Source organism: Cupressus sempervirens, chromosome 1 (assembly GCF_028749045.1).
Source record: "Cupressus sempervirens isolate cs-2001-9-10 chromosome 1, ASM2874904v1, whole genome shotgun sequence".
Lineage (NCBI taxonomy): Eukaryota > Viridiplantae > Streptophyta > Pinopsida > Cupressales > Cupressaceae > Cupressus > Cupressus sempervirens.
This window is the reverse complement of record NC_143118.1, coordinates 403149617-403293795: the sequence shown is the minus strand read 5'-3', so window position 1 is coordinate 403293795 and position 144179 is coordinate 403149617. Positions and strand designations below refer to the sequence as shown.

General features: G+C 34.3%; 2 pseudogenes; both read right to left on the bottom strand.

The window, feature by feature from the left end:
• Positions 1-7409: 7409 nt before the first annotated feature.
• On the bottom strand, positions 7410-26372 carry LOC149577999 (septin and tuftelin-interacting protein 1 homolog 1 pseudogene; annotated as a pseudogene).
• An 8634-nt stretch (positions 26373-35006) lies between these two features.
• Positions 35007-118415, bottom strand: LOC149577998 (uncharacterized; annotated as a pseudogene).
• Positions 118416-144179: the final 25764 nt, after the last annotated feature.

The window sequence follows — 144179 nt, the reverse complement described above, 5'->3', positions numbered from 1 at the left end:
AGGCAAAGACATTTCAAAGATGTTGGACCTTCAGAGGTTCAACGACTCTGCACTCCACAACTCCATATTTTGCACCCTACTTTCTATCGTGGTTGAAGCATTGAAACCTTCGATTTGCGGATATTTCATACTTCGACAAGTTTGCACCTTCGAAAAATCAACCTATGGAGGAAATTTTCCTTGTTCCCTTCTTCCCACGTCCACATCTCCACAACTCCAAAGCTCTAAAAGTTCAGTAGTTCAAGTCCTTTTGTGTCTAGTCATTGGTTCCATAAGTTGCATGTTAGTCCTTTAAGGTCATTTTGACATTTCTAGCTTGTTTTTCAGTTTTCTTAGCTTAAATGCATGAGTTTAATAGAGTTGTTGACTATTACCCCTTACATGCATATATCAAGATGACATTCTCATCAAAGGAAAAAGTGGCTTCTCCTCAACCATTCCAATATGAGATTCAAGGAAACACACCATAGTATAGGTTCGTGGAAACTTTGAGATCCAAGATACTAAGGTGGGGAACATTGGTTGGAGTCACTTTCTAGACCAATGCAACAAAGCAATGGAAAAATCAGACATGCTTACAACCATGGTGCTTGTGGGTTTGGTCAATCTTGCATCACATCAAATGTATATTTTGTCTTTGACCTTCGCACATCATTATGTATTTGATGAGAGGGTTGTGAAGAATGTGGTTGGAGGTGTCACCTTGGGCATTTGACTGGATAGATGTGTTACACATCCCAGAATGTGACACCTTTTATAAGATCACTTTGGACACTGCCAATAGATGATATAAGAAAAATAAGGATGCAACAAACTAGTTGGTTCAAGAGTAATATTTGATCACACCCACTCATGGAAAGCCACAAAAGATAGACATGAATTGAGGGTATATGATTTTTGATATTGGATATTGCATTGTTCTGTAGAGTTATGGGGTCACCCTCTTCCAGGAAGTTGGAAAGATGGATGGTTCACTTCATTGAAAAGATCAAGAGCAAGAGGAATAAAATTGATTGGGGAACCGTCATTAGCGATGCCTTGGACGAGTAGTTGGTGAGAGTGAAGGAGGATCCAAAGTTCTATATGACCTCCTATTTGGTGTACTTGCTTTCTACTAGAGTAGAGTGCCCCAATTGTTGAAGTGAGAATCGTTGAAAGAAGGAAGGGAATGGTCACATAAGGTGTACTCTTAATTGGTGAGGAACAAATTGAAGGAAGATAATGGTCACATAAGGTGTACTCTCAATTGGTGAGAAAAAATTGAAGGAAGATAGCTTGGAGTTCAGCATTTTCAATGATGCTTTTTTTTTTAGTGTCATCCACCATATAAAGGCTATTTATGCCAAGAGATTACTTGTAGGCAACCACTAAAGTCACACAGTTGTGGGTATACTACATTTAGTTAAGAACTTTTTCCTATATTAGAGTCTTTGACGCCAAAATATACCCAAAGAAATCACCAAGGCGTCCATTTGATAAGTCAATACTCTTGGATATTGGGAGACAAATAGAAAGCACCAATGAGAATGTCAAGAAAAATCACATCCATTAGTGGGCTCTTCCCATCTCTATGTCGGCATGGATGATTATAGATTTGAAGGCAATAAGGACATTTTATGTAGATTGGGAAGAATATCCATTAGAAGAGTTTGTGTTTCTATAACCCATGTTTGATCCTGTGGGATTCTTCAAGAAGGTGATCGGAAGAGGGTTTCTACGTGAACCTCAGTTGGAGGATCATTGGATAAATTGAGTAAATGGTTATGAAATGAGGAGAACAAATTATTGTACGATGAACTTGTATCTGACAGATTGTCTTTGATGTAGAGATTTTGTAGAAGGTTTGGAATAAGAATTCAAAAGATATCTTTGACCCCATGTACACTAAGGGTGAGGTATTTAAATAGGTGGTTGCCAATGCTAAGGTTCCAAAGCAGAGAATGATGATCTAGAGCATAGAGCAAGGCATGTCTAGAAACTTATATGAAAATAGATTTCCAAACCATTCCCAATGGATCCAACACCACAAAGACCATAGTTGGTAGCTTTGGTGAAGTCCGAAAAAGGAAAGGGAAAGAAGGTAACAATTCCCACATGGGGAACAATTGCACCAATAAATACATGAATAATTTATCAATAGAAAAGGCCATTTTCTTATGAAGTCAAACATGATAAGGTACAAGTAAAAGAAAGATAAGGAAATCTCTTGTTATCCAACAACAAGAGGAAGGTGGAGAGGAAGACAAAACTATGGAGAAGCTAGTAACCAAGAAGAAAAGGACTCCTGCTTCCACCTTTCCCTCACCAACAACTAAACCTATTCAAGTTTATTAGAGAAATAAGGGTAGCATGACACCCATTCCTTCTCCATTTATGGGTTTGATAGGTGAGGATGACACAACGATCTAAAAGATGACATCCCTTTAATAAGGAAAAATAGGGCAAACAACTTCCATTGTAACAAAAGGGAGGAAACAATAGAAAGAAATTATCCTATGTCAACCTTAGAGTGACCCTATAACAATTGATTGGTTTATAGATCAAGAAAATGATCTAAGAGATGATTGAGGCTCAAACACATTTGACGTTAAATATTTAAGCTTCTCCACTCCTTATGTTGGAAAAGGCATGAAAATGGAAGTTCCTTCCATTGAGACATATGTTGTAGAGCTATAAAGGCCAATGGAAGAGTCTTAGAAGGAGAAACCATACAAAGAAACATAAGTCCTTGTGGCTCCTCTAGAAATCACAACTGTTGAGGTCAAGAAACAATAAAAAGGGAGATCATTGAGGAAACAAAAAATGGGTGTGAGAAAAAGTAAGACTAAATACTTGAAGAGGGTGAGATAAGGAAATATGAGGTGATGGGGGAGCCTATGGGAAATGAAAAAGTGGTTTCTCCTAAGCCATTACAATATAAGCTCTAAGAAAATGCACTGTAGTTTTGGTTCATGGGTTGAAACTTTGAGATCCAAGATACTGAACTGGGGAACATTGACTGGAATCACTTTCTTGGTCAATGTAACAAAGCAATGGAAAGAATGGACTTGCTTACAACCATGGTGCTTGTGGGTTTGGTCAATCTTGTATTATATCCAATGTATTTTTTTCTTTGACCCTTGCACATCATTATGTATCTAATGAGAGGGTTGTGAAGAATGTGGTTAGATGTGTCATCTTGGGCATTTGACTAGATAGATGTGTTACACATCCTAGAATGTGACACCTTTTATAAGATCACTTTGGATAGTGCCAACAGATGGTATAAGAAAAACAAGGATACAAAAAATGAGTTAGTTCAAGAGTAATATTTGATCATACCCACTCATGCAAAGCCTCAAAAGATAGACATGAACCGAGGGAATATGGTTTTTGATATTGGATATTGTATTATTCTATTGAGTAGAGTTATGGGATCACCCTCTTCCAGGAAGTTGGAAATATGGATGGTTCACTTCATTGAAAAGATCAAGAGCAAGTGGAATAAGATTGATTGGGGACCTGACATTAGTGATGCCTTGGACGAGTAGTTGGTGAGTGTGAAGAAGGATCCAAAGTTCTATATGACCCCTATGTGGTGTACTTGCTTTCTACTAGAGTAGAGTACCCCAACTATTGAAAAGAGGATCGTTGAAAGAAGGAAGGGAATGGTCGCATAAGCTGTACTCTCAATCGATGAGGAACAAATTGAAGGAAAATAGCCTAGAGTTCAGCATTGTCAATGATGCTTTTGTTTTCACTGTCATCCACCATATAGAGGGTGTCTATGCCAAGAGATTACATGTAGGCAGCCACTAAAGTTGTACAATTGTGGGTATACTTGTAGGATTTGATAATGAACAAATCCATAGATCCCTAGATATCCTGCATGCAAATAACCTATTACAAGGAAGTAAGAAAGGAAGAGAGAGAAGGGTTTGCTTAATAAACAAGAATATTATATTTTCTTGTGCAAAAAATAGAATGAATGAAGTTATAACCGATCAATCCTTATGAAGGAGATCAAAACCCTAAAAGGGAAGCCTAAGAGGTAAATGATATTTAATAATTACTAGCATGACCCACCCGCCCCCTACAATTCTATGGGCCAATTAATTATTAAATGGAAATGCAATGTGCATAAAGTGAAATCTCAAGAAGGGAGAAAAAGTAATTTAATAAATGAAATGAAATTAACATTTTTCACCAACACCCCCCCTTAAGATGAGCAACAATGCAACTAAAAACAATGCAAGGAAACTATAATGCTGAAAGAAAACTTGGGTCCCAACAACAAGGCCTAATGAGGTACCCAATGACAATCAAATCTCTATGAAATGCAGAAATAGAAAAAACCCAAGGGAAAAAACCCTACTCCCAAAAGAGATAAAAAAGGATGCACAAATGAAACGTCTCAAGAAAATCTCTCAAGACCATAAGTACAATGAAAAGCCCCCATGATTGTATATGAGCAATGTGTTAGTATGCTAATAGAAACCAAATTTAAATAAAGCTTCTACAAACTAAACAAAATTCATAAACTTCAAGATAGACTAAGATGAGCTCTTAATTGAGAATATGAGCCATTAATGGGCTCTCTCAATAAGAAGCTCTCTTGTTGAGTAGCTTTGTCTAAATAGATAGGATGTATGCTCAAGCTTTATGCTTCAAAAAGGGCTTCAATGGATGATTGTGGATTTTTGGTGTGGATAGATGGCTTTAGTATGGATTTGGCTCTCAAAATAGCATTATAACTTTACTTCATGGATTGTGTTATTTTGCAAAGGGGAAGGATCCAATTTATAGGCAAGAGGCTTGAGGGATTGAGGGCTAAGATGCAAGGATGGGAAAAAGCTTATGGAGGGCTCAGATTGCATGAGAGGAGAGCACATGGATTGTGCTTCCTTATAGCCAATCAAGGAGTGACACATGTCACATGGTGAGAGGATGGAGGAAAGGGGAAGGATGAGTCAACAAAGGAGGCTCAAGGGATAAAATCTTCATAAAGACCCTCATAATGACTTGTAAGAGCAATAAAAGGGCTTGTAAGAGTCATTTATGACCTAGTGGACTTCATAAAGTTTTATGGTTGAGATATTTTGAGGGTGATGAGAGCAATTTCGACTTGGACTTGATTAGGAAAGTTTTAAGCTTGTTTAGGCTTGTGCAAATGATTAGAGGATGGATTAGGATGGTTTAGGATTAGCTTAAGGATAGGCAAGTGGATGGCATTTAATGAGGGTGGGTGAAGGAGGAGATATTTGTTAACTTTGGCTTGGGTTAGGAAGTTTTAACTCATGTTTAGGGAATGTGACAAGGTTAGGAGGGGATTATGATTAGTTTTAAAGACATCTTCTAGAAGAGTCTAGACTTTGGATGAGGATAAAGACTTTCTAGAATAGTCTAGAATTTCCTAGGATGAGGATGAAGACTTTCTAGAAGAGTCTAGAACTTCTTAGGATGAGGATAAATTAGATTTTTAGGAAATTAATTAAGTTTTATTTATTTCAAGGGTTTGTGTTGAGGAGATATTTATTAAAACTTTTTTAATAAACATGATGATTAATATTTAATCTTAATTAAATATTTTGAGTTGGGATTAGGGGTAGGAAATGATGGGATTAGCCTTTAATCGAAATTAAAGAAGGATTAGAAGATTTTGGAAGAGGTTATTGGTCATAAGGAAATTGGCCAAGTTTTGGGCAAAAAATAAATTTTTTATTTATTTTAGGATTTTTGGTCAATTTATTAATTAAATAATTAATAAATAAGGAAATAATGTTTAAATAAGATTTAAACATTTTTGGGAGGGATTCCTTAATTAAATATTTTTAATTAAGATAAAGGGATTTAATGGCATAAAAATTAATTAATTAATTAATAAATGATGATGTCATCAGGAATTTTTCAGAAAATAAAAATACTTTATTTTCTAAAGGATTTTTAGGTGTCTACAATGATAACAACTTGAGACTCCATAGGCCTCAAAAATGGTAGAACTTCTATGTCAATGAGCATATCAATGTGGCTCCAATCTAGAGGAAACAAAGGTAGTAGACAAGGATGATAAAACCCATGTATGTAAGGTGCAGTTGGAAATCCTAGCTGATGCTCAAAGGAGAAAGCATGAGAATCCTAAAATGAAATCTCCAATGGAGATGTGATAACAACTATGTTGAATCTGCCATTTGAGATGAGATGTGTGTCCTCTAATACATCCTCAACAACTATAGTAGTTGGCTCGATGACTGCAGCTACAATAGTAGGCAATGCTGAAGAGTAATCCTGTGCAAGAGATGGAATCTGAATAGGAGGTGGAGGTGTAGAAGTCACAACACTAGTCTCAGGAACAACACATAAGTTCAAGCAACTTGACTTCACCTCAGTAGAATCTCGTGAAAAATGAGAGCGAATCTCTGATAGTGGTGATGGTGGACCAAAATGTGAGAAGGGATATAGGTGGGAAGCATGATCAACAATCCCTGTAACAATAATATTGCGTGCCCTACTATCTCTGATGTGGATTGAATCTTGTGCAAACTCAACTGCCTTGCTGTCCCACTGTGTGCAATCTAATAAATAGGGAGAAGGTTAGAGGACAAAGATGGAACACAAAGTACATCATGAAATGTACCATCATCAATGTCAATAGAACCTTTCCCGCAGAGTCATAATAGTATTTTTCCCCATCAAAATGTGTGGAGTAGGAGAAGCCTCAAAAGAAGAGAATAAATCTTGAGAAGATGCCATATGGTGTGAAGCACCTAAATCCAATAACCATCTAGAAGAATGAGGAATAGTAGTTGTACATAGTGCATGACCCTTTCCTATATCTTTACCATCTAACTGAAATGATGATGATGAAGAAGATCTGTGAGAAGTAGAATGAATATCAATGTTTCTTTTTTGAAGGAGAGCTATCAAATTTGAAACCTGTTTGGCATAGCCATCTAACTTCTTCTCATAGCAATGTGACTCATCATGATTAGGCTTATTACAATAAGCACACTTTGGTCTTTCTTGCTTTGGTTTACCCCCCTTAGGAGGATGTGGTCCTGATGAACTATGAGTGCTAGAATCAATCTGAGACTCTGTAGAATGAGATTTATGTGTCTAATTCTTCATCCCTGATGATGGTCGAGCTACCAATGCATAAGTTTGTGAGCCTATGACAGAATCCAACTGAGAGAGAATAGCTTCCTCTTGAGTCAAATGATTACAAAAAACCTCAAAGGATGGCATGGTAAATCTATTACCCAAAGCATCTTTGGTAGGATAGAAGATAGAAGAAAAAATTTGAAAGTTTCCACAAAGCTTAGAAAGAATAAGATAAATGTACTAAGTGTCAATCTTGGTCTTCCCAAAACCCTGCAATAAAGGTCTCTATTGATTGAACTTCATCAAAAAGTCCTCAATGGAAGGAAAATAATTTAGTACAAGAGACGTAAGCTTTTCCTCAATCTAAAGTGCTCTGAACTCATTACTGTACCAAACAAGCCTTCAAGCTTGGTCCATATAGCTACAGGGGTATTACACCCATCAAGCTGAAACTGCAGACTATTAGATATCTATAAAGCAATCAATCCTATTGCCTCATCCATCTTGTTCCCATGTTGCATGAACTCAAAAGGCCTCTATAAAACTAGCTGCACTTCATCTAAACAAGACCAAAACCCTTTTGACTGGAGAAGTCGTGTCATCAAGGTCTTCCATGTGTGATAGTTATGAGGGGTCAGAAGTTCTAGACAAGAAGAGGTCTCGACCATTGTTTTAGAAGGTGTTGAATTATTTTTGAAAAATTTTCAAGTTTATTGATGTAAATAACATAAGAAATGATACAACACACCCCCCACAATACAAAAAATTGAACCCCAACTGTTAGAAGGAATGCGTAAACAAGAAGAGAGAAAAAAATACTTAAGTTGAGTATAACATTTACCTTTGAGAAATACTAATGAAAATAATAAAGAATATGGATAGGGCTCGAGAAGAGCTTTTCGATGCTTCTTTTAGATCGAAAAATGGAGCAAAAATGAGCTAGTTACGACCCTTGGAAGATAGAAAACATCATCTGACTTCGATAAAAAAAAAAGTATCAGAATGGAAAAAATTCAAAAATTACCTACACCATCATCTCTATCTTTGAATCATCTTTTCAACTCTTCTTTTAGATAAAAAAAATACCCCCGTATGCAAAAGATATGGCCAAAAAACCACCAATAGGTTTTTAGAACAAAACAAATCAAACACATGACAATTTGAAGGCCATCAAATTTTGGCCCAAATTACTAATGTCAACACCTGTGCCTTGCTGACATCAACATCTATGCAAGTCTATCAGTATGTGTGTACTTGCTGACATAGGCATACTTTATGCTCTTTAAGTTTTTGTTTTAAAAAAAAGATTTTTAAACTTTTTAAAAACTTTATTAAAGTTTAATATAAAAAACTTTTTTCCTTTTTCAAAAACAAAAACCTACGAATTTTTTTTTTTTTTTTTTTGAAAACACCACCTTAGGAAGTGTGCATAGGGCTGTACAACCCTGTTGGGAAATTTTTTTTTTGCCACAGAATGCAATGTTGTCCAAACATGATGTGCTTTATATGAAATTGGGGATTTTGATGTCTTTTGAATCCATCTGTATCTTCTGTTTGGGGTCAAAGTGCCATCAATTTTAGAGACCCCCTATTTTCATAGAAAAAAACAAAAAATCACAAGATTTATCTAAAAAGCTGTGTACCTTCTATACTCCAAATAAGAACAGACAACCACATGCAAAGCTTTGATACCATGTAGGATTTGATAATGAATAAATCCACAGATCAAAAATAGAATGAATGAAATTACAATTGATCAATCCTTAAGAAGGAGATCAAAACCCTAAAAGGGAAGCCTAAGAGGTAAATGCCATTTAATAATTACTAATTAATTTTTAAATGGAAATGCAATGTGCATAAAGTGAAATCTTAAGAAGGTAGAAAAGGTAATTTAATAAATGTAATTAAATTAACCTTTTTCTCTAACAGTACTACATTTAGTTAATAACTTTTTCCTACATTAGAGTCTTTGACGCTAAAATATACCCAAAGAAATCACCAAGGTGTCCATTTGATAAGTCAATACTATTGGATATTGGGAGGTAGATAGAAAGCATCAATGAGAATGTCAAGACAAAACACATCCATTATTAAGCTCTCCCCATCTCTATGTTGGCATGGATGATTGTAGATGTGAAGGCAATAATGACATTTTATGTAGATTGGGAAGAATATACATTAGAGGAGTTCATGATTCTCTAACCACTACAACATTTGGGGTCAAATTTTGACAGCAAGGTACTTTGTGGGTGATTTTCATTTTTTTTTGTAATTGTCCCCGATACCATCACAATAATGACATGGGCATCACAATTGCGACGCCCGTGTGAGTACAAAATAAAAATAAAAATGACATAAATCATTCCCCATTTGTTTTGATCAATTATGAAAAGCTGCGTGCGAAAAAGGGTGGAGAGCTTCAAAGTAGGGTGTAGAGCTCTGAATGTTGGTGGAAATTTCATTTCCATGCCCTTGTGATCTTTGCATTTTGTTGCCGTGCCCTTGTGATATCTGCATTTCATTTTCTTTCCCTTGGTGGAGATCAATAGATATCTAGGATTTTGTTGCCATGCCCTTGTGATCACTACATTTCATTCCTATACCCTTGGTTGTGATCTCTGCATTTCATTGTTGTGCCCTTGTGATCTATGTACCCTTGCTCTGCGATTTTCTTCAAGGGCAGAAGAGGTACCTATGTAAATGTTCTTTTCTTTTCCTTCTATATATACACACACATATGTGTGTGTCTATGTATGTATGTATGTATATATAGAGAAGCTTTTGTTTATGTTTATGTATATGTATACATACATACACACACACACATATGTGTGTGTGTCTATACATATATGTATATATAAATAGAGATCATTTTTAAGGTGCATATTACATCTTAGCACAACAAAAAAATTGATCCAGCTATATACATATTCCAAAATCCAAATAATAAAACAATAAAACTCACTCAACCTATGCTAAGTGACTTACCTCAAAATCCTACACACAAATAATGTAGACCAGGAAAAATTGGCAGAGTTTGCAAGAAATTTTACAAAAACATATCATAGAAGATATTTTTAGAAAGAAACAAGCCATAACCTAGTTACATTGGTCTAGTTTCACATTAGCTAGATTAATTACAAATTCCTATAGAACTGTCATCAGATTAGGTACAATAAAATGAACAATTAGTTGTTCCCAACTAGCATGATCAAATACCATTTTCCAAGGTGATAAAATTGCATATGCAGATGCATGACTTACATACCAAGCATGAAGCACATTCCCCAACTGATAAAGAATGGTTGGATATAAAGGCTCCATACACTGGCCCAACAATGGAAGCCAAGGATGTAACCATGCATGTATTGGCATAGTCTCCCTACGAGGATCCCAAGTATCTACTATTGGTGTTAATTTGGGCATCACTATATGATCCAAAATGTTATGAAGTATTGAATCTGGTAGTAACTTCTCCCATGTCTCCAAAAAATGTTGCATAGGTTCAGGGTCCCTTGGTTCTGAGGAATTTGTAACAGCTATTCTCACTACTAGAAGAATAACTTCAGTGATGAGTTGAGTGTAAGGAGTTGAAGAAGAAAGTTCTGCTTTTGTGTAAATGCCATAATTATGAGGCTCATTCCCTTGTAGAATCCTCTACCACAACGACATTACCTCTAAACCATGCAAATGATGTTGATGTGGTTCCCACACTTGAAACACTCTTATAAGCAATGGAAAAGAAAATGTAGATGCAATATATGACAAATTGCACAACTTGTAGTCCTCCCAATATTTGGATTGTAAATTCTCAAAGACACTTGCAAGTGATTCCAATGTCATAGTACCTACCGCAACACTTTCTTGGATTCTATCCAATGCTCCCATAATATCCTCAATGTTTTCTAGCTATTGTTTCTACTGTGCAGTCTCTTTCTAAAGCCGCTCCTTCTCCTTCTGGTATATTGCAACAGACTCTCTCATGGGCCTTAAATTTTGATCAAACTTTAGAATATCTGCCTCTATCATATCTAAAATCAACTTCACATTGCGTTGTAACTCTGGCATAGGTGTTTGATCCTTGATAGCTTTCATTTTAGCATTCAAGTTTTGAATATTGGTCAAAACCCTCACTTGTGTACCTCTCATGTCAATCACTTTTTGTACTATTTCAACACCATGTTCTTGCTTTTGAGCTAATAGTTCTTGAGGTGCATTTTCTTGTCAAACATTAGTTTTTTTGAACAATTGTAAACTCTTAGAAAGTGCATTGTTGTTTTCTATTAGCATTGATAGGCTTCCCTTGAACAAAATCAAAATGAAGAGGCATAAATGAAATAAAAATTATGACATTTCCTTCATTGCACCCATATCTTCTCTTTATGTCCCTAAGATAAACAATAATGTCTATTGGTTCTCATCAACAACTAAGATAATTAGTTCTCTACCACTATCAAAACTTTTCAATGGAAGAAAGATAGTCCAAATAAGAAATCAATATGAAATGAGAGTTATGTTGATGCAATAGATGGAGATAGAAATGTATGTATGTATGTATATGTGTGTGTGTGTGTGTGTGTGTGTACACACACACATGTATATGTCTATGTATGTATGTATGTAAATATACATAGAGATCTTTTTAAAGGTATTTATTACATCTTAGCACAAAAAAATAATTGATCGAACTGCATACATATTCCAAAATCCAAATAATAAAACAATAAAACTCACTCAACTCATGCTAAGTGACTTATCTCAAGATCCTACACAAAACTTATGCAGACTAGGAAAATTGGGCAGAGTTTGTAAGAAATTTTACAAAAACATATCATAGCAGATATTTTTAGAAAGAAACAAGCCATAACTCAGTTAAATTGGTCTAGTTTCTGATTAGCTAGGTTGATTACAAATTTCTGTAGAACTGTCATCAGATTAGGTGCATTAAAATGAACAATCACCTGTTCCCAACTAGTAGGATCAAATAGAGTTTTCCAAGGTGATAAAATTGCATATGTAGATGTATGTATGTATGTATGTATGTATGTATGTGTATATGTATGTATGGATGTATATATGTATGTGTATATGTATGAATGTACATATATATGTATGTATGTATGTATATTTGTATGCATGTATTTATATACATATATAGACATATGTATATGTATATATATACACACGTATGTGTGCATCTATGTATGTATGTGTATATACACAAAGATCTTGTGGATTATGGATTATAAACAAAAAAAGAAAACATGACATTAACCATTCTCCATTTGTTTTGATCTATTGTGGGGAGCTACATGCGAAAGAGGGTGGAGAGCTCCAAACAAGGGTGGAGAGCTCTGAACATTGGATTGCTAGGTCCACCTGGTTAGAGGATTTGACTAATGCACCTATTAGGATGAATTAGTGGATTGATCTTTTTTGTGTAACTTGATTTGCTAAATAAGATCCTTTGATGTAAATTGATTACCTGACTGTGATAGATGAGTCTTTGTCTTTCCTGCATACTTCTTGTAGCTGTTGGAAATATAAGAGGAGTAACTGAGAGGGGAGGGGTGAATCAGTTACTACTCAAATAAATCCCAGATGCCTTAGATGTCAGTACCAAAATTCAAACTAAAATTGAATACTGCTGAAGCTTGGTAAACACATATAGAATTTTGTAATTTGATAATAACTGAATGAGCTCGGTAAGTGCTTAACATATAAAATTTTAGATGTTAAGTATGATTACCATTACTTTAACTTAGTTGAAAAAACATAAAATAAAATAGCATGAACACATTTGACACCAGGATTTAACGTGGAAACCCAATTTGGAAAAAACTACCAATAGCAAGTTACTATTTTCACTCTTCTGAAGTGATCCCTATTAGGAGCCAACCCTATTAAAGGTTACAAAACACGCTATTAGGTGTGAACCTGTTATAGGATTTAATCACCTTGTTAGGAGTGGCCTTGTTAGAGGTCTTTAGACAATTCAATAGAATTTCCACCTTGTTAGAGGATTTGAAAATAACTGTTAAGCCAACTCTATTAAGAGATTTAGATCACTGCTACAATGGTTAGAGAGTAACAATGGGATGACTTGGTTTGAATGATACTGAATTGCTGATTATGAATCTTTGTTCTGTCTTGTACTTGATCCTTCCTAATTGAATATAGCTTTTCTGCTCCACAAGGATATTCAACTTATCCTTCAAATTTGTTTCCTCTTCTCATCATTAAATCTTCAATAACATCTTCATACTTTCACATCCACACTTTGAAATCACAACTTGACCTTATACTTATATCTTCCATTTTGTCAAGTTGGCTCAAATACAACTTAAACTAATTAATATTCACCACCTCAGTCAACTGGAATCAATAGATAAATCAATTAAACTTAATATGCTAAAAATAAGAAAATTCTTTGTTAGCTAACCTAGCTCAGTAGAAACTAACTTAGAAACAATTCATTTGTTAACCAACAGAAGCTCAATTAACATTGCAAACTTACAAAAATCCTTTGGCAACTGAGTGAGCTCGGTTAGCATTGGTTCCATCCAACTTTCCTTCATCAACTGAGTGAGCTCAGTTAACACTCATTTTTTGCATACTTTCCTTTGATGCCCGAGTAAACTTGGTAGACACTGCTTTCTAAACTAGGCAATCACATGAATGCTTGGTAGACACAGAAAACTGTCTTTATTGCCTGAGTGAGCTTGACATATATTGACTGATAATGATATGACATTTGTGTAATATCAAAGATAATACATAATAAATCAATTGTATCCAACAATCTCCATCTTTAGCATTGATGGCAATACAATGTGTCATAGCACAATGAAATTTTGGATCTAGACTTGAGAACTCCCTTTGTCAATATGAGCTCTTTCATTTCATTGGATTCTTTCCCTGTCTGCAACAACTTTTTCCAAGTTCATTCAGAACTTCTCCCTCTTACAACAAACTTGAAAACTTCTCCTTTAGTTCCTTACTTTATTCTGGTTCCAAAAATTTCTCAAGGATATGACAATAAACTTCTCCCTCCTTGACAACACATGCCAAAGACAACAATTCTGTTAATACCAATGTACTTTAAGTATTGATTCATTTGTAATTTGCCTTTGCTAATTCTGCACCAACTAATTGATCTTCAACTTAGCTCTTGTTGATGCATCACTTAACTTTATTTAGTGAACTTAAGATAGGGGAATGACCCCTAGCTTACCTCTTAGATACAAAAATGCATCCTTAGGTAATGACTTGGTGAATACATCCAGAATTTGTTCCTTTGTATTAACATATTCCAATCTGACTTCTTTCTCTTGTACTAACTCTCTATACCAATAGGTCCACATAAGTCTGTATGAACAATTTCCAAGACTTCTTCTAACTAATAGTTTTTTCTTTTGAAACTAGTCTTTCCCATCTTACCAATTTGGCAATTCTTGCAAAGACTCATATCAAGCTTCTTGAAACTAGGAATACCTCTTACTCTTTTATGTTTGCTTATCTTAACCAGATTATGAAAGTTTACATGACATAGCCTTTTGTGCCATAACTAGCTTTCTTCTACTTGAGCAATAAAACATGAAAAATCACTAAGATCAAGATAAAATATATTACCTTTTGTTTGCTTGCTAGATCCAACCAAATTTCCCTTTCCATCTAGTAGTTTGGCCTGCCCATTCATGAATTCTACCTTGAATCTAATGTTATTAAATTGTGCCACACCTAGTAGATTATGCTTTAGTCCTTCAACCCAATAAGCATTGTCACATACAAGTTCTTTAGTTAATGAAATACATCCTTTTCCTTTTATTTTTCAAGGTTTATTGTTTCCAAATCTCACACTACCTCCATCATAATATTCTATGTGCTCAAACTTTGTTTTGTCTCCAATCATATGATGTGAACAACCACTATCAATAATCTGTATATCAGTTTTGATAACATAAGACATAAGAGCCATCTTATCTCCTTCATCAGATTCATCTTTCACAATAATATATACCATTTCATCTTCACTATTATCAGAATCTTTAGCTATAAAATAAGATTTCTTACCTTTTTCTTTGTAGCTTTTGTAGTTTTTGGAATCCTTCTTACCTTTGTGCTTATTGCTTTTCTTTTCACCTTTTATTTCCTTATTTGGACACCTAGCAACAATGTGACCAACTTCTTCACAAGAAAAGTAGATAAGAGGAACTTTACCTTTATACTTTCCTCTTCCTTGCAAGTAGGGCTTCAACAACTTTAAGATCACTATCTAAAATTTCTTTTGATGTTCCTTCTTCTTTACTTCTTGATTGACTAGACTTTGATTTCTTACCCTTTTCTTTGAGTGAAAGTTTAGCTTTAAAAACAGATTCAGTAACCTTTGAACTAGGAACATAGTTATCAAAGTTATCTCACTCAAAAGTTGTCAATCTTCCAACTAGAGCATCCAAAGATATTTTATTATTTGGATCACATCTCATTTCTTGAATAAAAGATACTCTAATTGCATAAATAGGAAGAAGAGTTCTAAGTACCTTGCTTACAACTATTTTCTCTTCAATGTCTCCTCCAAATGCTTTGATTGAACTTACACTTGCTTTGATCCTTTCCACATATTTTATAATGTTCTCATCTTCTCTCATTTTCATCTGATCAAAATGACCTCTAAGACTTTAAGCATTAGATCTTTTAAATTGTCATCTCCTCCATATATACATTTTAGTTTGATCCACATCTCATGAGCTGTCTTGTAGTCTTTGACTTCATCAAATTCAACATAACTAAGAGTAGATGCAATATCAACCATCATGATATTATGATTCGTCTTTTCAACAATATCTTCAATAGATAATGTTCCAGCGGGAGCCTTGTATTCAATATCAAGATATTTGCATCCTGAGTCATTGATGGTAGCCAAGTGTAACCTCATAAGTCCTTGCCATGCTGCAAAATTGTCTCTATTTAGCTTGGGGATTTCTCTTTTGTAAGACATTCAAATGTTTAGCTTAGGTCCTTGAAACCTTCTTTGCAAGCACCAAAAGCTTTGATACCAATTGCTTGAAATATAAGAGGAGTAACTAAGAGGGGAGGGGTGAATTAGTTACTACTCAAATAAATCTTAGATCCCTTAGATGTCAGTACAAAAATTCAAACTAAAAATTGAATACTGCTAAAGCTCGATAAACACATATAGAACGCTGTAGCTTGGTAATAACTAAATGAGCTCGATAAGTGCTTAACATATAAACTTTTAGATGTTAACTATGATTACCATTACTTTAACTTAGTTGTAAACATATAAAAAAAAGCATGAACACATTTGACACCACGATTTAACATGGAATGTAATGCCCCACCCGAAGATCCTTGGAACAAGGATGAAATACAAGCCAGATTTTTTTTTACAAGTATGAATGCACATGATAACATCATACAGGGATCATAGAGATTGCAATAGAAGACTTCACCAACAATCCAAGCAACCAACCAATCTCCAAAAGCCACTACTGAGCAAAATGACTGAAGATGAAGAATGCATAATTGAATTCGAATCGAACACATTCTAATTTCAAAATGCAACACCAAAGAACTAAATAATGCCTAAGAAGGTACCCCAAACAAATCCCAAAAAGTTCAGATCAAACTAAAAAGTGTCTGCTTCCTACCTGCATAGGTCTTTGCAAAAATCTAGGTGATACTTTAATACAACACTAGAAAGTATCACACGACATTCCTAAAGAAGGAAGGTGACACTTTTAGGGACTAGGCGATACTTCTCTGGAAGGTGTGCGATACTTTAAGGGTATCATATGACAATTATTAAAGGAGGTGCGATACTAGAAAGTGTTTCATGATATTTCTCCAAGAGGCATGCGATAGAATCAGGGGATGCACGATACAATTTCAATGGGCATGCAATACAATATTGTATTGCACCATGTTGATAAATGGTCACCCAGGAAACTCAAGAAACACTTAAAGACAAACAACAGACTAAAATTGAGTTTAGAACCTCCACATTAGGGAGTACCAGATCCACATAGATCGAGGGGCGAACACTCGAGTGCATAAACAACAAGATTCCATGATCAAGAAGGAGAAACATCTATCCATCTAAAACTACAATAGTAAAGAATGTATTGAAAGCAACATTGCAATGAACATAAGCAACATCACAATGTACAAAAATAACATCACAATAACTGAAAAACCAAACTAAGTACATGGTTCCTCCCAACTATCAATAGCATCATAAGACCGTCGTGGTTCCTAGCCATCCCCCGCGCATAACATCCCAAGCCATCGATCAAATCATCAGTACTATTGTAATAGGGATGTCACTACTAAAACATGCTACAATATAAGCATAAGGAAATCTAACATGCTAGTAGTAAAGCATAAGATAATCCTACAAGGTAGATAACATCACCTGTCACATGTTAATAAGCATAATAAGGAAATCTAACATGCTAACCAATAAGTAATAGATAATCCAATACAAAAATTCACATCATCTAGTCATATGCTAAACATCATAATATGAGAATGCATCAAATAAACTCAGATCAACTAAACATGATATTTGAGAATTCTAATGAAAGCATAAATCAAAAGGAAGCATACTCCAAAATTTGAAGTATCAAGTGAAAACATCAGCAAGGGTCACACTAGAACAAAAGATCATCTTTGTACACCGGTCCCTAGCAGTGGTGTAGGTAGCTATGCCTCCCAACCATGTGGTACCCATAGGTCCAGACCCATCGTGCTGATGGAGATAATGACCCAACCAAAAACACACAAAAACAACATCCATGGCTAACACTCATGCCAAATAGTATGATAGCTATAACCAAGAACCTAAGACAATGCAAGGAGTACAGGTCCTGGTCAGACACTCAATAGGCTACTAAGTAGAGGCTGACATCATGGAGAGTTGCTTGGCATCCAAAAGCCCAAGCTTGAATCACATGTGGAAACACTCTCAAGGTACTCCCTTGGAGGCCATCACATGAATGTAGACACTCACTTAAGGTACTCCCTTGAAGGCCAATGCATAGAACATTTTCATTATCTTAAGTTTTATTACCATTCACACATTTTCTTTAGTTATCACTTAATTAAAACTTCCTCTACCAACGCTATGGGATCGAGGTCATAAGGCTACAAGATAGAAGCCCCCTCCATATGCTACCCTACCCTACCCATGCTCATCCTATGATAAGTGCTCGTGGGCATGCATACTCCCATCCCAACCCCAATGATCATAACTTCTGGAAGTACCACAAAAGATCGGGCCTCGCAACTCACCCAACAAATGTACACGCATGTACTCGTGTGTGGCATACCACCATCATGAAGATCAAAACAAAATGAAATGATGAAAACACAATGCAAAACAAAACAACCAACCAAAAGTAACTCAGAAGGATAGATTCTAGACGAATCCTCGAGCCAATAAAACCATACATCATGAAATCACTCAACTGGCCTCAATCGAGGAGTATGGATTCTACACGAATCCTGATAATGCAACAAGACCAAACATCATGAACTCACTCAATCAGCCTCAATCTGAGAGTATGGATTCTACACAAATCCTAGTGTCCATGAAACATTAACAAAGGTCCAAAACAAACCATAACAACAGGTATAAAATCACTCAGCCGAACACAAAGTCAGGAGTACGAGTGTGACATGCATCCCAATGCAAACACAAAAGTGCAAAAAAGGTCTAACTAATATCCAAATAGATAATCCAGGTCCACAACCCAACTCAATGAGGTAAAAACCCCAAAATTTTGAAAAACTTCAAAATTAAAACCCATTTGACCTTTGGGTACAAAAACCCCAAAAATCTAAAAATAATCAACTTTAGAAATCAAATGCAAAAATGGCCAGCATAACAGCGTAAAACCCCAAACCCTCATCTCAAAAAATAGGGAAATGTTCATACCCACCCAACTGGGTAGAACTAGCATACAGAAACAGAGGGGAACACTAGTTCTCAACGTCCAAACAAATGGCTACCAAAAATAGAAGTAGAAACGAAGTAGAAACAATAAAATAGGAAAGCTCTACCTTATAGACAAAAGGAAAAAATGAGAATCTGAACCATAAAATAAATAGTCCACATAAGTAGTTGAAAATCATGGCAATCTAAGGTTTCCCCGAGCTAGGTCCAATGAGCTCAACCTCGCGATGATCCCACGCCCATAGCTCCACAATGAACAAACCAGTAAATCCTCATGAAGAGGATTTTGGGTTTTACTCTCCAACTTTCTAATTCAAAAGTGAGAAGTGAGGAATTAAATTCCTTTTTGGATATTTATTCACTTTTTAAGTGAATAATCGATTAGGGAAAATAACTAGCCAACTTAGTTAAACCCCGAATCAACTCGAACGAAAACATGCTATTCCTAGAAATAGGAATTCATCTATGGAAAAGCTGCTAGAAATTAAAATAAATCAATTAAAAAGCTTGAAAATCCAAAAACACAGAAATTCCTTAACAACTTTCGCAACAATGCAAAACTCTAAATGCGCAGACACACTCACTAGTCTAATCACATAATACAAATGAGTTCGGATTTAATAATCACCAAAAGGTTTAATTTAAACATTTAATTAAGGATACGTCGACCATATAGAGATGACATTGGTAAAATATGAATGGCTAAATCACTAACTCCATGTGCCACTGCAAGGGATATAAATCTTGCACACTAAACAACATGATCAAGTGCAATTGCATATAATAACATAGCCAAAGCAATAAATGCATTAGATTACCTAATTTTACTAGTTATTTAATTATATTAAAATAATCTATTTACATCACTCACATTCGCATAAAGCATAACAACGTAGGAATGAAGCAAATAACCATAGCATTAAATCCATTACATAACATAATCAGAGGTATGTCCAAATACCAGATAACCAGATATCATCATAAAACACATTGTCACTCAAAAAGGCATCATCATGCAAAATGATCTACTGAACAACATAGTAGTCTAACATCTATGATACTGAAATTAATGAATAACATCTGACCCTTAGGGTATCTCAAAAGTAAAACATAAGTAACAAATATCTCTCAAATCAAAATATAACAAGGTAAATGTCCGCAACACATAACCAAATAATCCAACATGGACAATCCATTTCTAATCATTTAAGCATTTAATAAAGATTGTTTAAACAACATAAAAAGACACTTAAAACACATAAGCAAACACAGTCATAAACATGACTAGCCACTACTACAGGAACCTAGTCCAATGTAGCATGGTAGTAGTACACAGTGCAATCTCTGCACACATATTAAGGTAATCACAGAACAACCTCATGATACCAAAAATCACTTCATAATCTCATAAATCAGCCATAAGCATAATCAAAGCAATAGATATAGAAACATACATCAAATCACCTCTACAGTGTAGACCACTCATGGTCACAATCAAGATCCATCACACCAAAAGATCAACAAGGTTGCATCCATCAGGATGACTTATAGAAGTAAAATGGTAGAGGCACTACATGGAAACCCAATTTGAGAAAAACCACCAATTACAACTAGTTACTATTTTCACTCTTCTGAAGTGAGTCCTGTTAGGAGCCAACCCTATTAAAAATTACAAAACACACTGTTAGGTTCGATCCTATTAGAGGATTTAATCACCCTGTTAGGAGTGGCCTTGTTAGAGGTGTTTAAACAATTCAATAGAACTATCATCTTGTTAGAGGATTTTACAAATAGCTGTTAAGACAACTCTATTAAGAGATTTAGATCATTCCTACAATGGTTAGAGAGTAACAATGAGATGACTTGATTTGAATGCAACTGAATTGATGATTACAGATCTTTGCTTTGGCTTGTACTTGATCCTTTATGATCAAATATAGTTTTTTTGCTCCACAAGGACATTCTGCTTATCCTTCATATTTTCTTCCTCTTCTCATCATTACATCTTCAATAACATCTTCATGCATTACATCTACCTCATACTTTGAAATCACAAACTTGACCTTATACTTATATCTTCCACTTTGTCAAGTTGGCTCAAATACAACTTAGAATAATTAATATTCATCACCTTAGTTGGCTAGAATCAATAGACAGATCAATTAAGCTTAATATGCGAAAATAAGAAAATCCTTCATTAGTCAACCCAACTTGGTCAAAACTAACTCAAAAATGATTTCCTTTGTTAACCAACAGAAGCTTGGTTAACACTATAAACTCACAAAAATCCTTTGGCAATCGAGTGAGCTCATTTAGTACTGGTTCCATCTAACTTTTCTTCATTAACTGAGTGAGCTCAATCAACACTCATCTTCTGCATACTTTCCTTTGATGCCCAAGTGACCTCGGTAGACACTACCTTTTGAACTAAGCAATCGCTGGAATGCTTGGTAGACACGAAAAACTATCTTCACTGCTCAAGTGAGCTTGACATATACTAATTGATAATGATATGACATTTGTGTAACATCAAAGGCAATACACAATTAATCAATTGTATCCAATAGTAGCCTTCCAATTACTCTGCTCTATCTTGTTGTTCTTCAATTGTGTCATATTCCTATTGATGGTGAAGCAAAGTAACTTATATTTATATCCACCCAAAATTATTACATTAATAAGTTGTCTACATAATAGTTTCAAAAAATAATTTACCATGCTGACTCAATGCTGATACTCGGGTCTAATCATCCACTTAGGTGATATACTAACACATGGGCAACACAATGCAACTTGACAGCTGTGACATTTGGCTAACACTACACACTTGGTTCAAATTGATCACTTAGTGAGTGAAGATGACTTGGTCAACATGAGTAGCTTGGTAGACATTGCTTATAGACAAATGCTTGGTTGCACTATAACTCGATAGATACTGTTAGCTCGGTTGACATTGCTCACTGCTTGCCTAATTAACACTATTAACATGATTTACTTGATTCTGCTCAATAACAATATAGCCATAGAAAATGACAAATTGTTTTGGCACTAATTGACAACAATACTTATAAAAAAATATAATCTTCAAAACTGTAGTCAAAACTCCCCCTTTCTATGTGCTTGGATCTACAACTTGATTTTGATTGCAACTCTGTAACTCAGTTACAACTGATAGTATATTTTATTTTTTAAAACTATTTTTGTTTTTATGCTTTTTACACACCTTTTATACAATTCCTTTTCTATATATATTTCATCTTATATATATATATATATATATATATATATATATATATATAGATTTGTTTACATGCATATATACATACTTTCACCCTTGTTTGTTACAAATGCCAAAAGTTACAAGGTTATGCCAAAATGAGAGAGGAAATCATGATGTACCTTCAAAATCAAAGACATGGTCTTATCCTAGTTATCTTGCAATATCTTTAAGATGTGTAGATCTATCTTAATCTTGGCTAATAACTCCATCATGTGCTCTACCACTGAAAGGTTTGTGTCCTTAGCTAGTGTCTTTGTATGATCCTGTTGGAAATATTATGACAAGCTAAGTTATTGAGAGGGGAGGGGTGAATCAGTAACTTCTAAAACTTCTATCCCAATTAGCAATTAATCCTTTACATGAATTTTGATCTAACTGCATGCATGAGAAACTAAAAAATATGAAAGCATATACAACACTTTAACACAATATTTGGTGACCCAAAAACCTTCCAAATAAAAAGTAAAACTAGGCTAGGGATGATAGCCACAAGCTTTAGTACTGTAGTATAAATTTGGCCTATTAAGGCTTACAATGATCACTTCTGATGATTTGCCCTGTTAGGAGTAATAAGGACTGCTAGGTCCACTTTGTGAAAGGATTTACAAACATACAATGAAGTATGCACTTGATAAAGAGATTTACATAATACTATTAGGTTTACCTTGTCAAAGGATTTGACTGATCCACCTGTAAGGATGAAACAGTAGCTGATCTTTGATCTGCAACTTGGTTTGCTAAATGAGATTCCTCTGAGAGTAAAAATCACCTTGCTATGATAGATGAATCTTTGCTACTCCTTATATTGTTGTAGCATTTTTAATTTGCTCTTTTTTTCTTTTTTGATGATTACATTACTTCCTTATGATTCTATACATACTTTAGATGTGATACGATACATTACAAACACACACACACACACACACACACACACACACACACACACACACACACACACACACACATCAATCCAATTATGCAATTACAAAGTTGGCCACAATACATATTTACACATATATTACAAAGTCGGCCAAAGTGTAGAAACTCAAGCTCTGAAGACTAACTCAGTGAGGTTTTGATACTCAACATCCACCATCAATGCTCAACATTTTCATGCACTCAATAGACATAGAGCTCGGTCCATACTGATAATTTCCAAGTATTCTTGAACTTGGTCTACACTGGTGAGCACAACATACATTGAAATGCTCAATTTACACTGCTGATCTTCAACTCTGTAGTAACATCTCGGTTCAAACTAAAATTTGTTCATAGGACTCGGTAGCAACTGTAGGACTTAGTAACAACTGAAATTCTTGGTTTACACTGTTAACTATATAATATGCTCAGTATGAACTCATAATCTAAATAAGTGTATGTCACTAACAACAAGCATGAATGGAATGACATGAATCTCCCCCTTTGGCATTAGCGACAAAAACATTTATCAGTCAAAACTGAATTATCCATCACCTTATATCTCCAACTCAGTAGAGTATACTATTTTTGAGATTTTTCAAAATTTGTTTTGTAAAGGGTATATTTCTGTACATGGTAATGCTTCCTCCAAAGTATAATATACATACAATATACATTTGCTTTACACTTTTCTTACAATCTTCTCCCCCTTTCTTTTTACATCTTTTCTGCTCATGACTTCTATAGTTTCTCCCCTTTATATCATCTTATATCTTATATCTTCTCCCCGTTTTCAACATTAATGCCAAAGATTTATACTATAGTATTTACATAGTAATTCTAAAATGAGACAAGAATTCTAAATGTACCTTTAGTATGATTGCCAAGGTCTTGTCCCAGTTCTCTTGCAAGACCCTGTATGTGTACAATGCCACCTACACTTCTGCTGATAGTTCAATCATATGGTCTGCCATAGAGAAATTATTATCATGGATGAGAGTTTTTGAATAAGAAATATGCTTCTATAGTGCATCCATGTTAGGAAGTATCATATTTTGAATATCTACCAAATTAGATATGATTTTGGCCTCTTCTCTAAGCAATTTTGCCTACATATCTGTCAAAAAATTGATCCTTTTGTAATGGGCAGAGCTTGAACTCAGGTCAAGCTATAATTGCTGAGCACTCACCTTAAGGGCTTCATCAATCTTAGACAAATTGTCTTTTATTTCCTTTGTAAAACTTGAAATATCACATAGTTTACCAAAAAGTAAAGTTACATTAGTACAAGAAGTTTCAAGAGAACCCAAAATAGTAGATAACTCTACTTGGTAAATGGAAATCTTTTGATCAATAAGTTCTAAGACCTTATTCTCAAACTTTTTCTCAACTTTCTGTAATAACTTGTCTTGTCCATCTAGATCTTCATTATACTTCTAGACCGCTTCTGGCAACTAATACAAAATTGGTTGAGAAGAATCAATCTCTATATGTATAGCCTCTACCAAAATGTTCTTGGCATCCTCAATGATTTTAAATTCTTTATCTCTTTCTGAAGGTTTGCATTTGATTAGGATTGAGTTTTGAATATCCCAATTAGAAATCACAATTTCCTTATCAATATATATATCCTCCTCCTTTTCTTTACCTTTGCCCAAAAAAATTGTGCTTGGTTGAGGCTTGGTCTCAACTATCCTTGCACTTATTGCTTGTGAACTTGGAATGGAAACAATAGTTGAAATAGTGGGGCTTGCTGCAAAAATTGATACTATACTTATTGTAGAAATACCTGTTGAAGTACCTACTAAAGCCAAAATTGATGTATCCAAAATTATTGAAGAGGAAGAGTTTACAACTTGGTAGATGAAGTAGGAGATCTATGATTTCATTGCTGTGCCCTTGTGATCACTACATTGCATTGCTGTGTCCTTGTGATCTTTGCATTTCGTTGTCATGCCCTTATGATCTATGCATATGTATGTATGTATATATGTATGTATACAATATGCACACACACACACACACACACACACACACACACACACACACACACACACACACACATGTATGTATGTGTATATAAATACAAGAAAACACATATGTGTGTGTCTATATATGCATGCATGTATATATATAGAGTGATTTTTGTTAAGGTGCTTATTGATCCAGCTGCATACATATTCCAGAATCCAAATAAAACACAATAAAACTCATTCAACACATATCATGGCCATAGATGAGATGGAAATACCTATTGGTAAGTACATTCCTCTTTTTCTCTCTCATTTTTCATGTGTTTACTTCACTTGAACTATTATTTCTTAGGTGAGATTTTTTAATATTGGATTCATTTTATGAAGGAGATGATGAGGACATTTGTAGATGTACCCGTGTTAGATGTATGAGAACATTAAATAATTATTATGAATTTCTCATGAGTAATGAAGATGGACTTCTCTTGTGAGTAGCCCAAATTCTAGGTACTTTAAAGATTGATCCTTTCTTAAAGATTTTATATGTTAACAGGAAATTTTGTTGGAGGGGGGTGGGCCAAATGACCTTCCACCTTTACATGGTTGGCCCTAATTAGTAGAGAATATTAAACTATTATCAAAACCAAGTAAAGCTCAACATTAACCTATGATTTCTTGACAACTAATTGTGTGAATCACTTGGCTTCAAGCAATGTAGAAGGAGGCCATAGTTTAATATGAAATCTCAATTCATATGCATACGACATCAGGTAGATTTGAAAAGTGCAATAGGTTTTCATTTTGGTTAGAGGCCTCTAATTAGGTATTTTAAGTTATAGACCATCACGAGCATTGTAACTTTGAATCTTATAGGAAAGGGTAATGTCCTCAGCATGCAAGAAAATCAAGACTTTCTATGTGCTAGCTTGTAGAGGACATTCTCTTAGCCATAGCAACTAGAGCTCTAATGTTCATGATGGTCTATAATTTTAAAAACTTAATAGAACTATAAAATAATTGTAAACATGGTGCATTTTATCAACTCCATGTACTTTCTGTGCATGTAAAATGTCATGGCCCTGACAGTTCTATTTTTGTCACCTTGGAATTCTGTGATTAGCTTACTCTTCTGAATGGTTTGATACATGTTTAAATTAGTTTAATTCTAGCATTATTATGTGAACTCTTCGAGAATTCAGAGTTTTCTCAAAATCTAATTCTCAGATCAAATGTTTTATGTTTTCAGTTTTGTGTAATTTTCAAAATTTTTTCATCTGAATCAATATGGATTCAGGAATCAATTTTATAAATCAATGATGAATGGTTTCAGTTTTATTATCGGTCTGGTTCATATTTTCAGACTTGCATTTGGGGTGACAGTAAATTTTAACACCACCTTGAATCTTTTGTTTATCAGATTTAAGAATATATATATATATATATATATATATATATATATATATATATATATATATATATATATATATATATATATATATATATATATATATATATATATATATATATATATATATATATATATATATATATATATATATATATATATATATATATATATATATATAACAATGTATAAATATATATACGTATATGAATATAAGTGCATTAGTATAAAATAATTATGTATATATATATATATATAAATAAGTATTATATATATATATATATAAATAAGTATTATATATATATATATATATATATATATATATATATATATACATATATTTATATATGTATATATATATAGTTTTTTTTATATTTGCGTGCTTGTGTTTATATATATATATATATATATATATATATATACTTGTCATTTGGCAGAGTTTGTGTGTTAGTGGGATTAATATTAACAAGTATTAATGTTAATATTAATATTGATATTAATATTAATTAGTATTACTATTAATATAGATATTGATGTTAATACTAATATTATCTTGTGTTAATGTTAATGTTAATATAAATCTAAACTATCTAAAGTTAATACCTAAACTATCCTATTGCATGGTATTCAACTAAGTCTAACCTAAACTAGAAGCAAAGCCTAAGATATCTATGCATATTCGAACATGGCATGTCTTGGACTGGGCATGGTGGTCGCGATAGTGGGTTTTAAATGCTGGCAAGTTTTTTGAGCTGCAAGTTGGTACTATCTTTGACAAGTGTCAAAGAGTGCTCAGGAAATGGGGTATTGGGTTAAGCTCGCAGTTATGAGCATTTTATTGCATGGTTAATCTATCATTTTTGATGGGTGTTGGTTGCATTTTGATTTCAGTCTATTATTGATGATCTCCTAATGGTAAATGTGAAATCTTTGTGGAATGGGTTTCTCGACGCTAAATTGAGGGAACTGTTAATCATGGAGGAGTGTTCGATTCGTCTTTGTTCTTTAAGTCCTCATAATTTCATGATTTTCATTCTTCGGTTGCTCCATGGTTGTGTTTCTCAGTCTTTGCCATTGAGAATGTTTCTTGGTGTCTTTGGAAATTGGCATAAAAGTTGGAAGCGTGGTCTGAGAGTTGTGGTAGAAGGCTTTACAGGTGTATTCTTGTGAGCATCGATTCACACTTATAGGCAGGGGGCTTTTCTTGACTCTTTCCTATAGTTTTAGTTATGTTTCATCAGATTTGTGAAGTTTTGTATATTTAAATTGTAAGTGGTTAAACCCAGATTTGGGTGTAAGGGATTAAGAATGTTAGAATGTTTAAGTTTTATTTACTGGTTAATATAGATACCCAAGCATGGTTACATGCAGGGTTTGGAGAATTTTAATGTTGCTAGGTTCTGTATACACTCATACTTGAGTGTGGATATGGAAATTTTGTTTTGTTAACACTATTGAATTTTTGTTTTGTTGTATGTTATGTGATGTATATGTTTAGTGGATTACATGAAGTGTGTTTGACATTTAAGAAAAGGGTCTATGAAGAGTATGGCTCTGGGTGCAAGGTTAGCTCTGTTTTTTTTTTACATAGTTACATTTGCACATAAATGAGAAATGTGGAAGTTGTTATACGAGTTTTTGTTTTTTATTATTTGGGTTTTACCCAAACATGCTTGTGATAGCAAGTTTGCATGTGGATGGAAAATAGCATGGTTTTGATGGCTGTTGAAAAGCCAAGTTCTGTATGTTTTCAAATTTTTGTGTGTTCGTATTTTTTTAGGTAGAAGGTGATATCTTTGTGTACAATACTTCTAAGTTGTGTGTGTCTCAACTATGATTACAAGTACGCAGTCTTTAAAGCTGTGGTCATGAACCAAGGGCATAAATGTGTTAATGGGAGTGAGATATATTGTTAAATGGTTAGTAGGGTATGAGTAACATTGATATTTAAACAAACGGTTGATGAGATTAGGGTTTGAAATTTTGTTATGTTTAAGTCATGGGTTTTAGGCAAATAGAGCTATACAATCATATTGGCATTTGGTAGTAGTTTTTACATAACTATGTTGCAAATTTAGGCATGATTATGATATCAACAGTTGGGATTATTTAAAAAAAAAAATGGTTATTTTCGTCTCTCAATGTAAATATTATTATTATTAGAGCTGGAAGTAATCAATAGATCAGTCGATACTTTGATCTTGCATGATATTTTAATTGCATGAAGATTCAGTCAAAATTTGTAACTTTAAGTTATGCTATTTCTAGAATGGAAAGAGGCATTTGTAAAACAATTTTTGGAAGATGAATTATATTAGTCTTAGAGGCACTGTGTGTGTGTCGCAAATTTAAAACTAAAAGGTGATGTTATGAATTGGAAATTGTTGATATTGGGTAACATCAAGTTCGTTGATATACAAATAGAAAATTTTATTTATTTATTATAATTCTGACTTTAAATTCATAAAGTAATTTATGTGTATATTGGTATATGTAAGTAAGTGTATATATATGTGTGTGTGTGTGTGTGTGTGTGTGTGTGTATTTATTTATATGTATCAATGTATATGTAATTTCTTGTGAATAGATTGTTAGAATTTAAATTTATAATTATAAATTGAATTACAATGATTTCTAGTTTTGGAAATGGAAATTGATTTAATTTTCAGTCTGATGTCAGTTTGTAACAATATTTTATTGGTATTGTTAAAAAGAAATAAAAGTACAGTGAAGCCTAGAATAGTCAATTCTTTACTATTAGTTAATATAATGGGAATGTAGTTTGAAAGTTGGATGTTTATGAAAAGTAAAGGGACAAGGCTATTTTTGGTATATGTATTGTGAAACGATACAACTATGGTTTCATTTGGTTTTATATGATATTTCTGTTGCTGATTCAATTGTTTAATTGGAGCAAATGAAATAAATGTATTGTTGGAATTGGAAAATGAATTTATTTTCTTCCAATTAGAATAACTAGAATTATGTGTCTGTTAGATTATGCAAGTGTGATCGTTTAGATTGGGTGGCTGTCATAAAGCGAGTAACTTGTGGTGATAGAATTATGTTGCCGGATGCTCTCCGACACTAGTCTAGATCCTTATGGAAAGTTTATGACAGTTAGTTAATCAAGCGGTAATATTTAAAATTCCATGGGTTGGGAATCATATAATAAGATAAGAACATTATGGTTTCACCTGACATATTGAGTTCTACGAGTGGCTGAATGTAGATTCTTATGTTGACACCCATGGACTACTGGATCATTACTTTGTCATATTCTATACGAGTTTATTTCTGCATATCTGCGTGAAAAGAAAATTGTATTTACAGTACATTTGTTATTTGGATTTAATGATTATAGTTTTGTTATTAAATCTAACGTGCAGGTTTACTGGAGGTTTTATTGATTTAACTTGTGATCTAACCCCTGTTTTGTATGTTGTGGTTGTGCTGATTTGATTCCAGGTTCAAGATATGTTTGATTACGGACCTAGAAGAAAATTGGCTGATTAATATTCAGATTTAGTGTTTAACTTGAATGTAATTCAAAAGACGTTGTATTTCTGATAAGAGAGTATAAATATATAATATACTCAGATGTAATAAATAGTAATGTTACATTGCTGATTATGAGTTCATTACCGTACTTGTTGTATAAGGTTATTTGGTAATGGAAATTGTTATAAAAAAAAAAAAATTGTTCATTTTTAAAAAAAGTTGTTTGGTTATATTTATGGTTATGTGTTGGTTAGGGTATTACATAAAATGTATCTACATGTGCATTCTCAAGTCAAAGGCATAACCTTATTTTCAAAGTCACGAAAAAATGATTAGAAGATGGGAAAATGATATCACTTTTGCAGGTTTGGAACCTTTTTTGTTATATTTTGTCACATGGATATGAAGATTTTGCCACACATTTCATTTAAGAACATTGTTTTCTTCATATTCTAGGTTGAAATAGCTAATCATGTGGTTTTAGATCACCTTCTAGCGGCTTACTTTGAAGTTTTTAAAGTTGCTATTAGATTTATTCTTTGTAGGAAAATAGTAAAATAGGTTTATTGCTTTGCATTAACATGCATAATGAAATAAATTTTCTCCATATATTCATTTTTAATTGAAATGCACAAGAAATATCTTAGTGATGAACTGTCCCATATTTCTTAGACTTATTTATACGATTTGTTATGCGAAGTTGACCATACGACTTTGTTTGGTTACTTTTATCGAGCTTGAGATTACTTTCTTGGTTTGCACCATGCCTCTCCATTTGAGAAACTAGAAATGAATTCTACATTAGTAGTTCTTCAAGGACAATTTTTGTTTAATATGATATTTCTAAAATTTTCAATACTACAAACATAATAGTTAAGAATGATATTTGGACATTGAAAGGAATATTAATGTATGTCTATTCCACTTGACTAGGAGGATAAGTTTGTACCTGGACAAAGCAGACTTAGGAACCTTTCAACAATTTCATCATCCCAAGATCACCAGTTAGATTCCTCTGTGAGTATCTTTCTCTTTGAATATTTGATAGTTCTATGGGTTCCTATTTTGAAATGGATACATGTGATCAAGCATTTTTTTAAATCTTTTTTGGTTGATGTTGAACTTGTAGTTGAACTTAACAACTGGAGAAGAAGTAGAAATAGAATATGAAGTAGGTGGTTGGTTCTATGCGAGTAAACATATTTAATAAAAAATAATGCATTGCATATCTAGACTACCCTATTTTATTGGCTAACCTTTTATATATCTAAATTATTTAGGCAAGGAAAAAATGACCTAGAAGAGATGGTAAAATAGTTGGATTGGTCTGTGTGCTTTATGTGAGCCCTTCCTAGAGCCATTTTTATGTAATAAAGAAATAGATATGTAGCCCTTTTGTCCCAATCTTATCTAACTTTGGTCTTGTATTAGATTGTATCAAAGATTTGTTTTTCAACATTTTATTTAATAACATTGGAAGTGTCACTAATTTTTGTCTTTTCTTCCAATGTGACATTATATTATTTCATAATATAGAATCCTCCATTAAAAATATTGAGAGCTAACCATATGAAATATGTATACGTTTATGTGCTATTTTGGATGCTTCTACCTCATTTTCATGTAGTTTTTATATGATAATGGGGTAGCATCTCCATGAGAGTCCTCTTCAACTTCTCCTTATATTGAAAGTAAGTTTTTGCTCCATTTACTCTTTATTTCTTTTTTTTTGCCCCTTGTCAAGTAGCCAAATATGTTCTTCTCATGCATAAATGTTTTTGCTACATTATGAAAACATGAGATCAACTAAAATTTTCTAATGTCATAAATATAGTTTTCATCTTGCAAGTGAAGATTTTTTTGGAAAAAATAGTATCTACAAATAACAATTTTAAAAGAATGATTCACTGCAATGAAATTATATTTTTTGATATGTTGATCCATCATATAGTTCTATTTGAACAAATAATGCATGTGGATTGTTTTTTTTTTTTTTTTTTTGTCTACTTTTTATTCTAGGCCATCCAATATTTGTAGAATTGAATTTGGGGCTTGCAAAAGCTTTCTTTTGTAAAAGATCTGGTCTTTTTTCTGTGGAGTTGGTGACAATCCTTTTAAAGAAACTTCTAGTTCGAGTAGCTATTGGTGAATTATGTTTTGCTGAGTCTATTAGAATATTATTGGCACTGAGAACATTTTTATTGATTAATTGTATATTATCTTTGATGTTACACAAAATGTCATATCTTTACCAGTTAGTGTATGATTAGCTCACTCAAGCGATGAAGACAATTTCCTATGTCTGTCGAGTATTCGTTTTCCAAGTTTAGAAGACAATATCTACTGAGTTTACTTGGGCGTCAAAGAGAAATTCACAAAATTTGAGTGTTAACCGAGCTCATTTAGTTAACAAAGGAAAGTTGGATGGAACTAATGTTAACTGATCTCACTCGATTACCAAAGGAAGTTTACAAAGTTGTAGTGTTAACCGAGTTCACTTGGTTAACACATGAAAATCATTTTAGTGTTAGTGTCTACTGACAAGGGTTAGCTAACAAAGGATTTTCTTATTTCAGCATATTAAGTTTAATGGATTTGTTTTTTGGTTCCAGCCAATTGAAGAGATGCAAAATTATTATTTAAAGTTGTATTCAAGTTGACTTGACAATGTGTATGACATAAGTATAAGGTCAAGTTGAGAATTGAATGTATGAGAATGTGTGGAAGATAAGAAGATGCTTAGAGAAAGAGAATCTGAAGGAGAACCATAATATCCTTGTTGGGCTAGAAAGATTAATCTGACTAGGAAGGATCAAGTATTTGAGCCAGAATTGAGATCTGAAATCAGCAATACAGTTGCATCAACAATCAGGTCATATCATTGTTACTCTCTAACCATTGTAGTAGTGCATCAAATCTCTTAATAGAGTTAGCTTAACAACTATTTGTAAATCCTCTAACAAGGTGGCATTTCAAGATTGAACTATCTAAAGACCTCTAGCAAGGCCACTTCTAATAGGGTGATTAAATCCTCTAATAGGGTTACACCTAACAATGTGTTTTGCAACCTTTAATAGGGTTGGCTCCTAACAGGGCTCACTTTAGAAGAGTGAAAATCAATAACTAGTTGCAATTGGTGGTTTTTCCCAAATTGAGTTTCCACCTTAAATCTTGGTGTCACTTGTGTTCATCCTATACATTTTATGTGTATGCAAATAAGTTAATTAAGGTAAATCATAGTTAATATCTTAAGACCTACATGTTCAATATTTTTTGAGTAACAATTGATATTATAGTATTTCTTGAGTTACAACACATTGTTAGTGTCAACCGAGTGCCTGTGTGTTAATCGAGTAACAACAGTTTCAACAAAGTTTATGTTTTGATTTCACATCTAAGGGTTTTGAGATTTATTTTTGTGGTAACTAATTCATCTCTCCCCTCTCAATTACTCGACTTATATTTCCAACACCCTTTACTTTTTTTTCCTTGTCAAGTAGCCAAATATGTTCTTCTCATGCATAAATGATTTTGCTATGTTATGAAAACATGGGATGAACTAAAATTTGCTAATGTAATAAATATAGTTTTCATCTTGAAAATAAAGTTTTTCTTTGGAAAAAATAGTGATATACAAATAAAAAATTTAAAAGAATGATTCACTACAATGAAATTATATTTCTTGATATGCCGATGCACCATATAGTTCTATTTAAAAAACATGTGGATTTTTTTCTACTTGTTATTCTAGGCCATCCAAGATTTGTAGAATTGAATTTGGGGCTCACCAAAGATTTTTTTTGTAATAGATTTGGTCTTTTTTCCATGGAGCTGGTGATGATCCTTTAAAGAAACTTCTAGTTGGAGGAGTAGCTATGGGTGAATTATGTTTTGTTGACTCTGTCAGAATGTTCTTGGTATTGAAAATGTTTTTCTTAGTCAATGAGCTAAACCCTTTTTGAGTTATATTTATTGCAGTATGATAATCCATATTCTCCTCCTTAATCACGCTTTCCACCTCAATAGGAAAACATTTAGTATGTTCTTGAACTTTCTTATCAAACAAGTTGTAGTCCGTGTCTAGGGAATTTTGGATGCTTCCAACTCCTTTAGGTATATTATTTGATGATATTGATATCTCTGATGGATATCCCTTCCCCCAAAATTTGATGGAGTTTTCTAAGTGATCACCAAAGTATGAGTAAAGATAGGTCCATCACACATATGATGGTGTTTAATTTCTACACTTCAACATTTGATTTACTGAAGTGAATGAGAAAAGAGCATTGTGAAAATTTGTAGCTTTATTTGATTTGTAATATGTTGATTTGTTAAAAAATATTGAGGAATGTTTATTACCCTCCCAAACCATAATTCTAATATTTTTTTCAAAAGAAAATTCAAGTTGAAATACCTGCTTGTATATACTCACTAATGATGCCCAATAAACCTTCAGAAGCACTAACACTAAATTTAGATTTCAACTAAGTATTAATTTATCTTTCTTGTATGATATATTATACTTGTTAAGACCTAAATATTCATAAAAGTTGGAGAAACTATACAATGGAATCTATGGCTGACTCTAATTATAATTAGAGTGCTTGCAAGTTGTTATTACACTTTCTTGAATACACTTTGGCACATTTCAAATTATACATAGATGTAAAAGAACATTCTTGACAATCATAAACTAATAGATAGGTCATACAAATAGAGATTGATTGACATTGGCATTCTACAGAATATTAGTAACATAAAGTGAAAAGATTTTTAATGTTTCACCCATGTTACAAATAGATAAAATTTCTTATCTAAAACCCACAATTGGAATACCCATAGATTGTAGGAAAGAAGTCTCATAGCTTGCAGAGCTCACATTGGTGTTGCACTCCAATAATTAAAAAGTGTGGAAAGAGGAGAAGTAAGGATGTTGAAGGTAGTGTCTTGTTGTTAGTATTTTGCTAGGATCCACCTTCAACATCTTCAAGAGAAAATCTATGCCTACTGAGCATCCCATCTTTTTAGTTGTGCTTTCAAGAAGATTATGCAAACCTGACCTCCATCTGCCACATCCCAAAATATTGCTCAAAAGCTACACACATTTGTCTATCATCTCCCAGGTGTTGAAATAAAATACTTAGCTACTCTTCTAAACATTTCCCAAAAAATAGGAGTTCTCCTATGACCATCTCTGCAAATGTGCATCCAAGTGACCAAACATCAATTGCAAAGAAATTGTATGTCATTTTTTGCACTAATAACTCAGGAGATCTGTACCACAAGGACACATATTATTTCCCATTTCTTTCCATCACATAATTCTTTTTATCATTCACCATCTTTGCCAATCCAAAGTTTGCAAGCTTAATTTTGATAGCTCCCACCTTGTTAATAGAGAGAAGATGATTATTGGGCTTAAGATCTCTGTGTGCAACACCCATTTCATGGCAATAGGTCACACCACATCAAATCTCCCACATTAGCCCTTTCACCAAGACAATCCTATCAATGTTCCTAAAACATAACCAGTTATGCTCATCGTGATTATATGGATATATTAATGATCCTCCATGAATAATTTTCTTGATGAATGACAACAGGTCCATATCCATCAACTCCATAGCGATGTAAGTAATCTCATTTGTATGAGCCACACTCAAATAATCACCATTATTGTGGGTGGTGGTTAAAAGAAATATTTTAAAAAAAAAAATTGGCTAGCCATTGCAATTGTGATAGATGTTCCGATGGCTAGCTGCCACTTCCATAGCACAACCATCACAATTATGATAGCTAGTCTAATAGATGAATGTCGCTTCTACTACATAATTGTCACATTGACATTGCAATTGCAATGAATGATTGGATTAAACCACAATGTCAACTATTGCTATTACAATAGATCACCTCCCCATCGCAATTTGTGATAGAAAAAAATTGATGCTTGTCCGACAGGAGCCAATTCATGGTCTTGTCACTAGGAAAATTATTAGACATCCCGATTGCAACAACTTTCCATCATAATTTGGGTCCAAATGTAGTAGTGAACCCATGTTTGATCCTATGGGATTGTTCAAGAAGGTGATGAGAAGAGGGTTTCCACATGAACCTTAGTTGGAGGATCATTGGATAACTTGAGTAAATGGTCATAAAATGAGGAGAACACATTATTGTACGATGGACTTTTATTTGACGTAATGTCTTTGATGTAGATATTTTTTAGAAGGATTGGAATAAGAATTCAAAAGATATCTTTGACCCCATGTACACCAAGGGTGAGATATTTAAATAGGTGGTTGCCAATGCTAAGGTTCCAAAGTAGAGAATTATGATCTAGAGCATAGAGCAAGGCATGTTCAAAAACTTACATGAAAATGGATGCCCAAACCTTTCCCAATGTATCTAGTACCACAAAGACCATAGTTGGTAGCTCTGGTGAAGCCTGACAAAGGAAAGGGAAAGAAGGTAATAATTCCCACATGGGGAACAACTACACCAATAAATACATAAAAAAATTATTAGTAGGAAAGGCCATTTTCTTATGAAGTCAAATATGGTAAGGTACAAGTAAAGGAAATATAAGGAAATCTCTTGTTATCTAGCAACAAGAGGAAGATGTGACTATGGAGAAACTAGTAACCAAGAAGAAAATGACTCTTGCTTCTACCTCTCCCTCACCAAGAACTAAACCTATTCAATTATATTAGAGAAATAAGGGTAGCATGACACCCATTCCTTCTCCATTTATGGGTTTGATAGGTGAGGATGATGATGACAATCCAAAAGATGACATTTCTTTAATAAGGAAAAATAGGGCAAACAACTTCTGTTGTAACAAAAAGGAGGAAACAATAGAAATTTTTTATCCCACGTCAACCTTAGAGTGAGCCTATAATAACTGATTTGTTTACAGATCAAGAAAATGATGTAAGAGATGATTGGGGATCAAACATGTTATTTCAACTTCTTCAGTCCTTATGTTGGAAAAGGCATAGAAACTGAAGTTCCTTCCTTTGAGACATGTTGCAAAGTTAGAAAAGCCAGTAGAAGATTCTTATAAGGAGAATCCATCTAAAGAAACATAAGTCCTTGTGGGTCCTCTAGAAATCACAATTGTTGAGGTAGAGAAAGAAACAAAAAGGGACATTGTTGAGGAAACAAAAAAAGGGGGTGAGCAAAAGTAAGACTAAATACTTAAAGAGGATGAGAAAAGGAAATATGAGGTGATGTGGGAGCCTATGGGAAATGAATCCCATGCTATACTTGGAGAAAAATCTCAAATGGAGAAGTTTCTCTTCCTCATCCTCATGAGATAGAAGAGAAGATGCTAACTGCTACAAAAATTGAGGTTACACTGAAGAATGCACCAGATGTCTTGTAGTCTGAAAGAAAGAAAAAGAAGGTGACTATTACTAGTGGGCAAGACACAAAGATAAATGTAGGCATGCCACCACCTAGAGAGATACAAGAAGTATGAGAGGTGAATGAATAACAGTCAGGTGAATGAAAAAAAGAACCATTTGAGTTACCAATTCTTGGTATTACTATAGAGGAAGTTCCTTTGCATTGTCTAGATAGAGAATAGAGAGAAGGAAAATTCAAGGAAAGGAAGGAGGAGGAACAAGTGGAAGATATAGAGTAAAGAGAGAAAGAGTGTGCTCGTTCCATGAGTAGGTGTATAGGGGTACCCAAGGAGACATTGTCCACTAAGACAATATGGTTTTCCATGGCTATTTAGTCAAGGAAACACACATGTACTATTGAAGAGGACGTGTACATGCTCTTGGTGGGGAAGTCATTTTGGTTACCACATACTAGCCAGAAAGCTCATAGAAGTTTCTATATGATGCAAGATTAGATGGATAATTGGAAGACACAAATTGTAGTTCCTCCATCCTAAGTGAGAATGGAAGGAAGATCTTACACCTTAAGACTACCAAATTGAGGAAATAGATCCATGTTAGCTAACTTGTGCAAGTGGAAAGGCCTTGGCACCCATGGGCATAAATAGCTTGTTTAAGTGCATAGATGTAGATGCAATTGAGGTCCAAGTACTTTTAGAGAAAAATGAAGCTTTGAAGGATTTCTTGACAAAGATGGTGGGTTCCATTGACATGACCATCTTGGAGGCTGCATTACTCAAAGAGTGAGCCACTCTAGTTGTGCATAAAAATTCTTTCAATAAAACCTATGTACAATTGAAACATAATTTTATCACCTTCTAGACTAAGTGTATAGAATATATTTTTTTCCTTCTCCATTTAATTGTAGATAATGAGAGAATCATTGGTGGTATGGTAGAGGAAGGAGAAAGTATTGTTGATCAAATGAAAAATTCTACCATTATGAAGGTAAATATCTACGTAATAAGCTATCAAAAATTCCATTTACTAAAAAAATTATATGATAGGAAGGAATCAAATGCTTTTGAAGGATGAATAGGGAAAATTAATTAGGGGGTAAATTCTTGAACCAAATTCTTAATGAGATATAAGACATAAGGAAGGAGGAAAACAACATAATAATTGAAGTGGTTAGGTTCTTTGAAAATGCATGCCTTGAAATATTTCAAGATGATCAAAAGACCTTTTTATACTTTGTTGAGATATCAATGCAAAAATTTAGAGGTTCATTAGAAGTTGCAATCATAGATGTGGTTGTTCAAGCATGAGGAAAAGGTAAAAGAAGAAAATGAGATAATTCCCAACTTGGAAGCATTTGTACAAAAATTAAAGAAGTTCCACGAGAAACAAGAGAAAGTGCTTCACAAGATGGATATGCATAATCCTTTAAATATGATGGGGATTGTGGAAAGATTTCATCCTAGATTCCTGCCAGAGGTATAAGGGAAAACCCAATTGCTAGTTTTGAAAATTTGGGACTTAGTTGGTTTTGTAGTTTTCCAAAAATTATGGACTCTCCACCAACTCCATAGATCAAACATCCACAACTTCAAAAAGTGATCAACAGTTAGGAAATTTTTGAGACAAAAACTATTGACATGAAGTCAAGTTTGATGATTTTGGATGGCAACACATTTTCACCACCATTTCTAAATTTGAAGTATTTTATGCAAGTTTTAGGATGAGATAAGATGTATTGAAGACATCTATCAATTTCAAACAAGTATATAAGGTTATGCACACAAAAGGATGATATTTTAAGAATGAGAGTTTAAAGAAGTTGTCAAAGATGGATGCATTTCCATCTCCCTCTCTTCTTCTTTCTCTCAAATTTTCTCACATGCAATGACTACATGCACATTGTAAATGGATAAAAATCTATGCAATCCAATTAACAACTATTTAGGGGTTATTTTTGTATTGAATTGTAATTGCATATATTTTCATGATTTTTATGGGAGAAACTCTATCTTTGAAAACCTTATCTTAGAAGTTTCTTCTCTATATAAGTACAATTGTACAATGTATTATGAGCTGATAACTTTTGCAATAAAATGTGTGCAAATGATGCTCATATTCATGGTGTTGGTTATTCCTACTTGAATATTGTATTTTTATGAATTTGTACTATTAATGTCTACATTCATTAGATTTTATAGAATATGTTATCAATGCAATTTCTTTATTGTGACAAGTTTGATAGAATATTTCTACTAAGTGCATTAAGATTAGTTTGTCTCATGTGCCCATACACTAGAAGTGGCTTCACGATTTGATGAATTGTGAAAAATCATTCACCTACAGATATTTTTCACTCAATGATTGCATTCATGAAGTTTTTATTGCATTACTTTCGACTATGTGGGTTTTCTTTCATCTTCTTGATGATTTAAATCACAAGGTGATTCAATGATAACTTTTGTCCATTATGGTTTTTAATTGTTGCAATTTATTACATTCTTTTTTCCCTTATGTCATTTGAAATTTATTTCTAATGATTGGTTAAACTATGACATTTCATTGAATTTTCATAGTTACAGCCACATTCATTAATAAGTAGAAAATACAAGTAATATTAGAATTCTCATTACTTTCAATTGTCTTATAGATCACTTTAGACCTCCTTGTGAACATTCATATAAGTCTTTAGTTGAGATACATGAATGGTTGACAAACAACTAAAGGAACCTTCGGTTTTATTCACACCATTGTTTCATGAGATAAATATGTGCCAAATTTTGATCATTATCATTGCATATAAATACAACTCAACAAAAGTGATACTATAAGGAGGACCACATTAATAGTTTAAGGCTAGAAAATTCTAAGTCTTACCCTCCTTGAGCTTTTGAACAAGTACTAAGGTCTTAACATAACAAGGTTGACATTCTGCAACTTACCTACTTTTGTCAAACTTGCAACATGAAGGGAGAAACCACATAAAATTCTCCATTCATTCTAGTTTCTTTCCTAGGACCTCCATTTTAGCACATGCACAATTTGTCAATGCAATTATTATCATCTTTTTCTACCAACACTTTGGCTAATCAAGCCCCCCACCCCCCCATGTCCAACAACTTCTTCCCTAATATCCAAAGTTCACCATTGAATATTATTGGACAAATTTATGTGCTACCCAAAAACCTTAAAATGTTTTTCCCTCTCTTTGTGTTATATGTATAATAATGAACAACGGAAGAGTACATCCACATATTCTAGAAAATATGCAATCATAAGAAGATTGTGCATCAAGATGTGGTCTATTGTTTGTTTCCATACACATTGGGAGAATTAACATGGATCCATCTCCAATTGGGGGAATTTGAGACTGAATTTCTTAATTACTTCAATTTTTACATAGATTTGACTACCTTACATCACAAATTTATTGCTACTAAAATAGTGCCATATGATCCAATCACAATGTTTAATCATCACTTCCACAAGTTATACTAGAATATTAAAGTCCTTACATAATAGTAGAGGCATCTTCTATACTGGTTTAACTCAAAGTCCTCAATCTATCAATACCTTGGAAAAAGTCTATAATAAAGTTGTCACATTCACATGACAAATGGATCCCCATAGTGGACAAATTTTTGAACTTTGTTTGCTTTAGGTAATACTATTGTACACCACTATTTTTAGGAAGGAAATTAGTCAATGACAAATAAAATGCCTCTATTGAACCTTGTTCCCCTATCCTCTTTGGGCCTCAACTCCCCTTCCTTCCTTCCTTAAGTTTAGGTTGGTCCTTAGTATGTGGGTTTTTCTCTTACCCTTGTACCTATATTTGAATATGGAACTGGTAGTGAGAGCTTTGGATCTTGACCTAATGAGTCTACAATTGGGACTACTCCCCATGCATCAATCCATTGGGGGCTAGTTAGCTACTTGCTCACTTTCTTCGTGCCACCCTGTATATTTAACAGGGGCCAAGCCTCTTCTTTCTTAGCACCAGAACAACTAGGGATGGATGTGTCAAGAGAAGTCCTTGCTTGACTCTATATCCTTGCTCAAACCCCCATTATTTGAGGCAACAAGCTTATATCCTTGTTCTTTGGATGGCTAGGAGGGAAATAAGATTATCTCTTTACTAGGAGGCTAAGACCCCAACAGATGTTAAATGACGCATATTTTCTATATAGGTGACATAACTAGTTCATAATACTAAGCTTAGGTAACCCAGCTGTTGGGCCAAAAATAGGGGATGGGTGGCCCCTACTATTTTATGGAAAAACATCTCAACCTATGCATGCATCTACATAATCAAGCATCTACATCCATCATTCCTCTTTGCCCCCCCTCCCCCCTCCCCCTCTATAAAAACCAATTAAGGTTGGATGGATAAAGTAAACTTTCTTTTTGGTGACATGTAATGTTTGATGAGGAGATAAACACCAAAACATGTAATGGGAGAGATATACATGTTCCATTACTTGAGATGCCCTAGATTATAGACATCATCACTCAAGGACAAGGGCATGGTGCAAAGAAATAAATCCAACCACTCTATATGATCTGGCATATCTAGAGCTTACGATCGAAGGAATTTGATCATCTGTAGATGAGTCTAGTGACCTTTCCTTAGAATAGTAGGGGCACTCTGCATAAGGCTCATAAAATGATGGGGGCAACAATGTCCCCTTAGTGAAACCTCGACTTGATCACTCCCCCTCTCCTCATTCCAAGCTCTGCTCCCCACGAAGCTCCCTACTTCACTTCCTATCGCTTTGTCCAACCATTTTTCATAAAGCTTATGGTCTAGCTTCCTTATTATAGTTCCCCAATGTTGGGGCTAATAATAGTTGGGAAAGCACTAGAGCTATATTAGTTGGAAGGTGAGGGAGATGTAGTATTCTCCCATAGGGGTTAAAAGTAACCTTATGACACTTGAACTGACCTATTCATGGGGTTCGAGAGGCTCTAGTTGCTATCCTCCACCATAGAATAGTAGGGGCCCACCACTAGAATCCCCATTCCTAGCTCATCTGACCACCCGAGAGAGGCAAGGAGTTAGTATCTAACCTATTCCCCTCTCCTTCCATATGAACCAATGGATTCAAGATGTGGATAGGCAATAATCTGCCCCACTATTCTAAAGCCCATAACATTATAGGGTCTACCATACCATACCATACCATACCTAACCATACCTAACCTAAAAATTATAGGGCTAGGGCTAGGGCTAGGCTAGGGTGGGGACCATAAAATTATAGGGGGCTAGGGTAGGGGCTTATCCTATCAATTTTAGGGGGTAGAGCATCCCTATATAGAAAATTGTGAGGGATCCTATAAAATTGTAGGGGCCTTATCCATAGAATAATCTATTTGGGGCCCCTTGCATGCATACCCCTACTCCCTACTATTTTATCCCCCTACCCCACTATAGGGTAAGACTATATTCGTTGATTCTATACGTAACATGCCTCTACACCACTATTTCCCAAAAATATTGTCCCTCTACCAATAAATACCTACCCTAGTTATGAGTCACATAAAACTATATATTTTTAGCGAAAATATGTTGCCATTATTAAACCATTTAACAACATGGTTAGTGAATTTGAGGTTATGAAGAAAACCCTATCCCAACTGTGAAACAAGATCACTTGAATGAAGTTGAACCCTTCCTCAAATAGAAGCAATTATCAATGATAGTCTTATGCCCCAAATAATTACTCTCAAAACCAAAATCACAATTACAATTCCTATAAAAACAACAAAAATGGTGGGAATAATAACAACAATTCATAGGAGAGGACATTTGGACTACCATGGAAAAATTAAACTTGGAACACTAGATAGAAAAATGGTATACTTGTTCACAATGTTAATGCATTTGAATCTTTCAATATAAATTTTGTAGGTATGCTAGATAAAAGACAATAGTAATGGCTATTAGAATGATAATAGTTGCCATCAACATCCCCAAAAGGTAGAACAACCTCCCTTACAATTCAATACAATACTATTTGAGCCATATGATGCACCAATGGGGGAAGATGATTCAAAAAATATTCAAGAGGAGTTTACGTTTTCATTCAATAGGGAGGAAGAACTAGAGTATTTTTAAATACATTCTTTTCCAAAGCCCTTTCTGACCACATCCCACTCCTCTTGAACCATGTACTAGCAATAATTCAGTGCCTCCATAAATTCTAACTAACTATGCCCTGTCATTCTAAAGTACAACCACAATACTACGAAATCTAACATGGTATTTTGAAAAGTACAATGGGGTTGAAGAGCTAAAGAAGACTAAGGCTATATTTTGATGTTTGACATGTTACAAAGATTCCCTAGCCAAAGGGAAGCTTTACTAATATCCTTGGATCACTCTAGGATGAGTAAATCAGTGAATGTTGTTGAGGAACCTACATCTAATGTTAAGAAAATTGAGGTGGTGCCCACTATTTTTAAAGACAAAGTTGAGGTCCATTTTGCTGAGCCTGCAAATATTTGGTAAAAATTTGTAAAACAATTTAATAGATTCTAGAGCCTCTTGCAATGTCATATCTCTTTTAGCACTCCAAATATTTTGTGTGCATCTAAAACCCACAAATAGAGTAGTGATTTAGTTGGTTAAACCTAACGTCAAAGTAATCAGTGTACTCAAATACATTCACATACAACTAGCCATTGATCCATGAATGCAAGATGCCATAGACATACACGTAGTGTATAGTGGACATCCCAAAAAAATATGGAATGCTTTTACTTAGAGATTGGAATAAGTTTCTAAAGGGATGATTTTCCTTGAATTTTATAGAATCATGGCTACCTTGGAAAGGTTTGAACAACCAAATCAAGATTAATGTAGAGCCTGAACTAAAGAAAATGATCTCTGAGTACAGTACTCCAAATGAGGTTTGATTCAAACAATTAGACCTCAGATCCTACTATGTATTATACTTTGAGATAGAAAATAAAGATACATAAAATGATAGTCCAACTATTGGCTTGCAAGAAATTTATGTCAAAAATATGGTTTTACAAGAGTTGATGGTCATCATGACAAAGAATCTAAAATATCCTAGAGAAGATGCAAACCTAAACATTTTTTTGTTGCCTTCATCATGAAGGAAATAATTTGTTTTCAATGCGCTATTTTTCAAGATGTTGTATCAAGAGTTTTGACAAAAATGGGTTAGCTTGCTGAGATATGTAAGTTTTCTAAGAATACTAGAACAACTACAAATTTTGATGTTGTAAAAAATTTAGAAGTTGAAGAAATTTTTGAAGTCCTAAATTTTTTTGGACCTCAAAATTTTGGACATTTGAAAGTGCACAATATTTAGAAAGAGCATAGAATTTTCAAGTCAAAATCATTTCTGGACCTTCAAAAAGTTGGACATCCAAAAATATGAATTTTTTTGAGGTTCCTAAATTTTTTAAATCATCAATTATTTTTGAAGAAGACATCAATTTGTACTGGTCTGAATTGAACACACTCCAATTTAATTAAGGTTTAACACCTATTTAATGTGAGATCATTAATCTCCTTGCACCTTTCCTTCTTTCTTCTTTTTTATGTCCTTTCTCCTAGGTGAAATTGAGGTAAAACCTTATTGATCCTTGTTAAATCTCCTATTGTCATGGTGTTAATCTTGAGGTAGGATCTATCCTCCAAGGTGCTTCCCTTTTCTTCATCTACTCACTTGGCATCTTCTCTCCACACCAAAATGGCTATATCTCAGACTCTGTGCCTAATTTTTGGTTCCTAGGACCTATTTTGGTATTCTAAATGGATCATGGAGGTCATAACCCCTAGTTTTTAGGGGTGTAGTGTGCTCTTGGTTGGGTCATCTATTTGACGTGGCTCCTATGTCGGGATACCTTTGGGGTATTATATAATAGGTAGGTTAACCTATATGAGTTAATTAATTTTGAGCTCTATATAAACCCTTCCATTTCCCTTATTTGGCTTATTAAACTCATCTCATCATCAAGTGTTCAAGAATTCATGCACTGAAGCTCTCAAGTTTTCAAGCATTCAAGGCATTCAAATAATCTCTCCATTAAAGATCAATGATTCATAGTTTCAATCCATTGAAGGAGTTTATGCTATATCTTCTATTACATTTTCAACATTCAAGATCTCCCTTCATACATTCAAGATGCTTTGTTGCATCTTCTACATCCATCCTTTCAAGATATACTTTCATACATACATTCATAAGGTGGATTTCAAGCACATACATTCAAGAAGATTTTGGTTTCACTTTGATGTCCTTTCTAGGGTTTTTGAAGTTTAGTCAAGGCTATCGCATCTACATGCTTAATTACATTCCAAATTCAGGACCATCTTAATAGATTTGCATGTTAGATCTATCACTCCTACTTTCTAGAATTATATCTTTATTTCAATTCAAGGTTAGTTTCTAAATGAGAGTTTGATAAAGGAACCACCCCCACCACCCCCCACCACCCCACCCCTCACCCCCTCCCAACCCCAACAAACTTGGGTTGATAAACAAGTTACATATATAGATAATATTTTTGGCTCTCTATTGAGCTACAAAATTAGAAACATCATATGCATTCTATCAAGGCCATACTTTTCCCATAATCATTCAGTTCTCTGCTAATAGATTGATAATTTTTTTTAGCATTTTGTACACTTCACAATTTTCAACCTAGAGCTTAGAATACAACAACTTTTGACATCATTCGAGAACACATTTTCACTATTTTATTCCTCAAGGTATATCATCTCCTTAGATTTCCATACTTTCCATTTTAAAATTATTTTATTTATCCTTTTCACTTAAATCCTCTTAAGGTGGAGATGAGAGGAAATAAATACGAGTTATTCATCCCATTTTGTGTTAGGTTTAGATTGGTACTCCCTCTTATCAATATAATCTAGAAAAAGGGGTGGATCTTGAATCTTCCCCCTCCAAAGGTTGGTCTTCTTCAATTTTCCAACCATATATTTATTGGTGAATGTGATGTGCTCTCTTCTTTTATCTTGGGGTTAGATCCTTATATTTCCTTGTTCACCTCTCTCCATTTATTGGTGAACCTAACACACTCTCTTTTTTGATCTTGGAGTTATATCCTTATATTTACTTGTTCACCTTTCTCCATATTAGTGAATCCCACTCACATCCTTTATTTTTATATCTAGATTATTTGTTTTGACATTAGATCTTTCTCTTGGTTAGCCTACATATTGCATCATGAAGATCTTTTGGTGCATGGTTATCTTTTTCAATATTCCCCTTCTTTCATCTCTTTATAGCACTTATGATGTTTATGAGGTTTTTATGCATTTCATTGTATTTATGACTCTTCATTCTCTTCTTTCTTATACTATTATGAAGCTATATGTAGCCATCACAACACTATTGGCAGAGGACATAAACAATAGTGCTACCTCATTTGGAAATTATGAGGAAGCCAAGTTAAGAATAACAATAGACTTGAAGATAACTACTATGATTAAAAAAAAGAAAAAGGTTTTGAAGAAGCTCAAGGAGAGATTTAGTGAAGGGGAAGAAGAAGAAGAAGAAGAAGATGATGAAGATGAAAAAGAGGAGAATAGGGACAAGCCCTACTAGCACTCACAGAAGCTCAAGGTGAAGACTAGGAAACAAATGTTGAAGCTGTCGAGGAAGAAGAAGCTGAGGAAGAACCCAAACTTGAGAATAAGAAGAGGAAGAAAAAGGAGTCTATAGTATAAAAGCCAATGAAATTTGTGAAACCTACATAATAGAAGCCAACAATGCCCATTACTAGGGTAGATAAAAAACAAGAAAAAGAAGCTGGAAAACCTAAGGGCAAGAGGACTATTGCTACTACAGAGTAGAGTCAGTGAAAAAATCAAAAGAGAAGAATTTTTTTGCTCTAGCTAAGTTAGATGAGGATAAGATAGATTTAGATGACATGAGTCAATTTGAGGTGGTAAGCCATAATCCCTCCTCTGAGTTAAACAACTAATGTGATTATATTAGGCATAGCTAATTTGTTACGATTCACACATGTTGAATTTGATAAGTTAGGAAAGTTAGATAAGAATAAGGTGGAGGAACCTATTTATGTGATGATTGCCACATTAAAGACCACATCTATTGAGATTTCCAACTTGTTACCCAAAATTTTATATGATAGAGTTGAGAAAAAATGGCTATACATTTTACATACTAAAAGATAGATTAGGGAAATCACTTTAGCCCAAGTCATGCCTAAATTGCCAAAGAAAATGATAGATGAGACTATGGAGTTGAACAAAGGTAAATTTACTCCAAAATATAGAGCATTTTGTATGTTGAAGAAGAATATAGAGACTATGGTAACTAAGAGTAAAGCTATATGGAGATCTATTTACAAGCTACCCATTCCAGCTATAATAGAGAAAAGTGAGAAAGAAATGCAAAATCCTGAGAATGATGACCAAAAGGAAGCATAGACTACAAAAGAAATATCAGTCAAGGATGGTCATGCCAATGGAACTAAGGAAATAGTAGGAGAAAAGGTCACTACTGAGGATGAGCAACAAGATGATCAAAGTGTACTTGAAGTATAAGTGTTAAGTGCTAGTCCTCTACATATAGACCAAGTCAACTGAACTTAGTAAAAATCAAGGATTTTTCTGAGAACTTTGCTCAGAACATTAATCCCTTGAAAAATGATGATTTGAAGAAGATTTTGAAGGATTTTATGATAGCATTTAAATTATGCTCAAATCCTATATTGGTGAGAATAAAAGAAATTGAAAAGGTAGTAATGGAATCAATAGGGGAGAAGAAAATTGACACATCAAGTGTTCTCCTAGAGGTAAAATTTATAGAAGACCAAAGTGCAAGCATTGAACAACAAGGTGTTATTAAAACACTAGTTGCATTACCTCTAGTGCCATTCATTTTGCATAAGCAAGCCTTACTTATAGTGGAGAAGGATGGAAATGAAGTTAAACTAGGTTAGGAAGCTAGTCTTGCACCTACATCACAAACACATGGTAAAAAGAAGGAAGAGGCAAGTCAGATTAACAAGTTTGAAGAATTGAAGGTGACTAATTCTATAGAGGAAAAAGTTTCTATATAGACTCTAGTCACTCTACCAGTTTCTATTACTCCTACTAGTAGTCAAGTTCTTCAGAGACTGAGCACTCATGCCACCCCATTGCAAATATCAAGGCCAAGTGTAGATACATCTAGCAGATCATAAGATATATCTTATGGAGATGTAAGTCTTGATGAGATGACTAAACTTCCAAAGTTTTACCTTATAAAAATCGCCATTGAGAAAATGAGCATTCTATAGGAAGCTCTACATAGGAAGAAACAACAAGAGTTGCTAAGAAGGGAGCACAAGCATAAGAAAGTTCTTCATGAAATAAAAGACATATTTCTTGATGATTTTAGCCTACCAGCCCCTAATGAAAAGAAACCTATTCTTGAGAAACTGGTAACTATTTTTGAGATTAGTGATGAAGACCTAGATGCAAACACCAAACTATTGGAATGGTCTAAAAGAAAGTTTCACTCTAAATTTCTTGAATAGATTTCTAGTGCTATTGCACTAAGACAAGTTGACTTAGCAACCAAAATGGAGGATGTGAAAAAGGTGCTGGAGAATATCTTTTCTCAATAAACAAAGCTTTTTGATGTGAATTTATTCACATAAGAAGTACAAAGGTCTATTGATCGACTGTAAGGATATCTACAGTCCATAAGTACAACATTGAAACTATCTCTTGGTCAAAGCCAAACTCATTTTTAGAGACTACTCTCTACTCAAGTTTAGCTAGCAACATTACATTCACAAGATGAAAACATAAGGGATACCTTGATTAGTATCTAGTCCATTTTGACCCCACACATGGAAGTATTGCATAAGGAACTAGCCTTCACTAAAAAATTGATGAAGAAAGATAACCAACTTTCAACACATGATGGATTAGTTGATCTTGCTGCCCAACTAGATATTCAATACCAATCTCTAGAGGTAGCATGCAATAATTGGGATGTAGCATTCAAAATAATCATGGAGGTCCACAATTTTTTTTTTGGAAAAACACATTATAAGTGTACCACCCATGACATAAGTGTCAAAAAAGGTGGATAGTGAATACAAAGGGGGATTATAAGTACAATTTTGAGTTAGGAGGAGTACTCATGCAGAAATAGGGGACAACAAAAGATCACACACTTAACAAGAGTACAAAATTCAGTCATAGAAAGAAAATATCAACTTAGGGGGAGTTACAAAACTTTGGTGAAATAAGGTATGACAGTTATGTCATCAGTTTTGCAAATTTTGTAATTTTTTGGTTAAATAGGAATGACAGTTATGTCATCAATTTTACAAATTTTGTAATTTTGTATGAGAGCCATGTAATGTATAGAAATTATCTAAGTTGTACACGTTGGATTGTATATGCATGAAAACATGTTTTTTCTACTCATGTCAAAAGGGGAGATTGTTTATTTCATTTTGGTTTTGACAAGGCAATGACAAAATACTTAAGTCATTACTCAGCAGAACTAAGTATGCATCGAGTAAGTAGTGTATGTTGAGCAATATACATAGTTAATGTTGAGCACCAATATGTGTTGAGTAGATGGTTTGTACTGAGTCACTCAAGTGCCAAGAAAGTCATTTATGCCAAGTGATTCATACGTCAAGTAAAATAATGGATTTTGAGCCATTTTGAAATTGAGTTACATCATTAAGTATATAGTGGATGTCGAGCATCAAAGCTTTCAAGTGCTAAGTAAATAGTTTTTGTCATAGTTTTTGTAATGACACAAACTTCTATGTAAACCATTTTTGGGTTGACTTAAGGATTGTTTTACAATTCTACAAGATATATATGAAGGTATATTGAGAATCCCTATGTAGTACATGCAACCAATTAGAAAGAGGGAAGCTCTAAGTGGCAAAATTGATGAATCACAATCATTGATTCTTAACTAATCCTAGCTCACCTAAGTCTTCTTAAGGAGGGAGAACACTAAAGAGTTTGAAATGTATGATTGAGAAAAGAAGGTTGAATGCTAAATGTAGAGAAAGAATTCATGGTGACTATGGAGTTTATGATAGAGATATGAATTGTAGAATCTGTTAGAGAGAATAGAGCAGAACAGTTAAAGGAAAAAAGAGATACATCTGATCAAGATAATCTAGTACACATTAGTAAGGAGGAGATCTAATATCTATCAAAGATGTACTAATAAAAGGATCAAGGCTAAAACATTCTAACAAGTGAATAAATGAAAATCTCTTAACCAAGTAGTCTTAATAGGCTTTTGTAAATCCTTTAATAGGGTGTTTGTTTTATTGCAAGTTTAAGTCCTCTAACAAGGCACACTTTTAGCAGGGTGTTGAAATGCTTTAATAGGGTAAGATTTAATAGTCTTTGTAAGCCTTTAAGAGAGTAGATCTTTCACAGGGTAGATCATAGTTTATGATCAAAGAATTTTAACCTTCATTGGATATGCTTTACAACTACAGTAGTGAAGATTTGTGGGTATCATGCCCACTCCAGTTTGACCTTCTCATTGGAGAGTTTCTGGGTAACAAAATTATTGTGTTATGTGTTATTTGTTTCATGTTATGGATGAACATGTGTAGTTAGTTATTTTAGTTTACATGTTAAATTGTGAGATGGATGCATGGTGAATGTTTTATGATTAAAGTATGACACTCTACTAAATCAGCATAATGTCTCGCCAACTAAGGCTTGATATTAGTCACAATATAACAACAAATGTAACTCTTTTACATACATTAAAAAAATTATTATTTGGGGCTAACATATAGATCTCTTTCTACTCATAAATTGATGGATCACAACCAAGGGCACCTTCTTCTCATTTTAATAGATCATTATTTCATATGGTTGTCCCTAGAAATTGGGTTTTTTCTACCTTTAATAGTGAAAACTGTCTCATTTTGTCTCAAAGGACCATGATATACTAGTATCTTCACTTAAGATTCTACCATATTTTACTAGTGATACTTCTATTTACCCAATAGAACCCCAATAGAACATAATCAAGAAGTTTCAAATATTGATGTAGAGGCTTAGGTTAATCCTAGTTTCAATTAAGGGTTTTAATCAAATCCTTCACTCAAGACTTGACACAATCCTATGGTCCAATTAAAAATACCCTCCTTAGGACTCATACCCTTATAGTACTTTCCCTTGTTCCTCCCTTCTAAAACCAACCCACTAGGAAATCCAATCCCCTTTCCTGGAAGATACAACTTCTCACATCAATTTTTTCCTTAAGAAAAAATTATCAATCCTAAGCCCTAGAAATTCACAATCTTCACAACACCCACAATATTTTCATGATGTGAGTTCCCTTTATGTCCTTACTCATCAATATAATCAATCTTCAACTTCTTTTTTGGTTTCTAACCCCTAACACCAATGTCTTGTATATAAGAGAAAATTGCTTAAATGGATGAAAGATGGGCAATTTTAATGTTCATGTTTAGTAGTATTAATTGATTCATCTCAACCTAAACATATAATATTGTTAGAAAAAAACTAATAATAATCATATCCTTCTACCCTCTAAGTTAACCCCAATGTTAAGGATGTGTCCAAGTTAGGCTTCCTAGCTCATAGCTACCTTGTTGTCATCCTAGGAGTGCACACTTTAAGATTCTTCTTGGACAAACATCCTCTATCCAACGAAAATTACATATGCATATGTTGAAAACATCACAATATTTTGGCACATTGATACTCAACCATGGCGGACAATGGATATCTTACATGCTCCATGCTTTGATATCAATTCTTGGCCATGATGGACAATGGAGATCTTAATATCTCACATGCTCCATACTTTGAGTCTCATTAATAACCATGGTACTAACCCCATAGAATAACACAATATTATTCAATTTCTATTATACTTCTTATAAGTAATATGTTCACAATAAATGGAAAAATTTATTTTTAGTATTCATATTTTCCATAGATATAAACATAAGTTATAAGTTACTTTTATACACAGAATATAATTCATATCTTAAATCCTTAACATAAATGATAATAATTTATATCATAATTAATAACCATAATTTATGTCATACCATTTATACCTTAATTAATAACCATAAATTACCTCTAATTAGTGGGTCTACCCTTCAATGTGGGTATGACACATGTAGCTTTAACACCTCTGCAAGTTGTCTTATCCATCAAAGCCCCCTACATAGGGTCATCGGTTTATACACATTTGATATGACCATGTTGCTGCAATAAAAAAGTTCCATGGTGGCTTATGGATCCTTGTGCCTACTGATGCGATTATCCTTTTACCCTTGTTGGTCTTTGGTTGTGTGTCCCATGCAATGCTGAATTTGATGACTACATATGACATGATTGATGTGTCTTCCATGTATTTTTTGGAAAAAAAAGGAATAAAATAAAAAAATTACTTATAAGGGATAATCCCATGAATTTGGCCCATCATTACTTGGTTGGAATTATCCATCAATGTGGAAAAGACAATAAAAAATACTTTATAAACTCAACCCTTACTTGGCTTTTTTTTACACCAAATTTAATAAAGAGAAAGGTTAACATTTTAAAAGCAAAATCTCACCGTTCATAAAGGGGAGTAATTAACTATCACAAGGTTGAATATACAAATTGGGAGTGAACTAGTATTTTCACTCTTAAATATATATTACATCAGCCAATAAAGATATATGGGAATCTTATAAGCACATACATTATAACAAGAAACATTGGAGGGTCAATATTTAATATTGAAGAGTATTAAGTATATTCTTATAGTTAGGCAATGGTAGTGTAAGAATAAGACTTAAACTTTTGATAATCAAAATATGACTTTTCTATTATTATTATTCAATTTATGATCAAAGGGATAAAATGTTACTAAGGAGGGGCTTGTATAGATCCAAAGTAGTGGATCTTGTCCCAATAGAGGGTAGGGGTCAGTGTCCTGTTAGATAAGCAGGTTTGGACCTATAAACTTTGAGGGAGTCCATAGATGATGTCCAAGAAACTTGGATAACATTTGTATCTGTCGATTACAAATATAAATTATTAAACATTATTTGATAACCAAAATGATTATTATGAATATTAGAATTGATTTAGAGATATTCATTATAATAGACCCAAAAAGGTCTAGTGTATTTCTTCACCAATATTTCTCATCTTTCATCTATTTAACAAATTTTCTCTTATATACACCTAACTTGATTGACTCTAACCAATTTTTTTAATTGGTTATATGTTAGATGCAAAGTTTCTCATTTGTTGTAAAATTTTCTCATGAAAACTTTGACAACTTTTTGTTAAAAATTGGAACTTCATTCAAAACCCATCTAGATTGATTGAAAATGGTTTAGAATAACTTGTGAAGACATGAAATCCATATAAAAAAACTACTACTATCATAGGGTGGTCGTTGTCCAACATTTACCACTAGGACCTAAATGCAGTAAAATGCCCTATAGATATACAATTGGCTTTTTGAGCCTTAATACAATAAGAGAAGGTTGCATAGGACCTTATTACAACTTTTAAAGTGTTTCAAGGCTCTTTGAGGGCACTTGGTTATTAAAACATAGTTTTTTTCACCAAATATTTGTAGTACACATGGTATTACACTAGAGGGATAACATTACCATTACACACATTGCTTTGTCATCAAAAAAAAATGTCATGTAATGATATAGGTGTTTTCCTAGAATTCTATCCATGATTGGAATGAACTAGGTGAAAGGATTTGCAAGAACTTTCAAGATAAAAGTGATCATTTATCTCTTTTAGAGAGGTTAACTAGGATTAAAATGGCCCCCCATGAATTCATGACAAATATCAACTATAAATTTCAAAATACATGGAATAGAATTTTTTTTTAGTAAAGCCTACTCTTGGAAATGCCTTCTTTTAGTATCTTAGAGCTTTAAATAGTAACATTTGTACCACTTTACAAATAATAGGTGGGAATACTCTACTAGTTGCATATGATATATCTATAAGGGTAGAGAACACTTTGATTTAAGGAGGAAAACTAAGTCTAAGGCCTCTAAGGTAATAAGCATTATCAACCCTATCTCATAAATCTTCATTTTAGTAGGTAGTAAAAGTAAAATAAAACTAATAGGTTTATGAGTAATGCCGCCCTTACAAATGAAAATGTAAACTAGTAAGGAACTTCTTACTCCAATTTTTTTTTCTCAAGAATGATAATATTGTGTTTCTTGCAACTTTCCTTGTGAACAATGTGAATGGCATACATTAGAGTCTTCTCATTCTTTAGCCACACAGTAGGAATTTTCAAGGAAGCAATATAATGATAATCAATTCATTGCCAGATTCTAGCCCTAAAATTATGGGGACTGTACTTTTTTGAATAATCATCTAGTATTATATTTTAATGTCAATCATGATAATAATTATGGCATAAATCATAAAAATATAAGTGAAACTAGAGTAGTAGAGAATTCCTCATCTTCTCTGTTAAATTAGGCTTCAAATTTAGAGATCATCACACATGCTACATTTATGTGTACAACATGATGATTTTTCTCCACTACAAAATAAGAACAACAAGAAGTCTAAGGTGCTGGAATATTAGGAAAGGTAGGATGTTGGGGGGTGAATTAGTATTGTAAAATGCTTTTACTTTTTAACAAATTTAGAGTTATCCTTACTACCTTTGTCACTTGGTAACAACTAAAATTTTACCACATTGCATACAAATAAAAGTAATATCAGTTGTGCAACATATATCAATCACAAACTCATAAGAACATGAAACATAACACATAACACACTCATTTGATATTGCAAAAATCCTTGGTTAGAAGAAAAATTTTAGTAGGGATGGTACCCACAAATTATCACTACTATAATAGGAGGGTGCCTTGTTAGAGCTAAAATATTTTGTTACTTATGGTGACTTACTTTGGTAGGAGTATACAGTTAGACCTGAAAGGATCTACCTTTCTCAAGGTTTATACAACACTCTTCAAGTGTGTACTTTGTTAAAAGCTTTACCTATAAGACTATTAGGTCTACCTTTTTCAAGGATTTTGAAACTACTACGTTGATTATCAGAAAATGATCTTTGAGATAGAAACTTATTTTTCTTGATTAGATCCCTCTTCTACTTGTCGACATATCACCATATGTGATTGATTTGTAATTCCTTCTCAATTTTGTCCTAATTTTTTATCTTTGACTTCTAATCATCTATACTTTTCTCTAGCCTTCAATCTCCTTTTTTGTTTGATATTTTTCTCAGCAACAACATCTATCTTGATATGCCCTTTTCTAGTTTTATTTTTCCTTTCCACTATCTAACCTAATTAAGGTTTGAGAACATTCCAAAATACATCTTTGATCAAAATCAGTGATCTAAAATACTCAATCTTTTCTTGTCTTTCCATCCTCTATTTTCATCGGTCTTTTCTTCTTGCAATCATACATCAATCAATAAACATACTTAAAAAAGTATTTAAAAATCTTTACCTCAATCTATGTAAACCATTTTTCCACTTAGTAAAATTGATTCCCATTAATTTGAGTGACAGTTCAAAATTTGATGTAGCCTTTGTATCACTCATTAAATACTATGTCCTTTATGCTATCACTTGGTGAATACTCTGCTTGGTTACAACTATGTATCTTAGTGGTCGCATTGCTTAGTATACTCTAAGTAGCTCCATAAATTCTTCTGACTTAATTAAGTCTCTACTCGTTAAAGATATAAATGTGTTAGAATATCTAGAATAAATGAGAGGGGGGGTGAATCAGTTATCCTCAGGTCAAGGTGTACTAATTCAATTTTCACTAACTCTAAACAACTTAAACAATATTATTAAATCACTTGGTCCATATAGCATCTCATTAGTAACTTTTTTGTTCACTATTTACCTTTCTATTCAATATGTCTTGATTAATAGTAAAATAAATAATAGTAAATAGCATGCATTGCACATATATGACACTAGTATTTAATGTGGAGACCCAATTTGATAAAAACTACAAAGTAACATGCTACCACTTTTTCGCTCTTTTGAAGTGAGCTCGGTTAAGAGCCAACCTTGCTAAGGGTTACAAAACACACTCTTAGGTGTGACCCTGTTAAAAGATTTAATTACCCTATTAGGAGTGACCTAGTTACAAGACTTTGGATCATTCCATTAAAATGTCACCTTGATTAAAGGATTTACAAAAGAATAGTTAGGTCAACCTTGATTAAAGAATTTTGACTAACATAATGATTAAGAAGTTATTGTAGGTTTGATCTATAAAATACAACTTACTTTGCAAATTTTGATCTCCATTTAGCTCATTCATTGGTTCATTAGCTAGACTGCATTATCATCTTCATCATTGATCTTCTTGGCAACCCTTTAAGAGATCATACTTCACCAATCTCTTCACTTCACTTTTGCTACTCTGTTCTTCATAGGTTCTTCTTAAGATTTTTAATCAACAATAAACCAAAATTAGGAAACATCTCTAATGCCCCCTTAAATAGGTGATTTTGATCTTTTTTGACTTAAACTTCACCATAGATCTTACGATTAGGTTAGATCCATTGAACCTACCCATCATTTTTTTGTTCTACTCCTTTTTTGATACTTCTAAAAACTTCCCTTTCCTTTTATCGCATAAATAAATAAATCCGTGCATTAAATACTCCATCTCATCAATTCTTATCATCCACATGTTTTTACTAATCCAAAAATTTAACTATGTTAGCCTCAAAATCAATTCTTTCACAAGCTATAACTTTTTCTGCCACTCAGCCAACACTATGTAGCTTGGTCTCTACTATTTTATCTCACTTAGCTTCCACTGACGTACTCGCTAATTACTACTCTCGATCTCTACTATAATTTTCTTCTTCAACTTTCCTTTCCATAACTATCACTCGACTAATACTTTTTTTCTTAGCTAACTTTTAGGTTCCTTAATCTTCTATTTCAACTCCTCCATTGACCAACCACATTTTACTAGGTTTTTCCTATGCTTAACTCAATGGTTTATATTTCATAAGATGATTGAAAATTGCATCATCTTTTCAAATAATAATTCATCAAGTGCCCATTGTAATTCCATTATAATTTTCTCCTCATCACTCAACAACATCACTAGTTCATTTAGTTATGTCTCTTTTCAAATCCTCTTCATCAATCAACAATTATGAAACTCTACACTATTATTAAATGTATCTATAGTAGGTTTGACATCAATTATGATATAATAATTTTTCCAATTTTAGTTTCTAACAATCTCCCTCTTTGACATTGATGGAAACACCTCTAGTTACCATACAATCTAGAAATATTCATTATGTCTTCTATGAACTTGTATTTACAACTCCCTCTGTGTTTGTGTTCTCAATTTTTAGTTTGATTCTAATTCTCATTTTACACTCACTTACAATTATCCCTCTATGATACCAATCATATATCTCTTCAATGCTAACAACAATTGTATTATTAATTATATTGGCAACACCTCTAGTATTTTATTAATCCTCTAATATGCATCCATCAACATATATCTCCCATTTTTAATCTTAGCACATACTCTCCATATACATAGTAATTTGATACTCTACTTATTTTTCATAACATACTTGCCCTCACGAGATAAACGATAACTGGACATATCTCTCTCTTTGACAACAATGCCAAAGACATCAACCATTCACATATCATCTTTAATTTATCACTTTCTAACTAATATAGAAATGTCATTTCTTTGTTCATGTTTACCTTGACTCCTTGTACTCTAACTTTTTCATGCTTTCATCCATCATTTCACAATCTTTAGACAACTTCTTAAGTGTGACCTTTGCATCAATGTGTAAGATATTCTGATCATAACATTTGATGCAATGTAGTATCTCTTCTTAACTTTCTTTAGATAGAGAAATCACCCTTAAATTACCTCTTAGGTACTCAAAAGCATCCTTAGGTAATTCCTTAGTAAATATATCATCTATCTGCTCCTTTTTGTTCACATATTCTAGTCTCACTTATTTGTCTTGTACAAACTCTCTCAAGTAATGATACTTGATAGCAATTTGTTTGGTCTTTGTGTGAATCAAAATATTCTTTGATATGTTTATTGCACTTGCATTATCACAATATATTACTTTTAGAATGAATGTTTATGATATTCCTTTGGGGGAGTATCCTAAGCATTGGAGAGTATTGACATGTTGCATTCATGACTATGTTTGTCATTGATGCCAACATAGCAATAAGTCTATGAAGACTGACATAGTAGCATACATAGATCTTAGTTGTATGGAAAATATTTTGATTGTCTAGTGATGCACATTCATGGACATGTTCTTCACTATGTCTTGATGACATGGTTTAATGCATAACACATATGTCAAAGATGTTGGAAGTTGTACCTAATTTACATAGAGTAGTACAAAGACATAGTACCTAGGAAGAATATTTTGATGTTTGCATTATATCATTTGATAGTGATATAATCTATTGATGTGTAGTTAGTCAATGACTTATGACAATCTGATAATGATGTTAGCATATGGACAAGCCTTAATGTCACACATGTGATAATGTAGTGAAGTAGCGAGAGATCTGTTCATGTGCATCATGAGAGCTAGAGAAGATTTACTATTAGCTCTTCCAGAGAATAAATACAATCAGGTAAAGTCATTTCAAACATCTCATAAGATTTGGATAACTTTAGAATCTATTTTTGAAGGTGATACACATACAAAAAGAGTAAGATTGTAGAATTGGATATGTGTATTTCAAGGTGCTAAAATGTTGGAAGATGAATCTGTAAGAATATATATTGGTAGGATATAAGAATTTATTGCAAGAAACAAGTCATATGGTGGAACCAAGGAAGAAGATGAAGTGGTGGGGAAGATTTTGAAAACCTTAGCACCATCATTCAAGAAAGTAGCTCAAATGATTGAACTATTAATCCCCTGTACTAAGTAGTTTTCCAGGGAGACATTGCTTGGAAGTTTGGAAGTAGTAGAAGTAGGTATAAGGTAATCTAGAGATCTAACTAGAGTTGAGACAACTTTCAGTGCCCTAAATATTCAACCAAGCTTGTCTAAAAGGGAAAATAAATAAGGAGATTTTGATAGTAGCAGCAGAACTAGATCTGATGAAGACAAGAAGATTGAAAAAAGTATAACACTTCTTGTGAGAAGATAAAAAGATGTTAAGAATATCTTTAAATGTTGGACATATAATGAGTTTGGTCATTATGCATCTAAATGTCCTAAAAGAGGCAGTATAAAGTTTAGTCCTAGGAGACCTAGGAATTGCTTATATGATAATGAAGAAGAAGAATCTGATGAAAAAGTTTAGAGAAAAAGTGATGATGAACTAGGATTTGTAGCTATTAAGGAAGATGATCTTGATAATTTAATTAGAGAAGAAAAGGCTCTAGTTTCCCAAGTCAAAAAGAAATCTAATTGGATAATAGATAGTGGTTGTTCACATCACATGACGTGTGATATGAATAAGTTTTCTAACTTTAGGAACTATAATGGAGGTATTGTTAGAGTTGGTAACAATGCAATCTGTCTTATTACAAGGATTGGATCCATTACTTCAGATGAAAGAACTAATATTGACTATATTTATTATTTTGATGGATTAAAGCATAATTTTTTGAGTGTTGGATAATTGGTGAACAAAGGGTATTAATTACAATTCATAGAAAATACTTGCACTATCAAGGAGAAAGATGGTAAGATGATTGAAATTGGAACTAGGTCTAGAGGTAATGTATTTTAGTTGAATCCCACTGAAATGAAATGTTTTGTTGTTAAAATGGATAACAGTTGGTTATGGAATAGGAGCTTTTGTTGTATAAACTTTGATAATATTGTGAAAGTTAGTAGCACATTTGTAGTTAGAGACTTGCCTAAGATAATAAAGCCTAGTAATGTTATTTGCAAAGAATGTATTTTGGCTAAATAGAAGAAAAGTATCTTTTCCCAACAAGAAATTTACTAAGATAGAGAAACTGGAAATTGTTCAGACAGATTTGAGTGGTCCTACTAGAATAACAGGATTGTATGGTGAAAGGTATTTCATGATTTGTGTTGATGATTTCACTAGAATGATGTGGGTAGCATTTCTTAAAGAAAAATATGAAGCTTTTAAGAAGTTTAAGATATTTAAGAATAGAGTTAAGAATGAATCTGATGTTAAGATAAAGTGTTTTAGATCTGATAGAGGAGGATAATTTACCTCTAGAGAGTTTAACATGTTTTGCAAAGAGAATGGAATAAAAAGACAATTATCTTCACCCAAGACTCCTAAGAAAATGGGATTGCAAAAAGAAGGAACAAATCAGTTTTAGAGGCAACAAGAGTGATGTTGCTTGAGAATGATTTATCCAAGACATTTTGGGGAGAAGCAATCAATACAACAATGTACACTATGAACAAATTACATAACATAAAAGGTATGAGCAAGACCCATTATGAATTATGGTTTGGTCATTCACCATCAGTTAAGTATTTCAAAATATTTGGAACCAAGTGTTATATTAACAAAGATGATGATATTGGTAAGTTTGATCTAAGAAGCGATGAAGGTATGTTTCTTGGACATTCATTGAAAAGTAAGGCATATAGATGTTTTAATCATAGAACCAAGATAATAGTTGAGTGCACAAATGTAAAGATTGATGAAAAGTTTGGAACTAAGGAAAGGATGTTATTATAATGCTAATAAAGAAGAAGACAATTCTGGAATTGTTAGAAAGAATATTGAATTTTTCTTTGAGACTAATAAAGATCTACATAATGATGTGGAAACTATTGAGAAAAGAGGAGAACAAAGATCTAAACCTAGAGATGAGATAAGAGTTGAGATGTCAACTCCTACCTATAACAAGAACATGACAAAGAATCACCCTCTAGAGTAGATAATTGGATGTAAAAGCAAAGGTGTGATGACAAGAAATAGAGTTAATGAGGAATTATGTCCAATTTCTCAAGTTGAATCTAAAAGTAAAAATAAAGCATGTAAAGATGGTATTTAGATTCAAGAAATGAAAGAAGAACCAGATAAGATTATGAAGAAAGAAACATGGGAGTTAGTTCCTAGACCTAAAGATAAGAATGTGATAGGAACCAAATGGGTATTCAGAAAGAAGATGAATGAACAAGGGGAAGTTGTGAGAAACAAGGCTAAACTTGTATGAAAAGGTTACTCATAGCAAGAATGCATAGACTATGAGAATACATATCCCCTTCTAGCTAGAATGGAAGTAGTAAGATTTTTCTTGGCTTATGTAGAAAATAAGAAGTTTATAGTATATCAAATGGATGTTAAATCAACTTTTTTGAATGGAGAACTTGAAGAAGAGGTATACATTGAGAAGCCTGAAGGTTTCCCTCTACAAAGATAAAGAGATGGTATAAAAACTAAATAAATCTCTATATGGTTTGAAGGAAGCACCTAGAACTTGGTATGCAAGGTTGGATATGTATTTATCAAAACTTGGATTATTAAAGGTATGGAAGATAACAACTAGTGTTTGAGAGAAATTGAGAATGGTTTGATGATAATAGTAATATTTTTTGACAACATAACATTTGGAGCTAATGATAAAGAAAGTGACATGTCTTCTAAAGAAATGAAGAATGAGTTTGATATGAGCATGATAGGAGAAATGAAGTTTTTCCCAAGGTTACAGATTGTGCAGAATAGTGATGGCATTTTCATTTCACAAGCTAAGTACTTGAAAGATTTCTTGAAAATATTTGGATTGTAAAGTTGTTAGCCCATTGGTACACCTGTGATAATTGGTCACAAGTTATCTAACAAGGATGAGACACCTACAATTGAGCATAAAAAGTATAGATCCATGATTAGAGGTTTACAATATCTGACTCACACCAGACCATATATAAAAAATGTAGTTAGGATTATATCTAGATTTCAAGCTAATCATAAGGAGTATCATTATGTAGTAGTAAAGAGGATATTCATATATTGAAAATAATATCTGATTATTGAATATGGTATGATAGATCGAGTTATTTCACTCAATGTGCATATACTAATGTGGATTGGGTAGGCAATATGGATGATAGAAAGAGCACTAGTGTTGAAGCAATTTTTCTTGGAGGTAGATTGATTTCTTGGCTGAGAAGGAAACAAGATTCTATCTCATAGAGTAGAACAAAAGAAGAGTATGTAGGAGAAACAAATAACTACAATCAAGTTATGTGTATGAAGTAGATGCTGAAAGATAGTGGAATTGAATTTATAGAACATGTTATCTTATACTATGATAAAACAACTACTGTAAGTATGTCTAAAAATCTTGTATTACATTTTAAGACTAAGCATATATCTATTAAGTATCATGTTTTGATAGAGAAGGCAACATAAAAGAGATTAGATTGGAGTATGTGAGTACTAAAAAACATATTGTAGATATCTTTATGAAGCCATTACCTTAAGGAAAATTTTGAGTACTTGAGAGGTATGCTTGGGGTTATGCCCCTTCCAACTTCTAAGTAGATGATGCAAAGAGTGCATCAATTTAGTAGCACATGACACCATTTTTAGACTAGACTAAATGCTAAGGCTTCTCGTATGGGGGAGTATTTGTGAGGAGCTGAGTCATTGAGGACTCTTGGTATTTGATATTGAATAGTGTCTTTTGACACTTGAATTTGTTATACATTGGAGCCATAAATTAACATAATGAGGCCTTTTTCATTGATGTCAATGGGGGAGATATGTACATGAAAAACACCCTCTAGTTGAATGGGGGAGAGAATTCATAAGAAAAGTATGAATGGGAGAGAAGTCTCTGCTTTATTAGGGAGTTTTAGAAATATTTGTGTAAGAAAGAAGGAGGAATATCTCTACTGGGAGATATGTATAGTAAGTTGTTTATTGTGAACAATTATTGTCTATCCTAATATGATGTAGAACATAGTAGTGTTCTAGATGCTTTGAGAATTAATTGGTGAAGAGGATTTGAAAATTTGAGAACACCAACAATAATAGCAGTAGAGTACTATTTGGTATTCCTAGAACTTATATCTTTTTCATCTATGTCTCCATCAATGCCAAAGGGGGAGATTGTTAGCATGAATGTTGATGGTATTCCTTTAGGGGAGTATCCTAAGCATTAAAGAGTATTGACATGTTGCATTCATAACTGTGTCTATCATTGATGTCAACATAGTAGTAAGTCTATGAATACTGATAGAGTACTAGACATAAATCTTAGTTGTACGGACAATGTCTTGATTTCCCAATGATGCACATTCATTGATATGTTATTCACTATATCCTAATGACATGGTTCAATGCACAACATGCAAGTCCAAGACATACATAAGTTGTACCTAATTTATAGAGAGTAATACATAGATAGAGTACCTAAGAAGAAAATTCTGATGTTTGCATTATATCCTTTGGTAGTGATATAATTTATTGATGCATGATCAGCTAGTGACTTATGATAGTTTGATGATGACATCAATAGCTGCACAAGCCCTAGTGTCAAATGTCTAAGAAGTTATAGAGACTATGAGCTAATAGTGCTATTATAATTGAAAATTAATTAATTATCTAGTTATAATTAATTAGGAAAGCCTTGAGGCTGACTCATGGGATTATTTTGAAGATATGGTATAGAAGAAATGTATTTTCCTTGTTTATAACATGATTGTAATATTGAAGTGTATGTGAAGAGTGAAAAGGAGCAGAATGTTTACTAAATGCGAGTAAGCGATCCAAGGCATTATTGGATGTGGGATTCGTGATCTGATTACAAGATCAGAAGGAGCATAAGTCTAGTTGATAGGATAGAAAGAAGAAGGAGCAATAATATTCATTTCTATTATTTTGTAAGGAATAACACATAGATCATTTGGATAGTGGGTTCATTGATATTTCCCTTGAAGTTGTTTGGGTAGTGGGTCCAACTATCTTCCACAACTCCTAACAAGGTTGGCACAACTTCTAACAAGGTTGGAATCTCCTAATAGGTATTCAAAGTCTCCTAATAGGTACTAATATGTATTGAATTTTTTTATTGACTCTTAATAGGATCTATCCTCTAACAAGGAATATTTATATTATTACATCATCTTATGGGTACCATCCCCATTGGGGTTTTCCCTCAGATCAAGGGTTTGCTTAGTTAACATATCTAGTGTTATTGTGCATGAGTATTTTGTTTTGGTTTTTGATTATATTTCTCATATGGTTAAAGTTTAATAAGGTTGATAATTGTGATATTAACTAGATAACTAATTCATCCCCCCCTCAGTTATATTAGTGGACTATATATTCTAACAATCACAACAAGTTTGATAATTTATTCCTTCACACCTTCCAACAATTTCTTGATCCACACAATGTTTGAATAATTGACTGTAGTAGCAACATACTCAAAATCTTTTGTGGATTGAGAAATACAACTATTGTTCTTGCTTGTCCATGAAATAAATCTTCTTCCTAAAAATAAAGCTACTCCACTTGTGCTTTTTCTATCATCAATGTTTCCATTTCAATCAACACCTTTCTAAACTTTTAGTTTAATTTAGTCACTCTTTTTTATATCATAATCCATAGTATTATGTTGCTTCCATAAATCTTATTATCCTTTTAACAACCATTGTGTCATTTTTTCTATGATAAGCAGAAAATCTAGCAACAATACCAAATTCTAATGAAATATCAAGTATGCTATGTACAACATTTTGTAGTTTTCCAATTACCGACTTGTATAATATTTGATTCACCTTAGAAAAATCATCATTCTTTGACAGTTTATGACCAATAACCATGGGTGTTCCAATTGGTCTTGAATTGTCCATTCCAAAAATCTTCAATATCTCTTTAATATACTTCGATTGAGTAATGTAAATTCCTTTATTCATCTGATAAAATTTTAAACAAACAAAGAAATTGATCTCACCAAACATTGACATCTCAAATTCTTACTTCATATCATTATAAAATGACTTAGACAACACATCATGTTCTCCAAATATGATATCATTAACAAAAATTTCAGCTAGCAATTTCTTGTTTTTAGATTCACTTTTCAAGTAAAAATTGCTATTGTCATTAGTTCTTGCAAAATTAATTTTCATTAACTAATTATGTAACCTTACATACCATTCTCTAGGGGCTTTCTTCAAACCATATAAATTTTTGTGTAGTTTACATACCATATTCCTCCTTCTTAGATCAAAAATTCCTTCAGGCTGATCAATGTAGACTTTTTCTTCTAAGATTCCACTAAAAATTGTAGACTTCACATCCATTTGGTACCTTGAATCCTTTGTAAGAAGAAAATGCAAGAAAAGTTCTAACTCCTAACCTTGCAACTGGGAAAAATGTCTCACCATAATAAAATCCTTCCTCTTGTGCATATCCCTTACAAACTAGTATTTCCTTTTTTCTTGTAACTTCAACTTTCTCATTCATCTTGTTTTTGAAAACCCACTTTAGTCCAATAAAATTATTATCCTTTGGCCTAGGTACCAATCTCCATATCTTATTCTTTTTTATTTGATCAATTTCTTCATTCATTTCATTAATCCAATCTTCATTCTCCTAAGCATCTTTAACTAATTTAGGTTCAACTTCACATTGTAGGCATGTATTATTATTTAACTTACTTCTTGACATGACTCACAAATATTTTCTTCCAAATATTTCATCAAGTGTATGATTTCTTACATATTTTTCTAGGACGGGTTCAATTCATCTATCTTTTTCATGTATTTTACTTGGTTCTTCTTATTCTTCTTGTACAAGTGTCTTTGGTTGTAACTTGGCTTGTTTTGTCTAATGTTTAGTTTCTTCTCTCTAATATTCAACTTCTATTATCAATGCCTCACATCCTATAGCCTAATGCTCAGAAGTTTATTTATGCTTGGTTGAACTCTTCTACTAAACCTCAACAATTTCTGGATGCTAATGCTCGACGACCTCTTTTAGTGGTTTAGGTAAGGTGATAGGTTTACCTTCATTTACATAGAAAAAATTCTTGTAGTCTTTAGGCTATTTGTTTCATTATTCCTCATTTGTTTCTAAAAATTTGTCAACTTTAACATTTGTACTTTTCAAAATTTTGTTAGTTTTAGAATTCAAACACTTCTATGCCTTTATTTTAGTAGAATATCCTAGAAATATGCCTTTATCACTTTTTGCATCAAGCTTACCTTTCCTTGCATCTTTTACATTGTAAAATTTTCTTCGAAAAACTTTGAAATAATTGACATTAGGTGCATAGCCATACCATAGTTCAAAAGGTTTTTTTGTGTGCCTTTCTTCACTTGAACTTAGTTTAAAGTATATACTATAGTACTTATAGCTTCTCTCCAATAATTTTTTGAAACATTCTTCTCCATCATCAATGTCCTTGCAAAATCCATGATTGATCTATTCCTTCTTTCATCTATTTCATTATATGGTGGTGCCCTTGCTGCACTCATTTGTCTCTCAATTTCTTTATCATTGTAGAATATGTTGAACTCATCTAATATGAATTAACCTCCTCTATCTGATCTCAAGCACTTGAAACTCTTTCCTATCTTTTTTTTCTAACTTTATCCAAATACCACTTAAACATTTGAAATGCATCAAATTTTTCTTTTTAAAACATCACTGCCATCATCCTAGAAAATCCATAAAGAAATAGAATAAAATATTTTTCACTATAATAGCTTTGCACTCCAATAGGAATGGATAAAACAATATGAATCAATTCCAAAATATTATCAAAACAATGAGTCTTGCTCTTAAAAATAGACTTTTTTATTTTATCCGTTTGACATTGTTTGCACATCACTATATAAGGTTTTATCAGTCTTGGTAATCATCTTACTAATTTACCAAATTATCAAAATTTCCATGGCATAGCCTCTTATGGCATAACCAAATATCTTCAAATTGTGAAAATTGACAAGTATCTTTAGATATGTCTAGATGGAACACATTACCTCTTGTTTGATCACCACTTCCAATTAGTTTACTAATAGCATCAAAGATCTTTGCATTCCTATTTTGGACCTCAACTTAGTAGCCTAAACCAATTAACTCTTTCACACTCAAAAATCTATATTTTAAGTCATCAACCCAATATATATTGTCACATTTGATCTTATCATTTAGTATAATTGATCCTTTACCTTTCACATGATGTGGTGCATCATTTCCAAACTTAACACTACTTCCATTATAATGTTCTAACTTTTCAAACTTACTTTAATCACCAATCATATGATGTGAACAACCACTATCAATTATCCATTTTTCATTATTGCTCACATGTAAAATCAATGCAATTTTCTCATCTTCATTAGATTCATCTTTTATTGAAGCATAAACTACTTCATCATTTTCATTAGAATCAATATTAGAACCATCTTCTATAGCAATATAATAGGCTTTCTTACCTTTTCCTTTGTAGTCTTTGTTACCTTGGTTGTCTCTTCCTTTATATTTGGTATCCTTCCTTTCTTCCTTCTCATCTCTATTAGAACATTTTGTAACAATATGACCAATTTTGTTACATGTAAAATAGATAATAGGGATTTTACCTTTGTATTTTCCTTGCCATCTTGGTAGCCTTCTTGCCAATAATGCTTCAAGATCATCAAGGTCATCGTATGATTCACTATCACTATCCACATGTTTACTTTTCTTCTTTCTCTTAGATCCATCAAGGGCTAGATGAGACTTGAAAGAACATTCAATACTAGTAGGGGAATAATTATCAAAGTTTGACAACTCAAATGCAATAAGTCTTCCAATTAGACTATCTAAAGTCATATCATTACTAGGCATACATCTTAGTTCTTGATTGTAGACACTCTAATTGAGTAGATGGAAAGTAAAGTTTTTAATACCTTACTTATCACAGTCTCATTAGATATGATGTCTCTAGCTCCTGTAATGGTATTCACAAACTCCTTGATTTGGCTAGCTCTCAAGATTTTTCCTTAGCTCTCAACACATTTTTGTCTCCAACATAGATTTGTTCCAACTTGTCCTAGATTTTCTTTGCAGTAGTACATTAATTTACATCATCAAATTCAACATAAATAAAAGAAAATTCTCGATCTATCATTATTTTATTATGCTCTTGCTTTTCTTTCATTTGTTTAACTATCATGGGTCTAGTAACTTCAATATATCCATTCTCTAGGTAGTCCAATGTAGAATCTCCAACTTTAGATAGATGTAATTTCATCAGTCATTGCCATGTTGGGAAGTTCTCCTTGTTCAACTTAGGTACTTCTCTCTTTTACATCTTGATCTTTAGCTTAAGTCCTTAAAACTTTTCTCACAAGCACCATATTCTCTAATACCAATTCTTAGAATATTTAGAATAACTGCGGGGGGGGGGGGTGAATCAATTATAGTCAAGTCTAGATGTACCAATTCAACTTTCACTAACTCCAAAAAACTTAAAACATCTCATTAAATCACTCGATCCATATAGAAACTCATCAAAAACTTAATATGCTACTTCATTCTCTATTTAATATATGTTAACTAATAGTAAAATAAATAATAGTAAATAGAATGCATCACACATATATGACACCAATATGTAACGTGGTAACCCAATTTGGGAAAAACCACCAACTAACATGATACAAAATTTTAACTCTTCTAAAGTGAGCTCAGTTAAGAGACAACCCTATTAAAGGTTACAAAATACATTGTTAGGTGTGACCATGTTAAAGGATTTAATCAACCTATTAGGACTATCCTGGTTGGAGGACTTTGGACCATTTCTTTAGAATGTCACCTTGATTAAAGGATTTTAAAAATGATGGTTATGTCAACCTTAATTAAATAATTTTGATTTCCATAATGGTTAGAAACTAACATTAGGTTTGACCTACAAAGCACAACTCACATTACAAATTAAAATCTCCATTTAACTTATTTGTTGGTTCATTGAATGGACTTCAATATTATCTTCATCACTGATCTTCTTTGGAACCCTTCTAGCAATGATACTTCACTAATTTCTTCACTTCACTACTTCTTCTACTATGCTCTTCATAGGTTCTCCTTAAGATTTCCAATCAATAATGAATGAACCTTAGAAAACATCTATTATGCCTCCTTAAATAGGTAACTTTGATCTTTTGTTGCTTAAAAAGTACTGTAGATTATAGGGTTAGGTTAATCCTTTGAATCTACCCATCATTTTTTACTTCACTCCTTTCTTGATACTTCTAGAAATGTCTCCTTAAATCCTTGCCTTTGATCACATAAAAAATTTAATACATGCATTAAATACTCCATCTTAGCAATCCTTATCATCCACACATTTTGACTAATCCAAAAATTCAACCATGTTAGACACAAACTTGATTCTTTCACAAACTGTATTTTTTGCTGACACTCGACCAACATTGTGTAGCTCAGTATCTATTGTTATGTCTCACTTGGCTTCCACTAACTTGCTTGTTCATCACTAAACTTGGTTGGTATTGTAATTCACTTCTCAAAATTTCTTGGCCATAACTATGACTTAGATAATACTTGTTTTCTTGGCTAAATTTTAAGTTCCTTAATCTTTTGTTTCATCTCCTTCATTGACCAACCATATTTTACTAGGGTTTTCCTATGTTTAACTCAACACTTCTATACCTCATGGGATGATTCAACAATACATAATCTTATCAAAGACTGATTGATCAAGTGTCCATTGTAATTCCATCATACTTCACTCCTCATCACTCAACAACATCACTCTTCTAGTTATCTCTTTTTTCAAATCCTCTTCATCAATCAATAGATATGGCATTCTACACTATTTGTAGATATTTCTCTAGTAGGTTTGACATCAATGACAACATAAAAACTATTCCAATTTTAGTTTCCAACAAAACATTTGGTAAATGCTAAGCTTGGGCATAACTGTTAAACTCATACATTTCCTCCTTCATCACTTGGTCAATGTAGTAACTCAATTACTATGCATTTTGTCAGTTGTATTTTTGACACTAATTAGCAACATGATAATATATCAGAGTAACATTCTTCCCCTTTTCTATTAGTGGAAAAAACACTATGTACATAATAAATACAAGTTTGCCTATGTGAATACTTCCATGGTATACATTGTTTTTCAAAATCCTTTTGTTTGTGTTACATCAACTCCTTATAACTCAATAACTAAAAAATATAATACAAACAAACATATTAAAAAAAAATATTATCCCTCTTTTTGACACTGATGTCAAAATAGCTTAAAACATGAAAAATACTTGCTTTGGATGTAATCCAAAGTGATCAAGAAATTACTTGTGATTGTTCAACATGACTATCATGGTGTTGTTCCAATTTGTTCTAATCATCTCAAATTTTTTCTTCTCAATCAATAACTTTGATGCTAACTCAATCATGTGTTCTAAAATAGAGAGACTTGGGGCAGCAATGAGTTCTTTAAAAATCTTGAGATGTTCTTGCATAACCTCTAGATGAGGTGATAAAAAATATTGAACTTCATTGATTTTTGTTCTTAGATTGTTTTCCTCTCATAGAAAATCATGTTGAAGACTAGTGAGAAGCCTCACCCAATTATAGTGTAGGGATGTAGTACTTGGATTAGTTTTTAATGCAATTCCACTTCCTTTCATATCAATATTGACCTTCTATGGTTTTTCCTTGACTTCATTGATAAGTGAGGGAATATCACACAATTTGTCAAAAAATAATAAAACATTTTGTACAATGTTGTCCAACTCAAAAACATAAGTGGATAAAGCCACTTGTCGAATATAAATTTCTACAGAGACTTTCTGCAATACCTTATTCTCAAATTTCTTATCATTTCTCTATAGAAATTTGGATTGAGTATCTATATTTGAATCATTAATCTTATCAACTATCTATCCAAGTTGATCCAATAGAGGAGACTTTTCATTTAGAGATATGTTTGGCATAGTTTCTAGAAGTATATATTTTACATCATGAATCACTTGTCTCTATTTGTTTTCCTTTTGCAATACTTCTTGTTCCTTTTTCCTTTCAAAAATCTTGACATCAATTGTCAATTGATCATCAACCAATATATTTGAATCCTAATTAAGTATGATAGTCTCCTCTTCTGGTGTCATTGGGTTATACCTAAATACTTGAGTTGTCTTCTTCTTCTTCATTTTCTTTCCTTTAAAAATCTATATGACTGGTGCTTAGTGAGACTTGTAATGGCATGAGAGTTGTGATCTCCTAATTTTTTTTTTTTTAGTTCCTCACTTTGTTTTGTTTCCTTGCCTTGTTTATCTTGTTCTTGTCATCTTATGCAATTCTTGGAACTATAACATTATCATATTTTTCCATTTTCTTTTGTTCTTCTATCTATCGTGTAGAGAGTGGATATAACAACATCATATTGTATACAATGTTCTCTATGCCGAAAAATACTGCTAATTTTTTTGACTTACTAAGAGTTACAAAATCTTGGTGTCCATGCCCAATAATTCCCTTTCTTGGAGGTTCATGGGCTAGTAATTCATCACATGTAGTAGAATTCTCTACATTATGATTTTTTGAGTCTCCTCTAGTTTGAGCATTTTTAGCTTTAGTATTGATATATTTTTGTTCATTATTGGTAGTATATTTTTGAATCTCCCCCTTGCTCCTTTTGTGTGTCCAAACCCTATTTCTTAGTGTGTATATCCTTTCACTCTTCCTCGGTTAACATTTGAATACATTGGCAAGTGTAAACAATGATCCAATAGATATATCATCTTTATTTAATGGGTTCTCTTGTGGTTCAAATTTTGGGTATGGTTTAATTTTCTCAATGACAAGTACACAACCTAGTATATGTGCAAATCTTATCTCAAACACATGGGCCCTTCATCTTTTTTCTTGATTTCAATCATCACATCTTATCTTTCTTCAAATTTTCTATGAGATCTTCATCTAGGGAATCTTCAATGGTTATATATCTTTCAATTACATCTTCAACCATGTTATGGACTGAATCTTCCCATTCTTGTGGTGTAACATTAATATATCATTCTTCTTTGTTATCCAGATCATTGTTCTTCCTTGATATTACTTCTTGAGGTTTGGTATTATCTTCTTGAGTTACTTCTTGAGGTTCCTTGATGTTGTACACTTGTTTCCAAATCATTTTAGAATCCTCACCAACTAATTTCAAGTTATTAGATTGAATATAACTGACTATGTTTTTTAACAAATCTATTCTTATAATGAACTTATGCTTTAGTTATTTCCTCAAGACCAAATTTGTCTTATGAGTAGCCAATGTTCTTCCTCACATTTATTTCTCCATTCTCAAAGAATACTTCCACCAACTATTAATCCTTCAATATAAATCATTTAGTATTTGACTACCTATTTCACTAGTGTATACTTAATCTTTGTCATCATAAAAATCACAAAATCTTCAACCTTTTCCTTCTCTTCTTCACTCATTGATTCATACTAGTACTATTTTACTGTAAAGAAACATGTACCATTTTTTATGCTCTTGGTTATTTTATCAATGATCTAGGGTATTTTTGGTACATAAGTTCTTGAGTGACCTTGTTCAGTTGATTCTATCATCTCACTATTCTTAGCTTGACCATCATCATCTTTTAAAATCAATTTTATTCTTCTTGGAGTAGCTCTCTTGATAGGTTTTCTTGAAGACTCAGGTGCCTATTTTCTCTTTTAATAAGTCTTTGTTTGTTGTTGTGAGGGTTTGATAATATTTTTTGTACCATTTCTCAATGGTAGTATCACTATCTATTTTGTATGGATCCTTGACCTTGTGTTCTTTGGACTTATTGGCATTGCCAAAGATATTTTCTTTTCCTTCTTAGATTGTGGCTTGGAAAAAACAATAGCCTTATCCAAAAATTGCAAAATTTTCAACAACAACTCATTTTTCGTAATCCAAATGGTTTTTCAAGACCTCCTTCTATTGCTACTTTTGTTGAGTTTTTATTTAGCACAATGTTTAATAGAAGGGATCCTTTCTAATCCCTCTCTTGAAAAGATAATCAAGGACCAACTCCAAGGTTCTAGGTGGGTTTTGCAACCTACTAGATTTTCTCAATTGAAGATAAATATGTATGTGTAGGAGGAGGCATTTTTTAGTTTAAACCAATCTTGGACAATCTGTTTCTATTTGAAATGTAGCCACAAAAGAGATATATTTTTGTATTTTATGTTTTATGATGAATGCAATTTATCGATGCAACTATATGAATTCCTATTTAACCAAATGTTTGAAAAGAAAATAACAAAGATAGAGTAACAAGAAATTAAAGTAATAACTAAAAAGGAATTTCCTAACAGACATAAACCAAGGTAACAACACATCTACAAATTAAATTATCAAAAGGATTGGGTAGGAAACCAATGAAATTAGGAGTTACACTTCCTCAACTCCCTTGATGCAAATGTCGATGGGAACTCAATATAAACCAAAAGATGTTTCATGTTTCATCAAATTATAAGGCCATGGAAAGTGCACTCATGTGAGACAAGGTGTCATGCAAGAACAAAAATGATCCTTTCTCTAATTTGTCATAATAGCAAAAATTATTAACACGAGGCAAATACTAGAACTAAAAGATTGTTCAATCATAAAAACACAATAAAACCATTGGATCCATTATATTTCATGAATATGCATTCAAAAAAATAAAACACTCTGGCAAGAATAACTACAGTCAAAATGAGAGAATCAATAGTATATATTATTGTACCAAAATAACAACCTATAGTACATATTACATTCATGTATTTATAAGAAATCATATCCTCCATTTGTGTTGGGAGTGAGATCTCTTTAAATGAAAACTTGTACGAAAAACTAATAAAACAAATTTGATTATATACAAACTAGCTCTCTAAATGGTGCTAAGTAGGTCTCTACCTTTGTTTATAACCATTAATGGGTGCATGAGCCTTTACATGACACAAAAATAATGAAATAATAAGACAATAAGACAAAGGAGGTTGTGAGATGATCTAGAAGTCTTTTGGATCTCTAAAAATAGAAGCTTGGGCTTCTTCAGATGTTTCTAGGAAATGAATTGCCATCAAAATGCATTTTTGGTGCATGGCATGCTCTAAATTTGGAACTGGTAGTTAACTGTTAGCGTACTACTTCTTCTTCAAACCTGTTAGTGCACCTTCGTTAAAACCACACCTACACACATATGCACCTTGGTGATAGGTTCCAAAAAACCAACAAATCTTCTAAGTGTCAAAATTGAATTTCTAGCATTTGGGTTTTTTCCCTCTTTACACCAAAATGATGTTTGGATGTTTATTCTTGAATTTATCTATCATCTTTGTTACTTGACTAGATTCCATTAAATCAAAAGCCTCATACATATTCTTTACTAACTGCTGATAGTTTCTGATTTATATTTGAGTTTTTGTAAAATCCTCAAGCTTGGTGTCTAGCTCCAACAATGCCTCTTTGGTTTTCAATTCTTGTCTTATGTCATCATTTGATGAAGAATCTTCAAATATTTCTCTAAATTTTTGGCCAATTGATTGCACTGCAAAAATCTTGATGTTAGACCCATCTTCAAAAATCTCAAGGCACATGGTGTTATAGTACCTCTCTGCTTCCAAAAATTTCTCTTGAGATTTACCTTTAATCTACCAGATCTCCTCGTGCAATCCCTCCATTACTTTATTTCCTACTTATATCTTTTCAATCCAATCATCAAGCTTATCAAGCTCCTCTACAATGTATACCTCCATAAGTATCTGGTTCCTCTCACCCTTTATTGATCTTAATGCCTACAAGTCCTTAGCCTAGGTACATGCTTCATCCATCAACCCAAAATCTTGGTTAACTACGGAAACCAACTTGTTGGAATTTGATTGGATGTTGTGCAATAGGTTAAAATTTCCCTATATTATTTGTACTCCTCTCTCTTCAAAATTTTCATGCCATTGCTGATTTGCCTCCAAAAATGAATCCAACTATGTTCCTACCCTTTTTCTTCCTAGTGTCACTCCAAGAGAGACCTCTAGATTCTTCAGGTTGATAGGTCCCACTACTTCATTCTGGTAGCCTCTAAGTAGCTCATTCTACTTATGTAATGCTATTAATTCAGTCTCATTCTAATTCATATGTTGGAATACCTCTTTTAGGCCCATAGTGATCAATACTTGGTCGTGTCTACCGTGGACTTTCCCAACATGATCTCCTTGATTTGGCAATGCTTTGGAGTTAGTTCTTCAAAGTCAGCATAAGGAGGAGGAAGGACAATATGTGAGAGAAGGTCCTAGTCTTGGTTCTTTATTATGAAGGCCAATGTTCTTGCATCACCCTTAGGTGGCTCAAGATTATTTATCACTTTAATTAGTTCCTTCATTCCCTCCTCTTTTGTCAGCCCTAGTTTCCCTTTCCTATTGAAACATAAGCTCCCTCTTTAGCCATGATGGTGTGGTGCCCATAGGTGACATATACTTAACTAAAGAGGTTGGTTCTACAATAGAATCCTTTCCCTTATCACTTCTCTTTGGAGTCTTCTCATGTTGAGGAAGATCTTCAAAAAAATTCTTCATGCGGTGCTGGGATAAGGTCCAAGCCTCTGTATCTCAAGGTGTTTGTTGAGTTTCTTCCAGTATTTGTCCCTCCTCAGATACTTCATCAGCATGAAGTTTTTTTAGTTCTCCTTCCTTAGATCCTTTTTCTTTTGTTTCTTCTTGAATGACTAGAGGAGGTGGAGTTATTGACCCTTTATCAAAAATGGCCATATCCTATGATGGTGATGGTGGTGGAATGAATAGAGTTCCTTAAGGAAAAGGAGGAAATTGATTCCAATCCTCCCCCAAAGGCTCACTCATGGGAGTATCTCTTATTCTTTCAACCACCATCTCAATTCCCTCTAGCATAAAATCAAAGTCCAAGAGGTTGAAGACATCTGTTCCTTCACCCTCCATCTTTGTTATTCACTTTTGTTGTTCATCTTCTAAATATGATACCTAGATAGGATCTCTTGAAGTAGAAGGAGTTGTTTATGTAGAGCTTTTTCTTCTCTCTTCCTCTGTGGCTTTGGAAAAGTGGGTTCTCTGGATTAAGGGGACAAACTTTATGATGCAGGAGCATCTTGGGTTGCCTTGTTATCCTGCTCATTTTTGTTCATTCTGCAAGTTGGTGCCAAGAAAATCCTTCATGTGCCTAGCAGTTCCTTCATGTGCCTAGCAGTCCTTTATGTGCCTAGTAGTTCCTTCATTTGCCTAGTAGTTTTTCATGTGCCTAGCAGTCCTTCATGTGCCGAGTTACTGTAGCAATTCCTTCATGTGTCAAGTTAATTGCTGGGCAATCATTTTGCACGAGGTCAATGGTAGGAATCCATTGCACAATTCCTCTCTTGAAAATGTAATATTTTGGGATCAACTCCAAGGTTTAGTATTTGTCTTGTGATGTGCCAAAATTTGCTCAGTTGAAGATAAATGTGATTGGTCATGAGGAGGCCTTTGCTGGTTCTATTATGATCTCAAAGTGAAGTAAATCTATTTGCTATCTCAAAATCACACACAAAAGAAAAATATTTTTGTATTTTCTAGTTTTTTAATGAATGCAATTCTAACAGTGCAAATAAATGAGTTCCTATTCTAACAAGTGGTTAGCAAAGAAAATAACAAAATTGAAAGCAAATAACATGAAATTGAAATAACTTGAAATTGAAATCCTAAATGGATGTAAGCTATAGAAAACAACACATTGTGAGTTAAACTTTCAAAGAAATCAGTAGAAAACTAATGAAAATAGGAGCAACACTTCCTAGAATCCACTGATGCAATCATCGGCGAGAAACTTTAACAATCGTATGATATTTCACCTTTCATCAAATCACAAGGCCATAGAAAGTGCACTCATGTGAGACAAAAGGCTATGCAGGCACAATTTGATGATCTCTTCTCAAGCTTGTTATGTTAGTGGAATTCATAAATCTATAAAAAACACTAGAACTAGAAGATAACACAACCAGAAACAACACAATAAACCTTTGGCTCAATCACAATCTCATGAAAAAAATTGACAAAACAATGACACATTAAGGAAATAATCACTATACTCCAAAGGCAAGCACCAAAAGCATAATTTTATTGCATAATAATGGCAGCCCTTGCTACATTTACAATGGTGTATTTATAAGAAATCGTCTCCTCAATTTGTGTTGAGAGTGAGAGATATCTTTATGCAATAAAATGCTTTTAAAACATTAAAAGAAACTAAATATATATAGACTAACAATTAATCTGGTGCTTAGAGGGTCTCCATCCATATTTTATTCATTAATTGGATGCATGAGCCCTTTACATATCAAAAATAGAGAAAAAATTAGAGAGAAAGTAGGAGGAAGCCTTCAGTCGAAGTAGGAGCATTTGGAGGTGCCAAAAATAGAAGTTGGTCCTTTACTAGTCATGTGTTGAAGTTAAACTATTGTCAAAATGCATTCATATTGTATGGAAAGTGCTATTTTTGGAATAATTAGTTAACTATCGATGCACCTCTAAATTACAGAGCTATAAACCTACGGACCTATGCACCTGTGGACTTGCACACCTATAGAGCTCAATAGGGTCAAAATCTCAAAATTTTACTAAGTGTCAAAATTGAAATTCTAGCATCTGGGTTTTGTTCTTCTTTATCCCAAAGCTATGTTTGGATGTTTTCCCTTGAATTTCTCTATTGTCTCAGTAATCTTAGCTGCATCTGGAAGATCAAAAGCCTCATATTTATCCTTGACCTTCTCTCTGTAGTTGTCCACCTCAATTCGAGTCTCTAAAAAATCTTTGAATTTTGTATCTAACTCTAAAAAGGATTCTTCTATCCTAAAGGCTTGTTAGATATCCTCATCATCATCAACCTCCACAAAAATCTTCCTAAAATTCTCCACTGCTATCTCTATAGGTAACAATTTCTCTCGTTCCTCATCTTCAAAAATATCTAAGCATGCATCACTGTAGTCTCTCTCTACTTCCAAAATCTACTCTTGAGATTGGTCCTTGAGCCGATGGATCTCCTCATGTAATGTCTCCATTACTTTATTGCTATCCACTATTTTCTCTATCCAATCATCAATCATGTGTAATTCTTCTCCGATATATACATCAATCAAAACCTGATATCTATGGCCCTTTATGGCTTGTAGAGTTTGCAAATCCTTACTCCAGGCATGTAACTCATCCATGATACTAAAGTCTTGCTTCAAAATTGCTATGATCTTATTCAAATTCTCTTGTGTAGCATGCATTAAATTCAAATTCCCTGTGATAATGGTAACACCTTTCTCCTCAAAAATTTCTCGCCATTCCTAACAAGCTTTCAAAAATGGATCAAGTTGTACACCTCCCCCTTTTCTAAGTATAGTGTTCAAAGTCTTCTTAGGGTGTTCAAGATCAAGAGGACCAACGAATTCGGCTAGATATCCCTTTAGGATCTCAACTTTCCTTCGAAGTGCTTGGAGTTCAATCTCCTCTTGTTTCATGTACTTGAGGACCTCTTTGACTCCCATAGTCATCATTTTTTGGGCTGAATCCTATGTAGGCCTTCCAAACATAACTTATGCATCTGTGCCTTTAGGAGGGACTACCACTTGTGCAACTAAATCCTAGTTTCATATGGTGGTAACAAACATCAATGGTGTTGCCTCATGTGACAGAGACTCAAGTTTTTTCAAGATCTCTATAATGTCACAAATGTCTTCCTTTGAAGCAAAAAATTGAGGCTTAGTACTTCTCATTATCTCCTTTCAGATCCACCTAGGGATGTGTCTTGCTGAGGACTTGACTCTTGATGATTAAGGAGTATGTTATACAAATTCCTTTCCTTTGTTGCTTTTGCTGGGAGTTGTATCCTATTGTGAGGGTTCCCCTTTTGTAGCCTTAGTCTCAGTAGACCCTGTAGCTTGAACCTTAGTGTCTTGGGAAAGAGGTTGAGAATATTCCACCATTTGTCCTTTTGACACTTCATTGATCACCATTTATTTTGGTCTCTCCTCTGATAATGGTTCCTTTTGAACATGCTCTTCCTTTGAACTCTAAGGTGGGGGAGTCATCGAGCCCTATTCTACCATTGTAACTCATGGTGGAGATGGAGGAGTAAGATTAGGACCCTGTGTATCTGGCAGCATCTATGTCCAACCTTCCTATTGAGGTTCACTTGTAGGGGTGTCCTTGATCTTATCCTTGATCAACTCTATACCTATGGGCATGAAATAAAAATCTAACATTGAGAAAACATCATCGCTTTCTTCACTTTGCTCATCCACCCACTACTATACTTCATCTTCCAAAGAAGAGAGCTCTAAAAGTTTTTCTTGAGTGGATGGTAGGGTAATTCTGTGGCTCTTGCTAGCTGAGTTCTTCCCTATAGAGGGACTTGTTCCTCTTCCTCTTTTGATTCTTCTTCTTCTTCTTCTTCTTCATCTCCCTCTAGAATGGTTTTAGGGATAGATGGATTAGGCACTAACCTTCTACTAATCCTTTTCCTTTTATTCATCCAAATCTTAATACTTTTCTTCTATTTCTTGGAGGTAGAAGGAGAAGCTGGTTCATCTTGCACAGGAGGAATGGAGACTTATGGAATCTCTCCTTCTTCTAGTTGGCTAGACATAATGGGAGGAAACTACAATTAGTCTTGGACTTGGGTAGCTCCAGTATCTTGAGACCCTAGTGGACTCTGTTCCTACTACTGGGGAGGCACTTGCTCTATCTAAATCCTTTGAGGAGAGGTCCTCTTGCTTTTGTTCTTTCCCTTCCTTTCAGGAGGGTGACAATATCCAAATGGGTGATCAAGTAGGTACACTATTTTTGGCTTAATAGGAGACTGAGCTATGAAGGTAGGAATTGTTACTTTCCTTCCTCTACCTCTTTCTGGGTGAGCATGTGCATGGAAGATTATTGTGTCAGGAATTAGATCAAGTGGAAAAGGTTTCTTGATCCAATCCTTTGTCATTTTGATAACATGCCTCACTCTATGATTAATATCATTGGGCTCCTCCCTGTCAACCTTGACATTCATAATGGGTCTTTCACCTATTTTATCTGCATTGAACAAGGGGTCTAATAAGTCCTTAGAATCTTGTTGCCTTATCTCATTAGGGATTTTCAAATGGAGAGCCTTTTCTGCTAGATACAAAGTCATCCTACAATAGCCCCTAATGTGGACATTGTAGTCATTTGTAGCATTCATCTAGTGATCTTCAACAACAACCTCATGATGGAAGTCTCTTCCTGCTAGACTCTCCACTTTCTCGATATTGTCAAAATATTACTGGGGAGAATTGTATTCTTCAAGAGCATAGTTCTCCCACTCCCATTTGAAGAACCTGATATGGTCCAATGACCAATGGCCATGCTGAACAAGGTCTCTATTGCCTCTTTATTTTCTCATAGGATGACTTAATTTTTTGAGATATTTTCAATAGCACTAATTTGTCACTTTGGTATCTTGGGAGGTTCTTAGGGTTGATGGAGGCACTAGCTACATGTAGATAGGTGAATATTTTGAACTAGATGAAGTAGGCTCTGAGAGCTGTGACCTATGTTTTGGCTTTGTCGAATAACCTCTTCTCGTAGTCTCCCTTAATGAATTGAATGATTGCAAAGATGAATGCATCATTCATGATTCTATATTCCTTACTTTTTGTTGAGAGATTCTTCTTCACTTGGTAGGGATAGACTATGTATGGCCAAGCATTGGGGTCCTACATACTACCTCTCCTGTACAAATCAAGATAGTTTGTTGCCCTTGCTGCAAGAAGGTATATCATGTAAGAAGTCATATAAAATGTCTTCTTGTCCTTCATCCTCAATTTTTCACACAAGTTTTCACTTAGTGTGGTGGCCTAGTCCAATGGTATCTTTTCCTATCTGATGGTCTCAATAAAGTTGACCATAAAAGTGTTCAGGTGGCCCACTATGGGTAAGCCCATGACTTTTCTTAGGAGAATGATAGAATATCTAATATCTTCTTTCATGTATCCCCCAGTCATATCCACTTTGCCTCTTATCTTTCCCCTCAGAGGCTTCTCAATGAGATAAGAAGATTATATGATGTCAATTGCCTCTTGCTGATGCTCCTTGTACCATCTCTCAGCTATTTCATAGGAAAGTTAGATGAACTGGTCTACTTAGGAAGCAGAAAGATCCTCTCAATGTTGTCAAGTCATAGATCCAACACCACTTCTCTGGTGACACTCTTGACCACTCTTTCATTAGGAATGAAATGCTATGATAGAGCCATGATTAGCTCAGTTGATTGTACCGACATAGGATGTGACGTTGCATTCACCAATCTACAATGAATCAATGCGGACATCATGGGTAACCTCTTTGTTGTCTTGTTGCAAATTCTTAGGAATTTTCCTAAGTCTGTGTGCCCTAGGTTGGTATCTCAAATTTCTATGTGGTCATCATGGAATCTTGACTTTGAAGCTACACCTTAAACTTGAACACAATAGGTTTGGGTGCTACTCCGGATGTGGATGCCATTGATTACCTGCACATTGCGAAAAAAAAAAAATGTCATTAGTCCAAGGATAAAATGCAAAACCTATGAATTAAAATAAACATAAAGAAAAGAAAAAAATGCCCCAATTTGGACATTTTATTTATTTATTCTTTTTTTATCCCTTTTTATTTCCTTTTTTATTTTTATTTTTTGAAATTTTTTGCATTATATTTTTCTTATTTTTAAAATTATATATATGTATTTTAAATTTTACTTTTAATTATATATATATATATTTAAAAAATGTTTTATAAAAATCAAAACCAAAAAAGTGCGTGCTGGTGCACGGAGCGACTAAGGTTTTAAGTGAGCACAACCAACTAATGGCACACGAGTAGGAAGGTGCAATGCATCGCGCGTGCCATCGACCTTGGTGTAGGTGCAATATAACATGGGCACTGTTGCCTTAGCAGAGGCATGATATAAAATGGGTGCTACCGCCTTTGCACAGGTGTGATATATAATGGGCACTGTCACCTTAGTGTGGGCACAATATATAATGGGCACCGCCACCTTGGTGCAGGCGCGATATATAATGGGCACCACCACCTTAGCACTTGCACGATACATAATAGGTGCCACCACCTTGGCGCAGGTGCAATATAAGATGAGTTTCGCCGTGCTTGGCATGAGCGTGATATAAGATGGGCACCATTACCTTGGCGTGGATGTAATATAACATGGGCGCTACCGTCTTGGCGTGGGTAAAATATAACATGGGCGCCACAACACTTGTTGCCTCACCTTAACGCAAGGGGAATTACCAAAGGCATCAAACTTGTCAAAAATAATGGTGCAAAAAGAATTTTGGGGGGTTTTATAACCCCACACCAGGTCGGGTGTGTGGCTTGCCTTGGCGCACGTGCTAGTGCACGACACACATCCCACTCGTGTGTGCATGCATGCGCGTGAATAAATTTTTTTAAATTTTTGATTTTTTTGTGTCTTTTCAAAATTTCTAATGTTTTTTGTGTTTTTTCAAATTTTCATGACTCTAAGACTTTAACAATTTCTCCCGACTCTCAAACTGTGAGTCTAAGAGTTTTTGAAATAAAAGTAGGGAGTTCCCATTCCTAGTGAGGAATAGGGCATGTGTTGTGGACACCACAACATTATTCTAGAAATTCCTTCATGTGTCAAGTTACCTAGTGTATGTTGAGTGACTCTTCATGTGCCGAGTTATTGTAGTAGTTCCTTCATGTGTCGAGTTACCAAGTGTATGCCGAGTGTTAGCATTTGGATGTGATTTCTACTAACTGACCTGCGAGATTAATTTTGATTGTAACATTTATCTTAAGATCTTTTCTTGGGATGTGTCTAGACCATTGTTGGATCAGCCTTCCTCTTATGTCATATTCTAGAATAATTTGTAAGCCATTTTGGCAAGTATATATAGAATGTTTAGGCTTAGAGTTAGGCAAGTTTTTGGGGAGTAGATTGTAGAGCAGAACTGAAAGTGTGAATTTGCAATTGGATCTTTGAATGTGAATTTATTTGTAATTAGCTATAACCCAGAAGGCCTTACAACTAGGCATGTATGAAGATTTTTTGATGAATCAATAAAATTATTTCTCTCTTCTTCCTCCTTTGGTTGTTGTTCCTTGTGTTTGCTTTCATTGTGTTAACTCTTGTAGGGTGGTTTGGATAGCTGGGTGAGCCTTTGGCCCTAGTTATTCATCCTTTGCCTATGTTAGTTAGTATCAAAGCTTGAGGTTCATCCTTGAAGAGATTGGATCATGTAGAACCCTAATTTAGATTTGGTTGTAGGGTTGCAAATCTATGGATTTGACCTATAACTTGTAGAGCATTATGATCTTGTAGGAACTTGATTTGTAAAGATGGTTTGTGGTAGAGGAAATAATATTGATAATGCTATATTGGATCAATTAAGACAAATTGTAGCTAGATTAGATGCCGTGGAACAACCCAGAGGAGAGGAGCACATCTTGAGGGTATAAGTGATGATGAAGTAGTAGCACCAAACCATAATCCAAAACTTGAAAAAGCCCAAGATGAGGAAAGATTGTTAAGAGTGTTGTTTAGGGAAAATTCAAAGCCTGCTATAGAAGTTGTTCCTTATGATGGAAAAGTAGATACCAATGCTATGTTGGATTGGATCTCTAATATGGAGAAGTTCTTTGAGTATGAAAACACTCCTGATAATTGAAAGGTGAACATTGCAGTCACTAGGTTGAAAGGCCATGCATCACTAGGGTGAGAGCACTTGCAAATTGATAGACAAAGGAGAGGAAAGGAGAAGATTAGAACTTGGACAAATATGGTGAACAAGGTAAAGAACAAATTCCTTCCTATTGATTACCAAGTTAGCTTGTTGAGAAAGATGCAAAATTTGAAACAAAAGGACATGACTGTCAAAGAAAATATCGAGGAATTCTATAGACTAGATATCAGATCTGGACATGTGGATGATGATGTTGAGAAAATTGCAAGGTACATTAATGGATTGAGATCTGGAATACAAGATGAAATAAGTTTTGTGAAGTTGGAAAGTGTAGAAGAAGCATATCCATATGCCTTGAAAGCTAAGGAGATCTTGACAAAGAAGCATGAACAAAGACAAAGAGGTAGAGGTGGTAGATTCTAGAAAGGTAGAGGTAGATCTTATGGTGGAGGTGGTAGATCTAAAAGTTTTGTGTAGGATAAAGGAAAATCTGAATGGAAGAATGATGAAAAAGAAAGATCATATTGAAAAGTGGTAATTCTTACTGAGGAGGCACTAATTCTTATCAAGGAAGAGGTAATTCTTATTCTAGAGATGGATTTCATGGTAATTGTTTTAGATGTGGTAAAGAGGGACATAGATCTTTTGAATGTAGATCATCTAAAAGTGGGCAAAGTAATAGAATTGTTGCGATTCAAGGACATGATGTGGGTTCACCAAGTGGACCTAAGGTTGGAGAAAATCTGATGGTGAGAAGAACCTTATGCAATAAGGGAAGTGATGAGGAACCTATTTTAAGGAGAAGTCTTTTCAAGACAAGATGTAAGATGGCTAGAAAATGCTACAAAGTGATTATTAAAAGTGGAAGTTCTACAAATCTGGCATTAGAAGAGCTGGTTACCAAGTTGCAGTTGAAGAGGCTGAAACATCCCAAACCCTATCATGTTTCATGGATCAAAGATGAGCATAAGATATTGGTAAGTGAACAATGCCTTGTGAAGTTCAAGATTAGACATTACTATGATGAAATTTTGTGTCATATTATGCCTATGGATTGTTGTCATATTTTTTTGGGTAGACCTTAGCAATATGATAGATATGTTGTACATGATGGAATATTGAATCAATATATTCTTTGGGTAAATGGGAAGAAACAAACATTGTTGCCTTTGATTGGAAGTCCAGATGAGGTTAATTGTACTGCTGTAAAAATTTGCATGGTTAATGGGAAACAATTTGAAAAGGAAATGAAAATAATCAAGTATGTTTTTCCATAGTTCCTAGAGGACTGAGTGTTGGTAGTAATGGCCGAGTAGAAGAAGCTAGTAATGACCGAGTGACAATAGATAGTGATAGCCAAGTACTAATAGAAATTATAGAATTGTCGAATGAGTATAAAGACATTATTGCTGATGATATTCCTGATGATTTACCTCTAGTATGATTTACCTCTAGTAAGAAGTATAAGTCATTTTATGGATCTAACACCTGGAGCTAGTTTTCCAAACAAAGAACCATATAGATTGACACCTACAGAGAATGAGGAACTTAACAGACAAGTGCATGAGTTGTTGTAGAAAGGTTTGATCAGAGAAAGTTTGAGTCCATGTGCTATACCAGCTATATTAGCACCTAAAAAGAATGGAGAATGGAGTATGTGTACTGATTCTAGAACCATTAACAAGATAATAGTAAAATATAGGTTTCCTATGCCGAGGATGGATGCCATAATGGATTGTTTGAGTGGAGCCAAGCATTTTTCTAAGATTGATTTGAAGAGTGGCTACCATTAAATCAAAATTAGAGAAGGTGATGTACGAAAGATTGCTTTGAAGAAAAAAGATGGTGTGTATGAATGGTTGGTTATGCTCTTTGGTTTGACAAATGCACCTAGTACTTTCATGACATTGATGAATGAAGTTCTAAAAACATTTTTGGTTAAGTGCTTTACAATACTTGGGAAGTCAACATAAATTGATTCAGAGACATATGAAGTAGGTTGAGTTCTTGCAGAGTTTCACATTTTTTATTAAGCATAAGAGTGGAGTCACTAATAGAGTTGCTGATGCATTGAGTAGAAGATATTCTTTGTTGACTAAAATGAAGGTTGAAGTTCTTGGTTTTGATGAAATGAAAGAGTTGTATGATGCTGATCCTATTTTTTATAAGGTGTGGAGAGAGTCTAGAGCACCAAATCTAACATATCAAATAAGTAAGTATGATGAGTACTTCATTCAAGAAGGTATGTTGTTCAAAAGTATTTAGTTGTGTATTCCTAGAAGTTCTATGAGGTTGAATCTGATTAAGAAAAAGCATAGTGGTGGATTAGCTGGAGATTTTGGAATTGATAAGACATGGAGTTTGCTGAAAGAGAAGTATTATTGGCCACAAATATATAAGGATGTTCAAAAATTTGTAAAGAGTTTTGGAGTTTGTTAAGTCGCAAAAGGGGTGAGTCAAAATATTGGTTTGTATATACCTATTACTATTCCTGAGAAACCTTGGAGTGACATTAGTATGGATTTTGTTCTTGGATTACCTAAGATAGTTAAGGGGTATGATTTCATATTTGTTGTAGTGGATAGATTTTCTAAGATGGCTCATTTTATACCATGTAAGAAGACATCAGATGTTGAGCATGTTGCTGGACTTTTCTTTAAAAAGATTGTGAGATTGCATGGATTACCAAGAAGTATTATATCTAACAGAGACAATAAGTTTGTTGGTTACTTCTGGAAGAATTTTTGGAAGAAGATGGGTACTGAATTGAAGTATAGTTCTACATTCCATCCACAAATAGATGGAGAGACTGAGGTTGTGAATAGAAGCTTGGGTAATTTGGTAAGATTTTTAGTTTGGAATAAGCCAAGTAATTGGGAGATGGTATTGGCACAAGCTAAATTTTCATATAATAATTCTATGAATAAGAGTACATAGAAGACACCTTTTGAGATTGTTATTGGAATACATCCTAGAGGTATATCAGATTTAAGAGATGTTATTGGTGAAGAAAAGAGAAGCATTGTAGGAGAAGAATTTTCTGATTTTATGGAGTCTTTGCATAAGGAAGTGAGGTTGAGGTTGGAACAAAGTAATCAAAAGTATAAGGAGAATTATGATCAGTCTAAAAAACACCATGATTTTCAAGTTGGTGATGAGGTGATGGTTCATCTGAAGAAAGGAAGATGCCTAGTTGGAACATATAGTAAGTTGAAGATAAAGAAATTTGGACCTTGTAAGATCTTGAAGAGGTTTGACAATGGTAATGTATATGAAGTTGAGTTACTTGATGACATGGATATATCTCCTATATTTAATATTTCTAATTTGTATAAGTATCATGAATCAAAGGATGAAGTTGTTGTATTAGATGATTATCCTAAGAAGTAGATTGAAGAAGTTGAACAGATATTGGATTAGAGAGTTGGCAAGAGCACAAGAGGAAAAGATTACTATGAATATTTGGTGAAGTGGAAGAATAGACCTATTGAAGATGCTTCGTAGGCTTCTCAATTTGAGTTGGATTCAACTTAGGTTGTGATATCTCAATGATTCAAGAGAATCATTTCTTTCAACCTCAGTTGTCTGCTGCAAGAGCATCCTAGGTTGCCTTGTTATCCTGCTCATTTTTATTCATTTTACAAGTTGGTGCCGAGAAAATCCTTCATGTGCCCAGTAGTTCCTTCATGTGCCTAGCAGTTCCTTCATGTGTCGAGTTACTGTAGCAATTCCTTTATGTGTTGAATTACTATAGTAATTCCTTCATGTGCTGAGTTACCTAGTGTATGCTAAGTGGCTATTCATGTGTTGAGTTATTGTAGCAATTCCTTCATGTGCCGAGTTACCCAATGTATGCCAAGTGTCAACATTTGGACATGATTTCTTCAAGCCGACTTGTTATGTTAAGATCTTTTCTTGGGATGTGTCCAAACCATTGTTAGGTCAGCCTCCCTCTTATGTAATGTTCTAGATCTATAAGCCATTTTGGTAAGTATATATAGAGTGTTTAGGCTTAGAGTTAGGCAAGTTTTTGGGGAGTAGATTGTAGAGTAGAATTGAAAGTGTAAATTTGTAGTTGGATCTTTGAATGTGAATGTATTTATAATTAGCTGTAACCCAGATGACCTTACAGCTAGGTATGTATGAAGATTTTTTGATAAATCAATAAAAATGTTTCTCTCTTCTTCTTCCTTTGGTTGCTGCTCCTTGTGTTTGCTTTCATTGTGTTAACTCTTGTAGGGTGGTTTGGATAGCTGGGTGAGGTTTTGGCCCTAATTATTCACCCTTTGCAAAGTGTAGAGCACCAAATCTAATAGATCACATAAGTAAATATGATGAGTACTTCATTCAAGAAGGTATGTTGTTTAAAGGTATTCAGTTGTGTATTCCTAAAAGTTTTATGAGGTTGAATCTGATTAAGGAAAAGCATAGTGGTGGATTGTCTTGACATTTTGGAATTGATAAGACATGGAGTTTACTGAAAGAGAAGTATTATTGGCCACAAATATATAAGGATATTAAGAAATTTCTAAAGAGTTGTGGAGTTTGTTAAGTTACGAAAGGGGTGAGTCAAAATATTGGTTTGTATACACCTATTACTATTTTTGAGAAACCTTGGAGTGACATTAGTATGGATTTTGTTCTTGAATTACCTAAAATAGTAAAGGGGTATGATTCCATATTTGTCGTAGTGGCTAGATTTTCTAAGATGGATCATTTTATACCATGTAAGAAGACATCAAATGCTGAACATGTTGCTGGACTTTTCTTTAAAGAGATTGTGAGATTGCATGGATTACCAAGAAGTATTATATCTGATTGAGACAGTAAGTTTATTGGTTACTTCTAGAAGACTTTGTGGAAGAAGATGGGTACTGAATTGAAGTTTAGTTCTACATTCCATCCACAAATAGATGGATAGAATGAGGTTGTGAATAAAAGGTTGGGTAATTTTCTAAGATGTTTAGTTGGGAATAAGCCAAGTAATTGGGAAATGGTATTGGCACAAGCTAAATTTGTATATAATAATTATGTGAACAGTAGTATAAGGAAGACACCTTTTGATATTTTTATTGGAATGCATCCTAGAAGTATGTCAGATTTGAGAGATGTTGCTAGTAAAGAAAAGAGAAGCACTGTAGGAGAAGAATTTTCTTATTTTATGGAGTCTTTGCATAAGGAAGTGAGGTTGAGGTTGGAACAAAGTAATTAGAAGTATAAAAAGAATGCTGATTAGACTAGAAGAACCCATGATTTTCAAGTTGGTGATGAGGTGATCGTTCATTTGAAGAAAGGAAGATTTCTAGTTGGAACATATAGTAAGCTGAAGATGAAGAAATTTGGACCTTGTAAGATCTTGAAGAGGTTTGACAATGGTAATGGGTATGAAGTTGAGTTACCTGATGACATGGATATCTCTTCTATATTCAATATTTCTAATTTTTATAAGTATCATGAATCAAAGGATGAATTTGTTATATTAGATGATTATCCTAAGAAGTAGATTGAAGAAGTTGAACAGATATTGGATCAAAGAGTTGGCAAGAGCACAAGAGGAAATGATTACTATGAATATTTGGTGAAGTGGAAGAATAGACCTATTGAAGATGCTTCATGGATTTCTCAATTTGAGTTGAATTCAACTAAGGTTGTGACATCTCAATGATTTAGGAGAACCATTTCTTTCAACCTTAGTTGTCTGATGTAGGAGGATCCTGGGTTGCCTTGTTATCCTGCTCATTTTTGTTCATTTTGCAAGTTGGTGCCTAGAAAATCCTTCATGTGCCTAGTAGTTCCTTCATGTGCCTAGCAGTCCTTCATGTGCCTAGTAGTTCCTTCATGTGCCTAGCAATCCTTCATGTGCCTAGTAGTCCTTCATATGCTGAGTTACTATAGCAATTCTTTCATGTGTCGAGTTATTGTAGCAATTCCTTCATGTGCCAAGTTACCTAGTGTATGCCAAGTGATTGTTCATGCGCTGAGTTACTATAATAATTCCTTCATGTGCTGAGTTACCCAGTGTATGCTGAGTGTCAACATTTGGACATGATTTTTGCAAGTTGACTTATGGGATTTATGTTGATCACAACATTTATGTTAAGATCTTTTCTTGGGATGTGTCCAAACCATTGTTGGGTTGGCCTTCCTCTTATGTAATATTCTAGAATAATCTGTAACCCATTTTGACAAGTATATATAGATTGTTTAGGCTTAGATTTAGTCAAGTTTTTGGGGAGTAGATTGTAGAGTAGAACTGAAAGTGCAAATTTGTAGTTGGATCTTTGAATGTGAATGTATTTATAATTGGCCATAACCTAGAAGCCCTTATAATTGGGAATATATGGAGATGTTTTGATAAATCAATAAAAGTATTTCTCTTTTCTTCCTCCTTTGGTTGTTGCTCCTTGTGTTTTCTTCCATTGTGTTAACTCTTGCAGGGTGGTTTGGATAGCTGGGTGAGCCTTTGGCCCTAGTTATTCACCCTTTATAGAGTGTAGAGCACCAAATATAATATATCACATAAGTAAGTATGATGAGTACTTCATTCAAGAAGGTATGTTGTTCAAAGGTATTCAGTTGTGTATTCCTAGAAGTTCTATGAGGTTGAATCTGATTAAGGAAAAGCATAGTGGTGGGTTAGCTGGACATTTTAGAATTGATAAGACATGGAGTTTGCTGAAAGAGAAGTATTATTGGAAAAAAATTTATTGGGATGTTCAAAAATTTGTAAAGAGTTGTGGAGTTTGTCAAGTTGCAAAAGGGGTGAGTCAAAATACTAGTTTGTATACACCTATTACTATTCCTAAGAAACATTGGAGTGACATTAGTATGAATTTTGTTCTTGGATTACCTAAGATAGTGAAGGGGTATGATTCTATATTTGTCGTAGTGGATAGATTTTCTAAGATGGCTCATGTTATACCATGTAAGATGATATCAGATATTGAGCATGTTGGCGAACTTTTCTTTAAAGAGATTGTGAGATTGCATGGATTACCAAGAAGTATTATTTCTGATAGAGATAGTAAGTTTTTTGGTTACTTCTGGAAGAATTTGTGGAAGAAGATGGGTATTGAATAAAAGTTTAGTTCTACATTCCATCCATAAACAGATGGAGAGATTGAGGTTGTGAATAGAAGCTTGGTAATTTGCTAAGATTTTTAGTTGGGAATAAGCCAAATAATTGGGAGATGGTATTGGCACAAGCTGAATTTGCATATAATAATTCTATGAATAGGAGTATAGGAAGACACCTTTTGAGATTATTATTGGAATGCATCCTAGAGTTATATCAAATTTGAGAGATGTTGCTAGTGAAGAAAAGAGAAGTGCTATAGGAGAAGTATTTGCTAATTTTATGGAGTCTTTGCATAAGGAAGTGAAGTTGAGGTTGGAACAAAGTAATTGAAAGTATAAGGAGAATGCTGATAAGTCTAGAAGACACCATAATTTTCAAGTTAGTGATGAGGTGATGGTTTATCTGAGGAAAGGAAGATTCCCAATTGAAACATACAATAAGCTAAAGATAATTTTTTTTGGACCTTGTAAGATCTTGAAGAAGTTTGATAATGGTAATGCATATGAAGTTGAGTTACTTGAGGACATGGATATATCTCCTATATTCAATATTTTTGGTTTGTATAAGTATCATGAGTCAAAGGATGAATTTTTTGTATCAGATGATTATCCTAAGAAGCAGATTGAAGAAGTTGAACAAATATTGGATTAGAGAGTTGGCAAGAGCACAAGAGGAAAATATTATTATGAATATTTGATGAAGTGGAAGAATAGAACTATTGAAGATGCTTCATCGATTTCTCAATTTGAGTTGGATTCAGCTCAGGTTGTTACATCTCAATGATTCAGGAGAATCATTTCTTTTAACCTCGATTGTCTAAAGTAGGAGCATCCTGGGTTGCCTTGTTTTCCTGCTCATTTTTATTCATTCTGCAAGCTGGTGCCTAGCAAATCCTTCATGTGCCTAGCAATTCCTTCATGTGATTATCAGTCCTTTATGTGCCTAGAAGTCCCTCATGTGCCTAGAAATTCCTTCGTGTGCCTAGTAGTCCTTCATGTGCCTACCAATTCCTTCATGTTCCTAGTAGTCATTAACGTGCCTAGCAGTCCTTCATGTGCCAAGTTACTGTAGCAATTCCTTCATGTGCCAAGTTACTATAGAAATTCCTTCATGTGCTAAGTTACCCAATGTATGCTGAGTGACTCTTCATGTGCTAAGTTACTATAGAAATTCCTTCATGTGCTGTGTTACCCAGTATATGTTGAGTGTCAACATTTGGATGTGATTTCTATGAGCCAACTTGTGGGATTTATTTTGATCATGACATTTATGTTAAAATATTTTCTTGGGATGTGTCCAAATCATTTTTGGGTCAACCTTCCTCTTATGTAATGTTCTAGAATAATCTATAAGCCATTTTAGCAAGTATATATAGAGTGTTTAGGCTTAGAGTTAGGAAAGTTTTTATGGAGCAGATTGTAGAGTGGAATTGAAAGTGCTAATTTGTAGTTGGATCTTTGAATGTGAATGTATTTGTAATTGTCTTTAACCCAAAAAGCCTTATAGCTGGGCATGTATGAAGATGTTTTGATGAATTAATAAAAGTATTTCTCTCTTCTTCCTCCTTTGGTTGTTGTTCCTTGTGTTTTCTTCCATTGTGTTAGCTCTTGCAAGGTGGTTTGGATAGCTAGGTGAGCCTTTGGCCCTAGTTATTCATCCTTTTCCTAGATCACTTTATCTTTTCCCCTTATTTCTCATCCTAAGCTTTTGGGATGGTCTCTGGAACTTGGGGGATGAAGTATTTTTCTTCTTTAATCTCCTTCTTTGAGTACCCACCATAGTTATTTCTATCCTTTCTTTCTTTATAGCTAAGGGGGAGGCTTCTTCCTCTGAAGTTCTAGGTGGTGGGATCCTCTATTCCTCCTCTTACTATTCTAGTTGTGCCTACTCTAGAGGTTGATCTGTTGGTTCTTCTTGAGGCTCAACTTTCCCTTGCTCTGGTCAAGCCTGCTCTAGAGGTGCTTGGACCTCTAGCACTTGTCTCCTTGCCCTTGGGGCTGCCCTTTTCCTTTGCTTTCCCTTATCAACTTTGAAGTACTTAACCTCCCACTCATGTTGATGTACCATTTCTAGCCTTAGTGGAGATTGATTAGGGTAGGTTTGTATGGCGACTTTTGGACCTTTACCTTTCTAAGGCCTAGATATGGCTTGTGGAGGTATGGCATGGGGAACTAGATCCATCCAAAAATGGTTTCTAAATCCATTCCCTTGTTATCTCTACTATATGTCTAGCTTGATGATTTATGTCATCACTCTCCTCTTGCCCTCTTTTAGCATTCATTATTGGCTTGTCATAGATTTTATCTTTTTTATACAAAGGATTCATCACTTCTGGGGCATCCTTTTCTATGACCTTTAGAGGAGTCTTCATTTTCAACACAATATTTCCTAGATATAGACTCATCCTACAATAGTCCCTTATGTAAACATCATAGTGATCTATTGTGTTCATCCAATTATCTTCTAGGACATTGATATATATAAACAATTTCCCTAACATATGCTAAACCATCCCAATATTGTCAAAAAATGGGTGAGAGGAGCTGCATTCTTCCAAGGGATATTGATCCCATTAAGAGTCAAAGGTAGCAACATCCTTCTTTTTCTTTACCTTGAATGTGCTGATTGTAATTGGCTAGACCCATGTCTTCTTATGTTTTTTCCTCCCTCTACCATAAGCATAAGTGAGTTGGAAGGATATCTCTTGGAGTATTAGTCAATCTAAAGGATATCTTGGGAGCTTTTTGGATCATAGAAGAGTACCAACTACCCACAGATATGTGAATTTCTTGAATTGAATGTAGTAGGATACTATTTTAGTGATTTGTGTTGCCACCTCTATTGACATTCTTTTTGTGTAATCCCCTTCAATGAATTAGATGATGTCAAAAATGAACCCATCATTGACCACTCTATATTCCACACTCTACAGTAGGAGCTTCTTTTCCACCAATTGTATGTATACCACATAGGGCCAAGAATTTACATGGTTACCTTTTTGTATAGCCTTGGATAGTCACTAGTTCTAGTAGCTAGGAGGTACACCATGTATGATGTCATGTAAAAATGAGGATTAATTTTAATGGTGACTAGTTGCTCATGCAAGTTATCACTTAGGATGGTGGCCCAATCAATGGGCATCTTGGTAGTTCTTATAGTTTCAATTACATGAATCATCCATGTTTGAAGGTGACTCATTGTAGGAAGGCCCATTCCTCTACCAAGGAGGATGATCAAGTACCTGATGTCATCTTTCATATAACCTCTAGTCATATCCACCTTTCCTACTTTGTGGTCCAAAGCTAACCTGTCGATTAGAAATGAGGTTTGCACTAGTTCCTTTTCCTCTTTCTCATTCTCCTTGTACCACCATTCAAATCCATCATATGAGATCTAGAAGTATTGATCTATGTTGGAAGGTGAAACACTTTCTCTATGTTTTAGGGTCAGAGGTCTTGGACTATCTCTCCTATGATGGTTTTTACTACCTTTTCCCAAGTCACATAATGCTTTTCCAATGTCACTATTAATTTAGAAGATTTAACTGAAGTGGGATGTGATGTTGCATTCACTAGCCCAAACTAAATCAATGTAGAGACCATTGTTGACCTCTCCTTCAGTTTGTTACAGATTGTCAAAAAGGCATTCTACTCAATGTGGCCTAGTTATGTATCTCTAATTTCTATGTGCCTATCTTGGAACCTTAACTTCTTTGGTGCTCCGTAGTAGTTGAATGCAATGGGTTTTGGTGTCATTTTCTCATCCATGAAACATGATGATGATTCTATTTGATCTACACAAAAGAGGAAAGCATTAGTCATATAAATATCAAAAGGGAAAAATGAGACCTAAAAAGACTCTAGTCTAACTTGAAAATAGGTCAAAATTAGAGAAAATAGACCAAAACATAGTAACCCCCCTTCAAATAGCTTGTTATACCTTTTAGTGCACCTAGTGCACCCTTATAGGTGCAGTAGTGCACTTTTTTGGCCTTTGGTATGGCATTGTGTGTAGTTGTGTACCAACACACATTTGCACCTTTGCGAGGTGTGCACATGCACAAGTAGCTTAGTGCAATGGGAGAGCCTTACTTTTTTTAGTGTTTTTGGTAATGGAGCTGCACACATGTGCACCTTATGGGGGTGTGAATGTGTGCTCTTCATTGAAGCCCCTTAATTTTTTTTTTTTTAGGTTTTATTTTTTTTTTAATTTTTAATTTTTTAGGGTTTTGAAGTGTGTAGAGGTGTGCACATATGCACATATTAGGGGTGTGCATGTGTGCACCTCTTTGGGTTTTACCTTATGTGTTTTTCTTATAGGGGGACTAGAGTAGCATAGTGCTTGGGAGTGCAGAGCTACAAAGGTGCAACATCGAGAGAGCAAAAAAGAATAGTGAGAGAAGTTGACCTCGATAGTGCCAAGTGTGCACCCCCATAAGTGTGAACCTCTGAAGGTGTGTACCCTCTGTCCCTAGAGTAGGGGGTGTAGTGAGAATGTGTGCACTTAGAAGCACAAATAGAGTCTAGAACCTAATTTTCTCTCTCTTTGACTGTTTGATCTTTCCCACTCAAAGCCTAAGATTTGACCTAGACCCAGGGGAAGGTCCAAAAAGAATAAGGCTCTAAACTAGAAGTCTCAAAGGGAAATCTTGAAAACTAGTGGGTTCCCATTTTGTGTTACAAAATGGGGCACACATTGTCAAACCACAACACAACCCTAAGAATAATTACTTTCGCTAGTGTGTTGTTAGTATCACCCAGAAAGCATCTATCATCATGATATTGATAAACTAATTATGGAAAAATCCTAATCCTTTGATTCATCCTATCTTTGAAATTTTCAAAATTCTTGGTCATCACACTATCAAAGTTTTCACTTAGTGTTTGAATAAACTCATTGATTTGATAGATTGTAGGAGTGTTTGTTCTCCAATTCACTTGACTAGTAGAGGGAAAATAGTTGTCTAGATAAAATAAAATACATACTAGTAATGATCCAAATTTGTAAGTATTAGACCTTGCAACACAAATAGTCCTCATGTTTTCTATCAGATGCCTTAATTGTAACTTGGCCTTTCTTCACAATTTTATACTAAATCAACAAACATACATGGAACACTATTGGTTCTACTTGACTAAAATAACGTATGTGCAATGACATACAAACACAATTTTACTTTTGAATTTGTAATTGTGCTCACTTTCAAACCTCAACTATCTCATTATGCTTTGGTATTTTTCTCAATTTCTATTCTTGGTGTTGTCTAGAATGTCTTCACTTTATCTATAGTTTTCTATCTAGTCACCACATGTATTACATCTCTTTTGATTTTGATTGGATCATCTACCCATAGCTTTATGTCATGAATACTACTCAAAATAACTCAAATCTAGTATACTTTGAATTCCTTTATGAAATGTAGGGCATGTATGAGACCCCTAGTCTTCAAATGTTTGTTCTCATCCTTTAGTTTTTCATCCTTATGTAATTCATTATATGCTTCTCAAAGCTCAAAATTGCCAATTTCACTAATTTTGCATTGGTACAGTGAATGAATATCATTTACCAAAACCCTAGGTGATATTTAAGATAGTGCACCCACCTTATCAATTTTTCCAACAACTTCTAGATATAATTTTTATTTAGGTTCCTCACATGCATCATTTTGAATCAACTTCACTGAATTTTTCTTTGATTTCCTCTTTCCAGTTGTAGAGCTTGAAGCCATTTTTATAAATTAGAGTTTTGAAAAATATAATTTTTTTACTTATTACTCAATTTATAACAAATTCCACTTTGCACTTTGATTCTTAGGTAAATTCTCATTCACAAGATTTTAAATTCATAGGTTCTCATAATTTGCTCAAATTATCAATGTGCTCTCAAAATGCACGATGAATAAAATGAAATACAATTTCCTATTAAATAGAATTTTTTTTCCTTTTAATGCACAGTAGGGCACATTAAATTTTTAATACTCCATATTTTGTCATCTTTAATGAAGTTGGTTAGTAGTGATTACTGGACCATACTCCATTTCCATCATTTAGTTAGTTAACATCGTAGATTTGTATCAAACTTGGGTGACATACCATTTCTCCTTTTTATTTTACTTGCTCGATCACCACTATCATCTTTTTTTAACTGAACAACTTGGTTAGAATGCCTATTTTTCAAGATTTACAAACTTCAAAAATAGTCCTTATACATCATATAATATGAAGATATCGACTTTCTTCCAGTTTATTCTAGGAACTAATGTAATATATGCCATTAGTCATGCAATTCCTTACCTTATTTTGAGACTTAGTTAGAAGTGGAGGTTTCATCTAATCCATTGGATGAGGTGTCACCATTAGTTTCGTATGTTGTCTGATTCTCTTCTAATTTTTCCCTCCATTTCTTATTCATTTGTTTACAAATTTCATCGGCATTGACTTTTTCTTTACTTTTTGGGTCTTCCTCATTAAGTGTTAACACACAGTTTCTATAGTTCTTGCTTAAGTGATTGACCTTGTGATAATGATAGCATGCAATTCTAGATTTCCTCCAATTACTAGATCTTCCTCCAAAGTGTAATCTCATAAAATTTATAATAATATGACCATACTTTCCACACGAAGTGCAAGAATACCATGTATTATAATACCAATTGATTGCATTACCTTTCTTTCTCAATTTCTAGTTAGGCATAATCTGAGATCTATATTCTTTTGACTTATGTCCAAACTTATTGTAATTAAATCAATAATCATTAAATGTGTATTTCTTAGGGGATTGAATGAAAATAGATATGCATTCATATGCTTGATGTTAGTACATAATTTAATAATAAAAATAACCATCAAAATTGGAAGTAACATTGATCATACTAGTTTTTCTCTTGTAGATTTTTTTGTGAGTCCAAGCTTGCCAAAATGGTAGAAATTAGGTTTCTTTAGCCTCAAATTGGTGTACACATTCCTTTGTTCAGCTTTCTTTAATGATTATCTTTTCTTGATAGTAGAATTCTTAGTATAACCTAGTCCAAATGTATCAATTGGTCACCTTCATCCTCTGAGTTGTTTATCTAGTATCTTGACACCTTCCTTTGATATTTTCTTTCTCTTAATTATTTCCTTTTTCAGGTTTAGTTCATTTATCATCTTTTCATTCTTAGTTCCTGTTGAAATCACGAGTGTTGCACACATTGCATAATATTGTTATTTTATTATTTTATTTTATTATGTAATGTTGTGCCTAGATGGACGTGCAACATGTAAAGATTCCCATGGAATATTCTTGATGAGTTGTATTGTAACATTGTGAAAATATTTCATGTAATTATTTAATATTGGGGAAAAGAATTAAATGCCCAATATTAAATGTGGGGTCAGTGGGTTAGGTAGCACATGGTTTTAGCACATGGTTTATGTAATACCACTTGGTGGTTTTGTGGGACTTGCTACTATATAAGCAGCCACAAGGGTAGTTGTTGTAGAGAAAGAGAGAAAGAGTGACAAGGAGAAGACAAAATGCAAGAGTTGAGCGGGACAAGGCTTGACAGGTTAGCCAAGGGAGCATTTGTGAAGGTTGAAAGCATGGCATGGGATGTGTGGATTCATGCTTGTTCACATAGTTTGCTCGGTTGTGGCTATGGCCATGAAAGCTTCCATGGTTGTATGACAATGGTATTTTTTGCTGAATAATACATGGTGATGGATGCTTTTGGAGGCTGGGTTTTTCCCTCAATGAGGGTTTCCCAGGGTATATCTTGTGTCACAATTTTGTGGGTATGTTGTCTATTCTCTTGCATGTGGATTTTAATTCTGTGTTTATTTTAGATCTATTATGGGTTATGTGGAAACGGTTATATTCTTTATTGCCAAGTTTCCTTACAAGTGGTATCAGAGCTATGGTTTTATTATTATAACCCTAAATTGAATCCATGGGAATGCATGAGAGGATAAAAAAAAATGGCAAGATATATGAATGATTTATTGCAGATCTGAGGACTTTGGATTTGCTGTTATGATGGGATGTTAAAAGATTTGGGCATATGAAATTGTTGGACAAAAATATTTTTTCGGATGTTTCATTTAAATGAGGGTTTTGGGGGATAGCATGTAAAAATGACCTCTTGGGTAAAAATAGACCTCACCATTGGATCCGGGTTGACATTTCCATAAATTTTGATATATAATATGCCCTAGTTTGGCCATGTTCAGAGGAAATGAAAGAGTTTTTTGGTTTCAGCCCATGATGGCCGTCAAATTTAATCCCGTCGGAATTTTCGTCACTAAAAAAAAATAAAAAATGAAAAATCGTACTGAAAATGGTAAAAAGACTGTTTTAGTAAAATGGCCATAACTTTCTCTCAGAATATCGGATTTCAGAGTTCTTATAGGCGTTGGAAAGCTAATTCAGAGAACTACAAGATGGTATAGGTTTGGTTCTATGATTTTGATATTTTGTCAAGTTTTGAGAGCCCTAAAGTTAGATGTTATTTATTTTGAGCATGGATTAGGGCATAACTTGGGCATACGGAGTAGGATTTTGGACTTTGAGTAGTCAACAGAAAGCTCTTGGAGAGCTCTACACATTGGTTCAAATTTGGTGCAGATTTTGGCATGACATGATTGGATGTACAGGTACATCCTTGATGTTCATTAGCTTGGATTTCTGATATAGTTATGGTGGTATATCTTCTTAGTTGAGGATCATGGTTATTTGGTTTCTTTTGAGGAGCTCATGATGTGCACTTTGAATTCTTTGATTTTTGATGCCTTGGTTGATTCTCATAGTTAGAGGATGGTATTTTCATCATGATGTCATGGATAGCTTGGATACATGGTTTAGTGGGAGCTTGTGACAGTGATGGGGTGACAGTGCAAGATTAGTTCCTGGTTTGGTTTATATCTTCTTGGTTTGGAGAGGATGGATTTTATGATGCCATAGGTGACTTGGTACCACGATTGAGTGGGAGTTGTTGGCATTGATATATTTATTGAGTATTTGCAGATGTTGGAGGTTTGTCTTAGATCCTATTGCTGCAGAAGCATCTTTGACATTTGCATGGTGCACTTGTTATCTTCATGGTGTTTGAAGATGGTTAGATCTTGAGGACTCATGGAGTTCTTGGTTATCTTCATGGTATGTGGAGATGGTTCTTCCTAGTATGTGGAGATGGTTTTCTTCATGGTGTGTGGAGATGGTTGCATCTTGAGGACTCACAAGGTTCTTGGCAAAGGTGTGATTTATGCTTTTATTTGGCATGTTATCCTTGGTATGAGGATGGTTTCATTATTATGTCATGGTATACTCTTGATACGTGTTTAGAGTTGTGACATATTATGGTGTGTTCATATGGAGCATGTTATTTCTTTAGTTGAGATGGTAAGATCATGTTGTCATGTTTATGTTCTTGAGGCCATGGTTGGAACTTTGACATTGATCTTGGTTTAGTTTCTTGGTATTGAGTACACTGATCAAAAGCTGGATACTTCATGATATTGCTATGTTGCATTTGGAGTTGGCATCGATTGATTGGTTACAGGTGCTCATGGATACTTAGAGACGGTGGTGATGCTGATTTCTCTTGGATTAGAGAAGTATTTGTTGGGACAGTTGATGGTTTCAACAGGAAGTCTGAGGGGCAGTCACCTGATATGGACTTGAGAGGAGATTGTTCTTAGATGAGTCTTGGTTGGAGACTTGGGTATCTTGATGAGCATTCTCATTCCCCACTCTTGGTCTACTCGGCAGTTTTGCTACTTGAGAGGTATAGCCCATTATTTTCTCTCAGTTGCATTATATTTATGCTTGTCTTTCATGGATATGGATCTTGAGCTATGGTACATGAGTTAGTTCTGAAGGGTTCATTTGAGAGATGGTTTAGCATTGGTTATCTCCATCTGCATATGTTGTTATGCTGGTTGAGTTTGGGAGATGGTTTTATATTTGGGCATATTCCTTGGATTAGGAATGGTTATTCCTTGGTTTAGGAATGGTTTTAATGAGTTTGATCTTCTTGTGAGAGGCTTACATCCATGATGAGTTATATGGTATGGTTTGGGTGTTGTTGAGGCTTCTTGTTGGAGTTTTATGGAGGAGATCATACTTGCACAGTTTACATCTAGAGGTGTGTGTAGAAGGACATGATACAGGTTATGATTTGCATGGTTTCTCTGGTCTTGGTTATCTTCCTGGATGTTCAGTTTTGCTTACATTGGATTTGAGATTGGTTAGAGATTGTGATCACTGGTTTGTGCTCATGTATGTCATGTGAGAGATGACATGGTTATTCCTTTATCTCTTTCCTCTGTTGGTTGTGGTGAACTTGGGAGACTATTGGAGACTTGTTATGAGAATTTTTTCTTGCAGGATATCAATTTATGTATTGTGGATGTCCTTGATACTACATGGATTCACTTCTTTGAGATGTGTTGAGTGGATTGGTTATAGATTTGACATTATCTTTTGCAGGGGGAGCTTCTTGGTATATATGTGGCAGGTATTGCTCTTGAGGCTTGTGATTGCAGGTTGTAGATTGGATATGTTGGTAATATGAGATTCACTTGTTATACCTTTGAGGTATGGATAGTTGGATGGGTTTGGCACTTGCTGTGGGTGCTATTTCAGCTATGGATATTTTGACAACTACGGATACATGTGATTACCTTTGGATCAGGTTTTTGTGCTTGGAATTTTAGTTGGTACAAGATTTTATGATCTTCTAATGCGACAGGTTGGGTGGCTTTCTCTTTGGATGGCTTCTATGTATGTCCAGTGGGAGTGGCATAATAGGAGGTGAGATCATTCATGTTTGAGATGCTGGATACTTTGATTTTGTTGTGGGTACCAGGATGGAGCACTTGGTGTATTTTGATCCATGATGGTGGATGTGCTGGGAGGGATTGTTCCCTTGTTCATTTATGTGGCTACAGATTGACCCTATGCAATGTATACAACAAGTGGGAGATTGTTGAAATAACGGGTGTTGCACACATTGCATAATATTGTTAATATTATTATTTTATTTTATTATGTAATGTTGTGCCTAGATGGACGTGCAACATGTAAAGATTCCCATGGAATATTCTTGATGAGTTGTATTGTAACATTGTGAAAATATTTCATGTAATTATTTAATATTGGGGAAAAGAATTAAATGCCCAATATTAAATGTGGGGTCAGTGGGTTAGGTAGCACATGGTTTTAGCACATGGTTTATGTAATACCACTTGGTGGTTTTGTGGGACTTGCTACTATATAAGCAGCCACAAGGGTAGTTGTTGTAGAGAAAGAGAGAAAGAGTGACAAGGAGAAGACAAAAGGCAAGAGTTGAGCGGGACAAGGCTTGATAGGTTAGCCAAGGGAGCATTTGTGAAGGTTGAAAGCATGGCATGGGATGTGTGGATTCATGCTTGTTCACATAGTTTTCTCAGTTGTGGCTATGGCCATGAAAGCTTCCATGGTTGTATGGCAATGGTATTTTTTGCTGAATAATACATGGTGATGGATGCTTTTGGAGGCTGGGTTTTTCCCTCAATGAGGGTTTCCCAGGGTATATCTTGTGTCACAATTTTGTGGGTATGTTGTCTATTCTCTTGCATGTGGATTTTAATTCTGTGTTTATTTTAGATCTATTATGGGTTATGTGGAAACAGTTATATTCTTTATTGCCAAGTTTCCTTACAGTTCCTAACTCCACAATTTCTTCCATATTCCTACCAATCTCATGATTTAGCACTGAGTACCTAATTAACCACATCATAATAATTCTATGTAAACCTTGTGATATCTCCATCCTTAGCATCCAATCTTGTAGTAATTTTTCTCTTATGTTCTTTCACTACTTGTTTATCATCTTTATCTTTTCTCTTTTGTTCCAATACTTCACACATCCTAGTAGATTATAACTCTTATTCTATTTTCAATGATTTAACTTTCTTGGTAAGAATGTGGTTTTTCTTTGGTAGGTCAACTATGGTAGCATCAAATACATCTAACATGTTTCCATCTAATAATTCTTTAATCACTTCTTCCTGCTATGTTGTTTCATTGGTTTGTTGAGCTATTTTCTTCTTTTCAATGACTATCTTAGTGCATCTTTCATCTCATTGATTTGACTCATGGTCATTCTTATCTCCATTATCTAATTCTCAATAGTCTTATCAAGCCTGTACCTCTCCATGACTCATCTTTTACTCTTAGGTGGAAAAACCTTCAACAAGAAAACATAGCTCTGATACCAATTATTGGAATGCTAGGAAAGGTAGGATGTTGACAGGAGGGGAGAGAATCAATATCCTCAATTTTTTTTTTACTATGGAACAAATTTAGAGCTCCCATACTACCTCTATCACTCAATAATCACTAAAATTTTACCACATTACATGCAAATAAAGATAATATCACTAGCGAAACATATATCAATCACAAACTCATAACATAAAATATAAAACACAACACACTCATTCGGTATCATAGAAACCTTTGGTTAGAGGGAAAAATGCAATGAGGATGGTGTAGACACCTAAATCTGATTACATCACTTAAGTAATCCTATTTAGTCATCTCCTAATGCATCATTAATTAAGTATTTAAATATTTAATTAATCTATTGTCATCCCCTAGTTAATTTGTTAATTTAATTAACTATAGTCCAATTGATAAAATTAAAAGATTACCCAAAATCAATTTATCAATTAAATCCCTATTCCTCTATTAAATTGAATAAATCTTCAAATCTATTCAATTTAATTCTATATCCCCATTTTATTAAATAAATTATTTAATAAAATATCTAAAATCCTAAAAGCCTGCCTAAACCCTATTTTAACCCTTAATCCAACCCATTCACACATACTAACCTCACTTAGTCATCTAACTAACCCATCCCCTCAAATCTAAGCCACTTGACCCCTAATCCCCCTCTAATCCAAGCTTAATCCTCACTCTAACCATGTGCACAACCTTAATCCTAGATTAAGAATTCCTAACCCAAGCCAAAGTCAAGACTTCCACCCACCTCTCATTTTAATATACAAACAAAGACTTCATCCTCCATTTTAAAGTCAAAACTTCCACCCACCAACCATTTTAATATTCAAACAAAGACTATATCCTCCATTTTAATATTCAAACAAAGACTTTACCCTCCATTTTAATATTCAAACAAAGACTTAACATCCTTTTTTAATATATTCAAATAAAGATTTGACCTACTCAAACCACTTACCTCTTAATCTCATCCTAAGCTAAGCTTAATCCCTTCCTTAAGCATGTGCACAACTTTAACCAAGGGTTAAGAAAGTCCTAAACTGAACCAAAGTCAAAGTTCCACCCTTAAAGTCTTGCATTCCTATTCAAGAGCCTTAAAGGCTCTTTAAAGACTTTTTACACCTATTTTCCACACTCATCCCCCTCTTTTCTTCCCTCATAACTTCTCTAACCACCTATCTTGACCATCTTCCCTATTCAATCCCTTTGTGATAATTGTCACAAGGCTAGAGCTTTGAAGAAGCACAATCCATATGCTCTCTTCTCCTTGCATCCTAGCCCTCCTTAACTAATTCCCCTTCCTTGCATCCTAACCCTCCATCTCACTACCCCTTGGCCTATAAATGAAACCCTCTCCCTTCACAAAGATCATCCATCTCTATGCTATTGTTATAATGCTATTTTGAGAGACTAAGGACTGTCAAAATACCATCATAATGGAAAAATCCATCCACAAATCCATTTTGGATCATATCCTCCATTGAAGATTGAGCAACATCATTGATCATACATCCCATCTTAGGGACACATCTACACATCAAAGGGAAAATTGCTTGGTTTAAGAGGTTTGCATGTTCTTAGGCTACTTTGGTACTTTAATTCTCTTTTGTCTAATCATATATGTGAGTTAAATCTATTGTTTTGAATATTTTGGTTCTCCATTGTATTCTTTTAAGCACTAGTTTTATAGCTCTACATTTTGGCACGCCTGGTGAGACCCCTACAATCACAAGGTGAAATTTATTTATTTATTTAATTTAATTTATTAAAAAAAAAAAAAAATCTCGCCTTCTCTTTTCTTCAAATTTTCTTTAATATATATTTAAAAAATAAAAATAAAATAAAATAATAATAATAAAAAAATAAAATAAAATTTTTGGGTACACCTTTTTTTTTGTGAAAGTTTGGGAAAAATATGCATATTCATATATATGTATTTAAAAAAATAAAATTCAAAAAAGTCAAAGGACTCATATTAAGTCACTATCTAATCATGCATAGTCCACGCCCATTGGATTTGCCATGTTAGTAGGTCATTTTTTTTGCCTATGACAGCCATATGGCCATAAAATTTAAACTTGTACTTTGATGATGTCAGCATGTTTAAGCCTTGAGAAGCAACATTTTGTGTTTTGCTCATAACTTGAGCATATAGACTCCATTTTTAGAAAATGAAATATCGTTAGAAAGCTGGTTTCGATCCTGTCATGATGGTATTGGTTTTTATCATATTTTGCAGGCTTTTAGATACTTATTTCACTATCAATGACTGAAATTTGGTATTTTTGCAGGGATATTTGCTAACTCATGCATTGTCGGTTGAAGACTTCTATGGAACCACTAACCACATTTCTTGTAGGTTCTCCTTACATGGTTTAATGCTCTTGGAAAATGAACTTGACTGTTTAAACACTTGTCTTTGAATGCATGTTGCTAAAATCAAATCTTGAATGCCATGGATTAAAATATAACATTTTCATTGGAATGCACGATCAACACAATCTTGGATGCTAAAGGTTGAAAAGAATGAATGCGATGAACATTTGATTTTGGGTATTAAAGAACATTGCAAATCAACACACTTCAACTTTGGCGTTCAAAATGAACTTCATTCAATCTTGAATGCTCTAAAGTGAAAATGTTCTTATTCCCTCCTTTTTAAAAAGCTTTCATGTGCATGATTTAATTTTGTTGACTCGATTTTACTTTTGTTGGTGACATTGTCAAGTTGGAATGAACATCTAAATGCTAATCACGTGTGTCTTCAAGTTGTATGATAGAGAATCTAAAAGCTTCACAAATAGAATGAATCAAGTGTCGTGTGTGTATTGAGATTGTGCCTTTTAGTAAATCTTAGACTTCTCTCTTTTTGTGCAAAGTAAGACTATTAAAATATGTGATGTATGTACCAAGCAAGATCATCTGCAACAACCTAGGAGTGCTTCTAGTGAGTTCATCCACCTCTGGGAAGCACATCCCCTTTGGTGAGAAGCTCAAACTGATAAATAGTCTGGCTGGTATATAAATGAGGGGAAGGGTAAACCTTCTTGCTCCATCTCTTCAGCTTAGGCAGCATGTTTTTGGGGGTAGCCTGAGGTGGGAAAAATTTCCCATGATTTCAACATGTCCAGAATAGACCCTTAAGTGGATCACAGCCAGTAACAACCATTGCAAAGACTCCACAGACCCATTTATAACCCTCTTAGTCTCAAGTATCTCACTTTTCTTTCATGGTGTGTTATTCACAATGCAAGGGAAACAATTCCCTCAAGATTACTCACCATTGTGCTCCCCTGGTAGAGGCATAAGGCCACTTGGGTTTCATCTCCAAGGGTCATTGTTCTCGCAGAAGGGGAACTTCTATTTGTCATGCCTTGAAGGTTCTCTGATGTGTATGCTTTGTTGATCGACTCTTGTATTGACTCACCTCTTTTATTAGAGAGAAATATTGCACTAGAACCAAGAGACATCAAGTTGTGGGTCGTTGAATAGCATATGAAAATCAAATTTTGACTGTAGGGATAAAGTGTGTGTTTGAACTATCTTAAATTGTGCTCAAGACCTATGAAAAACATTTGTCAAACATACACAATTCAGTGGTTACTATCAAAAAAATCCTTTTGCTAAAGAGATCAACTATTTTTATTTCTCAAAGTTGCGTTGTCCTTTGAGAAATTGTTTTCTCATTTATCCCTATATCAGAAGAGAGAAAGTTTCACCTTTGTCATCTCAAAACAACAGTTTTTAGCAAGTCCATTCACAACAACTGCTTGTCTTGCTGGTCCAATTAGTCCATTTGTCTCAAAATGATCTACTTATTCCCTCAAAAACATAAGACTCTCTAAGTAGAACCTAAGTTATAAATCCTTTGTTGGCCCAAAGTCTTGCTCTTTTTCAAAAATACTTTGCCATTTACCCACTTGACCAAAAATATCACAAATTTTATCTTTGAGACACCTTCATATATAAGAAACGATTGTTAGCAAGCCCACTAGCAACACCGTACTTTTAGTTCACCTTTTGCCTACACTTATTACCTAGAAAATACCCCACAAAAGCCTAGTTACCAAAAAACCCCTTTTGCTCTAAAAAGATCCAAAAGTTTCTCTTTTCAAAATACCTTTTTGCTACCAATCTACTTGATCGAAAATGACACATTTTTTTCCTTGCCTAGAAGATAGCTAGCCAAATTAATCTTGAAAGAAGGAAAAACTTGCTATTTCTTAATTGATTTATGTTCCAACCCAAGGTCTATAAGATATACTTAGCATAGTCACTGCCTCTAAAACCCCACAGTTGTGATCAAAATCCCTTGGAAATATCTCATGTCAGGCCAACATAAGGCTAAGTTCAAAAAGGCTAAACTTCCACAAATACCAGTTTACATAGAGATAGAAGTAGAACATCAAAAACATACCCCCAACCCAAGGATTGCCAAGCTAGACCAAATTAAGAAAGATGGAGTAGACGTTGCATTACAAACTGAGTGGGATTACAAGATTCAGAACATAACTCTTTGAAAAAAAGTCAATCATAGCCTTATTAATAACTCTCGTGTTAACTACTTTGATTAGGTCCATCTTTTTCCACATACACTTATGCACTTGTATCCTTGTAGGTTTAGTCTCTCTGTTAATTCTTCATCCCATCTAAACATTTGGTATAATCATCTCCTCCACTTTTTGTCATCAAACCTTAGGTTTTTAGAAATCCTCCAAATCAAGCATCATTAAACCCTAGAATTCTCCATTAGTTGCTCCACACTTAGAAACATTTTTTGCATCACCTCATTAAGCTTTGTCTCCTAAAGAAATCTCCATCCATCTCACCATCATAATTTTCCTTAAACTAAGCATTATTTAGGATAAACTGTTGCTTGTGTCCCACATCACCTTGAGAAAAAGGTTGGGCTACACACTTGATCCCATTTGTCTTTCCAATGGTCACAAGGCTACCTTAGGGTTTAATATTGCTACCACATATTCAAGTTCACACTTAAGGGAAACACAATCTCCTCCACGTAGCACCATATCATCTAGATTCCTAAAAGTATCATATACACTTAGCATCATCCCTCTTTGCATTTTCATCATTAGGAAAGTCATCCTTTCATGCCACCCACCACTCATTTTGGTAAGAACACAAGGAAAATGGACATGGATCCTAGTCATAGTAATAACACATCTCGAGCTCAGCCATACCCCATAGTTTCCATGAAGCCACCAAATCCACCACCACAAATCCTCAAAGAAATAGGTTCCTCAATAGACATTGATGCTTTCATGAACCAACCTAGTCATGCCACCAATTTTAATGCCATCATAGACTGAAACAAGGAAACAATCATAGCAAATTTCTTAAGGGATAGTGTTGGTTCCTTTGAATTTGGGCGTCCACCACCTATCGACATTTTAGATCCTACACACCTTCTATTTGGGTGGCAACTACCAGTTGTAGAGTCATCTATCCTTACCAATCCTTTCTCTTGACTCAACAAAGGATATCAACCACGTCAGATGGAACCTGTAGACCTAACTATACCCTCAACCCAGGTGCTTGCTCCTATTCCACAAAACACCCATCCCATCCTCACTCAACCCTTAGTACATACTACATCCCAACCAACCTCATGTGTATCATCTGCCTCTGCTTCAACCACTCATTTCCCTACTCCACAAAATCCTCCATTTACATCCATCAACACTACCTTTTCACTTCCACCTCACATCACACCTAGTCTATTTACTACTCAAATGCCACTACTAGGGTCAAATACCTCATCTTCCATCCCACCCAATATCACTATCAACCCCTTTGTAGCTAGCCAAAGCTATTTAGCCTCATTTCCTTTGGGACCTTGGAATGTTGCTAAAGCACAAGGACCTATCACTAGTCTTCCCCCTAGCACTGCAGCCATGTCCGCCCCTCAGACACTTTCATCCACCACTTCACATTGTTATTCACTAACACCGCTTACCAACTATTTCTCCATGCCACCTTTGGGAAATAGCCAAACTACCTCGCCATTGTAGTTCCCTATGATGAATACTCTACCGTAGATTAATTGCCTTGCACCTATTCATAATCAGTCATACTCTCAAGTAGGAGCACAACCCACATATATTGGACATGGTATGTATTCCCAAAGCATGGCACAAGCATTACCCACCTTACCACTCTTTTAGCTGCAGTCTTGATGCTAGCAGTATGCTCAAGCACCCACACAAAGATATCTCATAGGGTAGCAGCCTCATACTTATCTTCCCCACCAAAAAAATTCTTAGCAGATGCAACAATATACCCAAAACACATTCCAACAACCCATAACATCCATCCCACTAGCTGTACAACCTATTTTTCCATAGACGCCATATGGCAACCAGGGTTTTCCATATCAACTGCTAGATCTTGGCATGTATCCTACACTGGGGGCACTTGCTTCCCCACCTATAAACTTTGAATGGGAAGAGATGAAAAATGCTCTCAAAGCCCTCAAAGATGGGACAAACTCCAAAACTTTCAAGTTTGAGAATGATTGCCCATACCAATTTGACAAAACCATCACGATGACACCGTTTATTAAACATTTTGAGATCCCCAAGTTTGACAAATTTAGGGGGAAAAGTGATCCAGTCACACATGTTAAGGAACTCTATGTGCATTGTCAGGAGGTAGCCTATAATGATGTGTTCCTCATGTGACTCTTTCCCAAAATTTTAGGAGGCCTAGCCTTAGAATGGTTTTTTCGTATCCCTCAAGGCACTATTAAAACTTTTGCTGATCTTTTTGAAGCCTTTGTAGCTCAATACACCCATCTTATTGAAATTGAATAATCTATCGTGGACCTAGTTCATACTAAGCAAAAAGGGGGAGAAATCCTTGCAGAATACTTGCAATGTTGGCAAATACTCACAACTAGGATTTCTTGTACTATCCTTGAGCGTCATCTTGTCAAAATGTTCATAAACAATGCACACCCTAGTCTTGCCCATCATATGGTTATGAATTGTTTACAAACATACAAAGACATTAAGAAAAAGGGGATGGGAATTGAACAAGGCCTCATTAAGGATGGTGTTATTAGACTTTACAAGGAAAATACCCAGGATCGAGGACCAAACAATGACAAAACATGATACTAGAACAAAAACAAAAACACAGTGACAGATGGTGTGACCGACACTTGACAAGTTCATATTGTTGGGGCAGCTACCAATGTTCCTACCATTTTTTGCTAGCAACAACCCTATCAATAGCAACCCCCTGTGTATCACCCACCACCCATACTGAACAATCAACAAATACCTGCTCATCATAATCAAAATAATGCTATCACACTTTCAACAAGTACTAAACCTCGTGTTCAGAGACAACCTCGTGTATACACCCTGTTGGGAGAACCTCTTGATGCAATCTTTGAAAAACTAGCTAAGGATAATCTTATTTGACATCCACCAACACAACCCCTGGAACCAAACCAATCTAGGGCATCCTGGTATAAAGATAATGAGTTTTGCAAATTCCATCATGTCAAAGGACATACCACCCTCAAATGCATGCAACTCAAGGACTATGTCCAAGACCTAATTGATCAGAAGGAAATCACAGTGGGGGCACAAACTTCACCTAATGCAGGATTAATAATGTATCAAAATGGTTTCCCTCCTCATAACACAAACCTAGGAAAAGCACTTGCAAACCCTCTTTTCAACAAATTGAACAATACTCAAGGCAAGCAAGGAGATAACTATGACAAGTCTCAAAACTATACCTTGACATATTTAGACTATGGAAGCCTTATTGATTGCATATCATAGGTTGAGCCATCCATCAACGTCATTAACATTAAGGACCTAGATACTCAATGTGCAATTACTACTTGTCAGACTCGACTTAATATGGTTGGCCCACCTATTTTTACACCATCAAGACAACCTCCATCTAGAGCATCTCCATTAGAATCATCCTCATTAGGGCCACAATATAACATCTTGGAACACCTTGGAAACATGCTGACCCAGATCTCCATTCTAGATCTCTTATGAAAAAGCCCACTTTATCAAGAGATCCTCAATAGTACTCTACATGAGTCACACATCCCCTCCGACATAAATGGCACCGAGTTTCACAACTTGGTTGGCCATCTTTCGACATCATGTGCCTTATCCTTCAAAACCACTGATATCCCAGTAGTTGAACTAGATCATATCGTTCCACTCCGCATAGCCATCATGGTTTTTGACTTTGCTATTAAATGAGTCATGATAGATAATGGATCAGCTTTAAATCTATGTACTTTAAAGTTCATCAAATAGGCAAGATACACTAAGGCAGATATCATTAATGAAGTAATCACCATCAAGGCATATGACAATTTGGAGTGCACCACTGAAGGAACCATCTTGCTCCCTATAAAAGTCAGCCCAACCACTCAAGAAACACTTTTCCATGTAGTTGATCTTAACCTTCCATACAACATCCTCCTCGATCACCCATGGATTCATGCCATGAAGGCCATTCCATGCACATATCATCAGTGTATCAAATTTTTGCATAATGACACTGAGATAACCATCCATGCAGATCCTGAACCCTTTGCTTATCGCAATGCGGTTGAAGCTTCATACACCAATCATTATCCTGGGATTGAAGTTGGCCACACCATGGCTAGTTCCTCTAGCACATGCCATGATCCAGACACCATTTTAGCCTCCATTCTTTCCACAGTTAAGATCAACTACCAAGGTTGTGGTGAGTATAGTCTTATAGATGCTTTTGCTATTGACGCTCTACCACTTGATCCCCATACACAAGGATGCCTAACACTTCAAGGGCCTAGACATGAAACCACCTCTTAAATCCAACAAATGGGACCTACCACATTTATTACCAAGGGTATTCTTGATGGAGAGGAGAATGCACCAGACATTAACACATGGCTATACAAGGAGCCACCTCCTAAAAGTGAAGCACTTCTTGATCACTTTAAACAAAAATATCCTTGGTCACATTGCCTGGCCACGAAGCAATGGGATTATCATGGAGGTGGTTTGGGCCATTTTGAATCAGGTAAGAGAAAGCCTCTAGAGGCACACCAGGGATAGAAAACCAAAGGCTTAGGCTATGGACTCCCCACAATTGGGGGCACTATGAAGGAAGAACATGCCTTTACAAACATCCAAAAAAACTTTGTTGAGGTTGGAGACATTCCTAACGAAGTAGAAAAGAAATCCTATGATGATATATTCCTTGACAAAATAATCCTAAGAGCCTCTATGCTCTACCAACTATCCCTAAATCTCATAGACCTACCCCTCGCTCACCCTGAACTCATAGATTAGGACCAACCAAGTATCATTCATGTTGACAAATTCTCTACCGAGCATGTGCTCCTTAAATTCATGGGGGCAAAAATGCCACATAAATGGCCACCACCACCATTGACATATGTCTACAAGCTAGATCCCACAGGTTACTTCGGGAAGGAGGAAATCTCTAGCTGCAAAATAGAAATAAAAAAGGAAACAAAAAAGCAAAAAATCAAAGGAAAAATGTCCTCTGGTGAAAACTCCTCTGGAGTGTCATTGGATAACTCAAAAAATGAAATAAAAATAAAGGATGTATCTGATGGTGAAAACCTCTCTGAGGTGCCTAAAGATGGAGATTTCATCCTACCCCCGCAAGAGCATAGGCCTCTTATATCTTTAGTTCTGACAGAGGAAACTCGGCCAGTAAATATCAGTTTGACAGAGATACCACATATCATATACATTGCAGCTTCTCTACCACTTGAGCATGCATATATTCTCATTGAGGTCCTCTGCAAGAATATGGGTCTTTTTGCATGGTCATATTAAGATATGCCAGGGTTGGACCCCAAGCTCATGGTACACCATTTGGCCATAGATCCAAAGGCCAAGCCTGTTAAGAAAAAGCTCCGTAAGATGCACCCCAAAGTTGCTTTATTGGTTAAACAAGAGTTAGAAAAATTGTTGGAGGCCAAAATCATTCGCCCGATAGATTATTTTGAATGGATTTCTAACATGGTACCTATTACCAAGCCTTCTGGTGATATTAGAATCTACACTAGTTTTAGGGATCTTAATAAAGCTTGTTTGAAGGATGACTTTCCATTACCAAATATTGACATGATTGTGGATCTCACCATAGGTCATTAAATCTTATCACTAATGGATGGTTTCTTTGGATATAATTAGATTCATATAGTAGAGGAAGATCAGCATAAGACAACATTTACTACACCTTGGGGCAAATTCTGCTACAATATGATGCCATTTGGGCTAAAGAATGTTGAGGCAACCTATCAGTGCGCCATGATGGTCATCTTCCATGACCTAATCCATAAGATTCTTGAGGATTATGTGGATGATATTTAAGTAAAGTCTCTCAATGCACTTGACCACTTATTTCACCTCAAAGAAGTGCATAATTGATTGGCAAAATATCATCTCATTCTGAATCCAAAGAAATGTGTCTTCAGTGTCACCTTAGGAAAGCTCCTAGGATTCATTGTGTGATGACATGGCATCAATATTGACCCTAAAAAGGTCAAAGCCATCATAGAAATGGCTCCTCCTTAGACACTCAGACACCTTTGTTCTCTACAGGGCAAACTCCAATCAGTTAGATGGTTCATTTCCTAGCTTGTTGATAAATGGCAACCATTCACACACCTACTCAAGAAGGATAAAAAATTTAGATGGGACACTACTTGCAAGCATAACTTTGAGCTCATCAAGGAATACTTGGCTAATATATGTATTTTGGTTCCTCTAGTTGTAGGGTATCCACTCATATTGTACATCACAACTACTCCCACAACATTAGGTGCTCTTCTAGCACAACTTGATGATGCAGGGAAGGAAAGGGCTATTTATTACATTAGATGAACATTAGTGGGATATGAGCTCAACTACACACCAATGGAAAAGGATTTATTAGTAGTGGTATTTGCCACCCAAAAGCTACACCATTACATGTTGAGTAATACTATGTAGCTAATTTGAAAAATTGATCAATTAAAATATATGGTTTCTCGCACAGTACTCACAAGATGTCTGGAAAAATGAGTTATGCTTCTCAGTGAGTTTGACATCCAATATATTGATAGAAAGGCCATCAAAGGCTAGGCTATTGTAGATCACTTGGCAGATGCACCCTTGGTTGTAGACCACCCCCTCATTATGGAGTTCCCAGATGAACATCTCCGTTTGATAGAAGAACAACCATCCTAGAAGCTATATTTTGATGGCTCCTATACATATCATAGCTCTAGTGTGGGCATACTCTTGGTTACACCTCAAGGTGATTATATTCCTAAATCTTTCAAGCTACAGTTTTAGTGTACCAATAACATTGCAGAGTATGAAGCCCTTGTTGCGGGGTTCAAAATTTCCATTGAATGGAATATCCCATAGCTACAAGTCGACGATGATTCTTAGCTTATCATCAAACAAGCCTTAAATGAATATCAAACCAAGGATGATAAGCTACTACCTTACAAGGAATTGGTTGATCAATCAAAGGAGCATTTTACTCAACTTCTGTTCATACAAGTACTTAGACTCCAAAATAAAGTAGCAGATGCCATGGCTACTATTGGTTCTCTCTTGGAAATACTGCGCAAAGCTATGCAATATGAATTCTTAGTTGAGTAGCTACATGAACCCACATATGAGAATGATGAATCAACACAAGTCTACATCTTGGTTGGTCCCTAATCCCCATGGTACCATGAAATTCATGTTTACCTACTAAATAGTATCATATCTCCTCACCTCACACGAACCAAACACCAAAACCTTATTTGTAGAGCTTCCCGCTACACTATCATTTCCCAAACCCTATATCATCATGGTTATCATGATACTCTTTCTCAATGTTTAAATCAAAATGAGGCTACAATGGCTCTCAAGGAGGTACACGTTGGACTTTGTAGTGCTCACACAAGCAGGATAAAGCTAGCAAATCAAATCCTTTGGGCTGGGTATTATTGGCCTACTCTAGAACATGATGCATGTGAGTTTGTGAAATGATGTTTAACTTGTCAACAACATGCTAATCTAATCTGGGCTCTAGCTTAGGACTTGCAACCCATTGCACCGCCATGGCCTTTTGTCTGCTAAGGGTTTGATCTTGTCTATCTTATTGCACCACTTTATTTTGAAGGACACAAATGGATAATCATCGCCAATGATTACTTCACTAAGTGGGTCAAAGTAATTCTCCTTTTTACTGCTACAGGAGTTCAAGTGTCCAAGTTTATCCTATATCATATCATATATTGCTTCGGTATCCTAGCTACCATTTTCACTGACAATGGAGGTAATTTTGAAAACCTAAATATAGAGGAATTGTGCACTTCCCTTCATATCCATCACTATTTTTCTAGCCCATACTTCCCACAAGGTAATGGTTAGGCAGAGTCAACTAATAAAACCCTACTCAAAATCCTAAAGAAAGTTGTTAATGATTCTGGCCGCGATTGACATTTACAAATCAACCCCGCCTTATGGGCCTGTCACACCTTGTTCTATACAGCCACAGACACAACCCCATACTCCCTAGTTTATAGTGCTGAAATAGTATTACCTATTGAGGTTGAACTCCCATCCTTGCACATTTCTTTGCGAGGCCAAATATCAGATGAGGATTACAGAGTGGCTAGACTCACCCAACTAGATTTACTTGATGAAAAAAGGCAACAGGCCTATGACCACCTCATGGTTTACCAGAATTGCCTCAAGCATAACTTCAACAAGAAAGTCCATCCATGCCAATTTCAAGAAGGAGACATGGTCCTCAAAGAAAACATGAAAGTCCAAGCTGACCGAGAAAAGAAAGGCAAGTTTGAGCCCACATGGCTTGGTCCTTATGTGGTCACAACATCTTTGGCTTAGGGGCCTATTAGTTATCCACACTTGAAGGTGAAGTCATGAATGATCCCACTAACATCATTCACCTCAAGAAATTTTATGCCTAAAAAAAAAAATTAAAAAAAAAAATTAATTTTTTTTTGTCCAATGGTGAATACTTGGCAATTCAAGCACCTTGGATCGATACCTTAGTGAAAACCTAATAATTAGGCAACAGGTGTACTTAGCCTATTCATTATCTATCAATGACCTACATATCTAGTATCACCCCTTTACAACTCATCACCCATCTCCCTATTTTCCAAGATATTCTAAGAGTTCCCTCCTCGCACTCCAACAAATCATGACACCAACTTGGAAAGCCTACCTAGATCACATATTCTACCATGGTTAGAATATCTATTCCATCCTTGTATCTTACCACATGTATCATATCAAGTGTATTTTATGCTTAAAACCATGCCTTTATATCATATACCTGTACCAAGCCACAATATTCTATGTACCACATCCTTGTCACACAACCAATAATTTTGTGTATCATACCCATGTAACAATAACCATATTGCATCAATGCTATTTCTTTGTCCTGAGCTTTTTCCTATCATATGCACAACTATATTCTATCCTCCATTCCTGAGTCATCCACCCATTTCCTATTCATGCTTGTATATTTTTGAGCCTTACAACAAAATCCCGCATCACTGTCTCACTCACATCCTAGTTCCAATTCAAACATTGCCAAAAAAATTATCAAAAACATTCATAAATCATCCAAAATTATCAAAAAAAAGAAAAGAAAGAAAAAAAGAGAGAAGAGCTTCCTTCTCTCACAACCCTTTCACACACATCTTACTTTCCACAATAAAGACCTTGACATGAGACAAAAACCTTTCACAGACCCTACACAATGAGAAACCAATAGACTTACAACCCTTTCACATAGACCTCTCAAAGAGAATCTTTTGGAGTTGTAAACATTTGCAAGGCCCATGCCAGTTGCCTCACACCACAAAAGGAGAACCAACCCCATCACTCCTCTACCGACCATCGATACTTCTAGAAAATGAAGCCAAACTTGCTCTTCAATGTCCTCCATCAGATTGCCAAAGGGTTATGCACAAACCACCCCAAAATCAAACCCACAAGGATGGAGGGAAAGACAACACTGATAGTCAACATAGTGATGGGAATCAACAAGGCAATAGCTTGCCTATTTGTGATGCACAGAGAAACTACCCAAAAATACCAAAAAAATTCATAAATCATTGAAAAATACCAAAAAAAAATCATAAATCATCCAAACTTATCAAAAAAAATTCAAAAATCACCCAAACCTACCTAAAAAATTCAAAAATTGCCTAAACAATATCAAAAAAATTCAAAAAATTGTCTAAAAATATCAAAAACAAAAAAATAAATAAAAAAAATTCAAATATATATCAAACATCCGAAAAAAAAAACCATTTAACTATTCAACAAAAACACAAAAACATCCATATATATTCCATAAAATCCCAACAACAAAACATGACATTGCATTACAAACAACATTCATTGTCCCCTTGATTGCCTAAACAACAAGCACAAACTTTTTATTCTCCTACGATAGCAACAACAACATTCCATTTAACTAATAATGTTTGGCAAATTATTTATTCTGGCCTCCCTGGGGGAGGTGGCAAGATAGGGTGTCCAATCAATGGCATTCCTTTAGACCTATTCCTAGATGATGATGCCCCTAGAGTCATTCTCAGACCTACCCAAAGTGTATCCATGGGTTTCAAGATGTTACCATGCCTCAAGAGGGTGTTTATCTGCTTCATAAAATGTTTCTTCGAGTATACAACTCCTCTCCTTTGCTCCAAAGGGACCACCTGGTGATATAATCCCATGTAATATGCTGCCTCTCGTGCAACCTTCATTGATTGCTCCATGACATCTTTCATTTCTGCCCATAGTGTTTATGCTCCTAGAATAGTTGTTTTCCTCTACACAATATCGCGTTCTCTTTCATATCTATTTGCTAGCATTTTCATTGACTCCCTCTCATATTTCACTATATTCAATTGATTTTGGTACCACGTAATGTGTGCATTACTTGCATTTAGCTACTCTTGAGACCTCTATGCTAAACTATTGGTCTGCACTACTGACTCCTTGAATGCTTCTACTTGTGACCACATAAGCACTAATTCATTTTCACATATCTCCATTGCCGCTCTCTCAGCTACTAAAGTTGCCTCCATAGTCTCCACTCTTGTTTGCTCCATCATTAACATCATCCCTAGGCACTCATCTTTCATTCGTGCACCATCCTCTTGTGCTCTTTCAATTAGGCCTTGAAAGAAATTCACATCTTTCACTACCTGGTTAGACCATTCTTTTTCCACTGCCAATGCTTTATCCATCACCACTGCATCATGAGCCACTTGTACTGCAACATCAAATTGCAATGCTTGAAATGGCCGAAATGCAGACAACACTGGGTCACCCTTTTGTTCCCCAGAGCTTTGCATCATATCCTCTAAATTGCTTTTTCCCTTCTTCCATAAGACTGTTGTTGTTGGTCACATCATGGATCTTTGTTCCTCTTCTGGAAAAGTCTCTTCTATAGATGGTTGATCTTCTACACTTGCTCCCTCTAACAACACTCCCACACTTGGTAAGTTTGTCTCCTTTTATTTTTCCCTCAACTCTATTTGTTGCATCCCACCTTCTACTAACAGATGCAACAAGGTCAGATCTTCTTCTTCCTCTTCTGGCTGATTTTGAGCTAAATTAATTTTACTAGCCTCCACCACTCCCTGATCACAATGATGAATGCTTTGACATGGCAAGTTTTCTCTTCCTTCTTGTTGGCTCTACTTTATGCCCCACTTCTGCTCCCACAACCATTTCCTTTCTCCTTGGCTTTCATTTTCCTCTTCACTCCATCCCCCCTTTCCTCCTTCTATCACATATGGCATTTTCTACCTCTACTCTTGCAAATCGGCCATTGGTATTTCACTCACAACTTAATTCTTTGCTCACACTTTTCTTATGCTAACACTTCTTATTGTTGGGCTTTCATCAAATTCACTCACCTTTTATAGAACCAACAACATTCTCCATCGCTTCCATTAAATGCTATCAATATCTTTGGCAACAAGCTTCAATACCTGCCATCATAATAGTCAAGTCAGCAACCACCTCTATCCTTTCCACACTTCACCTCCCCCATAGTAATAGTATGCTATATCTAATCTCTTTCCACTAGCTTCTCATCCCATGCTTTTCATCACACTATCTCCTCATCCCTAGATTTTCGTCTGCTAACCTTCTCATCTTTATCTTTCCCACCACTATCCTATCATGCTGAGCTTTTGTATGGTAATCCCTTGTAAATACTTTCATGTGTCCACTATATATTCCTTGCATGTCAATCCTTCACTTGGTATCATTTTATATCTCTCCTCTCTTTGTGTCAATTCATGCTTGATCAAAACAATAAAATAAAAATAAAAATTTGTAGTTCTCTTGGTTAGGTGCTTTTGCGAATCCTCGTACGAGATCCCTTGTCATCAAAATGTTGTCCTAAATAGTTCTAATTTCCCATGTGATCCTAGTCCTTGATATTACCAATAGATCCTTGTAGGATGCATCCTTCCTTTCATCTGATCTTGGTCCCTTAGTATCTAGTCCTACTGATCTCTTTGGCAAAAGTTTACTTTTTCATGGATTTACATTTTCTTTCAATTTATTTTCTTTTTTGGATTTCACATTTGGTTCTTAAAGTATCTCTTCCAAGTGATTTGGGTTGTTCCCTCCTCATGGTCATCGTGATCTTTTATATCATGATGTGCTATGAATGGGGCAATTCAAGAGCAAGGTTTTGATAAGGTCTTTTTCGTTTTCTTTTTTGCTTGTGAGTCAGTCGGATATGACCCTTGCATAGTCCAAACATGTGATCACTTGTGGTTACATGGTGCACTTGGGAAATATTGTTTGCTTGTGGTTTATCCAGTATCATTTCCACTTTGATTCTTTTGGGATTCATGTGTGATGCTAAGGCAATCCTTGCGTGTTTGTTTCGCATCAATCCTATGTAATATTGGTACAAAGGCCTTGATGTTCTTAGTAACCTTGGCATATTCCCAATATTCCTATATCAAAATAAGTGCTCAACTACATGGTGGTGCTCCCCTTTGGAACACCCACATGCTCAAGTTTCAATGGATTACTTAATACTCCCATCTTATCAAAACATTCCATCCTATCCAAGCATCCCATCCAATCAATCTTACAATCATAGTCATAGCTCCTTCATCAATCATAATCATATCTCCTTCATTAATCATCATCATAGCTCCTTCATCAATCATAATCTTAGGTCCTTCATCAATCATAATCATAGCTCTTGCATCAATCATAATCTTAGCTCCTTCATCAATCATAATCATATCTCCTTCATCACTCATAATCATAGCTCCGGCATCAATCATAATCATAGTTCCTGCATCAATCAAAATCTTAGTCATCACCAATCATAAAACCTTGAATCATAATCTCCCCAAATCTCCCATCTTCCAAATCACTTCCTTGGGTTCAATTTAGACAACCAATCACCCTCCCCCCTCTCCTTGTAGCCAGTGTTCTTACCCATTGGTTATCCTCATGCCCAAGGTTTTCCTTTGTATCATTCTCCCATCTTGAGAGTATGTGCTTCCTTCAACCACTTCTCTTCGCCACTCTCAGTCCTCCTGCTCACCCTCGATTCTTGTACCTTTAAAGAAGTTGTTGGGCCTCACCTTCTCTCCCTACCATCTTCTTGAGGGGGCATCACACAGTCCACTCTCTCCTCTTCTATTCAAGACTGGGATAATCATGTTGCTTTCAAAGTTTTCTTCATGTTGTCTATCTTCAAACTTCTTGGAAATAGTATTGTCCCAACACTATCTCAAAGAGGGGCAAAATGTAGACACCTAAATCTGATTACATCACTTAAGTAATCCTATTTAATCATCTCCCAAGGCATCATTAATTAAGTATTTAAATATTTAATTAATCTATTGTCATCCCCTAGTTAATTAGTTAATTTAATTAACTATAGTCCAATTGATAAAATTAAAAGATCACCCAAAATCAATTTATCAATTAAATCCCTATTCCTCTATTAAATTGAATAAATCCTCAAATCTATTCAATTTAATTCTACATCCCCATTTTATTAAATAAATCATTTAATAAAATATCTAAAATCTTAAAAGCCTCCCTAAACCCTATCCTAACCCCTAATCCAACCCATTCACACATACTAACCTCACTTAGCCACTTAACTAACCCATCCCATCAAAACTAAGCCACTTGCCCCCTAATCCCCCTATAATCCAAGCCTAATCCTCAATCTAACCATGTGCACAACCTTAATCCCAGATTAAGAATTCCTAACTCAATCCAAAGTCAAGACTTCCACCCACCTCTCATTTTAATATACAAACAAAGACTTCATCCTCCATTTTAAAGTCAAAACTTCCACCCACCAACCATTTTAATATTCAAACAAAGACTTTATCCTCCATTTTAAAATTCAAAAAAAGACTTTACCTTCCATTTTAATATTCAAACAAAGACTTAACATCCTTTTTTAATATATTCAAATAAAGACTTGACCTACCCAAACCACTTGCCTCTTAATCTCATCCTAAGCTAAGCCTAAACCCTTCCTTAAGAATGTGCACAACTTTAACCAAGGGTTAAGAAAGTCCTAAACCGAACCAAAGTCAAAGTTCCACCCTTAAAGTCTTGCATTCCTATTCAAGAGCCTTAAAGGCTCTTTAAAGACTTTTTACACCTATTTTTCACACTCATCCCCCCCTTTTCTTCCCTCATAACTTCCTCTAACCACCTATCTTGACCATCTTCCCTATCCAATCCTTTTGTGACAATTGTCACAAGGCTAGAGCTTTGAAGAAGCACAATCCATATGCTCTCTTCTCCTTGCATCCTAGCCCTCCTTAACTAATTCCCTTTCCTTGCATCCTAACCCTCCATCTCACTACCCCTTGGCCTATAAATGAAATCCTCTCCCTTCACAAAGATCATCCACTTCTATGCTAATGTTATAATGCTATTTTGAGAGACTAAGGACTATCAAAATACCATCATAATGGAAAAATCCATCCACAAATCCATTTTGGATCATATCCTCCATTGAAGATTGAGCAACGTCATTGAGCATACATCCCATCTTATAGACACATCTACGCATCAAAGGGAAGATTGCTTGGTTTAAGAGGTTTGAACATTCTTAGGCTACTTTGGTACTTTAATTCTCTTTTGTCTAATCATATATGTGAGTTAAATCTATTATTTTTAATGTTTTGGTTCTCCATTTTATTCCTTTAAGCACTAGTTTTACAGCTCTATAGATGGTACCCATAAATCCATTACTACATTAGTAAGATGGTACTTTGGTAGGGCTACATTTTTTTCTCACTTCTTGTGGCTTACTCTATTAGGAGTATATTATTAGACCTGGAAGATCCACCTTTCTCAAGGATTTTAAAACACTCTTCAACTGTGTACTTGGTTAAGAGGTTTACATATAAGACTATTAGGTCAATCGTTTTCAAGGATTTTTAAATTACTACAATGATTAGAGAGTAGAATCAAATGGTCTTTGAGATGACAACTTACTTTTCTTGATTAGACCCCTATTCTACTTACTGATATATCACCATATCTGATTGATTTACAATTCCTTCTCAAATTTGTCCTCATTTCTAATATCTAACTTTTGATATCATCTATACTTTTCTCTGGCCTCTACTCTCTATTTTTTCTTCAATACTTTTCTCAGCAACAACAATGAATTTTTACTCTCCACAACAATCTTAAATTTGTTCTTGATATGCCCTTTTATAGTTTTCTTTTTCCTTTTCATTGTCTAGCCTAATTAGGGTTTGAGAACATTCCATAATGCATTTTAAAATCAAAATCAATGATGTAAAATAGTCCATCTATTTTCTCCTTTCCATCCTCTATTTTCATTAGTATTTTATGTAGTGTAATCAAACATCAATTAATACACATACCTCAAGGAATATTTGAAAATCTTCACCTTGGTCCATATAAACCATTTTACCACTCAATATGATTGTTTCCCATTAATTTTAGTGCCAATTCAAATTTGATGTAGCCTCTATATTACTTAGCAAATACCATGTTCTTCATGTTGTTACTCGATGGAAACTCTACTTGGTTACAACTATGTAGCTTAGGGGTTGCATTTCTCTATATACTCGAACTAGCTCAGTAAATTCTTCTGACTCAATTAAGCCTTTTCTCCATTAATACATAAACATTTGGTAAATACTAATCTTAGGCATAATTTTTAAACTCATACATTTCCTCCTTCATTTCTTAGTCAATGCAATAACTGGTTTACTATGCATTTTGTCACATGGCCTTTTGACACTAATTAGCAATTTGATAATATATGGGAGTAACATAAGGAGCCTAAAGCTACCCCAATTCATATATTAGACCATGTGGTCTCTAATCAACACATATTCCCCTCAATATTATAGATAAGATGAAGAGGACTTATGTTGATATCCCTATGTGGTATGTCCTCACAAAGTCATCTCAATTGGAAATATTGCACATTGAGTTAAACACCATAAAATATAAACTAGAAAACTTGTTGTTAAATACCAACAAGTCTTGTACAACCATTAACAGAAGAAAATCAAAGTAAGAAGGATAAAACTCCCCCTTTTATTTTTCTTTGATAATAGGGAATAAATTAGTTCATAATTGTATGATTGACTTTGGAGATAGTAGCTTTGTTATGCCAAAGAAGGTAGTTGACCTTCTAGGTATTAAGTATGAGCCTATTACTAAAGAAATTATGCAACTAGATGGTGTCTAAAAAGTGGGAGTGTTAAACTGCATCAAATTGGAATTACATGTAATTCCCCAACTAGAGATCCTTGGAAACTAGGATAAACAAAGACAACCATATTTTTCAGAGATAAAACATAGAAATATGCAATAAAAAACATAAAAGAGATTGCAATGAAAGAAATAACTAACTAGTCAACCAAAGATCCCCAAGTGTTCATCACTTACAAACACACTCATTTCTATCTACATGAGTTAAACATACAAGGTTCATTTTATTAACATACTACCAAGATTATGATGTGCAATTTAAATCCTGAACAAAAATTTCTAAATGATTAAACCATACAAGTTCATTTACCAAATGCATAAAGCATTAGGCTATGTTTGAATCCTAAACTCCTAAAGTAAGACTAAGTTTGAAATCCTATAATTTTTATCTAAACTCCTACAGAGCTGAAATCTATCTCCAATGAATCATCGTATATATATATATATATATAGACACACACACACACACACACACACACACTTTTAAGTATAAGGAAGAAGAAGAAGAGTAAAGGAAGAAGAGAATGCCACTTATACTTAAATAATATATTTTATATATGACCCAATATCTTCAAGAAGAAATATGATACTTCTTACTATAGCAGTATGATACTTCTCACTATAGGAGTGTGATACTTCTCTTAACTACAATGCAATACTTCACTAGTATCATAAGATATTTCATATAACTGTTGTGTGATACTTCACTAGTATCATAAAATACTTCTTCCAACTGAGGGTGATACTTTCCTAGTATCATACGGGATGTTGTATTAGCGTTTCCTAGGAACAACAACAAGGTTAAAAGGCTAACATAGAATGCAAATAAGGTTAGAACCTCCACATTGAGGAGTACCAAAACCACAAAACTCAAGGAAAAAACACTCAAGAACATCAAATGTATAGAAAAGATATAGATAACTCACATAAACAACATGCTACTCTAAACCATGATAAATAACATTGAAATGGAGTAAAAACAAGATCCACACAATTACATGGATATAAGAAACATCTCAAGAAGAGAAGTACACGCATATGATGAAACCAAATCTTATAAACCATGCCCATCTCCTCCCTACCATAATGGCATCAAGAGACCTCAAGGGCCTTAACCATACCCTCGAGAATGAATCTCAAATTTCCAAAAAGATAGTTGTATCATGAGATTATTCTTACCAATAAACTATCCATTAACATCACATAAAATATGAAACATCTAGCATGCTAACCTCCTAATATCATCACTAATCCAAAGCAGTGGTAAGAAGTCTCAACTAAGCAATATGATACAAAATCATGATAAAGGAATGCATCAAGTAACATAATAAACATTATCTAAACATGATATCAAATGCATCCAAAGTAAAACATAAATCATAAGAGAACATGCTCCAAATACACTAAAGTACCAAGTGAATATCTAGCACCAACCTCAAATTGGAAGTAGATCATCTCTGTACACAATTCCCTAGTAGTGTTATAGGTAGTGACACCTACCAACCACATGGTAACTCATAGGTCCACTCCCATCATGTTGTTGGAGATAATAACTTGACCAAAATCACATAAGACAATTATCCAAGGTTGATGTTGGAAATGTTATTGGGAAATAAGATACTAAGAGTAAGGGTGAGTAAGGATCAATAAAACTTTTCACTGTTAAAACAACATATCAAGTTGACAAAATTCACTCCTAATCCATCTCATATCTTAGATCTCATTCCATACAATCATAAATTGTAATGCTGAAACTGAAATCTATCTAAGGTAACATCCATGAAAACATAAAAACATAACACCAAATTTGGTAACCTAGAAACCCTCCAAGGTAGGGGTAAAATTGGGTTGAGGATGAAACACACAAATCTTTACTACAACAAAACCAACGTTTTCTTGTTAGGGCTAAAATTTGATCACTTTTGATGATCTACCCTCTGAGGGGTATGCTCTATTAAAATAATTACAAGATTTTTATATCTCACCTTGATTAAAGGATTTTAGACTTAAAATGAAGTAAGGACTCTGTTAGGAGATTTAAATAAGGTATATTAAAACCACTCTATTAAGATATTTTCCCTAACTCAATCTATTAAAAAAGATCTAGTACTTGATCCTTCATTTTTCTCTACAAGTTGTTTATGGATCTCCTCTCTTCAATATCTCAAATTGATCTCCTTATCTGATATGCTTGATTATGTCCTTCACTGCTAGGTTTCTCTATTTGATCTTCTAGTTGCCTTAGCCTCCTTGTTTTGTACTCAACTTGTTCACTCCTTTACATCTTCACACTCATTATTGTTATTCACATCATAATGATTTAGGGTTAGATCTGATCCTTAAATAGGTAATTATAGAAAGTTATAAATCTTAATCAATGATCTACATTTCATCCTTTTGTCATTTTACCCTTTTGATTTTTTAATTTGTTAATCTACTTTTATTGGGATTAATGTCTTCTTCCAAAATATGTAATCTACTCTTTACCTATATCTACAATCATTAAATGTCATGTAGAAGTTGGCTAAAATAATTGACATAAGTCTTTGTGTCATTACAAACTCATATGTCAAAATTGGTTTACTCAACAATTGAGTGTTCTAATGCCCAGTCATAACTAACATCCATGTTGGCACTCAACTTCTATAAGCTTGTTATATACTAACTCACTTAGCATAAGTTAACATTTACTTTTCTCCATCTCCATTTTTTTCTCGGCATGTATGTTGGCTCAGTCTCTACTAGGCTGCTTGGAAACCTTTGACTTGCTTGGCATCTAGTGATATGAAACAAGTCCTTTGTAGCTCAGCCTTCTTTGGATTGATCAATTGTAGTGATTACCAACCAATTTTACCTTGGAAATGATTAAGTATTGGAAACTAATAGGAAACTTGGGATTAGAGATCAATAGCTAATACATGCACCAATCAAGTATGATACAAACATCTATATGATCATAAGGAAAATGTAGTACATCAAGTCACTGATCAAACCCACTAGAGGATAACTATGTAGGGAATCTAGTGGAGTGTACGCACTTGGCATTGGAAATACCAAGGTATATGTGGCATGGTAACATGCTCCTAGGCCCAAAACCTGGTGTAGTAACACACTCTCACAAGAGGCCTAACACCTAGTGTGGTAATACACTTTCGTTGGAGGCATAACACTACACCCTCACATTGGTTCCCTCTAGATGCTTGGAGGATGTACATGTGTTCAATTATCTTATAATTAAATTTATTTCCCATTTATTAATTTTGATTATCACTTAATAGAACCTCTTCACATTACCTTGTTAGCCACTTTTATGTCAATGTACATGAGAGAAGCCACTCCACACATCTACCATACATATCCATGCTCATCACATGATGAGCGACCAAAGGCAATACAAGTTACCAATCCAATCCAAAATGAAAAAACCCTCAATCGACCTATATCTTATGAGACCTCATATGTGGGCACAACCAACTTCAGAGATGTAATCAACTAAAACCAATGCAAGGGTTGGATACAAAAATCACAAAAAATGATACAAGTATAACAAGCTCACTCAATTGACCTATATCGAGGAGAATTGGTTCTACATGAATCCCAATAATATAATAAATTTTTAGCTATCATGAACTCAATCAACTGGCATAAATCTAGGAGTATGGATTCTACACAAATCCTAATGTCCATGAAGTAGAAGCATAACAAGAAAGGAAAGATGGAATACAATCCATTTTTCAAATCCAAGAAAGCACTACCAAAACCCCAACCAAAAATGGGTGGCATGCAACATGACACAAGACTAAAAGCCCAAAAATCAAACTTATTAGATATCAAAAAAACTGAAACCTCAACTCAAGAATATTGTCACAAGACTAAGGGTCCAATAAAATTCCCTAAACAGGCTCAACTTCACAAATTGTGAAATCCTGCAAAACACATAAGTCCACAAATCCAATATGGAAACATGACTTTGGATCAGGAAATAAAATACCCTAGAATGTCCTATAACCATTATGATTCCATGATCCTAATCATTAAGGAAAGTGCTACAAGATCCAAACTCTAAATAAGATAAATAGAGAATCGAGAAAAAACCAGATGGCACACAAAATGAGATAATGCCAAAAACACCAAAAATTCAAACATCAAATAAAATAATAAAATAAAAGCCTATTGGTCTACATCCACCTAAAATTATAGTTTTCAAATAAAATCATGGATTCATATATTTCAAGAAACTCAATAGCATAACAACACAAAAATGACCAAAACCACATGCTGAAAACATAAAATGCTCAAACCCATCCAATTGGAAGCTGGAATTGCATGAAAATGGAGGGGAACACTAGTTCTCCACTCCCTAACATGTAGCAATTGAAAGAATACACTAAAATGGGCTAGAAATAATTAAACCAAAAAGCCCTGCCTCACACATTTAGTAAAAACCAAGAATAGAAAGAAGTAAATGAATACCATGTCGAATCAATTAAAACCTTAAGTGAAGTAGAGAAATCTCAATATGAGTTTAACGAGACCGATCTTGAAAAGATTTTTTGAGCCAAATTCCTTAATGAACAAATCTTCATTTCAGCCCAAATAGGTTTTGAGCATTTTGCTCTTCAAAACATGAAACTCAAAGTAAAAAATGAATACTAAAATTTATTTTTGCCAATATACGCACTTTTCCAAAGTGACTTATAAATTAGGTTATTAAAATAACTTAATAACCAAATGACCCCTTACCCGAAATAAATTAGGAAATTCCAATTTCTTGGAATTCAACTACAGAAAATTAGTCGGCAATAAAATAAAGATTAAATCAAATAATTAAAATCCCTCTAAGCCATTAAAATAGTATTCAATTTAATCTTTTTTGCAACAACTGCAGAATCCTAAATGCATAGAGACGGTCATAGGTCTAATCACATAATGAATTATGAATCTAGATTTACCAATTACTATAGGATTACAATAACAAAAAAAGATACATCGTCCATATAGGGATGATATTGGCTCAACATGAAAGGTATGATCACTAACTCCATGTGCTACTACCAAGGATATGTCATGCACACTAAACTAACACAATCAAGTGTGGATGCACAATATATCATAGTTGAAGCAATAAATATGTACAATCACGTAATTAAAGCATCTAATAAATTTTGTTTAAATATCCCATTTTGTATAAATTATTGAAGTGAACAAGGTAAATATTTGTAGCACATGATTTTTTAAATCTAATATAGATAGATAATTTTCAATTATTCTAAGAATTTAATAATGGAAATAATTACTAGTTACTCAACAACAATTAACGCATAATAAACACATAAGTCAACATGGTCAAACATATGTGCACACAGTGCAACCACTATTCACATCTCAGCGTAATCACAACACAACATTGTGATGTCACATCAATCAAGGTAACTACTAGGACAAAACTTAGTAAAACCACCAATTATATCATAATCTCAAGAATCAGGCATAAGCATAAGTTAATCCAATTGATATAATAACATATAAATAAATCACCCCGAGGGTGTTGACCACACTAGTTCAAATCATGATCAGTTATGAAGTAAGATCATCAAGGTTGCATCCTTTAGGATGAATTACAAAGATCAAATGGGAGAGGAACTACATCACATGTTGCATGTCTAGGTTGCACTATCATACAAGACATATTGGTTATTGGCTTGCATGCACTTTTTTCTATTTTCCTTAGTAGAGACTTCACTAGAAAAATAGGTGGTTACATTGCATTTGATTGGTCCTACATGTTATCTAGGACCAAATATGGAACAAATTCTTCTATAAGGTTGATTCATTGGATCTTAATCACACAGAGATGTATACACCTATCTGTATAAATATGAATTTCACACTCCATAAAGAAGATGAAGAATGCTTAAGCCATGAACATTCTACTCTCTTGACATAGGTTCCTAATTATCTCTTAGATGAGTGGGATAATTTTTCCAATTTGATCAAGTTTAATAGATTAAAGAAATAGATATTGGAAATTATTATATACATGAGGAAGATGCTTCCAATACCAATACTATGAAAAGAAAGAAGGTAGTAATGGATTTTGGAATGTGTTATTTGATAGAATATTATGAAAGGAAAAGAAGGTACTAATTAATTTTGGAATGTGTTCTTTGATGGCTCAAAAAATAAGAATGGTTTAGGTATTGGGGTAAGGTGTGTTTCTCTTAATTTGAAGAAATACTAATTTTCATATAAACTTCAACTCCTTTGTACTAAGAATTTGGCTAAGTATGAAGCATGTATCCAAGGTCTCCATCTTGCAAAGATAATACGTATAAAGCTTAATGGTCTTTGGGGACAATGAATTGGTTTTGAATTAAATTAGAATTTAGAATGTTATAGATAATAACTTTCCCAATTATATAAACATAGAGTTTGGGATTTACTCAAGGACTTCGAAGCATTCAATATTCAAAGTGTTCCTAAAAATTAAAATAAACACATTGATAGACTTGAAAAAATTGGTGCTCATTATGATATACTAAAGGAATGTTGTAGACACAAAGAAACAACATATCAAACTTGTTGTAAGGTTTTCTATTCTAGAAAATTGTACAAATTGGCAAGTTTTTCGTGAAGCTTAAATCCAAATGTTTAGTTACCTTAGAGGGAATATTCAATTATGATGATCAAGAAAGAAGAAAATATTTGAACCTTGATACAAAGAAGGATAATTACAAACCTATCACCATTGCTAATGGAAAGACTCTTAACCTGGGAAAGGTATTCTCTTAGATTGAACATGAAGTTTTCACTAATTTATGTCAAGAATCCAATGATGTCATTACTTGGACACATGAAGAATTAAAGGATTTTGAACCAATTTTGTAATAACATACCATAGAAATAAACCATGATACAAATCTTGTTAGAAAAAGGAAAAGTCCAATAAACCCCAAGATTGAACTGTTAATGAGAAATTTTTTTCCTAAACTCATAGAGGTAATTATTTATTTCCCTATTAAGCACTCCTCATAGATACTTGGTATTTCCTACATTTAATAATATTTTTTACTCTTATTTGATGGATAAATTGAATATTAAATAAATAAATGTATATAATTGAATAAGATGTAATAGTTATAATAAATAATAATTCAATATACATTATTATCAATTGAATAATATTTTGCGACTATACTAAATATTAGTTAAAATAATTAATTGATTAATTACATAATTACCAATTCCTAACTATAAATTAGTAAATATGTATTTGTAATAAATATTGTTTTAAACTAGTTATTAATTGCCATTCTTAACAAATTAATTGATAAACACATTGATAGACTTGCAAAAATTGGTGCTTATTATGATATACTAAAGGAATGCTGTAGACACAAAGGAACAACATATCAAACTTCTTGTAAGGTTTTCTATTCCAGAAAATTGTACGAATTGGCAAGTTTTTCGTGAAGCTTAAATCCAAATGTTTAGTTACCTTAGAGGGAATATTCAATTATGATGATCAAGAAAGAAGCAAAGATTTGAACCTTGCTACAAAGAAGGATGATTACAAACCTATCACCATTGCTAGTGGAAAGACTCTTAACTTGGGAAAGGTATTCTCTTAAGATTGAACATGAATTTTTCACTAATTTATGTCAATAATCCAATGATGTCATTACTAAAAATCAAAGTGTTCCTAAAAATAAAAATAAACACATTGATAGACTTGAACAAATTGGTGCTCATTATGATATACTAAAGGAATGTTGTAGACACAAAGGAACAACATATCAAACTTGTTGTAAGGTTTTCTATTCTAGAAAATTGTACGAATTGGCAAGATTTTTGTGAAGCTAAATCCTAATGTTTAGTTACCTTAGAGGGAATATTCAATTATGATGATCAAGAAAGAAGCAAATATTTGAACCTTTCTACAAAGAAGGATGATTACAGACCTATCACCATTGCTAATGGAAAGACTCTTAACCTAGGAAAGGCATTCTCTTAGATTGAACATGAAGTTTTCACTAATTTATGTCAAGAATCCAATGATGTCATTACTTGGACACATGAAGACTTAAAGGGTTTTGAACCAATTTTGTAATAACATACCATAGAAATAAACCATGATACAAATCTTGTTAGAAAAAAGCAAATTTCAGTCAACCCCAAGATTGAACTGTTAATGAGAAAAGAATTGCCCAAACTCATAAAGGTTATTATTTATTTTCCTATTAAGCACTCCTCTTAGATACTTGGTATTTCCTACATACAATAATATTTTTTACTCTTATTTGACAGATAAGTTGAATATTAAATAATTAAATGTATTTAATTGAATAAGATGTAATAGTTATAATAAATAATAATACAATATATAATATTATCAATTGAATAATATTTTGTGACTATACTAAATATTAGTTAAAATAATTAATTGATTAATTACATAATTACCAATTCCTAACTATAAATTAGTAAACATGTAATTGTAATAAATATTGTTTTAAACTAGTTATTAATTGTCATTCTTAACAAATTAATTGATAAACACATTGATAGACTTGCAAAAATTGGTGCTCATTATGATATACTAAAGGAATGTTGTAGACACAAAGGAACAACATATCAAACTTGTTGTAAGGTTTTCTATTCCAAAAAATTGTATGAATTGGCAAGTTTTTTGTGAAGCTTAAATCTAAATGTTTAGTTACCTTAGAGGGAATATTCAATTATGATGATCAAGAAAGAAGTAAAGATTTGAACCTTGCTACAAATAAGGATGATCACAAACCTATCACCATTGCTAATGGAAAGACTCTTAACTTGGGAAAGGTATTCTCTTAGATTGAACATGAAGTTTTCACTAATTTATGTCAAGAATCCAATGACGTCATTACTAAAAATCAAAGTGTTCCTAAAAATCAAAATAAACACATTTTTTGACTTGCAAAAATTGGTGTTCATTATGATATACTGAAGGAATGTTGTAGACACAAAGGAACAACATATCAAAATTGTTGTAAGGTTTTCTATTCTAGAAAAATGTATGAATTGGCAAGTTTTTCATGAAGCTTAAATCCAAATGTTTAGTTACCTTAGAGGGAATATTTAATTATGATGATCAAGAAAGAAGAAAAGATTTGAACCTTGCTACAAAGAAGGATGATTACAAACCTATCACCATTGCTAATGGAAAGATTCTTAACCTGGGAAAGGTATTCTTTTAGATTGAACATGAAGTTTTCACTAATTTATGTCAAGAATCCAATGATGTCATTACTTGGACACATGAAGACTTAAAGGGTTTTGAACCAATTTTGTAATAACATACCATAGAAATAAACCATGATACAAATCTTGTTAGAAAAAAGAAAAGTCCAGTCAACCTCAAGATTGAATTGTTAATGAGAAAAGAATTGCCCAAACTCATAGAGTTTATTATTTATTTTCCTATTAAGCACTCCTCATATGTACTTGGTATTCCTTACATATAATAATATTTTTTACTCTTATTTGATAGATAAATTGAATATTAAATAATTAAATATATTTAATTGAATAAGATGTAATAATTATAATAAATAATAATTCAATATATATATTACTATCAATTGAATAATATTTTGCAACTATACTAAATATTAATTAAAATAATTAATTGATTAATTACATAATTACCAATTCCTAACTATAAATTAGTAAACATGTAATTTTATTAAATATTGTTTTAAACTAGTTATTAATTGCCATTCTTAACAAATTAATTATCATCTTAATCTATTATTATTTAAATCACAAAATAAATATAAAATATTATCCGCAATGGGAAGTGAATATAGTATATGGTCTATGCACTCAATTCCAAGAGGCATTTGATGCTTCAAGACTAGATTTGTAAAGGAAAGGAAATGATTAAACTAGGTGATGTTTTAGAGTAGTATTGGTTGGTCATGATTTTGCCTTTTGCTTTCCTCAATATGTTTGGCTATGAATGTTCCTAGTTATTATGTGCAAATTAGGGTTCAATTTTTGCTAAATTGGTTAACCCTAAGAAAAACCCTAATTAAAACAAGATTTGTGCCCTAAGAAATTCCTTTAGGTCATATGTTTTACCTTTGAAGATCAAGTAGGAAAATCTTTTTGAAATAATGTATATTTTTGGGAACCTTTGAAAGATCTTTTACTTTGTTTCATAAATCTCCTGAGATATTCCTTACTATTTGATCTTTTAAAGATCTACAGTAGTCATCTTGTCAATATAAAAACTTGTGTTATTTTATCGCATGTGACATAGTGACCTCTAGGATCCAATTCAATTTTGACAAGGTTTAAGTATGCTTTGCCTACATCGTTAGATCTCTTCAAAATCTACAGTAGGCATGAAGTTGCTATCAAAATTTGCATGATCTTTACTGAGTGGGACCTCATTAGTTCTTAAGCATGGTTTCAAAGATAAATTTCCTGCACCATCAGATCTTGCAAGGATCAATGGTGGTCGCTATGTTGTTACCAAAAGTTACATGGTTTTTACTAGTTGCGACATGGCGACCTCTTGCAAAAGTGAAAGATGGTAGGGCCAACATTGAAGATGAGAGTCATAAAGTTTCTTTTTCATTAATAAGCTATGTCATCATTATGGAATGTTAGAGGTGCAGTAAATAAAGTATCACAAAAAGAACACGTTGTTTTCTCAATGTTGGATTTCTGTGGAATCACAATGGTCACTATGTCACCACTAGAAATTGTGAGAACTTTTCCAGTAGCAACATGGTAACCTACTATGAAATTAGAAGGAAATGGGACCTATTTCTAAAAGATGGCATTGTAGGAGCCACATGTCATAAAGAGTCTTGCCAACATGTCAAGATGGTATTACGTCATGTACCAAGTGGATTCACACTCAAAATGGATGTTGGGTGATTGGTACCATCATATCTCCCTTAGATTGATGGTAGGCGCAATGTCACTATAGGAACTTTCTCAACCTTTAGTGTACATGACATGGTGAACAAAGGAAATTTAGAAAGGACCCACCACAATTGCAATAAAATAATCATGAGATATGCACCATTCGATCAAAGTTGCATCAATGAAGCTCATTATGTCACATGCAGGAGTTGCTCGACATTTATGCATAGTAATATAGCGAGAGTGTGACATGTGCCCACGAGTGCTAGTGGGTCTAGAATAAGTTGCCAGTAGTGGAAGGAAAAGCTTATATGGAAAAACTTGATTGGGTTGACTGCCAACTTGGAAAATTGAAAGTGAGTCATTTAGATTTTATTCCTGAATCATTGGATTTTTAAGAATCGACAGTATGTTTTCAAAATTGGAAGGTGATGCCTCCCCGTTCTTCCTTACAGTCCATTTATGAAAGTTAAGGCTCCTTAGGTGAAGTAGAACCAGGGATATATTGAAAAGATTTCACCAATTCTTCTTTACGCAAACAATTTTTAGATTCTTAGAGAGCTTAGAGCCTGTTGCAAGCTTTCTCAAGTAATTAAAGTGCAAAAGAATTCCTAGTGTTCACCTTGTGTTGTAGAATTTCAGTAAAAAAGTAGCAAACAACTAGATGACATATTTTTTTAATAAATGGATGACAGACTTTATTCATGCTAGATAGTTAGAACTTGATAAAAGTGATGATGATCAAGATGAAATTCAAGTAATTGATACATCTAGCGAAAGATGACAATAATGGACAAATATTTTTAATTGCAAGCACATAAATTGAAACTAATAACACAACAACAAAAGAATCATAAGTAACTATACTTTTGGTAGTATGTGATGATGTGGATGGAAATTCTTTAGTCAAAGTTACTCTACAAACATATGAGTTAAATTTTTGAGCCAATAATCACTGTTAATGATAGTTAAATTTGAGATAGATTATAAAGATAGAAAATTAAGTGAAATTAAATATAAATTAATTATAATAGACACAAATTGAAATTGGAAGAAAATAAGATAAAATCCATTAGAGGTTGAAGATGGATTGAATGCAATAAGGGAGAGGCATGTGTAAATCCACCCAATTGGTCAATCCCAAGATAGGATAGAGGTTAGCAACCCCAAGCACCTTGAAGACACGTCCAAGAAAGGCTTAAAGGCATGGATCCAAAAATCCTTGAGGGAAACCATTGTGTTTGGTGTCTAAGCAATTTTTTAATCTAGACATCCTTATAAATTGGATTAGTAACTAGGATAGCATGTTCTCTCATTGTAGTTTATTATTAATGCACTTATTGTAGTTTCTTTATTACATAAACTAAGTAATCATAGTTGAACTTACTTGGGGACATTACAGTTGGTATCAAAGATTTCATCCTTCCATTGTGTTAATGAAACAAAGCCAAGTGACACAAAAGGCCCTAGAAAGAGAAAAAAAGAAATAAACATCAAATAATGATCTAGTAAATGATGAACTAAGAGCATTCAGAGTAATAACATCCAGAACATTAATGGAGTGAAATGAAAGAACCATGGAACTAATGAGAGAATAAAAAAATGTGAATGATTCAATAAGCGACATTAGAAACTATGGTAGGAAGGATGCTAGCATAAATAATTTAGAACATAATAGCAAAACAAATACCCCTCAAACCAAGAAACCCTATTTCTTACCCCGTAAAAAAATTGTAATAGAGGAACAAACCAATCACCCTCCTAGAAACAAAAAAGAACTAGTAGAGGCTTCCTCAAAATTAAAACCTAAAGTAAGGAGTATATCATTTGGAGAATACTATGAAGAAAATATATTAGAATCTCCTATAAAAGAAAAAATAACCTAAAAAAAACTTGAAACAAAAAGCAAGCAAACTCGCTATTCAAAATTTTTGATAGATCTAGCAAGATCACAACACATGGGTGGTTAGTAAAATTAAACATATTCTTGAATCTCAATCCTATTATAAAAGAAGATGAAATATATTTTTTCCATTCTATACATTGAAGGCACATCACATGATTGGTGACACTTTGGTGTTTGTACCCACTGATGTGAAAATATAACCTCTTATAAAGAAGTCTCGCATGAATTTATTAAATATTTTGATTGTAAATATCCCCAAAGAGATTTCAAAGATTTAACTCAACAAAATAAAATATGTTTAATAGATGAATATACTCAAAGGTTTCAAAGAATAGCTAGGGGAGGCAATTGGTTAGATGAGGAAAAACTAACCTACCTATTTGTAGAAAAGTTAAAAGATATATTAAAAGGATTAGTGGTCACCTTCAAGCCCACTACTTTGGATGATGTAATAGAAATAATCAAGAATGTGGGAACATCAACCTTAAACAACAAAATCTCAAATAGTCATATTAAATCATTCCAAAAAAGAGACCATCCTTAGAAAAAAACTCCCATAATTGATTAATTAATGAAGAAAAACTTATGTTTTAAATTCTGAGATCCATGGGAGAGGGGTAACTAATGTCATAAGAAAGGGTTGAATCCATTTTTAGATACAAGGAGAGATGGGAGCTTGGCCACAAAGGTAAAATCCAAATCCACAAAATTGAAGAAATGCCCAAGGAAGAGGATAAGGAAAAACCCAAAAAGAAAGCTAAGTATGAGGAGAATGTTGGCATAAAGTTATTTGCCATTAGTGACAACACTTTTCTCACAGTATTAACCGAGTAAAGAAGAACTCAGTGTTAACCGAGTTCAGTCAGTTAACATAGAACTCAGTGTTAACCGAGTTCAGTCGGTTAACATAGAACTTAGTATTAACCGAGTTCAGTCGGTTAACCAAGAACTCAGCATTAACCAAGTTCGGTCAGTTAATTAAGAACTCAATATTAACTGAGTAAAGACGGATGCAGTGTTAACCGAAGTTCGGTCGGTTAACATAGGACTCAGTGTTAACCGAGCTCAGTCGATAAACAAAGAAGTTTGTTCTACCGAGTTTGTTTTGCTATTTGGCCGACTCAGTTAAATTTTGTCTACTTTTATTCAGCCGACCATTGCATGTAATTTTAACTTGGATGGTATATATATGTAATGTATTGTATCATTCAAAAACATATGTGTGATATATGCGAAGTATGTGAAGAATGTGTGCAAAAGCATGTAAGCTGAATTTTGAAGGTTTTCAGCAAGGTCAGCATTGGAGCAAAAATGTTTTATCTGTCATATCAAGGACAATCAGAGCATAGCGGATCTTATCAGCAATCAGTTGTATTCAGATCCACTGTTTCATTCTAATAGGTGAATCAGTTTTTATAAATCCTTTAACAGGGTAGACTTAACAATCTTTGTACTAAATCTCCTAACAGAGTGCATACTTATGAAGTATGTTTCAAATCCTTTAACAAGGTGGATATAACAATCCCTTATGCTCCTAACAGGGCAGATCACCAGAAGTGATCATTGTATGCCTTAACCGGCTAACTTCCTACTGCAGTAAAGAAGATTTGTGGGTTTCATCCCCACCCCAGTTTTACTTTCTATTTTGGAAGGTTTCTGGGTCACCAAAATCTCTGTGCTTATGTGTTATGAATGTTTACATACTGCAGATTAGATGATTAAATATTTTACTGGTTAATTTGAATTGATTTAAGATTTTAAGTTTACTGATTCACCCCTCCCCTCTCAGTAAACTGTTATATCTTGAATATTTCCAACAATTGGTATCAGAGCTAACTTGGTTCTCAGGACAAAGCTTGACAGCTTGAGCAAAGATCAAAGTCAATGGAGATATTCAGATTGGAGAAAGTTATAGAAAATGAAAAGTTAGATTTTGAAATGGCCATGGTTCAACTTAAAGAAGCAAAGGAACATCTTTCTCAATCCCTAAAAAGAAGAAAGGATCTTGCAAAACAAATGAATGATCATCAGTATGTTGAAGTGAAGATTGAAGACTTGTTACCATCAAGCAATTCAGAAGAAGCTGACCAAGCAATCAAAGAACTTCTAGAAAAGAATGGATCTCTGCAAGAAGAGGTAAGAAAGCTTAAGAGAGAACAAGAAATACAGTCAATCAGGCTATGTGAAGCCTTGGATCAAAGAAACAAAGCACAAGAAGAACTGGAAGATAGAAGTCATGAAATCCACAATCAAACTCATCAGTATGAAGATCTCATAGACCAACTCACCAATGCAAATGAAGAAATCAGGATTCTCAGAGCACAAAATGAAAGAATAAGGAATGATTTGAACATTGAAAAGCAAATCAATGAAAGTCTACAGAATGACTTGAGATCAGAAAGACAAATCAATGAAAGCTTGAAAAATGACCTAATCTCTGAAAGGCAAGTCAATGAAAGGATGATGAAATCTCAGGTAGACGTAAATCAATTGAATGAGCAGAATCTTCAAAGACAAACAAGCAAAGCTGGTCTTGGATACAAAGAAGCTGGTGAATCCTCCAAGCAAGGTGAACAAAGGAATAAAAGATCCACTTGTAATCATTGTGGCAAGATAGGTCATACATCAAACAAATGCTGGAGCAATGGGAAAGCAAAATTCAATGGTAAGTGCTTCAACTGCAATCAGCATGGTCACAAGGCAAATGAGTGTAAAGAAAAACCAAAATTTGAAGGCAATTGTTACAAATGCAAAAAGCATGGTCACAAGGCATTCCAGTGCAAATCCAAATCATTCAATCCAGCTGAACAAATTGTCAAAGCCATATTCGGATGGGACTACAACACCTGGTGCAGATGTCACTATTGTGGAGAGTATGGACATACTGGCATGAATTGTGCCAGACATCACCTAAGGAAAAAGGACACAACTGTAAGGTGCTATACATGTACAGAACTCGGTCATATAGCCAAAAATTGCATGAATATCAAAAGAATTGAAGATGAAAAGAAAATCAAAGCAGATAACATTCGAAAGCAAATGAAGCAGCAATGGATTCCAAAATCTACCGAACAAGATAAGTCAGATAGAAGTGTCACTCAAGAGATGGGTGACTCTACCATTTCCAATTAGTATTCATATAAGAAACATTGGAACTGCATCTTCCAAGATTTATCCTATGCAGCTCCAAAGGAAGAAGATGAATCAAATCAGTATTGTAGATACACTCTGACTCCAGGACGGTTCAATACTTTACCAAGTTTGGTTGGATGTAACAAAGCTTCATTAACCGAGTAGCAGTTACCGAGTTGAGTCGGTAAGAGACTTTGCCGAGTTCGGTCGGTCACAACTAAGTTTCATTAACCATGTTGTGTCAACCGAGCAAGGTCGGTTCATGACCTAACCGAGTAAGGTCGGTACTTCAATATTTTCTTTCGATCGCCGAGTTGATAATATCTACCGAGCTAGTGGATGAAAACCAGTCATTTCTTCTGCCATCGTACCAAAACATTTATGGCAAATTTGTTATCAAAAGGGGCAAAATTTGATCTAAATTTTTACTGCGAACAAAGAGCTAAGGTATTTTCTGCAATTTCAGAGCGAGCTTAAGACATTTCCGAGCGAATTTTTTCAAAAGAGCGAAAGAATCAATTCAGAATTTTTCTACACCTACCAAGTAACAATGGCATCCGGAAGTGGAAGCTCTAAGACTAAGAAAGGCTCAGAAATGCTGGTTAGAGGAGAGGAATGGAAGGCGCCGAACTTCAAATTAGCACCAGCTGTTGCAGAATCACTGGACCCTAATGGTGCCCAATCTCAAATTCCTTCAAAGGTACTTCTTGTCAATGATATAAGATTTCATTTTAAATGCTCTATTCAAGAACTTGGAAACCTAGAAATTGATAATGCCCTAGGTGAAATGAGCATAAATGGAAACCTAAAACCCGAACATAAGCATCTTGAAACAAAAGGGTTAACCCACATTTCGCACTTGCCAAGGAAATTTCAAGTTAAATGGGTTAGGTATGTACTCAGTCGAGTTCACAATGGCCAATTGTGGTTAGAGCAACCAGTGCTCATCACAAAGAAAATGATTAACAAAATTACTGGACTCCCCATGCTGAGCAAAGCCAAGGCTACCAAAACCCTAGGTCGGGAGGAATTGCAGAAACTGACCCAAGCAGAATGGGATGGTAGGGGACTTAAGCTGAATACTGTAGCTGACATCGAATTGAGATTTGGCATTCACGTCATTGCTCACAAAATCTATAGTTCAAGCCATCCAAACAGTGTACCTTGTGAAGCTGTGGATCTGGCGTACAAAATAGTGAAGAAGAATTTAGAATTTGATTTATCAGAATTACTTTTATCCCAATTCAATAAGAATATGGAAAGCATTAGAACCTCCAAGAACAATCCCTGCAAATTCGGTTCGCTTTTGATTTGTTTATTCTTCTATATTCAGAAATCTTTTCCATCAAAGGGATCAGTAGTATGGAGAAAAGATATACCAATTCTTTATCAGATAAACGAGTTCATTGCAGAACTAGGTGAAAATTTTGATATTATTTTGGATAACTATTTTGAAGAATTTAAGGAAAAGATGAATCATAGGTTCCGAATTCCACCCAAACTGGTTGAAGAATACAAGGAAGACATATGCTTCATGGTAGATTGTGACAAGGTATACATTCAGGCAGCCAGGCCTCGAGTAGCATGGGTGAAACCTCTTCCCTATGAGGTAAAAATTGACGAAGCCAGGGATATCATAGAAGCACTGGTGAATGAACCAGTAGACCCAAGGCAACCAATTTTTGGAACATATGATCAAGCTAAGGCCAGAATTGAGCTCCAAATTAAAATCCCTTAGGCCATTAGCAAAGGAAAGAGAAGAATAACCCAACTGATAACAGAAGGCAAAGGAGAAGATGAAGAAGAAGAAGAGGAAACTGAGTCAGACAAGGAAAAGGAGCCTCAACAAAAGAAAGGCAAGGTGATCATCACCAAACCTAAAAGGCAAGCCTCTGCAGTCTTCTCTAGGAGAACAAGACAAGGAAAGAAAGAACCTGTGCTTGTTAAGCCTCCACCCACATTTGAGGATAGACTAAAGCAATTAGAAGCAGGTGCTAGCTTCACAAACTTCAAAGCATTGAAGTTTGAAACCAGAACAGAACAAGAAAAGATGCAGATTGAGGAACTGGTACTGAACAAGATGGGTAAATGGAAATACTCACCAGACCAGATAGCCTCCCAGATCTCCAAAGAACTATTGGAGAGGTTGCAAATCAGATGGGAAGCTGCAACCAAAACTGTAAAAGACATCTATGAACAGACACTGAAGAATCTCCTGCCGAGTTTCACTAATGCTGAAGTGAAAGCATCACTGAAAGATCACGAAGGTAATATGATGATTAGATTCCACACCTGTTTGATACTTGTCAAAGACATTGAGCATGTGGTAAATGATGCAACAAACATGTGGAAAAACATCTATCATCTACACAAATCCAGTGATGATACGGTTGAAATCAATGACATTGACAACAGTGATGATGATGAAGATGATGATGATATTGAAGATATTCCAGAGGATCTTCATTCAATCATGTTAGAAGTGGAAGAAGAGGCTAAGAAAGAATTAGAGGAAGAAGAAGCTGAAAAGGAAATGGAGGAGAAAGAAGAACAAGCAAGGGTGGAAGAAGATCCAGTACAAATTGCAGCTGAACTCATTGCATCTCCTCCACACTCTCCATCCAAAACAGTTACATCAACTATGGAAATAGCTTCTACTGGTAAGTCCTCTCAGCTCCATGTACCATCTATACAAGTGCCAATCACTTCATTAACCGAGCTGCAGCCACCTTCATTAACCGAGCCTCCATCAGTCTCTGCAGTAAGTTCATCATGCACATCAACCTCTACTGCAGAATGTATAATAAGTGTACCTACAGATACTACAATTTTGACTTCTCTTAATCAAATTTTGGCAACTATTAGCTCTTTGTGATGAACCTCCTTATAGCAATATCGTGAGAATGCTCGAAATAACAGAATACAAAGTGATAGCAGAACTCAGAATGAATCTACTGATCGCAGGCCACTTCGAGGGGGTAACCTCCTTTGAGCAAGCTCAATACAATAAATTCGTCCGTGCCCATCAAGGGCCTCAACCTATTCTTATATACTGAGTACGATCTAGAAAAGTAATACTACCTATGCATGTGGGATAATAAAATATACTCACGGGACGACTTACAAAGCATATGCGTCCAACAACACTACTCTAACAAAATAAACAGAAGGAACACACAGGTTCCTAACATCCCCTCTCCCTTAGAAAAAAGCTTTGTCCTCAAAGCTTAAGGTGTGGAAATTGTTGTTGAATCTGAAGAAGGGGTTCCCAGGTAGCATCCTCTGGTTGCATGCCATGCCACTGAATCAAGACCTCAGAGATGGAGCGAGAGCGAAGCTGGCGAGTGCGCTGGTCAATGATTGCCACCGGCTCCAGGATAATGGATCCTTCCGTATCCATTTCAGGGAGAGTAGTTTGTGCTCTGACAGTGGTACCCAGAACTTTCTTTAGACAAGAAACATGAAAGATTGGATGAATGCGGGAAGAAGGAGGAAGTTCCAGTTTATAAGCAACTGAACCAATCTTCTGCAGAACCTTATAAGGCCCATAAAATTTTGGGGCCAGCTTATGACGCCCTTTCAGCTTTAGGGAGGATTGTTTGTATGGCTGTAGACGAAGAAAAACCATATCCCCAACTTGAAATGAGCGCTCAGAACGGTGTTGATCTGCTTGCTGTTTCATCCGATTACGGGCCATGTGAAGATTATCCTGTAAGGTACGAAGAATCTGATCCCTGCTGCGGAGAACTATGTCAACTGCCTGGACTGGTGAGCTGTTGGGAGTGTAGGGAAGGAGCACTGGAGGTGCCTGACCATAGAC